This window comes from Rhynchophorus ferrugineus, unplaced genomic scaffold (assembly GCF_030347505.1).
Source record: "Rhynchophorus ferrugineus isolate W39M unplaced genomic scaffold, kcgeb_rfMv2 rfM4, whole genome shotgun sequence".
In the NCBI taxonomy this organism is placed as follows: Eukaryota; Metazoa; Arthropoda; class Insecta; order Coleoptera; family Curculionidae; genus Rhynchophorus; species Rhynchophorus ferrugineus.
The window spans coordinates 31353203-31497381 of record NW_027472583.1 but is presented as its reverse complement, the minus strand read 5'-3'; the positions used below and the strand labels follow the sequence as shown (position 1 = coordinate 31497381).

Sequence of the window (144179 nt, the reverse complement as noted above, 5' to 3'; positions counted from 1 at the left end):
GCAACAAATAAGGAGTTTTATTATTAATTACATTAATTTGTTCTGTTGTACTACCTGTATAAAATTTTCCTGATAAAACTAGATTTAATCACTGCATTCTCCCTAATGCATTTGCAATATCTGCAAAACAGTTATTTTTTCTCACGCATTACAATCAAATAGCTTCTTCTTCTTCTTCGCATTTACTCGAATATATGTGCCCATATACCTTTGACACGGTACAATCAGGAATACAGGAAATCTTCCTGAGTTATATATCTAGCTTTAGTTGTTTTCACTCTCATCACATTGCCTTGGATATTCATTTTCAAATCAAATTCATTCAGTAAGTATTGAATCATAATCCCATATTCAAAAAGTTTCATTCAAGTGAATAACTAAGCTGTTCGTTTCAAATCTATCTAACATTTTTTTACGATTTCACCATTTTTTAATTTATTCTTCAATGTGACACTCATCTAACCGGAAGGTGCTATTAACCATTCCTGTTTCCAGCATGAAGAACAATATATCTGAAATGAATTATTGATAAGTGTAATGACAAATAAAACCTAATCAATTATTATTCCAACGTTTACCTTTTTCCATCAACTTTTCTCGTCGTAACACTATTTTAATTATCACCTTGCTATGAGTGACCATATATGTGGGTATATAGGTTTATTTCTGAAATATCCCTGTCTCACCTAAATACACAAAATGAAATGATAAGTCTACCTTGACTTTATTATATATTCTTAAATTGGATATTTTTTTAAAAGTAATGTCTGGCATTTCCAGACATCTCCGATACTTTTCCGACAAACAGTGTCATCTGAAATAATTGTATTAAATTATGTTTATATTGAAGAAACAACTCACTGTTTTTATACAATTGATATATTTGCTCTCTGATAAAGCTAACATCAAACTGATCTTGATTCGCCACTCACTTTGTACGTGGACCGTTTCTTTTCGATGAATTCAAGATTATATGTTTCATTTTTATAAATATTTACGTAATAATATTCGGTGCAGTTGCAACACGTTAAGAAAGATTTTCTATAAACATAGCAAAAAGCGCAGCAACGAATTTACATATTTCAGTAGGCAATACATTAAACATATTCGTGACGTGAGTTCACTGTTATTTTAAATAGACTATAGATTGAACCTACGCCAAAACAATTAGGATTTTGTTTCCTTTACAAAATCCGTGTGACGTCATATATCCGCTTATCCTAAAGTGGCGCGACCATGAAAAATAACACGATCAAGAAACTTTAAACATCAACCACGCGCGGAAAAAAGACGAATAACGTGAGTTCGCGGCGGCGAGTTCACGCGGTGGGGGCGAACGCACGCCCCCACTTTTTGCATGTTTTACGAATTTTTCGGGAATTTACAGACATGTGAGGTAGCGGTTTATTATGAAAATGTGCCTGCTCATGAATGGAACGGGTCTCGTTCCGCGTTCTCTGGTAGTTGCGATGCTTTTAAGGGAAAATTACTTTCCCCTGAGTGTAAAAAAACACGAGGAAGAGGAATAGCAAGGTGCACAAGCGACGCGTTGTGTAACGTGTTACACTAAATAAGAAAATCAAGCAAAAATATACAATCATTAAGTATTAAGCAATTTTAAAATATCTATGGTTACACTATCGTCGTTACTTTATGTATTCAAGTATGTGTTAACTTGGGCAGTTTATTTAAGCTATTTATCTCTTATGATAATCGTTATAGGATTAAATGATAATGAGTGTAACATAGTTTAAAAGCTCATATTAAATAAGCTTTTACCATAATTATCATCGAAAATAAAATTATTATATGATTTCCGTTATATAATATAACTATTATGACTTATAATCTAAATCTTTTAATCTAGTTACTATTCTAACTTATTTTAAAGTCTATCCTAACTTATTCTAAAGTCTTTTTTAACTTATTATAGGGATTATCAAATCCCACTCTATGTGTCTATTAATCAATTTGTATGGTAGTTTGCGTTTGAGACTATGCACTACATTTGTCATCACACACATTTAACTCTTTGGCCAGTGCATTGGGACGCACTAATAGTCTTTCAGAGTACTTCGCAATAATACTTCGAATCAAACTCGTTATGAGTTCTAAGTTGTTGGAGGCGTAATATGGGGCATCTACGATGACTCGCCACATTTTATTCTGGAACCTCTGGAGGATAGCTATGTTAGATTTGGTAGTTGTACCCGACAGTTCAATACCATAGGTCCAGATAGCTATGTATTGACTTATACAGCAAAACCTTATTATCTAATGCCAATTTAGATTTACGCCCTATCAGCCAATACATTTGGGTTAGTTTAAGCCCAGAAGAATAATTGAAGAAACAATTTAAATCGTCATGTTATGTATTTGAAAACGATAGACGATATCAAAACAGAAAGTGAGTGAGTTAAAAATTCTTAAAGGGATTTTATTTAAATTCTCAAGAAATTTTTTTTAAGATTTTTATTACATTTGGTTACTTCCGTATTGTTGGAACCATTAAAGAATTATAGCAAATTTGGACAAAGGAACTATTAAGAATAGTATGATTTTATTACAAGAATATTAAATGTTACAATTTACAATTTCTAGTAACAATAAATTAATGGACCTACTTTATCGAAAAATATATTCCGTTGTGAAAAAAGAAACACAACATAAATGAAAATTCCATATTAATATAGATTACCAAAATTTGACAATAACAAGAAATGTAGGTTCTCTTATAAGTATAAACATTAGTCAATACATTTTGAATTTTAAAGATCTCAATTAATTTGATGTCTGATGATCACAGAGTAGCTAAGAAAAATTGTTCTCACTTAGGAACTGATAGTCATTGGAATGAATCATTGATATGGTTCTAGAAACATAGTATATTATTATACTAAACATAATTGTAAAATATATTTAAAGTTTTTATGTAAATTTTATTGGTATTAACTTCTAATCAATTTCAGGCTTCTTTAACAAATGAGTTTCATATCAAAGCAACTAACTTCTAACCAAATTTTGCAGGTCATAATTCCTGCATCAAATGTAAAATTAGTGTTATAAAGAATGTTAACTAACATAAAATAGCGTTAATCAATTCATTCTTTATTTATTAATGAATTGTTAGTTTCCGTGTGGGATAAAAGACAATCAGAAAATAATAGACTAACGGAAGCCATAGAAAACAAATTAGAGATGAACAACCTGCAGTCTGAGAAATATTAAGCTTTCTAATGGCTGCAATAAGATATGTAAATATATTTTTCGATCACTGAGGATTACTAGTTGTTATTAAAACACCACACGATTCACTGCACTCAAACTAATTCAAATGATATCTCAGATGGACATAACGAAGTTACCAATTCTTTGTTTCTATGAGTTCAAATATAGAATAAAACAACTAGCATTAATTGCAATATTTTTTAGTCGCAACGAATGGAAAATTGCAATTTTATTGTGCATTTGGGCAGCAATTTGTAAAATGTCCATTAATATGGCGAGATTCCTTATAATATTTGTTTTTAACATTTTTTATAATTGACTAACTATTTTGTAAGCAAACTCAATAGAAATATCATGCAATTACTATATTGTTGCATGTTGGCAACACTGCTTCAGCGTAAATAATGTGTTGCAGTTATCATGTCAATATAGTCAATAATGTCTTATATAGTCCTTCCAATAACACACGAAAAGGTCTAATGAAACTTTAAGATATTGTTTTCAAAAGAGTACCATTTTTAAAAGCATATAAGTAATTAAGGAAGATTTATTATTTTAAGTTATATATCTAGAGTATTTATCTCTACATGGATATTTCAAAATGGATCAATTGGCCACTCTTGGTAAAACACTAACAAAGAGTATAAAGGTAACAATAATTGATGCAAAAAGGTAAAAGTTGTATGTTGTAAAGTTGTAAAAGTATAATGTTTTTAACAATTGATTGCATATTATTATTGTTCATATGTGTAATGTCGCTCGTTAAATATATATTAAATATTTGTGTCTTATGTAATCACCATCAGACATAAAAGTGAATTGACAGATGGTGAAACCGCTAATAACTGTTCGATAGATAGTTCTATAATTCTATATATTTATAATTACACAGGAAACTCAGAAGAAATAACTTATGTTATTACAAATAAGTTCCGATGGAATTTTTGTTACTTTGAAGCTTTATTCAAAGAAATTGTTCTTATTTCACGTTTGTAAGATAATTTTATATTTATTCATTTGTTGAATATAATGAACTTATTTATAATAATACCTAGTGAATAAATAATAAAAACTAATTGAAACTGTGTAATTTCAATAAAAATGCACTATATTAATATTATTAATTATGCCACATATTGAAAATATTAATAATGGCATATGGAAATTATTAGAATTATATTGCATAATTTTAGGTCGTTTTTAATTATCAAAATTACAATTACAATTTAAAGCAAACAAAAAGGTATTTTTAGCTACAAAATAAAATATTTTACAACTGATACCCTGTTAATGGTTAACTAAGAGGTGAATATACAGCTTTCACGGGAATTATTGAATGAAAGCAAGTAAATATTAAATACCGATAATTTAGGCAATGAAGTCACTTGTAAAAAACAACTTGAACAATCAATTTGTTATATCAATATATAACCAATCCAAAATGTTTATTTCAACATTTTCAATAATGTATCGAGAGACGACGCCTAAGATACCCGCTAGATATCATTTTATGTAATTTAAACAATTTTGAATAAAATACATATTTTTTGTTCCTTCAACAAGTCTTTGTTCACATTTTGTGTAAATCATTTTTACTTAGAAACATGTATATATAAATAAAATCTTAAAAATCAATTTTTATTACAGGATATACATGGTGTACTTTATTATATTACGGAGAATGGAATATTTTTAGAAAACCGTGATTAATTACCACCAAACAACGTACGGGGCATTCACCAGTCTTCCACATGATTGATTAAAAATCCTTTCAATGTTGTTATAATTGTGTTTGTCGTGATATTAATGACGTACACGTTCGAAAGCCAAATCTACTGATTAAGGCTAAATAATCCGAAGATAATTGACTGCCCACTAAACCAGCTATCAATTAATTTTAACTTTTCATTCCAGTAAAACCTATCGAGTATCTATTTTCACAGTTTTCTATATTTAGAAACTTCGACAGATTTCGGTGTTTCGATTAATATTGTTTCGTAGTAACAAACTTTTAATGTATCGTATGTGATTTTAGAAATATTATGTTTCCGAAAAACTATTTTGATAAGTGATTATTAAAACTTTTATAGTTTCCGGATAATTAAACATTGAATTTCGAGATGAAATGGTGACCATTTTGAATTTAAACTGTGCTAAAATATGATATTTGCAATAGAGTAATTGTAATACAAGCAAATTTGCACACTTTCGAAGAGAATAATAGGTTGGAAAAAAATATTTTTTAGGTTTTCTTGTTTCATACTTTCAAACACTGTCCAATGATAAAAGTACTGTTATAATACCATAAAACCCCACTGTATTATTGCTAAGAGTAGGTTTCTTAGTTAAATAAGTGACAAGTCTCTTTTGAAGCCAGCTTTAAACTTTTGAAACGGTTTTTTCAGATGATCAGGATAAATGATCCGTGCTATATGATGATGCACCAAACCTCCCGACATATATCTCATAATTCACTAAAGTTATTAAAAACGTATGTAATCCAATACTGTGGTGATGATCAATTATTGTCATTTTCTTTTAATCGCCTGCTTGACAGTAGCTTTCATCATCATTTCAGATTCGTTTTCAATAATTTTTAGCTGACAGTAGAGAGTCAAATAATGGTTTAGTAAGATTTTAACAATTTGTGATAAAGAATTACTTTTCAATGTTAACAAACACTTCCTTACCAATAGTAGTCTAAGATGTAGAAATGTTTTTGAGAGAGTGTACAAGAGGTACGAGAAACAGCTACGCTGATCTTTCAACACATCGTCTCGTTCACTCTCTCGGTCAGCACTCAACCTACCTGGCTGGCGGAAGCGGTTGCATTTACCAGGCCGAATCGTACATGTACATGTAAAAATATTCAATTTTAATTTAATTAGGAATGGATAGTATTGTTTAATAACTTTTGGTAGGCTTTACAAATATATTTAATTCGTTGCTAAACATTTTGATGATTGTTTATAACGTGCCAAACGCTACTTTTTATTTATTAAAAAAAATTCAAATTATTTCAGTATGCCTGTAATTTTGATATGATATTATTCAAATATCACCTAAAAATAATTGACCAGACAAAAATTATATCGTTTATTTAATAATGCCGCTTAATGCTGGTAGTGAGAGAGAAAGAGTGCTTTATAAGAAACTGGTTAAAAATCATTAAATTAAGTTTCGTGACAATATAATTTTCTAATAATTAAATGTAAACATCAAAGGGAAGAAATAATATTATAATTAGACTCATTACAAAGGTAGGAAGTAAAATAAAAAATACATAATTTAAAGTCAGAATATAAGATTTTTACTTCCAAAGGCAGACACGGTTTACCAAAAATATATAGTTTTCTCATTCATTCTATTGAAGGTATCTTTGTGTATATTTCGATTCGTAAGCCAGGAAATATGTGGGGTATTATCTGTAGATACTTTGTTGTAATAAGTAAAGTATACTACTGCACACGAATATGAACAACTCTTCATTATCTAATTATTTCATACACTCAATAACTTTTTCATAAATTTTAGAATTATTTGAGGAATGTAGCCTTTGGTACTTTCCTTTAGTCTGCTTAGAATTTTTACCACAAAAAAACCAACTGCTGGACTTCTTTCGACATATACTATGTCAGTCTCAAAAATTTCCCCATAAAAGTGTCAGTTTCGTGGATATTTTTATCCAAATTGAAACGTGAAGCTGCATGTCATGACGACCTCATCATCTGAGACTGTATACCTGACGTGGTCTCATCATTTGAACTTAGGACACAGGTTAGGAGAACTCCTGATATAATCTTACTATTTGAACTTGAAGTAAAAAGCTTGATACAATCTCGTCTTCGGACGTGACCTAATAGATTTAGATGGGCTAGGAAGATTGACTTGTGATAAAAAAAAATTGATCTCCGATAAATTACGATACTTAGCCATTAAGGAAGTAAAACTACTGTAGCGTTGTCTGTGATAGTGCAGTCAACTCGACGTTATTGTATTTTAAATTAAATTTAACACGTATATTTAAAATTTCTTTACATTTTTTTAGTTTATCCTCAACAAATGTTATAATTTTGTCAGTATTTTCCTTTACAAAAAAGCACATTTCATTTTATCACTGGCCATTGTTAAAATATTCACATAAAAACATTAAGAAATAAATAAACACCAATATCTGACTTTACACTGACGCCATCTCGAAAACTACCCGTTACAGGAGCTGTCACTGTCCTTCGGACTTGCGCTATACTGACAGCACTCTTTTAACATACCTATTTTATTTTACGGACTGTGTTAGTGTGTTTTGTTAATAAACACCAGAATTATTGTCTGTTAAATTAATTTTACTTAAATGATACTTATATCAATATAAAAATAATTTTATATGATAATAATATTATATAAAAATTACAGCCATAAATTATAAATAATCACAAAAATGCGTGGTAATGAATTAAATATTTTTAAGCTATCAAAAGTTGTTAAATGAAATTATCCATTCTAAGTTAATTTAAAAATTAAGTATTTTTACCTGTACATATACGATGCGCACTGGTAAACACAAGCCCTGCTGCCAGCCAGATGGTCCGGGTGCTGACCAAGAGAGTGAAAGAGATGAAATGTTAAAAGATTAGCTTACTTGAAATTTTTGTTTTCTCTACGTTGCTAGCCCCATACTATAGACTTTCTTCGTCGCCATTTTTTCAAAAATAGATCGTTTTGCTCGGTCGAAAGTCGATTCATACATTTTTTACTTCCACTTTTACTTTTCTTAATTCATGTGAAAATATATACCTTCTTTTAACGCCCACCCCTATATGTACTGGTTCAATTAAAAATGAAACTTTTTCAACCATTAACATGTCTAGGCAAGGTCCACCTTTGACAGCAAAATATCCGGAGTAACATAGAGCGAACGAATTCTGATACTGGGATTCACTTAAGCTCTCTACACAGACAATATTTTTCAGAAATAAAATAACAAAATATGAAAATGTGACCTTCTGAAATCCTCATACTTAATGTGCAATAATATTTGACTGAGCAAAATAATGACGCTACCATTTTATCTACAATATTCTATGAACTATTCCTATAAACCTTTCAAATGCGATAGAGTATGGTTCTTAAGGTATCTATTGCCGAATAAAAACCGGAAATACTTTTTCGTAAACCTTATATAATCTTATCTTTAAAGATATATAACGCAGATATATACAGATCTATGATCTGCCGCTTAGCAACTAAAAAAGAAACGAATTTAACAAATCTATAAAAATAGAAAGCAAATGTATCCCAACTCTAATAACACTAATGTGTTGAGGTGACTAATCAAATAATAACAACAAATTATTTTTCATCGTATTATTATCCATATTGAACAATGAATAGAAATTTGGATAGAGGATTTGGATTAGGAAAAATGGATAGAGATTTAGTCATAATATCACTCAGCAAACGTCCACAAACACGTCTATTATTAACTGCAAAAACTACTGAAACAACATTTAGCGATTGCTTCATTGACACGTCAGGTCAAAACCCTATCAGGATAAGAGTTCACTTCTTTTAAAGATTGTAAATACTGAGTAACTTGATGAATTACATCTAAATACGGTGAGATTTTCGAGAATATGTAAATTATGGCTTTACTAATATTCACGTCATCGTCATTGCCACCATAAAAGCCCTTTTTTCTCTAGGTCAATTAATTCTCTGTCAAGGATGATTTCCAATAAGTACAGTAGTCGGCTAACCAAGCCAGTTTTTTATGCTGGAGCTCCTGTTAGGATACTTAGGTGGGACGGTTCCTTTAGTCGCAGGTTTGAGTCCTGCTGAAGCATGGTCCAAAAGGCAAGAGTGTAAACTCTTACGTGGAAAATGATCCCAGTCACGCCAGTAATCAGGCTGGGTAAGACCAAATCTTCTGGGATAATCTACAAATTGGACACTCGTCAGTCCGTAGACTTGATGGTAAGGACCGCGATTCAGAGCCAACAGTAGTTCCAGTCTAGATAAACCTTGTTGGTAAAAAATAGGAGCAAAAAAGAGGGGGTAAAAGGGATAAATTTGACTTGAAGTTAACGAGATTGTGCACAATATGTTAAAGCAAACCCGTCAGAGATCAGGTTACGAATTTTCCTTCTGCGCTTGTTTACACCCGTACACATTTTCCTTGATTCAAAAGCTGAAGATCATAGGTAACAGCAAGACAGGCGAATAAGCTAAGCAGCAAAATAAACAGTAAATTCTCATAAAAATCACTCATATCCTAACTATTAGCTTCCGGAATAAAATTCCATATTCATTAACCACAATTAGACCTTAACTAATGAACTGGCAGAACTGAACCATTGAACATTATAACCAAATATTATAAGAAGGATTATTTTAAGAACTCAAGCAACTTCCGTGTAGATGATCTTTCTTTACTTGTATGTAATAAACATAAATATGGAGTAATAAACGAAGTAATAAAAATATATGTAATATATATTAAAAAAGAAAATATATGAATGAAACAATTTTGAAATTGATATTTGATTTTAGCATATATATTAAAACAAAAACAAACATAATTAGGTAATTTATTTTTTACAATTTCGAAATATATCGTTTATTAAAAGAATATATTTACAATTATTACATGGACTATTGATTTTCAAAACTTAGGATTATAAAGCAAATAATCAAAATAACTGGTACAAGGGTCAAAGAATAAAATGCATATAGTGACATGTTTCATTTTAAGTGCTGAATTCATTATGGTCTTTATCTATTATCTCCATGATTATACTGGCTTAAAATATATAATATTGCTGATTAAAATAATAATATCTTCTTCGATCTCACACTTGCAGATGGTTTATCTTTAATTTATATTCTATGGCTATCGTTTTTCTACTGCTTTCTACTTTGTCTTATGTCCCACGTGAGAACTAACAACTCACCAACAAACAAGAAACTCTATTTTGACTATTTGACTCTATTTTGTAATTGTTAATATTCTTTGCGACATTTATTTTAACTCTCGATGCACAAATTAACATACTTATTACGTGTAGTATTCGGTTAGTGTTAGTTAATGAACTAAAACATTTACAGAAAAATCTTAAAACCCTTTGGAATCACCTCTAGAAGAATGATACACTATGTTTACAGAAACATATGAATTACTGTCTGCCCTTAAGCAAGAACAATTGTGCCGGTTAGCTGATATTACAAATTAAATCAAAAGTTGATTTAAAAAGTATAAGTGCATTATAAATAAATAGGACAGTCGATTCTTATTATTTTCAAATTTTTTTAATGTATATTGGGACGACATTTTCGCATGTGTCGGATTTTTCTTTCCCAGCTATACACCAGTGTACATCTTCCGACAAAGCGGGTACATTACTCTCTACAAAACATGCAAAAATACAATTTTACGTGATCATACTATTCTTAATCGTTTTTTATCCAAACTTACGATAACTCTTTAATAGTTTCAACAATACGGGAATAACCGAAAGTAACACAAAATCTTAAGTAACACTGTTTAAAATTAAATCATTTCATTTAACAATCATTTAACACACTCACTTTCTGTTTTAGTATTATATCAAATATTATTTCGTTTTACAAGAACTTATTTATTTGTAGGGTATATTACACAAAATTTTAAGCCTAAATATTCTTCGTCGATATAAACTTTAACCGTACCAAATTTCACGTCTCAATATGTCCCCGTTTTCTTCCTCCCGTCAACACAAAAATATATTACAAAGAAACCCAACCATAAATCAGGAAATTTCTTTAGAATCCCATAATTTGATATAAGCGTAAATATAAAATAAATATGCATATAAAATAAGAAATGTGCGCATATGTGTAAAAAGCTCTTCAAAATGTATTTGATCTGTGTCTAGTATTATATGTTAATTTACTACTTTATTAGTTTGAGATTTTAGTATTGCTAATCCTGATTCATCCTAATGTAGGTCTTTATATTTTTACCACATATTTCAATTAAATAAGGAACTTTGAATAAGGGAAAACGAAAAACATTCCGTCAGTAAGTTTACTTAAAAAATTGTTGTTTGTTTGAAATTAATGTTTTTCTTCCTGGTATTACTGCTGGAAATTGAATAACGGGGATGGTTTTTCGTCATTTTTTTTCCTTGCCTTTCGTACGAACGAACGAAAAACAATAGAGGAAAGGGACTATTAGCGAACTAGAGCGAGAGGGGTTGGTTTTGATAAATTATGACAATGACAGATCGATGGACAGTGGATCTGTCAGACTGAGACCGTCAATTTATACGAGTCATTTGGTCCTGAATGGTGTTGGACCAGTAAGAAAGAGGAAGTTCCAGGATAACAAAGAAACAAGGGGAAGAAACAAAATAGCTAATACTCGACGAAGTTTTTCTTTAAAGCGATAAAAGGCTTGAATTTTGTGACAAAAAGTTTTGAAGCGAATGTTACGATTCTCAAGGCACATTCAAGGTTTATTAATCTGAACTGAAAAAAATCGAATCATTTTTTAACGAAAGTATGTTATTACTGATAAATCAGTCAACCCTATATTAGGACCCTGAAAAAGTTTACGTTTTTGAAATTATTTACGTACACTTTTATTAAAATGTTAACAAACAAACAAGTAATATATACGGAGTAGAGTACAGCAGTAATGTTTATCTTTATTTCAAGAGATAATTTCTTAATTTAACTATCTATGCTCTAATATCTATTAATCACACCACCTTTTTCCTAGTTAAATTTGTTTTTCTACAGCATATTTAGGATAGTTCTTTGTGTGCTGGTTAATAAAGTTCTATTTCTACGTTGAAGGGTTTTAAATTACAGTTTTGGATCACTGTACATTACCAATGAACTATTCCGAGTTGAATTCGCATATATGTAAATTAACTGCTTTATGAAGCTTTTTTCTATTGAACCGTGGTTTTAACACCTACCATATTCCTTTTATGAATTCACATTCAAGACTGCTTTTCAAAGATTTCTCAATCCGTTAAGCATATTTTATCATTAGGTACTTACACTCTTATTATTAAGGGACTTATTATTAAAGAACTTATTATTAGACAATATAAAACAAGAATAACCTATGTGCTGTTCGTAAATACTGGTATACAACATCTTACATATTTATATTTAAAATAGTACTACTTTTTGTCATAAACTCGTTTTTATTTTCTTCAAAGCAAGTGAATCATAAATTCCAATGTAGATGTAGAATCGTTATCTCTATAATTTAATATATAGGGTATTAGCACAAGATTGATAGGTGGGACTGAGTGGGACAGTTTGACCCAGTCCAACTTACCACAATGAATTATACGCAGCCTTTTTGTACACAGTGAAACTTTTAGACGAAAACACCCTCATTCATTGGCTAGAAATATATATTGAAACGAATTCTTTAAAAATGACGTAGATCCGATAAATAGATTAAAAATGATGTAGATCCGATACATTATCAGAATGATTTATGATTCCTTAATAATATATGTGCTATATATTTGAGTAATCAGGATATGGGAATGTATATTTATTTAAGTTATGGTAGAGTATATTTTGAATATTTTATAATATATAAATTGACAAAAAAACCAAATAAAACCGTTATTACTGCTGTCAAATGCTTAAAGTAATCGTGTGGCATCATAAATAGTTATAAAATATTTTATTATGGCTAAGACTTTTCCTTCCAGCAAATAGTTAAAACATTATTTAATAGTACATGTTATATATATATATATATATATATATATATATATATATATATATATATATAGAGCGGGTTTAATACGTTTATTAAAAATCTTCTTTAAATAATTACAACACAGCAAAAAGGAGACAATGAAGAATAAGGCGATACACTAAACACTTAAACATTAACAGAAATAAGTTTTTTAGAAGAGATATGAGAACTGTACGAAGTGATACTGAGAAATGTGTAATCAACAGTTCCAAAGCGTCCATTTATAATCCACACCAAGGGTGAAAAGGTAGTTCGACCAAACTGACAGGACAAATAATGAGTGGCTAACAATATATATTTTAGAGTCTCCTTTTCACCAACTAGTGTTTATCTGGACTGAACCTAATGATTAACGTGAGCTCCGAACCACGATTATCGGCATTAAACCTACCGACTGGGGAATAACCAACTTAAAAATTATCCCAGAAGACATCCGGTCTTACCCAACATATATTTGTCGGATTATGCACGCTTACATGAGAACAATCACAAAATTTTTTAAATCACAAAAACAAATTTACGACCATGCCTCAGCAGGATTCGAACCCGCGACTATTGCAACAGCAAGAGTCCTGTCGTCTTTTCCACTGCGCCAATCAAGCGCAGGTTTTTACGCCAAGCGCATATTTTAATAAACATTTTTCAACATAGATAGCCGTGAGAAACCAAAAAAACATTGAAAAATTAATAAAATAAAGAGTTAAATTAATTAACTAAACTCAAAGATTTTAAGTTAAACAATATATATCATTTTTAACATATAGTTGGCTCGCCCCAGCTTCTTCATAGCAAATCTTGCATAATAGCACTGGCTATAATTTATTAATATTTAACATACTTATATTATAATAATTTAGTATTAATTAATACAATAACATTGATAGTTCTTCGATTATTCCACACGTATCCATTGACCGCTCTTCTGCTTTTCAGTACAGTGGTAGCCCTCGAAGTGAATGGTCGTGGCCTAAGCGGCAACAATTACCTGTTTCTTTAACTTCCAGCAGCCTTTTAAATCTTCGAAATGGCTGTTTGCAAATCTCTTATATTGAAGACATGGAATGCCAACAGTATGCGCGGAAAGCAAACAGAGTTCTAAGACATCATGACATTCTATGACGTCGACATCTCTCTCATCCACGAAATTTTCCTGAAACCTTCGCATCGTCTCCCTTTCGAACACTTTTTTGTCTACAGAAACGATACAACTACGGGTCGAGGCGGTGGAACCGCCCTTCTCCTCAGAAAAGGAGTCAAACACGAACTCCTACCCTCGTTCATCGTCAAGAACATCCCTTCGTGATTACATCCCTGTATAGGAAGTCTTCTGCATTCACCTACACAGAATACCGATCACTCGTCTAAAGAAAATTTTCAAAAATAACAGGTTGCGACTTCAACACCCACCACCCCAACTGTGGGAGGTCCAGAGCGAACCCCTCAGGTAACGCCATCGTAGCTCTAAGAACTCACTCATCATCCCAGTTCAGCTTCTCAAGGCGCAGCAAGAGTATTCGATTTCTTTATTATTCAAGACATATATCGCCATTCTGAAGTTCGAGTACTTGACAAACCAGACTCTGATCATCGTCCGGTCCTTCTCAAACTCGGAAACTGCGCCACCACTCAAGTCCCACTCACAATATTCACGAAAAAGACCGACTGGAAGAACTACCAATCTCTTCTCCTGGAATCCGGTCCATTTCCGAAAATTTCCACTCAAGAACAGCTCGAGGAAACCGTATTCAAGCTAACTCGTGATATTCAGTCTGCTCACAAATCTGCTACAGTCGAAATTTCATCACAACCCCAATCGTGGAGAAACAACCTCCCGCTTCTATTAAATGTGACATTCGCATCAAAAATGGTCTATGTAGATTAGCTCGATTTACCCTTGATTATGCAGACAAAAGGGAAGCGAACAGATCATTCAAGGGGGTAAGGGAGGCCATCTCGACCTGGCAAGAGATGAAATGGAACTCATTTCTCGCGGACCAAAGATTGGACGGTCCCCTTTTTTCTGACGTGTCTCCAAATGCCTCGTGGGGAAGACGCACAATGTCATCCCCCCCTGAAGTCAGCAGTTACAAGAAATTTCGCAGTTACTGACCAAGAAAAAGTTGAGCTCCTCGCAAAGACCTAAGAGGCCCAGATAAAATGCATCTGTCTCGCAGAAAACACCAAACTTAAAGACAACGACACTGTCATCAACGAATCCAACTCCATCAAAAGACCAGTTACCCCAGCCTTTCTTCTCAACCATCTCGTGTCTCCAAAGTATCTACTGACTATGATCGGCAAACTTCAAACCAAAAAAATTCCAAGTTTCGACGGAATATCGATTATCCAATAAAAAAAACTCCTGCATAAGCAGCTCACAGAACTGGCAAACATCATGAGGCTGCAATATTTCCCGGCGTCTTAAAAACACACACATATAGCGATTTTGGAAAAAAGCAAAATCATCATAGGTTTTAGACCAGAACAAAAAAAAATCTTGTGATTTGTTGATTATTATGGCGAGTATAGGTTTGAACGAAAATTGGAGCCACCAATTATATCTAGGAATCTTTGAGCACCTTCAATCCACCTTTTGTGGCCTTACATCTTCAGTTGAGATACTTTTGGCCGAACTCGACTTAACTACATCAAAGAATGCTTCAAGTAACTGCAGAACGATTGCCAATACAAAGTCAACCTGTCTTATTTTTTTGATAATTCATTTGATTTCAATAAATTCTATCAATTCTAGAGAGAACAACCTTATGATATCCCCAAGATTCTACCGACTGCACCAGTTATAAAATGAGAAAGGTTTTAGGACACTAAAACTATTCATTTACTTTAAAATCTGTTTTATTCAAAGAAAGAAAAGGCGAATTGAATCCTATCGACGTCTGTTTTTAAATATCCTACTCGTTACACCATTCTCAACAGATGTGCAGTAGCCAGTGCAGTACTAACCGCACAACGTAACAGATACATATCAAAACCATCGAACGTAATAGTTATATTAGGTCGTATAATAGTAGTTTTGATCAATGAATCGCTGATGAAAACATATGCAGGTATCTAATGCATATCGTTTTCTGATCTCACTTTCTCACAGCTATTACGAAAAACTGACTGATAGAGCCCTCTAACTATTTTTATTAATCAAAAAAATTTGTGAAATAAAACATAGAGATATTAGAAATATTATTTTGATAGTATTCCTAATAAAACAACTATACAATGGGAGACTTGTCTATTGTATAACCTACAATATATTAAGAAAATAACAGGAATTCTAGTTTCTTCACATTTAAATACAAAAATTACTACCCTGTACAGAAAAAAACAGTTCAAGTAAATCAGATTAGCTCGAATTTGAGGAATTTTAATTCCGTAAAGTCCGCGTGACGGCTCAGATTGGACAATTAACTTTTACAGCGAGCATCGAGACAATTTCCCAACATTTGTAATTTCCTCTTCTCCTTTTTTCCGTTGCCGCCCATTTTGGGCTTAATTTCGTCGAACGAAAAACGGTTATCTACATTAATTCCGTCATTTTCCCCGGGAAAATGGAATTAAACGTTATGATTACTATTTGTCTTGGATATTGTGACGGCGACAACGAAAAAAGAGCCCTCCCGGTAAACAACGTTAATTCCTAAACGTAAGGGAACTGCATACATAGAGCCCCTACAAAATGTGTCGTGCATTAATTACTGTCGGCTCTTAGCAAGAAAAGGGGGGCGAATTTGTCGAGCTTGTCGACTTGGTAAACGGTTCTCCGACGGCGAAACGGTTTAACTCTAGGAAACGTAAAATAAAATCCAAATAAGAATAGAAAAGAGTTACGACTTGCCCCGGTCTAATAATTTCAGTTCAGGTGGAAACATAAAGGAGACGTGCTCATTTTATAGTGGTAAAAAACTAATAAAAAGAAAAGTCGATGAATTTTTCACAACTGAGAAAAAAGTTTACAAGAATTGCAATTTTGTAACCTTTCGAAATACCAAGTGCATGGGAAAGTCATTACCACTATATCGAAAAGAAAAACTATATAATTTTCAAAAAAATGTAGAGATGTATTTGTTCAAAGTATTAGTCATTTGATTTTACACATTCTGCCAATCTTTCAGTTTGTCCTATGAGCAAAACCATTCATCGAGCCTTATAAAAAACGTTCTTCTAAATCGACGAGGTATTGCTCTGCAACTTGATAATCGGACTTTTGTTATCGGAAGCGATCACTATTAACTGTTTCACTGCCGGTCAAGCACAGAGCATTGTCTTATGATCAAAATGAAGTAGCCTTGAAGCCGATCGGCTAGCTCCTTTTTACACTTAGGGTTTTCAAAACAAATCCACTTTTAGTCATCCGTCACTATTCGATGCAGAAAATACTTCCAATTATACATCTAAATCAGCATTTCACAGACGATTTTTCGATTTTCGATTTGCCTGTCATTCAAATGATATGGCACCCATCCTCCCAGCTTTTGGATTTTTCCCATTGCTCATAATCAGTCGCTAATCGTTTCTTCAGTCACATTTAATGCCTCTGCCAATTGTTTTTGATTTAAATTGGGCATTCGTCCAATAACACTCGCAATTTCGCATCTTCAAGCATTTTCGGTCTACCACTTTTGAATTTTCTAAACCACGCCTAACAAGTTTAGAGCATGACCACCGTAAGTTTCTACCAGCAAACGGTGACTTTTAGTGGGTTTTTTCGTTTGATCAAATAAAAAAAAACTAATGCGTGCCACAACTGCACGTTTTCAGGTACGAAATTTCACATTTTCAAAGAGGTATATATATATATATATATGACGGTGTTACTTTTACAAAACATAATATGTATAACTTTGAAGCGTGATGTCAGTAGAATAAAATCACATATGTGCTAAATTATAACATTGCATATTTAAGTTTAGCAACATCTGTTGTGAAAAACCGGTAATGACTTTCTGATACACCGGTGGTAATGTGCTAAGGAAAGGGTATTTTCTGTATTTTATCATGTTTTTCAAACCGAATACGTGATTCCCGAGAAGTAATCTAGAACTAGTAATGCCTAGTTCCCAAGCAATCTCTATCAATATTGTCGTCTTGGAAACCCGCACCTATAGCGGTTATTCAAAAGAAAGGAGAAAAATCATCTCCATCTGATTACAGGTCCGTCAGCCTTATCAGTGCCATTTCGAAGCTTCCCGAGGTGGTAATACCCTACACTCTCAACTCTTTCACAAAGGAAAACAACAACCTACAGCTACAGGCTACACGTCTGGCCGCACTCATCCATCACGCTCTTGACCAACGTAAAAAACTGCTGGACCTACCCAAAGCCTTAGAGGAGATATGGCACAAAGGTTTAATCACAAAATGCGTGCGGTTAGGCCTGCCAGAAGACCTAACCGCCCTCATCAAGTCCTATCTAAGATCAGGAAAACACTTTCCAGTCGAAAACAAATCGATGGCGGGGTACCTCAAGGTTCCCCGCTGGCTCCAGCCTTATTTACCTCTTTAATTCAGATCTGTCGAGAAAAGAGCACACTGACGTCGCGTTTTACTCACATTCAGCGTCATGATGAAACTGTTTTCTTCACGGCCACCCGGTTCGACAATTCGGTTGGCATTCCCAAATCCAGAAATCAATCCAGAAAAGTTCGGTAATCTCCATAAAATGCTTATTTTGCAAGATATTAATTCGGTCCGTACTCCTCTACAGATCTAATGTTTACTTCAAGTTTGCTACACCCAACCAGGTGAAATGGCTTCAAGTTTTCCAAAATAAGCTCCTCAAGAGAAATCAGAGGTTTGTCAGAAATAATAAAATTCATAGAGAAAGTGATCCTCCAGAAATCAAGTTCTTCATATCTCAATCATTCCACAAACAACAACTCAGCTCAAGTTCTTCTGAAAACGCGCTTATTCGCGAGCTGATCGACATGCTGGAGTTTAGCTCCACGTCACTGCTAACCTCCTCCCCCCCCCCTTGGCTACCAGGCTGAAACGACTTCATCCGTCGCAGTCATAACTTTTGTCGCCATACGACAGTATCCAGTCGTGTGTTAACTCAAGTTCCTTAGTGTCCAATAACGGCTTCCTGATCAGCGGGTGTCATATCCCCAAATTTAATGCAGTAGCACTAGCGATACAAAGGGGTCAACTGTGGGGCGATTTCAGTTTAGTGTATTGGTAAGCTCAGAAGCAGTTCCACATAATCCGGTCCAAATTGTCACTCCAGGGCAAGTCTCCGCTACCAGGCATGCGTCATGCATTCCACCATCTGGTTTTAAGCCAGAACAAAAATAAAAAAAGTAAAAAAAAATCTATCAATGTTTGCCGAATCACTCAAGATCTGTGGTTTATAGATATCACGGTGGAAGAATCAGCGAGATTGGCAAAATGAAGTGACAGCAGCCAAATGCTGGTGTGAATAAGTGCGTAACGTATATTGCGTTTCACAATTCACAAATTAGAAGGCTTAAAGACTCCATTGTCAGAACACACGGTTATTCGATGAAAATTCATCAAATCTCCTAGGTTCGAATAAATGTAACTGCAGCGTTGTTATAGTTGAAAAGTCGGTATATATAGCGTATATTAAGATAATTTGGAAATATTTATAATTTGGAAGAACCTCCAAACATCCAAAGTGCCTAAGTACGGTACGGAAATAAAAAATATGTCCAGTGTCAAACAACTTAATGCCTCAGCTTCTGGTAATGTGATTAATACTACAACAGCAGAATTTAAACACAAATATTACCTCTTTCAATGATTGCAGATCTTTTAAATTTATGTGCTGCCGTCACTCCAAAAACTAACAAAACTTCCTTTCCTTCTTAAAAAAGGAGTTAGGAGAGACATGTAAACGTCCTCTTGTTATGTTATGTCACGGTCATACAAGAAGGGTTAAGAACGTTTGTTAATTTCCGTGTATATGAAATTGTATCCTCCTACCTATATTGCAGAACCTGTTCGATAGCCTAGTGTAACTACCTTTTGAGCCTTTTGATTTATTTACTAGCCGACACAAACTGACGCTACTACCTTGACTGGACTTGGATGTAATTTAAAGCACTCACTGTACTGTTCTACTACTTTATTAATTTATTAATTCCACTATTTACAACAAGGTGAATCAGGGCGATGGTTTTTATGTAGGTTCATTTATAATTCAACCTCTCAAATGTGAAGGCTTGTTAAGATACTCTCTGGCTGTATCGTAACGTGGCGGGTACACAACCTCAACCTGATAAAATGTATTACTTTTGAAAAACCTTACCCTACCAATGGATATACAAATGGTCCCAATAAGTACTCATAAAACCTTGGAGGTTGGTTACGTCCAACAACTAAGTTATAGGGTATAACGACGGTGGAAAGGAATGTCCCAAAAAGAGTACGCTATGGGGTAAATATAAATGTTCAAACGTAATCAAAAATGGCTATTGGCCCATTCAAAAAATCCCTAAAAATGTAATAACTCGAAAATGCCATGAAGAGGTTACTTTGTCATAAATCTACCAATTTACTGATGCAAATTGTGCCACATAACATTACGATCGCAGAACGGGATTGGAATGAAGTAATCTATTTCCTCTTATGGACATTTTGGTGATTATTTTGGAGAACACAGAGTAGATGCTTTTCCATTTTTCAGTTCTTTCAATACATTCTTTAATTTTCTCTTGTTTGCCTCTTCTGTCATATTGACCACCGTATATTTTTTCATATTTCAACTTCTGCGTAGGAGGCAATTATTGAAAGTATGCCTTCCACGTTTCGATTATTTCAATTAAATAATTTGGCTATAGTTTAAAATCAGCAAGTCACCAAAAAGAATGTAAAAAGGGGAAAAACGTAACTTCAAATTTTAAGACGCAAAACGTAAAAATAGTATAAAATGTGCTTTTACTGCAGACAAAATATTGCAGATATTACGCCTTATAAAATGTTATGGGTATAAATTCAAGTGCAAAGAAAACGCGAATTTGTCTAGCGTCAGCTCAGTAAACGGTTTACATTTGCATCGCTTAATAGATAAGACACCAAAGATAAATACCAGCTAGAAAATATTAAATTAACAAATCAACAATGCTTAAAGGAAACTGTTATATATTTAATACAAACAAGATCTTTCAAAATAAGCAGACTAAAACCATTTAGATTAGATAAGAGTTAAATGGTATCATTTGCAATACACTGCACATATTACGCCGTTATATGTGTTAAAGGCATAAATTATAGTGGATTTAATATAGGAGAAGAGAGAATTTACCTAACGTCAGCTTAGTAAATGGTTTACATTTGCAAATCTTAATATAAACGGCGCCAAAATAAAGGACAACGTAAAAATTGCACTTAAAATGATTAAAAGTACTACGACAAGTTTAATACATATTTTTCTTATGTCTTATGATCTTAAATTCAGAAATAGTCATTTATCATATCTTCACATCAGTTATCATGAGAAACCATTTTCCCATCAAAAACTCTAAAAGTTTTTCATCTGAGTTAATTACTCAACCATCTCAAAATAAGTTGAGATTAATTAGATGTGAGTTAATAAAAGAGGCATAATCATTTTTATGGCAGAAAACATAAGTAAAAAAAAATTCAATGAAACTAGATATTGGAACAGAACTGATTATAATTCCAAATATAAATTTCGTTAAAGCTAACAGACGTTATAATATCTCCAGTATCAGTTCGTGTAGCAAACTGCAAGCTGTAATTGTACTAGTCTCTAGCAATCTTAGCTGATGGCCGTAGCAATAAAATTAACCTTGATGTTTTTCCCTTTAAAATAAAATTAAGTTAATTATTAAAAGGTTTTTGACACGAATCATTTAATTTGGCGACCAATTTGATACTAAAAACTTTTTGTGTGATTTAGTGTTAATATTAATTTAATAAATAAAAGAACAGAGTGTTAACACGGATCTCCTGCTATTGTAAACACATCTAGTTAAAGTAGGAATTCAAGTACTTGAGATCGATATTATATGACAAAAAAGTGGCGTCCACATATATCAAGTTTATAAAGAACAATCTGAAATTTTAGCACACAGAAACACACAACTGAATACACTGATTAAAGAACAAAGCGTAATGTAGATACATTGTTCAATAAACCCTTTTCACAAAAATCAAAGTACTATATATTAATCTATTGTAATAGTGTATATGCTGGCTTGGTTGGCGCAGTGGTAAAGGCGACAGGATGGCCCATAGTCGCGGGTTCGAATCCTGCTGGGACATGGTCGTAAATTTATGTTTGTGATTGCTCAATATTTGTGATTGTCCTAGGCAAGAGTGTAAAATCCGAAATAAAATGAACCCAGTCCCGCCAGTAACCAGGCTGGGAAAGACCAGATGTCTTCTGGGATGATTTCTAAAGTTAGCCACTCGCCAGTCGGTAGACTTAATGCCGACGACCGGTTCGGAACCCACGTTAAAAAAAAAGATGACGTTGGTAAAAGGAGACTTTAAAATACAGAAAACAAGTATATTATGAAAAAAATTATTACATTTTTTATAAACCTTTTACCAAACGCCGCAAATAACCCATTAGGAAAGACTTTTCAAAAATGGCTTGAAACAAATATATTACTTAAGAAAAAGTTAATAAATTTTAAGATTGAAAAATAAAACAAATAGCCTTATATGCTTTAAGCTTATATGCTTTAAAATGTATTTCCTTTGAGACTCCTTATAATGGACCTATAATAATTTTGTATTTCAATTTCATAATTTAAATTTCCTTTGAAAACGTTTTAGATAAAATAACAAAACATGATGATATCATCTTAAATTGCCCCAAGGAAATATTTTTTATATAATATGTTAATTTTATAATATCCTATTATACTGAATATTTTAAAAAGATTACCAATATAACTTATACATATAAAAATATATATTCATAAGAAATATAATGATTATGATATATATATATATATATATTGATTATTTATGACGTATTGCTGTAAGGGTTTTATTAACTTTTGTCAAGATCTGTAAAGGATTATTTGGTGATTCCTATTTAAAGGCATTTTTCATATTGCTAAAGCATCTAGCTCTAGCTCGAACGACCAATTACAACAATCTGCAAAATATTTTAGAATTTAATGAATCCAACATAAAAAGTATTTTAAGACATTTGTTATTAGAGTTTCATAGGAGATATTGATAATATGGTGTTTTAACGTGAAGAATCACTTTATTCCTTACATTTTGAAATGCTGTTTTGTATAATTGGACTTATGTATAATTATACGTCCATAGTTTTATATTCAACAATTACATTAACGAGATGAATTAAAACTAATTAAATTACTATATAATTACATATTGGAAATGCCTATGAAATGAAAAGGGAATAATTCCCTCACATTCTTTTGTCACGAAATCGGCTCTAGTTGGATGGAATACATACCAAGCTGCTCCAAAATGAAGAGGTTTAATGAAGTGTTACGGTACCAACAACAATTTTATTAGTTGAGAAGCAATTATTATTCGAGCGATATTAAAGTTATTCACAAGAAACGAGCCAAAACAAACTTATCTATGATTATTGCAATGGGGATGGTACTAACATGATTGATTGTTAGTGAACTCTTTAGCCTCATTTTCGTTTAGGAGCATGGTGTTAAATACCGACAATTTCTACTGTATTCGTTACGACTTATAGAACTGTTTTTAAATGAACTAATCCACTTTTAAAATATTATTTATAAAAAATCATAATATATTTGTCATCTAAATAATATTTTAAATTCATTTTAAATAACTATATTCAAATTGAAATGTAAAATATTTAGCTGGGAAAACTATAAATGTAGTTCTTTTCATGATTTTCATCAAAGCGAAGTTATTACATTTCAAAGTATAATCCATAAAACATGATCCGTTTAGATCCACAAACTTTTATCCCGTTTCTAATAAACCTACAACTCCATCACTGTAGAAAATCTTAAATTTCTGAATGAAAAATTGAACGAAGTAATATTTAGAGGATTCGAGTTATACGATGAAGGCATCAGAATTTCCCATCCAAAACTTGAAATTAGTTTTGATCGGAAACGAACAGTTTTTGTCCATTCATCACCACAAGTATCACACAATTAACATGCGTTACATTTTTACCATTTTAAAAAACTATTCGGAAATATCCATTGACAAATTGCAATTACTATTCAATAAATAAACGAAAAAGCTACTGTCTATAGTGTTTGGCATATTCTACTCTATACAGCGGGTAACTACTGTATAAATAGTACAAAGATGTTTTAAACGAAATTAGCTTTTTCCAAACCTATTATTATACTGAAATGGTGTCGAATTTTTATTTCTACTACTGAAGATATTTAGTACATAAGTAGAAATTCCTGCATCAGTTGCGTTTGCGTTTTACAAACTAAAAATGTATGCAAAATGATTGATTACTGTTAATTCTACTTGGTATTTTATAACGAATCCGCTAACTTCGAATCTGTTTTATATACTAAAACATACTTCTGTTATAGTTTTGCTATATGTTTCGTATAACTTGTAACTGTAATAGTTTTGTGATCAAGTAACATTCCAGGCTGAAAAATAAAACATAATGAATAGTGCAGAAAATTCTTGCAACCTGAGTATTTTTGTATAGATTATTACGGATTTTACAACTTACAGAACCTTGATATCCTACAAAAACACCTTTTCGTGTTTCTTTTTCTACAGTTATCTTCAATAGTTCAACAAATCAATAAAACATATATCTTAGTAGTTCATCTTCACATTTCTTCTGTTGACTAGCAATCAACTACATATAATAACTTTTTCTAAAAACTATTCTAAAAAGTGGAATAAGTAAAACAAACAACATACAGTCTATTCAAAGTTTTCTTGTACATACATCATCAAGATATTTAAGGTAACCCAACCAGGTGAAACGGTTTCAAATTTTCCAAAATAAGCTCCTCAGGAGAATCTTAAACGCTCCATGGTTTATCAGAAATAATCAAATTCATAAGGAAAGTAACACTCATATCTCAATCAAGCACTTCATATCTGAATCATTCCACAAACAACAACTCAGCTCAAGTTCTTCTGAAAACACGCTTGTTCGCGAGCTGGTCGACATGCTGGTAGCTTACCACCGCATCACCGCTAACCTCCCCTCCTTTTCCGGGCGGAACCGACCTCATCCGTCGCTGCACTTATAACTTTTGCCCCCATATGGCAGTATCCAGTCGTATGAATAACTCAAGTTTGCTATTCAATAAAATCGCCAGATCCTCATGCCCAATAACGGCTTCCCAATTAGCGGCTTCCATATCCCCAAATTTAATGCAGTAGCAGTAGCGATCTACAGGGGTCAACAGTGAGGCGGTTGCGGTTTAGTGTATTGGCAAACCCAGAGGTAGTTCCACATAACCCGGTCCAACTTGTTACTCCAGGACAAGTGTCCGCGACCAGATATGCGTCATGCATTCCACCGCCTGGTTTTAGGCCAGAACAAAAAAAATTAATGTATTGCCTGCCGCAATTTGTAAAATCGTTTTAGAATCAGACAATATCTTCCTTCTCATTTTATTCTAGTTAAAAAGGGACACAATGCTGACTGATTAGTTAGAACGCGTAAACGAATGATCCTGTCAACGCCGTACGGTTGTCAGGCAAATGAAATATTCTTGAAAACAAAATTGATAAGAGATTATAACTCTATCGTATATAAACCTATTGTGGCTGTATAATAAATTGTAGTTTCTAGATGTACTATATAGTTTAAATATATACTGATAACGTTTTGTTTCATTATTTAATTGTAACTAGAATTTTGTTGTATGTAAAAGCCAAAATAAACGGAAACTCATAGTTGATGCGGCAACATCGCGACATTTTGACGTCACAAATGTAAATGACGTATGTACGAAATAGCATTGAACAGCAGTAAAACAAACTTTACAAAACTGTCCAATGCCACATAACCTAATTTACGCTATATATAGTAAACCCCCTAAAACTAATTCATAATCTTAGTAGATCAGCTGCGCCTTCCCAGCTCATATATTAATTGCGATAATTCCCCTGATAAATTATGGAACAAAAATTCTAACTTTAAACTAGATTTTGCAAACAGAAACAAACTTTGAGAACTCTAATCATTAAAGAATTTTAAAACCGAGTGTGTTCGTGTTTACGAGCAATATCCGCTGGAAAACGCCATTGTGAATGATTCTAAAATTTAGTATGCATAATAACTTCTCAACATAAACTTTCATTAGCTTTGACGAACTTTCCTAACCGAACAACTCGAAATTGCTATAAAAGCAAAACTGGCCCCCACGAATAAAAGATCGAAATTTTGCCAGTACCAGATGGTGGAAATTTTATGTCACACCATTAAATCGCCATTAAACGCCAATGCAAACAACTCGTAAAAAAATGGCTAAATGTACCTTCAATCGAATCAATTTTTAAAATTCACAAAATATACTACTTAATATTTACTTAAGTGATCACTCATATCCGTTAAAATCGCGATTAGTTAGAGCAATTACTATGTTTTATACACCTTTGTTCTTATAAAATTGTACATATCTTAATACAGGCCGATATAAAAAAGATTTAAATCGTAAAGGAGCATTGTCACTGAAGTCAACAAATCAAGCTTATATCGTGTATGGATCTAGTTTTTATGCTCCCTTATCCAGTGAAGTTCGTTTTGTTTCTTTTTTGAAAGAAAATGTTTGACATAAAATAAATAATTAAAATAATTTCCACTTAACAAAATCATTTATTCTCTATTTTCTTATATATTAATTAGATATTGACATGGTGGACGTATTGGTTAAGATGTTAAGGCAGCAGTGTCAGGTTCGAATCCTACCGGGGCATGGTTGTAAATTTATGTTTCTAATAATTTGTAATTGTGATTGTACATAGATAGGATTGTATCATTTGGCAAAGAAACTTCAGTAACAAAGCTGAGTAAAACTTAAGATATCTAAGCTATTAACTTGTTACTGTCGTAGAATTAAATCGAGATGGGTCAATGGTTGTAGAAAACAATTGATCCAAACTTACGCTATGCAATAGTTACTACAATTTCATACATATATATGCAGCTATTTTTAGAAATAAACTCTTTCTGCTTCTTTGTACAAAACCCAGTTATGGACACATGCCTGCCTTGTATATAGCAGCACAAATAAAAAAAGGTAATTTTAATTGATTTATCACATATAATTGATCCATTACAATAATCATAAGGCTATAAAATCATATGAACATTACTTAGGGAAATCAAAAAGCATGATATAGGGATTACTAAAATTAAGTGCAACCTTAACTAGAGATGGGCACTGGGGAATAAAATTAGGAAACAATAAATAGATATGCTGAAAATCAGCGACAAATAAATTTTATTTTGAATTCTGGCTGGTGATCAAAATATCTAATTTCATAATAGATATACAATTCATTGACAACCAGAATAAGCCAAAAATATAACCAACGCATTCATCAGCTTCTAGGTGTCTGAAAGCTAGATTATTGTTCAGTTTATTGTTCTTTTTATCTTCCAAGCAGTTGGTTGTTATTGATATCAAAATCACCACTTTTAAATATTTCAAACAAAAACCAACAATTAGGATATAATATATTTTTCTTAAAATGGAGCAACAAAAGTAACGAATGTTGAAAATGCAAATGTGAGTACTCTATGACTAACGTCTGTATGCGCTGAATAATACAAAATGGAACACAGATATTTTTTATAGATAAATGGCTAAACCATTTCATATAACAGTTGGGTTAGGTTGGTTAATAGTTGTTTATATTGATATTTCGCATTTTTACCATTAGCAAATAATAAATGAATGCATAATTTGTCCAACTATGATCCACCGGTAGTAATAAATTAATTTATAATTATGAATGTAGTATGTCCCTGAATATTACATTATATAATCGTAAGAATTTTTTTTAATATAAGCACTGGTAGCTCAGAGCAAGTATTTTTCTTGAAACAATGCAATTTTTACATATTTTATTGAATTTTATTGAACTGTAGTATTTGAATTTTGTAAGAATGGAAATGCAATTTAGTCATCAAACGTAAGTGAAGTATCAACTTAGAAATAGCTAAAAGACAATAAACCAATACAGGGTTGATATGAAATGGGGATAAACACATAGTGTATATGTAAGGTAATAATATAGAACTAATAAGACAAACAACTTTAATTTAAGATAATATCTAATAAGATATAATTTAAAATAAATATAAGTCCAAGCTAACAAACACCACCATTTTTCCAGCTTGCACTTGCTAGCTTTTACATAGAAGCGATGAATGATGATTTGGTGAGTAATACTAATTTTGGTATGGGCTGGATTCTGTGAAGATTTTCGATTTCTCGCAGAAATCCTATTAGTCTGTCAATATTATCTTCTGTTTAGTAGTTTCTTAAGCTGTATAACCCAAATGTAGCCCCAAGCAGGTTAAAACGTGAACAGTCGCACGTAACAATACATGTAAAGTCAAGATGGAAAAACTCGCTGTGAACAAGCACTCTCGAAGTCATCAAATTTCTGTGTGATAAGCGACAGGGGTCTAGTCCCAGGCAATTCATACAACATGGTGACTAAGGGTATGAACGTAAAGAGGGGAGAAAATTTAAGTTTTAAATCTACATCTGTTGTGGTCTCCTGCGCCCAACGATACTGTGTCTTGTTCCCAGTGAAAATTAAAATGATTGGGATAGAATCAATCCAAATACATCACACGTTAGGTGTATCCATCATAACACATTCTCCCTTTCTCGTATTATAAACATTGATCTGTAATTTAAATGTCAAATATTCCAACGAATACTAAACTTATAAACCTACCTATAAAATATTATTCTGTTAGCCACCCATGATTGGTTCTGTCATTTTGGTCGCAGGTCGAGAGCTACCTTTTCCTCCCTTAGCATGGATTACAAAATCCTTTTAGAACATCGAGGACACACTGCTCGGTACCACCTTACACAGTTCCCATCTTTCGTATAGTAAGTATTATATTATTATGATAGTTTTCTACAGATTTACGTGTTTATTGTATTATTCATTGTCTTACTGAATATATGCTATTTTTCTCGTTTATTTTGGTTTGCTGTTATTTAAAGAATTATTTTAAAAAACGTGTTAAAACCGTTCTAGTATTTTCTTTTATTCTTAATTTCTAACGATACCTATTTTATAAAAATATCAAAAAACTATAATTTCCTTTGACTAATAGTACATAATAGTACACAATAACAATAACAGTACATATAATACAACCAGAATAGAACCAGAGCTTATTCCCTCGAATGGTATGACAAATTAATGTGACGCAAATGTCGTATTAATTGTTATATATTTCAAATCAAGTAAATTTTCCGGTTTTATAGTAACTCTTAATAAAAGAGAGCCAATCCAAATTAAGAAAATTAAGAAAAACTACTAATTTTTACCCAAATACAAATAACATTTGTAATGGGAAATGTTATTTTTACAAATTTGAAAAAAACTGGGTATTCCTGAAACGTTCGGCGAAATGAATTTGATAAAATGTTTCCGAATAATAATTGCGGACTTGTTCACACAAAAAAAATGTAAAAAGGAAAACAAGAAGTTCAAAGTCGTATTTGTCAAAATGATGAATGTTTTTCATTATAATATATTTTATATTATTCCGCTTCACATTTAATAAAATTGTTCAAATTACCATTTAGAAACCGACATACGGCAATTTTCTTTGCTATCCTTGGAGCTATATTTTTAGTAATGAGATATGTTTCAAATATCTTGCTTCAATTCGATGACAATAAATTGATTGACGAATTGAAAATCAATAACTTATGCTGATATATATATATGATTCTACATTTTTGAGAAAATGCGTTACTAGTGCAAATGTTGCAACCACATTTCGCTAATTAGTTTATACCTCAAAGTATATGAAAAAGGTATGATTCGTTTCGAGGGTTAAGGTTATACTAACCTCCTGAGAAAAACGACTGAGGAAGGAAGAAAGGAACGAAATGAACGGACTGGTCTGAGTATCAAAAAAATTCTGAGTTAATATATATTATACCTTCACACTCCAGTTCGTTTTTGATCACCTTTTAAGCTGTAATGTTTTTACCCAAATTACAATTATATACCAGCCATAGAGTTTCTTCTTAAACGTTTCTTCTTAAATTTCATGGCTAAAAGCATTTTAACCAACATCATTTCACTTTTAGCATGTTGAGGAATGTCTTAGGGTTGCTCCAATAATTATGTATGCTTAAAAAACCTGACAAACCGTCAGAACAAGTTGGATCTGACAAACCTATTTCGCTGCTACCTGTGATATCAAAATTATTTGAGAAATTACTGTTAAAGTGTATTAAACAATTCATAGAAATACTAGATTTCCAATTTGGATCTCGAAATCACCACTAGATAATCGATCATGTGCACAGAGTAACACGGTTGTTGAAAATGCATTCGAGAATAGAAATAGTGCCCTGCAATATTCCTGGACGAGCTGTTCATCGGGTATTTCATTTGGGATTAAAATACAAAATGGGCAAATTGCTGCTGCAGAATCACTGCCTACTCATGGAATCATATCTTTTCGAAAGAAAGTCTCTCGCATGAAGGGGCATACTTAAAGCTTAAACTTATTATTTATTTAAATTGCTGCTGCAGAATCACTGCCTACTCATGGAATCATATCTTTTCGAAAGAAAGTCTCTCGCATGAAGGGGCGTACTTAAAGCTTAAACTTATTCCGGCTAGAGATACACAGGATAGTGTTTTCGGACCACTCCTATATCTGCTCTATAATAATGATATCCCAACAACAAAACAAACAGTACTTGGAACATTTTCCTACGACACATTTATCATGTCAAAATATGTATCTATGTCTAAGACTGTAGAAAACTACAAGTAGCGGTCGATTAGATCTAGAAATGGACTGGAGACTAGGAAATATAGCTTATTAGCTCCAAATCTGTCGATGTTAATTTTACGTTACTAAAAAATGACAAACATCTAATACATCACTTGATGGGTGCTCAATTCCTCAACCAGAATTAGCCAAATACTTAGGAATATATCCCTTAAACTGGAAACATTATATTGGACTCAAAAATCACATCAAATTAGACTCAAAGTCAAGCAACTGTACTACTTAGTCGGAAAATACTCTCAATTTTACCTAAAATCAAAGAGATTGGTTTATCATTCATAAAGCCAATTTGAATCTATGGGGTACAAAAATCGGGTTGCACTAAGACATCAAACCAACTAGTAATTCAACATACTCAAAACAAAGTTCTAAGATTAATTACCAATGCTTATCGCTACGTAATCAATGAAGATCTGCACGATGACCTCGAAAACAAATATCCACTTGAATCATGTATATCCACATGAAGTGATCCAAGATTTTATCTTAAAACATGAAATAAGGTTGCTAAATCACAGCAACGTGGAAGCAATACAGCTACTGAAAATTCGCCGCAAATCAGAAGAATGAATGAAAGTGCACCACATCAACTGGTGTATAAGTGTATTCTTTAGCTTAAGTAGATTAGTTTCGTTTTTATTTGGGAACCGCATACCTATGTATTTCAATCGTTCCAGGTGAAGATTAAAGTTATTCTCTCTAGCCGGAAAACCATCGACGCCGAAGTGTCACACGACTCCCCCCTGCCACACATTTATTCAATATTTTTCTTTCAGATATCCACAGAAGACCACAAGTTGAGACTTTTTTTTACTCAGACGACTCTGTTTACTTTTCTTCTTCAAGAGTAGCACCGCACATCCAAAGCAGACTCCAAAAACAAATCTATGAAACGGTCCAGTGACTACATTTCTGGAGGTTGCAGGTCAACCCACAGAAAACCCAGACATCTTCTTCCACAAGAAACGTTTTACACCGAGTATTTCTCGTCTTAAAATCGAGAACGCCGAAATCCCATGGTCAGAAGAAGCCACCTAGCTCGCTCTTGTCTTCGATCGCAAGTTTAGGTGGAATTCCCAGATTCAAAGGTCTCTTCATAAAGGTCAAGATATTGTTAATTTGCTGTTCCCGCTTATCAACCTCTTCTATAAAGCTTCCTCTCTCTATAAAATCTCTCATGTACAAGATGTTGGTTCGATCAATCGTTCTATGCGGCTCCAGTGTCTATCTAAAATAGGTCTCACCTAGTCAGATGGAACGTCTTCAAGTCTTTCAAAACAAAATTCTCAAGAGAGTAATCATGGCATTCCCCCTGGTTCATCAGGAACAATCAAATTCATAGAGAAACATACTTCCCCAAGTTCAGGATTTTATATCCGAGCTCTACTCGAGATATTTCTCCACTCTTCGTCTCTCAGACTATAGATTTATTACTGAGCTGGCCGATATTTTAGGCCAAAAACTCCTTCGGCTCTTCGTGGCCTTATTCTGTCATAGACGACACTACCCCGTCGTGCTCTAGCTCCAAATGGTCTCGACCTACTCCGGCGAGCGACTAACTCATGTACCGCAAGCTGCGTGGTGTGATAACGACGCCATGTTCTTGCCTGCCCCTTGTGCCTCTTAATGGCGTTACCGGTTATGGGCATCCTCCTTACCAACAGTAAGAAGTATCAGTTAGGGTCATTGGATCAGCTGATAGCGTGGGGTTTAGTAGATAGCCCAGAGGCAATCTCCAGATAACCATTCCAACTCGCTTATTCCTGCGGGTCTCCCCGACCAGGTATCCATTACAGGATTCCCCTTCCCGGTTTCAGACCAAAAAAACCTATGTATTAATCCCATATCCACCTCGCTTATCTACTAATAGAAGTATAAAATAACAGTAGTAATAAATTAATTTGTAAATTCAGATTGTACTAAGCAAATCTAATATGAGATGTAATTAATAAAAAAAATCGGATTGAGTACATCCAAGAAGATAACTATCGCATAACACAAATATCTAATAGACATTTTTTACAGATCTGTATAATGTGTTTAATTAATTTTAATAAAAATTAGGTCTATCGCAACATAATATTTTATAACGAGAGTTTATGGGTTGTTTGGAGTCCAGGACCACCTGCGTCACCAACATTTCCGCTCGCCCGTCAAGTTTCCTGCACGGTTACCTAAGAATTACTGCATAATGCAGTCGGGGAATTCAGCTCGCGCGAGATGACGCTTTTGTTCGCTCTGTTGACGATAAATTTCCTGTCCGAAACGTAGATGTAGAAAGGTCAAAAGACCGACCGAAGTAATGGCGATTACCGTCGAGGCCCATGAGGGACGGCCGAGTGGAGAGTAAACTAAAATATAGCGAGATCCGACCGTAGAGAGAATCTTCGTTAATTGTTGGTAATTCATGGAAATAATTATCCATAGATTGTGTTCCCCACAGAAAACGGTCGCCGTATTACGGACCGTAAGTTTTAATTAAATCGATATATGCGAGTGCCCCTGGGGCTACATAGAAAATGATCTATTAAATTTTAACGAGACATTTAAATAATTAATTAATTCGTGAAATAAATTAATCATTATCAAGCGGCACAAGGAGGGCACACGTTTCGACTACGTATAAACAGAAACGGAAATTGAAGTTCTTACTCCATTAATACAACATTTGACGCTTTAACTTTAATATTAAGGTGATATTTTATTATAGTATATCCAAAACAGCAGTGAACTCGCGTCACCAAGATGTAAAATATATCTTCTATTGCAGCTAGTAAATTCGTATTATCACCAGACAATATTTTCATTCTCATTTTTTCTAATTAATTTCTAATTAAAAAGAGATACAATATCATCTAATAAATTAAAACGTGTAACTGAATCGACTTATAAAAGTCGTCTGATTGATAAATGCCTGCAAATCTCTTCAAAACATTAGTGATAAAAAGAGGTTATAAACCGGCAAACGTCATTTTATTTATTTGCTTGTTTTAATTAATATTTTTAATTAATGCTGAATCCAAACATAGTAAATCAGAAATAGTTTGCGTCTCTCGTCAATAATTTCGGACAAGAACTAGGTAATGGGGGCTTGATATTACCAGTAAAATGTATTAGAGCGGTAAGTATTCATACTAAAAATCTCTCAAAAAAAAAGACAATATAATTTTGAACTCGCCGAAAAGAAAGTGTCTACATACCTTTATGATTCGATTCGGGATCAAATTTATGAAATATATAAAAACAGTGAATAGTTTTGTCAATATAAACATAATCTAGTGCAATTTTTTCAGAGATTACTGTTAGTATGGGAAGTATCCATAGAAAACTTAGGTATGTGCGGCTCTATGTTTTGTTATATTAGCACTATTTTTATTATCATCTTGCCATGAGTGACGAGTCTATGACGAATATCAGTCACACCTTCAAACACTGTTAAAAACAGGATTTAAATAGTGTAAAGATAACCCAAAAGAGGTCTAATGCAACTTTCAAACAATGCTTTAAAAATAATACAATTTTTAAAAGCATATAATAAAATCATGGAAGACTTATTATTTCAATTTATGTATTGAGATGAGACCTGAATATTTCACGATAGGACCGATATACCCCATGGTCACTCATGGCAAGATGATAATAAAAATAGTGCTAATATAACAAAACATGGAAAAAGGTAAAAGTTAGAATAACATTGGATTATGTTTTGTAAATCATAATACTTTTCAATAATTCATTTCATATATATTTGTAATGTACATTTCATATATATTGTTCTTCATGCCAGAAACAGAAATCCAACATAATGATTCCAACAAGTGGTCAGGGAACGCTGTAATGAAGGAATGGCTTGCAAAATATAAATTGGGTTTAGAAGATACCATGTTAAAAAGTGAAGTATTTCAAATTGTTACTTGATAAATATAAATTAATTGTGTTTTATGTAATTTACTTTTTTAGAAATAGGTCTGAAAATAGATAGACAAATGGTTGAACAATAGGACCACAGAGTGTAAATTCTTCCTCCCTGTCATATTCAATTGAATATGAATATAATAGAATTTCACATCATATGAATTTCACATATTCAATCAAATCGAATCTTAGATGTGGCAAATAATTACTACAATAGACATTCAAGTCGAGAAATATATACAAAGAAGAACTATTTGGATATGTGGAAAGGATCGTCTACAACACACCCTTCGGTTTAGATGAACTGCATCAGAAACACAGAAGAAGAAATTAACAAATAATGGAATTATAAACTATTGTTAGACTGAAAATTAAAAGAGCCTCTTAATTAAGTTAACAGGTCAATTGAAAAGTTCCCGGTCTAACACATAGATGGCGCTAATGGAATTAAATCTATATATTTCTTAGTTAGCCCGAACCGCCAAAAGATGCGTGTATAAATTTCACAGCTGTCGGATCATTAGTTTGTGAATTATAGCAATTTGAGTGAAGCAACTTTTGTTATTGTGAAAAAAAAATGGATAAAAAGGAATTTCGCGTGTTGATAAAATATTGCTTTTTCAAGGGAAAAAATACAGTTGAACCAAAAACTTGACTTGACGCCGAGTTTGCGGACACTGCCCCAGGAAAATCAACCATCAAGGATTGGCATGCTAAATTTAGACGTGGTGAAATGAGCACCGAAAACGATGAACGCAGTGGACACCCAAAAGAGGTTGTAACCCACGAAAACATTTAAAAAATCAACAAAATGATTTTGAATGGCCGTAAATTGAAATTGAATGAAGTAACAGACACTCTGAGTATATTAACTGAACGTGGACATTATATCATTCAAAAATATTTGTATATGAGAAAACTCTGTGCAAAGTGGGTGCCGCGCAAGCTCACTTTGGACCAAAAACAATGACGAATTAATGATTCGGAGCAGCGTTTGAAGATGATCAAGCGTAATAAACCCAAGTTTTTGTGCCGATATGTGACAATGGATGAAACATGGCTCCATTATTTCACTCCGAAGTTCAATCGACAATCATCCGTGTGGACTGCACACGATGAACCCGCTCCAAAGAGTGGGAAAACGCAACAGTCGGCTGACAAGGTTATGGCGTCTATATTTATGGACTGCATATGTAATAATTTTCATTGAATACTTTGAAATAGGAAGGACCATCAACAGGGACTATTACATAGCGTTATTGGACCGTTTGAAAGACGAAACCGCAAGACAAAAACGACCGAATTTTAAGAAAAAGAAAGTGCTGCTTCACCAAGACAATGCACCGTATCAAAAATCCATGTATTGAATCCACTCTATTCTCCAGATCTGACCCACCCAGTGACTATTTCCTGTTCTCAGACTCAAAAGAATGACGAAATTTTCGTCGAATGAAGAGGTGATCGCCGAACCTGAGGCGTATTTTGAAGCAAAGAACAAATCGTATTACAAAAGTGGTATCGAAAAGTTAGACGGTCGCTATATCAGTGTATCACCCTTGAAGGGAATTTTGTTGCATAAAAAAACTAATTTTGTCAAAAAAAGATGTTTTAATATGGTAGCCCGGGGACTTTTCAATTGACCTGTTATATAATGGCTCAAAACGTGACAGTGACTGAATGAAACTGAGGGATTAATAATAATAATAATAATGAATTGTTAATAACACCTTTTTTCATTTTCAAAAGACGAAATTGCGAACAAATGTTAGATAGATTGGAAATTCACAAGGTGGTGAAAATGAAAATAACTAAAGGTGAGTATATATTAATATATGATAACTACACGAAGTTGTATTGTGAACGATTTATTTACATAGATATGTGTGTAGAATGTGTTCAGAATTATACATGAGCATTAGGTTAGAATATATGAGAAGAAGATAACTAACTGTTTTGTAGATATGGTAAATACATTGGGGAGAATTTATTTAATTATCAAGAATGGTGTAAACAGGTAGTAACAGAAGAAACAAAAATAGAGTGATATCAATTGTCAATGATTACTTGACAAGGAAATACACCGTCGAAGGAAACAAGAACTATTCATAAAAGGTAAATATGTTCTCTAATGAAACTAAAATATATTACTTGGATATATAATTGTAATAATATATTAATTAGGTGTATTAGTTCTCCAGGGAATACCACTACATATAAAAACATGCCTAAAACTCAGCTCATGAATGACGAAGAAAAGAGTTTAATGTAAATATAATAAAACAGCTCTAACCTATAATCTACTGTGGCTGTATAACTGTAGTTTAACTTTAACTTTTGTTACAGTTTAACGACAAAATAAACTAAAACACACAGTTGATGCGGCAACATTGCACCGTTTTGACGTCATAAATTGAGATGACGTAGGTTGACAGACACTTTGAATAGACCATAGACTATAGATCAGAAAAGTAAAAAGCAGACGAAAAGCAAAACCTGCCACCTAAAAAATATACCCACACCCATTATCCGATGCCTACAACCTAAGCAACACTAAATAACCGTTAATAAATCAACGAAAGAACCTCTGATTTAAATTGAAACGCTCGGATCGAGTCGCCTACGTCGCACAGATTACCGACGCAACCGAAAACCGAATCAACGTTGGCCCCGATAGAAAAAGAAAAGGGAAATAAAGCGGCGATTGTTAAAAAAAGTACGCGAATGGTCCGTAAAAATCCATCGTTGTTTGCCAGCGAAGCCTCGACAGGAGCTGTCACGCGAATAACGAGCCCATTGTAAAGTTTCAGCGGGTTTTTAACAGACTATGAAACAGTTATTTGGCGCAATAAATTAACGCAGGAAGAATAAATTTAGCGAGATACGTCGTACATCTTTGGTCCCGACAGTAAACATATTTTTTTCCGCTTTTATCGAAAAACTTATTTTAAAACTCGGTAAAACTTTATATCAACGAATCGCTTTATAACTACCAACTTTTAATAGTTGTGGAAGTAAGAATATTATTGGACGCGTTGCTTAATTAAAAGTGATATTAGTCTGTGGGAATTGCGAGTTTCATAAAAGTGGAAAAGTTACAGAATAAAATAAGTCATAAAAATAGAAATGCCTTGGATTAGATCACATGAAATTCCTGTTTTAGACTTGTAGTTCATCAAAAACTTAGCATCGCCTAAAACATGAAATAACGATAATCGTATTTGTCCATGTTATGTGACCTAATAGTTTCTGTTGAAAGTATCGATCCATAATGTATACCAGGTGTGGCGGGAACAAATAAGTGGTACTTTCTGCTTTTCTTGATAAAAAAAACACGTTCAACATTTATTTATTCAAAGTATTGACCATTTGATTCTATGTCTTGTGCCCATCCCTCAGGCAATTTATGGATGCCATCTGAATAGAATAGTATTAACACTCTCTCTCCAGAGTTTATGTTGGGTCTTCATCTAATAATGTTTTCGGCCTACCAGGACGTTCTTTACCTTGAACATTGAACACATTTGAATCACACTCACTCAAATCACATTTGAATTGTCGAAACCACGTTTTACATGTTCATGTGACTGGAGCATTCCCACCGTAAGTCTCTACCAGCAAACTATTATTTTCTTCGTAGCGTGGTTTGTCTTTTGATGGAACAAGGAGAGTTGTACCTGTTTTCAGACACAAAACTCGACATTTTTAACTCGACAAAAAACTTTATTAATACTTAAATCTCTCAAAAAAAAACAATATAATGTTGGATTCATCGAAAAGAAAGCCTCTACATATCTTGATGTTAGTTCTATTCGAGATTAAATTTATGAAGTGTATAAATAATGTGAGTCGGTTTTTTCAACATTAACATAATCTAATACAATATTTCAAAAATACCTGTTAGTCTAAAAAGCATCCACTGAAAACTTAAGGATATGCAGCTCTATAAGGGCTGTTACTCCCTTCATACACATGATTTTTTTAGTAATTCATTTTAGATTTATTGTTCTTGGTGCTAGAAATAGGAAGGATTTTTATTTCTTGAACAGAGTTAGCGATATCCTCTAAGGCCAAGAGCGACTACCATAGGAAAATAAACCATTAATTTTTGTTCTGATTTGAAATCAATTGTTAAAGGACTCAGAGGAACCATCAGTTTATAAAGGCCATAATTATGAAATGGCTTGCATAACATAAATTAATTTGTCAAAATAACATGCTAAAGAGTGAAGTATTTCAAATTGTTGCTTGGTTATATAGATGAAATGTTTAATTGTGTTTTATACAATTTTCTTTTTTATAAATGAGCCTGTAAAAAGATATACGGCAGATCAGATGGCTGAACAATATGGCCAGAGACTGTAACATCTTCCTCCCTATCACCATATTTTCAATCAAATCGAACTGTTATGAGATATAATAGAGGATTACTACAATAGACATTGTAACAAGAGTGCAAAAAACTAGATTTATTAATTTTTATTTAATTATTTATTATTATTATTATGTACTAAATTAATCGTATAAATTTAGAAAATCGTACTGTCGAGTATGAAAAATGTATGTGCTGTTGTTTCTTTAATTATGATAATATGTTTAATTGTTCAGAATACACATTGCATTTGCTTAAAATTATTGAATAGAGAACTAATACTAGTGGTCTTGCAGATATAGCAATTGCATTAAGACGAACACAGTGGTAATATATTGACTTGACAAGGAAACATGGTAACGAATGAAACAAGAACTAGACATAAGAAGTAAATATACTGGTTAATGAAAGTAAAATACATTACTTGGATATATAATTGTTAATTAAGAGGATTGAGGTACCACAAGTGGTTTGGAAAAGAATTCAATGTAAATACAACATAAAAAAAACTCTAACCTACCAACTATTCTGGCTGCATAGTTAATTGCAGTTTCTTCATACCTTCAATAGATTTAATTCAATAATATATGCATTGTATGGACCATAATGTTTTTTTATTAATCTTCTATAACGTCAACAATCTGCCCGTGAGCTACAAGTATTATTCTATGATTCTAGCTACATAATATAACTATCCTGACATGTAGTAGATCACTTCACTAAATGATCTGCTGTACACACTTATAATCTAAATCTTATTCTAGATACTATTCTAACTTATTTTAGATATTATTAAATATTACTCTATGTGTCTATTAATCAGTTCGTATGGCAGTTTTCTTTCACTAAATTCACAAAAATGATATATTGAGCTCTTAATGATTTGCAGCTGTATACAGTAAATAACTCAATAAAGAAATGTTATAACCATCCAATTTAACAGTTCAATTAGTTTTTTTAACTGTGTGTGTTGTGTCTTTTCGATAAATTGTTAAATGTGACTCTATTTATTGATGTGCTAAAAACCATTTTCCACATTTTCTTAACATCGTAGTTAAAACGTCCTCTTACCAAAACCCCAGTTTCTTTAAATACATAAAAAAAAACTTAGCCGAGATATCTAATATACAGTTTGTTTACATCTTTAACTTTTTACTAGGGAACATATCCAAATATCAGTTGGGTCTGATCCCTGGAGGCGTATCAGTTCATCTTGGACTGACCGCAACTTTCTCCCCAGCGTCTGTCCATATCCAACGGGATATCATTGTAAAAGTCAAGAAATTGCATGTTAAATATTATTTTGGTTGTCTTCAAAATAATATCTGCTTTTGTACAATGGCCCAATATAAAGCTGTATTTTTTGTCAGATATATAATATATATATATATATATATATATATATATATATATATATATATATATATATATATATATTAATATATGTATTTATATATAATAATAATAATATATTTGAATAATAAATATACAATAAATAGTTGAAACCATATATAAGAAGATTGCAAACATTCTTCAAAAAAACGGATTTTGCACTCTAGCCTAGAATAATCACAAATATTAAAAAATCACAAACATAAATTGGCGACCATGCCTTAGCAGGAATCGAACCTGCGACTATCGCAACAGTAAGTAGACCGTCCTGTCGCCTTTACCACTGCGCCAACCAAGTCGGCCATAATATTTATTTATTACATTGTTTTAGATCAAATCCAGCCAACAGAGGTAAAACAAAACAAAAAAGCCACGAGCACCATTATATTGAAAGCAGTGCTACTATTCTTAATCGACGAAAATCTTGTCTAATTTAGTCCTCTCTAATTCTAACTTTTATACTTTCTACAACTTTCATTCTCACCAAATTCATACATATTCAATACACCTCACCTATAAAATAAAAATTAGATCATTACTAAAATATACCCTAATATACCCTGAATTTCCAATTATTACCACTTACTATTCTATTTGTTACTATTCTTGATGAACAAGCCTCATTATGAATTAACTACTTCCAACATCACAAGAATAATTTTCTTCTTTGCTACTTGTTACCATATTGAAATCTGCAGCTATTTCGGGGACAAATGTGGACATATGTTGATTTTTATTTCATGTCATTGAAAATTATTTGTTATAAATTTGGCATTTTAAATTTCCATTATGAATAAAATTGATGAGGGTTTGGATTTTATAATTGTTAAAAATTTAACCTCATATTCTGCACTTACCTGTTTTTTCCATATTTTAAAACCAATATATGTTAAACCATCAAGAATAACAAAGCGGTTTAATTATTATTCCTACAGAATTACTAATGCAGCACAAAATCTAAATATTCCAGATTTTCTTGTTGTTTTCACTCGATCGACTCAAATGGTCATAGTGTAATAAAGATGCAACTCAATAGGGGACTCTGACGCAAAGTTTTGCTTTGCCCAACATCCAGAGGGCTTCATAATGGGCCATTCAAGCAATTTGATTGGTGAATTTAAATATCCATTATAGGCACCTGTAAGAAAAATATTTTACTGTGAAATCATTTGACTGGCTCATTAGTAATATTTGGCACGTGACAGCCTTGACGTCATGTTTAATTGACCAATGAAATTTAAATAAAACCTTTTTTTTCTGAAATAAATTTATTAAATTAAAGTTAATTAATAAATATAATTGTAATCTATAACAATAAACATAAATATATAATGAAGATTTATCTACAAAATATAAATATAATATAAAAATAAATATATCTATAAAATATAAATATTATATACATATATATAAATCCATAAGCAAAAAACTTTGGTGCATTGCAAATCAAAATTATCTCTTCCGTCTTTTTTCTTTTTCATATTTGTTTAATGCCATCAATTTAATAGGATCTATCAGAGTTCTGTCTTTTTATTTTCTTATACTGAAAGCAAACTTTGAGTGTTTCCCTCTTAATATTCTGTTCACCTGTTTTACTCAAAATTATATAGCACACCTTGTTAGTACTTTTAATATTTTATCCAAAAGATCATTATGGAATGTACATAGAAGGGTTTTAAATTTACTTTTTTTTTTCATTTGACAAAAATTTTATTATATTATGGACGTGCTAATTTTTTGACAACTATAGGTTTATCTAGACAACAGTTTTTTTTTTCTTGTTCCAGAATGACCAGTTAGAACCAAAATGGTCTTTTGTTGATGTCGCTTCGGGTTCGGGATTGTAGAGTGTTTTGCGGACGACAGAGGGCCTGGGTTACGACTAGAATTGTCGTAGTTGGGTATCTACCAAGTTTTGTGGATGGGTAGAGATTTTATCAATATGTTGTCGTGTTCTAAGACGCCTAGAGAGAACCTTACACTGAACATGGTGGTGAAACTCTTCACAAACGGGATGCCTGATTTGAGGTGAGTGTTGACATTCTTCATAAACCATTGGACATTGAGTAACACGCGGAATTTTTAGATTAGAACGCTTGAAATCATACAAGTTATCTCTGCAACCTGTGCTCCGAAGAGGCAGACTGGGCGGAATAGCACTTTAAACCGAGTCGCTTTCTGGAGGATTGGGAGTTTACTTTTTCTGCAGAGGAGTGAGAAGAATAGTGTGTATACGCCTTTGCCTTTGCAGATAGCGTGCTGGATCTGGGCTGACCATTGGATCATGCGGTCGAACTGGAGACCGAGGTATGATAACTCCTGCAGCCAGGGGATAGGGATTTGGAGGCGATAGGTGTGGAACTCCTTCTTGCGGTGAAACAGAATAGCCTCAGTTTTGCTAAGGTTTGCCTGCAGCCGCCAGAATTTGCACCACACAATCGCCTGGTTCAGTTGGACTTGAAGTCTGTCGCGAATAGCGTCGATGCTGTAACCGGTTATAAAGAAAGCTGTGTCATCTGCATAAAATACTGTGTGGGAATGTTTGTAGAGTGGGAAATCAGCCATGTAAAGGTTGAACAGTGCAGAGGCTAATGGAGCACCTTGCGGAACTCCTGAGGAGACTTGTTTTCAAGAGGAGACTGCATCACCGATCCCCACTTGAAAAGACCTACCATCAAAGAATGAATCTATTAAGGAGATATTATAAAGGAAACAGTGGAAAATCCGACAAGGAATGACAATCCCAGTCACACCAGTAACCACGCTGGGAAAGACCGAATGGTTTCTGAGATGCCCCCTAAGTTGTTTACTCGCCAGTCGGTAGGCTTAATGCTGAAGACCGTAGTTCGAAGCGCATGTTAAGCAGTAGGTCCTCTCCATATAAACCCTTGTTGATAAAAAGGAAAGTTTAAAACATATAAAAAACACTAAACTTAATTTTTTTAAGGAAGGAATATTCAATTATACTTTATTAACATTATATCCTTTAAGCTTATTTTGATTTAAACGATTTCATAAACAAACAAATCTGTTCAGTATAAAACATTATATAATTCCTGTCTAAAACAGCAGAAATAATTTCATTCACCAAAGACTTAGGTTTGAGCTGGAATGGCAAGCGAAGAGAAAATCACATCGGGGCATTTTTCTTTGACAACAGTCACAATCTAGCAAAAATCCTAGATTGACGTCTGTACATGGCTCTGCTGGCCGATTTTCCATCTACAAGATTCAGTATTGCAAGGTGACAACAGGTACGTGAGGCACATGTCGCTTTTCAATTAAGAGCATGCGCGTAATATATTACCTTAGATGCACATGTTCTAACGTGGAAGAAACTTAAATAATACACATCTATTTATTTTTACATACCTTAAAAATGTTTTGAAGATTTTACTTTTGTTTGAACCCGAATGAATTAAATTATAATTTTGGAGTTTGGATTATAAGATTTCAGCTTTAGATAAATTTATGTCCAACTAAATTATTTAGATATCATTTACAAAATCTTTTTTGACTACATTTATATTTTGCATTTATTACTTGATCAAAATAAACTAAAAAGTACGTCATTTAATTAAATAACAAACGTCTACATTTAATTAAATAACAAAAGCGGCCAGGTACACTAAACTAGTTGAACAAATAGAACAGCAAGCAGAACGCTGCATGAACTTTTTGAAACATGAACGTAATTATAAAAGAGCTGTTTAGCTCTAGTTGCACAACAATTATACTTTAATATTTCAGTGTGTTATCTTGAGTTGTTAAATAACAGTGAATTTATTAATTTTTCATCACGACATGTACACAGTTCTAGTTTAAACCACTTCATCACCTTAATAAATCTTTTTAATTCTTGTATAATCTTAGTTATACCCAGCATGTCTCGCTAAGTAAATCTTTTTTATTTAAAGTAATACGGCACATACATTAAGACTAGTTATTAACTACATCTAACTAGTAATTTTCCTTCATATTGTTCTTAAAGTCGAAATCTAAGATTTCAAACGTAAACCTAATTAGCATTTCATGAATGTAATCCCACTGATACACTCCATATAGTTTTAAAACGTGGAAAGGTTTTTACGTATAATTTAACAATATTTCTTGTTGGACTTTTTACAAAAGCTGTATGAACCATTAAACCAACGCCAAAAAGCAAACTACCAGGGATACTATACAAACTATACAACATAAATTATAGAGCTCTTAGCAACAAAGCGTAAACTAAGAACACCTTTGGGAGGCGGTTACAAAATTAAAACCATCAAAATAGCAAAATTCGCCGGACATAAAATATACTACCACTTCTATTTATCGCGACATTGGTGCGAAATTATTTGAGAAGTTATTCTTCCAAAACCTCAAAGTAATAATTGAAAGAAAGCAACATATTCCAGCTCACCAATTTAGATTTAGGAACAAACATTCGATAAATAATCAGGTATTTTAATCAGCACAAATAACTTTGAGAAAAAAGAAATTTGTTCAGCAATTTTTTAATATGGATGGCCACATTTGCTGATTATACTGCATTACCATTATATACAGACCATGGTAAATAGAGTAGAAAAAACTATTAATCCTACTGAGTGGACTAAGAAATTGCGAATAAAATTTAAATCTGCACATGTATATTTCGCATACAAAAATAGACTAGCTGCCAGTAATAATTGGTTCTAGAGTAATTCCGTATGAGAACACAGCTAAATACTTGGACATCACACAGGACAACAAGCTGAAGTGGAAAGAGGATGCTAAAAGAAACGAGCAAAATTTTCTACGAGCCTCAAAAAACAAATATTATCAAAAAGTCAAATAGCCTTCGCTAACTGCAAGACTTTCAAGACTCCATTAGTTGCAGACAAGTTACGAAATGTTCTAAATAAAAATACTCAAACGCCACCAACAAACTCTTATTTACAGTTGGACGATACAATACATAATACATTCAATAAAATAATATTTTCTATTATTTATGTATTATATTGTTACTAGTATATTATGACTAACCTACAATTTGTCTTTACTGTAGGAATGTTCGCTTGGTCGGTCGAAATATGTGATTGTTGATGCGTTTATTTGTCCGACCACTCACTACTATTTTGTGGAAGGAATTCACACGAAAACTGAAAACTCTGGTTGAATAAAGGCTTGTTTATTTCGATATTCAATGATACATGTGGCCGACAGGAGAATGGATAGGATATTAGGTTAGGTAAAGGAAGTACGGTAGCGCTGTGTAAGTATTACGGTTACAAGGGGGTAGAGAAAAGAAAAAGAGAGCGAGACGTCACCCTGGTGGACTTTTATAGAAAGGAACCGCATGGTACCAATCCACCAGCGTTGCCAACATTTGAACTTGGTGTATGTGAATACATGGTGGCCTAAAGGGTCGTAGCGATCGCTACATTTCCCCCTCCTAGTGGAGCTGTCGTGGAACGTACCTCCACGTGATGCAGGTTCCTGAGTGCACCCGCAATCACGCAATTGCCCAGGGACTGCTTATGAGATGTAGATCCCAACCTTAGTCAGGGTTTGAGGGTACCTATAAGTTAGGTACGTGTCCCATTTCATGGTGGATGCAAGGGTGTTCATGCGTTGATGTCATGCATGATGGGCTTCTGCGGTCTTCGTCCATCGCGTTAGTCTCGTTGGATATGCTATCCTACGTGCTATCCTTCCGTACACGTGTCGAGCACCTGTCGAATGGCTTCTGTTGAGCTGGTTTATCTGTTAGGCACTTCGATCACGTCGGGGTCACCACTTGTGGAGGCCTTCGGGTAATTAATTAAACGAAACTATGTTTCCTTTAACACTTTATTACTAACTCTAACTATTATACAAATAATTAACAAATGAAAATGTATGAATGTTTGATTATTGAGTGGATGATTGTTGATTGAATGTACGATGCGTGAGCGTCGAATGATGAATGAATCTACTGTCTGATTTTCCACGTGCCTTGATTGTTTGGTCGATCTCATTCTGTGGCAATAAAAAGAAGAGGCCTGACATCACCACATTACAATAATCTAGGTGTGTTATATATTATAGGAGGACCCATGGGCCTTATCTTAGTCTCTGGTGTAATTATTGTTTTGTTTTAGCACTGCGGTTTTCTCTTAAATACTCCTACTAACACTCTGGTGTTATCCACTTCAATATTAACATGAAAAAGAAGTCTATACATATTATTATTTGTAAGGTTAAAATATGGTTGAGTATTACTTATTTTTAATTAAATTCAATTAATTCATATAATAGTGTTGTCACAAATATTAGGAATTATTTTTCGAAAAAAAACTGTTTTGAAAACTTTATCTATTATGTAGAAGTCTTGGAAAAGAAACAACAAAAGAACTTCGACCACTAGACGCTAGTGATAACCTAGTGATCAATAGATATAGATATTTACATTAAATGAAACGGAATTATTTCTGGTAACGAAGTGATTCATTAAAGTATGATTATCTTTTGTACTATATTAATAATTTTCACAATACAAAAGCTATAGTGTCGGTGATTTTGTTTCTGTGATGCCAATATGTTGGTTCACCAGTAGATATATTGTACAGTATTACAACTGCTAAAAGTGTTAACAGTAATTATGTCTACCAAATTAATAATACAATATTGTAGCATAAGATCTACAATCTAGACGACAAGTAACAATCAGCAAGATCTACAAATGGACTAGAGACTGAAAAATACAGCTTAATAGACCTAACAGAGAGAATAGAGACTAAAGACTTAATAGAGAGAATGCAAAGACCTAATTATATCACTTGATGCGCGATTCCTCAAGCAGAATCAACCAGGCAGGTCAAACTGGAAACATCACGTTAGACTAGACAAAAAGCAGAGTAGATTAGGTTCAAAGTTAAGCAACCTTACTGGTTAGTAGGAGGAAACTTTCAACTTGACCTAAAATCAAAGAGATTGGCTTATCAGTAAGCCAATTTGGACTTAAGCGGTGCAAATATGGGATCGCACTAAGACATCAAACCAACTAGTAATCTAACGTAACGAAAACAAAGTTCTAAGATTAATTACCAATGCATATCGCTACGTAACAATCGAAGAGCTGCACGATAACCTCGAAATCAAATCGATACACGAAGTGATCAAAGATTTTACCTTAAAATATGAAATAAGGTTGCTAAATCATAGTAATGGGGAAACAATACAGCTATTGGACAACACGCAGGAAATCAGAGGATTGAAGAGAACCAAACCACACGAGCTTATTTACTGTATAAGTATATTTTTAAGTTTAGCTTAAGTAGATTAAGACTGATGTATTAATCCCGTACTCGCCTTGCTTGTGCATTAATGCAAGTACAACAGAACAGCAGTAATAAATTTATTTGTAAATTAAGATTGTACCAAACGTACCTAATGTAAGATGTATTTAATAAAAAAATATGTGCTCTACAATGGCCAGAAAAGGGGCACGAAATCCTTCAGTGTGATCGTTCTCCCATCGTAATGACCGCGTGGTGTAACACCTCCTAAAGAAGGACAAGAGAGATGGACGTGGTCGTTGTCCCATCTGACGTTGACCCAAAATTATTTATTGAGTATTGCCCGTACCTTCGTTCGTCATTTTGTCTTTGAAAATCTTCGAAATTACACTTTTTTTACCCAAATTTCAATAATATCCTATAAGGAATGGTTTCCGAAGTTTCGATGGCTCCATATTCTAATAGTCTAGTGTTTATAAACTCAACACTACAACCACCCATGGTGACCCATTAAACTGCAAGCTTCTGTCCAAATTCCAATAGACTATGTTAGTTCAAGAGTTTGGTGGTCTTAGACCCTAATTGTGACATTCATGCCGGGAATACACGGACTAGTTTTTAAAATCTTGTTTCTTAATTGGAATAGGTTATGGCTAAGGGTCTTTGAGCACCTCCAATCCACCTTTTATGACCCTAGAACTTTTACCGCGATACTTTTGTCCAAACTCCACTTAACTACACCTAGGAATACTTCGAGTAACTGCGGAACGATTGCCAATCCAACATCAGCCTATCCTCGTTTCGTGATAATTAATTATGCCGTATGATCAGCCCAGAATCTTACCGACTGCGCTAGTTATAAAATGGGAAAGGTTTTAAACACAAAACTATTTAATTTACTTGATAAACTATTTTATTTGAGGAAAGAAGCGACGACGTGTTGAACAGAAATACAAAACGACGCTGAAAGTTAGATTTGACAAACCACATTAATTTAAAAACAATCATTATAAATTTAATTGATAATCCTTAACAGCACGTTCATTACTCTTGTGTCACCCTCTAAAAACCTAACTGTTATAACGTTCGTAAAGTTCTTATTTGATTTTATATAACAAGCTATTAAAAACATTAAAAGCCTTGCCGTAAAATACCATATTTTACTGAAACCGAATCCGTAATAAAAAGCTCTTTATAGTCCCCACCAAGCATCTAAAATTTGAAATCAAACAAAAAAGTCGCTTTAGCTCTCGACGAACTTTAACGCTATTTCAAATTTTAATATAAGGTAACTATGATTAGCAAAAAGTTCGCGATTTTATTATAAGATCATAAAATGTTTTAATAAAACTTAAATCACATTTGTAATAACACGGATTAAACCAAATAAAACTAATGCAATACTGGTATTAAAAACGTATTCATCGACACTGAAATATTGAAAATATACAAAAAAAAATTCATACGTATCATAATTATATGAAAACAAAAAAATGTGTATATTTAAATCAAAACCGCCCTATTGTATGACATTTTACAAACTAATCCATCTAATACAGAAATCTGCTTCTGTTCTTCTGGCATTTAATGCTATTTATCAATATAAGATGACAGCTCAGACAATTTTGAAATAATATGAAAACATTAGCATCGTTGTACATTATTAAATAAAGAAGTATATACCTGATCACTTATTTATTTAACTATATAATTAAATTTAATTGCATTAAATACAATTAAATAAATAATATTTAAAAGCAAAAAACAAAAACTATAGAAAGAATTAGTGTTTACATCATTGGCGTAGAGATGACGCCACAAGTACTTTGACGATAATTAGTTTATATATATATAACAGTTAGTATATTTTATATTAAGGTTTTTCTTTAATATATTTGTATTTTGTTTTACTATATACATAAAAAAAGATAATAAATATTATATCCTATAATTATTTCAGTGGGTTGCAGAATTGTGTAAAATTTAGTAATTTTCATAATATTTGTATTTGTTTTTGAATATCTTTTTTTATTTTTCTGGCATTGTATCGTATTTTGGTTAAGTTTTCTTTGATTATTATTATACTTTAATCTTACAATTTAAAGTGGAAAGAACGAAACCTACATTAGAATACCGCTGTCGTTCCAGCACAGAGGTAAAGATGGCGCCACATAAACCGTTTGGTTATTTTTGTTGCTGTAGACAAGGACGGATGATAACCTTAAAATATCTTAACCCTATTGATTCAATTTTCAGTTGGTTTTGAAAAACGTTTGATGATGTCGCGGTCTCTGTCTATCCAAAGCCGTTTGAAGGTAAAAGCAGATGTTCACCGTGTTTTTTCATTATTTTATGAGAGTGGCGTATCGCGGGCTTGCGCTTTTGCCCCATGGCCGTGAGAACAAACCGCTACAGATATGCACGAAATTATATCGAATATATTATCACGGAGGATCGCTCACTTGATTTCATTCATGTGTGCGTGTGTGTGCCAGTAGAATTAGTAGATAGTTTTTTATATTTTTTTTTCTGTCTGGTATGAAGTGGTGGAGTGAATGTTATTGTAGCGGCGATTGTTATTATTTCGAAACGAGTTGGTTCTCTCTGATGATTGTTTTGTCAAAAAGCGTTTAGTGTCAATTGATCGTTAAGTTTAAAAACAACACGGACTTCCAACCGGGTCTGAACCGATTTTTTCCATTGAATTCTGCATTAGTCGTCGGTACAATCTCACTTTCCAATACGGGAAAGTGGGCATGATGTAAAGTCGTTTTCCTTTTTGTTTTCGAAAACGTCCTGACCGTTTTTTTAAATTTATATTTGTTTACATACATTCTTGTTCGGCAAAAAAAATGTCCAGTGACCAGATTCCGCAGTGGAAGAAAGACTTGATCGCTCGATTGAGGAGTCAGAATAAGAAAAACGAGGTGAGTCAACAGAAACATCTCATTGATGATTTAATTTAATTTGTTATAATAATTGAATCGTGAAATCGGGACGATGTTCGCGGAACAAATACTATAGTATATATTTTCGTTGGCTTAGTCAACAAGTATGATTCAGCGTGTGTTTCAGTTTGTATCGTCTACCCCTTGTCGCTTTGTTCATAAGGGGTGGTTTTCCAAAGGGGATACGCAACGTCCCTTTCTTGGCTATTACTACACAGACCGCTAGTTCTGTCGCATAAAAAAATAATTTAAAATACAAACATAGAACTTACGTAAGAAACAAGAGAAATTTCTCGCAGTAGGCGTAAAAGAACCTGAATATTTTTCGAGATCTAGTTGGCGATTTGCATATTTCCATCGCCAAATTTGCTAACCTGCTTCTGCATAAAGCGAACAATATTGTTGTCGGGTTTCGTTTGTTTTTTCTTGTCTCCTTGTTCTCTCTCCGCCTCTCTCTCTCACTCCTGTCTGCTAATCTGGCCGAGAATGCAAATAACAACGAGGAATTTCGCTATCTCGAATACTCGCAACAATTTATTATGTAATTAGTTTGTTAATATGTTCTGGTTGGAAGAAGTGGTGGTGAAATTCAGGCAGTTTGCAGTTGATTGCAGAGCCCGAGATTGCTTAGGGAAAAAGTTGATGATTGGCCTAAATTCGAAATGAATGCCGTTGATGATTATGTCTTTACTTCCAATGATCATTTTGTCAAGGGATTTCGTTAACAATCTGGGAGTTAAAAAGAGAATATTTTCTAATGTAATATAAACCAGGCCGCGTAACATTGAGTCCGGTGAAAAACATATTGTCGCTTTTTTTTATATAACGACGATTTTTAAATTATAATTAATTGTTTTATTTGGTATGCATTTTTATCCATATCCTGGTGCTTATCTTTAAATTTTTCAAAATCACCACTTGTAATCGATTAAAAATGTTATAATATTTTTTCCTAAGCTTTAATTTATTTTCACGAATGATATCTAAATACTTGTGCTGCCCTAGTGGAAATACAAGGAGAATGAAAACATGTTACATCATTTAGCATTTGTTTGACAAACTTACGATGCAAAGTCACACAATCGCAGACTGTCTACTGTGTCATTTGCTAAACCAATATTATAAAATCGTAATCAATTAAAAATATAACATAGTTTTAGACTATTTTATTTGTATATATTTTTGTGTAAGTAGTAGCTTCAAGATTTGCGAACATATTGTAAGTTAGGGTAATCCACTATTTTGTATATATTTAATATAATGTAACATAAGATTATTATAGCAGTGTTAGTTTTAAAAAAAAATTTAAAAATTCAAAGTCGAAATGACTTCTTAATATTCCTACAGTATTTTATGTTGTGAAACAACTGCATTCATGCAATTGTCGAAATTTTATCTTAGGTGCGACTTCATCTAAGCTTACACCATATTTATGTTTTACTCACGTGTTTATTGTTTGCTTTTATGGCACCTTCGCCACATTTATTATAAAATCCTCAGTTTGGTAATATTTAAACATTATTATTACAAAGTTTTTAGTTTAAGAATTTCGTTGTAACTGATTATTTTTTCCCGATAGATTAGAACCATTCTTATTTGAAGCGCTTTTGATGTCTTTATATTAAAACAATGTTTTAGTTTTTAAGTAGTACCTCGATTATAATTTAAAAGCTTGTTTTTGTTTCTAACGAATGTACAAATGAACCGCTGACCTTGAATAATCGAAACATTTTCCAAATTGGCGAATGTGTGCGCGTAAAAGTCGTTTTAACTTTCAAATCAGCAAGCAAATCGACATCAAGTGTGCCGATATATCTCGATTAATTTTTTCGACGTCAAAACAATTATGTTACTCTGTTTCTCCGCTTCTTGAGTTCTGATTTCTGTAAATCGGCGTCGTCTTATTTGCTTTTCTGTGCGCGATAAGTGGTAATCTCTTCTCAAGAATGCGAATACAATGCCGGAATGTCTTTGACCGAATAGATAACGCGATGTTTTCATTACATAATGTTTATTTATTGGTCTGTGACCGTTGAGACTTACGTATGTATAACGCGTCTTTATGAGAAACAAGCTATGTTTGATTGAGTTTTGTCGTGACCAGTATGAATGTTCTTATTGTTTTCTTATGGCTTTTGTTATTTTTTTAAAGCTATAAATATCTCACTATCTGTGTGTCTTTCATATATATTCTATTTAAAAACTATTCGGAATTTATTATTAGTTTTTTTGTGATTTTTTAAATGTATTTATTACATTGTTACTAGTCGTTGCCGAGTAGCACACAATTTGTCTTTATAATAACTTAAATCTAAATATACATCTAGGAGGACCGATCGGCCCTATTTGGTCCATATAGTTTTCAACACTTGCTTGTTGAGTACCAATTTATTGTAATTTTATTCCAGAGAAGTTTTTCATCAAGATTCATTATATTATTGAGGCTTATGTAATCTAATTATATGTAAACTACACATACACAGATTTATTTTCGTTAATTTTAATTTTCTAGGTCTGGTTCCATTTATTTATATTGTCACTTACCGGTTGTAATTTTCGTGTCCCTTCTTGGCTTCTTCGTATATGGTAAATAATTGGTCCCAATACGTTTCCTTGTAGTACACCTGCTTTAGCTTATTTTATTGTAGAAAAGGCTTCCTCTTGTTTGACTCTAAATATTCTGGATGTACAATTTTAATGATTCATTGTGTTATTTCTGCAACATTTTCTGTAATTTATGAACAAGGCCATATTATGCCATAACTATAGAAGACTTTTACTATATGAAAGAATATAGCTGAATATACCTTTTTACCTTCACAGACTTTTTCATTTGCATTCTATTCTATGAACCGGGTGTTTGTTAATGAACGCAAACTGGTGTGTGGGTATTAGCTTTTTTCTCTCTATAATCTTTTTGTAAATTGGTACCACATAAATGATATATGCCGTTTTTTAAATTTTATTATGTGCTTGCATGTCTACTGATTACATTCTTATTTTAAAAATGCATTTATTTAGAGAAATTGATACAATATATACATTTCTCTCAACCAATGCTGCATCGATCTGAACAAGTGGTAATCAGGCGCTATATCTGGTGAGTACTTTTGAGTACGACTTATCCGCTTCCCATGCGAGCTGCAACAGTGTATCCTGCAAAACTTTTGCAAGATGCTATCTTCCTGGTCTTTTTTTGCAAAAATACGTCGTTCAGTTTGTTCAATTGACATCGATAGGCATCCGTAGTAACAGTTTCATTCGGTTTTATCAGCTTGTAATATACTACACCTTGCTGATTTCGCCAAATATACAGCAAAACTTGACTTGTGGCGATGATGCTGATTTAGATTTTACTCATGGGATTATCATACAATATTTCATTGCTAGTTACAACACGCCACAGAAGATTCTTATTTTTCAGTCGGCAAGAAATTAAACTTAGATCTACTCGAGGCGTTGCATATACCTGAAGTTAGCACCCACGGTGAGGTGACAACAAGTGGTACTGACAGAGGGTACGACGTGGTAACCTCGGGTGGTGAAGCTAGTGGATGACGCGACGCCTCGAGGTGCTTTCCGTTCCTGACTCTGAGAGTGATCAGACGTGTCCACTGTTCGTAACACCTGAAGCTAACCCTGCCACGTGCATTTCTTTCTTTTTATATTCTTATAGTGTGATCTTGTTTAGTGTTTAATATCTTGTTTATTGTTTAATATCTGTTCGTCTAAAAATAAATATTTCTTCTGCATATAATTAGATTCCACTTGTACCGAAATAAATCGCCGAGTATATTGTCTTTATCTAACCGCACCTGTACCCTAAAGAACCAAAAGCAACAAATGGGATATGACGGAGCATCACCGTAACTGTAACTAACTCACCATAATGTTGGTATTTGATGGGCTTCGGCGGCAGATTTCATCATATCAAACAACAAAAATAATTTAAATGTTGAAAATGCAATTTTAAGGGTTACATGATTAGTGTCTAACACACACTGTCTGATATAGACAATAGATATCACAGGTAAACATACATTTAGAAATAGTCCTTGCAACAAATGCTCAACGCACTATTTAGTTGAATAAAGAGTTTTCCTTAAGTTTTTGCTTTACTATAAAATTTCATATATCAACAACATAGTCATATGAATGGTAAAAGGCTTTGAATGTAATCAGAAAGTGGAATTTGCCTCGTTCTGGCTAATCTACAACGACTATGAATGATTGAAATAATTAACAAAATCTAGGAACTAGGGTTCGAAAATGGCAATATATATATTTTAAGTCCATTCGTACCATTTATATGTAATATTTAGAACTTGATTCCCAATGAACACAATTTTTACAAGAACTTCAAGTACAGTTGTAAAAAAACATCAAAAAAGAGAACATCGTTATTTACCCGATAAAGCACCGTGTAACTAATCCCGAAGCTAAAAGTGTTCTTTTAAAGAAAATTATAAACTGACACTATTTTGTATTTTAAGAATCTTCATTACAAATTAGATTAAGAGCTTTTATTAAGAGCGGAAATTTCAGATAGTCAGTCACTAAGTCAAGATCGATAAGAGATTTCACCAAAATTTAGAGAAGCTATTTCTGTAGATAAATTGGTCCACGCGAACCTACTTTTCATGTACTATAGAAGATTTTAATCAATACAACGATTTTCAAACATTCATTCATACTTAAACATCACCTGTTTGTACATCATAATTAAATCGCGATAATAGGAATGCATCGTTGTTTCGATTTTTGACGACAACTCTATAAATAAATTTCTATTTTAACATCGATATTGTAAACCTAATATGTATATATCAACGACCTTGAGTTGTGCACTTTTTTTTGTATCTCCTGATATTTTTATGACTGTTGCCAATGTACGGATTCAGATTCTGCTCGAAAATCATGGGTTGTGTGTGTTAAAACGATTCCCGTGCTTCATGTGTCTGCAAGAATGTACATGGGAGCTCTTTTGGTAAAGATGCAGCGTTGTCAGATGTTTTGTGTCTTCTGTCTGTTTATGTTTCAGATTTTTATAATTATTTATTCACGAAACTATTATAAATAAATTCTAGAAGAAATGTTGAATTGTCGGAAAGTTGAAAAATTAAGACAGTATGTTATTGTTTTAAAAACAAACATAAAAAATATTTGCATGATTTGGTAAACTATTGTTCTTAACAAAAATATCATAAAAATCTTAAAAGTGTTGCTTAGATTATTTCATACAAATATTTCATATGCTTCAATCTTCTGATATCTTGCGCATTATCCAGTATCCACCTTGCTGTGATTTAGCAACCTTCTTTCATGTTTTACGACAAAATCGTGGTTAACTTCATAGATCCATTTAACCTCGAGGTCACCGTGCACTTCGTTATAAACTTTTTGTATAACATGATGTAAATAAATCATCTTGGCATATGTTTTTGCCTGATTTCAAGATTTGAACAACTTGTCAAACAATATGTTTTTTAAATCCGAAGAAGTTTTATTTATTGGGTTCTGGATTTGACTGCAATCATAGATGAAGATAAAGGTCTTGAAAGACTTAGATAATTTAGACAATTAGATAATTTTGTTCCGATAAAAATTTAAAATCGACATTCCCGCACTGGTTGTTTCGTTGAAATGTAATTGCGCATATTTAACGTAATTAATAATTACTTCGTTTTAGAATATAGTCATAATGACTAATGATCGTTTTATATTTTTTGTCACCTCGTAGATAAAATCATTTCTAAAATTAATAATGTATTAATAAATGATAATATGTAAGATGAATTGTGGAATTGTTTAATAATAGAATAATCATTTTATCTTGACATGAACAACGAGCCTATTACGTATTACGTAGATTTCTTTACTAGAATACTTATTTTTTTATAAATAATCAGTAATTTTAATGTTATAATTTATTATTCCTAGTAAAAACTGTTTAAAAATAATTAAAGTCAATTAGCACAAGAATCTGATTGAAATTAGTTTAAACTAGGATGATGCGTATGAGTATGATTTAATTGATGAATTAATTCCTGGCACCTTACAGAAGATGGTGTTTTGTTTTCTTTTTTACACTCTATTTTTTTGCAAAACTCTATATTACTAATCGTTCGATTTGTATGTATAATACATATTCTATCATTACATTTTACAAAATAATAAATAAAACTAATTTATTCAAATATATTTTATCAAATCTCGTATATTTATTCGTATTAACTATTTTGCTTAGTAAAAATTTTACTTCACTATTTTAATATGAAAGTTGGGGCTCTTAACTCGCGATTTCGGTTCACCAAATATTTACATTTATAGAAATTAACACGTGCATCAACTGGAAGGACCAATTTACTTTTAATATGTTCTTTATCTTTAGCAAATAATAAACAGTGTTCTTGACTGTTTATTCATTCACTTTAATTATACATATTGTGCTAGATGACTTTTTATTCTATATTTTAAACACACACTACTTGTTATTTTTACGACCTTTTTTGATCCTCTCTCTTAACCTAACGTTTCTTTGTATACGTCAACCGTAACATCTAATTACATCGGGGGCATCCGAACTACTTTGAACCATCGAAGAAAAAAATTTGCCCATCGACGTGTCATAGATAATAAAAGCATCTTTACATATAAAAACGCAACAAATTCTCACTGAAGTAATCAGTAATTTCATCATCATCAATTTCAAATCCTTATAACATTTCAACTGTAGTAAACCTCTATTTTTTAAATATTTTAAAATCTCCTTTTTATCAACGAGGGTGTATCTGGACTAAACCTCGTTATAGAAACACCCAGATGCTCTCTCTGGATACCAGGTGTTCCGAACAATGACAATAGATTCAATCTCATTTTGAATTAACTATTTTTAACTTTCCAAATGGAAAAATCAATAGAAATACGATTAGGAACAGACGACCTGTTATCAAATAATTCATATTATTACTTTTTTTTAATACATTGTTACTTTTGCCATATATTGCAAAAGCTGGAGGGAAATGCTGTTGCAGTTTGAATGAAAAGGCCTGTCGCACCCAGCACACTCACCAGACATAGCTCCTTCTGATAACCACCTTATATCGGTGAAGCATAGCAATTGGATTGTTGCGAAGCTCACATTGTTTTTTCGACATGATATCGCCATATTACGAGGAAGATTAGAATAAATTGTAAAAAATGTTAGTTACATATACTAAAAATACCTATACTAAAAAATAATATTACATATATATATATATATATATATATATATATATATATATATATATATATATATATATATGGAATAATATAAATATATATAAATGGTTTGCAGGTCCACATCAACTTATTAAGTACGAATAATTGAGATCTACCAAAATATTTTTTATATTTCAAATTTATTTCTTTTCTTTCTAATGTACTCCTATTCATTTTATAATAAGAATCCACGCAAAGTCAAAAGCTAAGAATTTCTATTTCGAACTGAAAATATGCTGTTAAAAGAATGATTATTTATTATTGCAGAAGGACCATTTATTTTTATTATAAAAATGGTTTTTATTACTTGTCATTAATAATATCGGAATATATTTACGTAATATATATTTCAATTGCTTCCAGAGATCTGATTAACACTCAATTTTACTTGTAGAATACACGAAAACACTATGATGTTCCTGTGAAACTTTCCTGGGAATTAGCAACCCAGAACATTAAAAGGTGAAAGTGGAAAATGAAATTACCTGTTTAAAATTCATTTAACACGATTAAATTCTTGAAGAACAATGAAGAACGAATAAAAATTGGATGGAGAATCTTTATGATTGGGTCTAATAAGTTGCTAAATATTTTTCTGTAGACCAAAAACATTTTCATAAATATTTTAAGGTATTTATTTCATTATAATAAAACTTTTACTACAGTAAGTCTTCGCCAGGTTCCAGCGATTTTCAGTGTTTTTTCAGTCCTTTTATAAAATAAACTGTCATTGTATTCTGTGCAAACATCAAGAACAAACACAAGTGCTTCAGTAAATTTGGCAATACTGTTTGGGCGTTCATCAACCCGACTATCATCAACGAGTCGCCAGATGTCCAATGCATCATGCCATGTTGCCTGATGGTTGTAATTTTCTCCGATACAAAGATATTCGTCGCTGTATAATATAATAATATAGTACACTTTAATCATATTATAAAATAATAAAAATTCGTAGGAACATAAAAAATACTGTTCAGAATGTCGATATTATTATTTCATGTACGTCGTGTGGTAATTCTTAAGCCTCTTTCGGTGACGTCATCAAGGTCGTTTCGGTGCATTCTGCCATCGGTATGCTATCAGCGAATCCATCGGGTAGATAAAATTCGGCCGTCCTAATCCGACGCACGATATCTAATCTGAAACCTATGCCGTCGTTGTCGATGTGACAACGTCGCCTGAATTCACGGCCATCTCAAGCGGAACCCTGTTCAGTTTTACTGAGAACCACCGGGTCGAGCACCAAACTGGTCCTTACATTCTTCGAGTAGCCACCACGAGGTTCTCCAGCGGTCGGTGAGTTCGTTCAGCTCGTTTCGTGGATCTCCATCAACGGGACTAACATGAAACAAACCGACTTCGTCCGTCCGAAGAAGTGTTAAATGTGCCAGTGAAACTGTGCGAAGAGGGCCCGATTAACGAGAATTTTCGGATATTTTTATAATGGTTCAGGTATGAACGAAAGATGTTAATAATATTGCCCCGAAAAGGGACTTTCTTCTTTCACTTTCACCAAAAATTAACCGCGAAATGATTTTTTGTCGTTTTCCGGCGTTTTGATTATTTTTGGTGTCAATCACTTTTACATTTTTAAATTTTTTTTCGCCATCTTCGGAGAAAATAGATTTTTATCGTGTTACCATAGAATTCTAACAAACATATATATATATATATATATATGTATGAATCATATTTAACGCGTACTGATAATGATTGTATGTTTTTAAAAACAGCATTGTGTCAGATCTGGATTATAAAATAAATTAATATCGCATAAATGTCAGAACCTTGTCACCGAAGATTTATATCCTCGTTCATTTTATCGCATCACTTATATTTATCCTTATTATTTTTGTTATTTATTATTTTATTTTTAAGTCTTTATTATTTTATCTTTGATGTACGGACAATAAAATAATGTATTATGTATTTATTAGTTAATTAATATTAGTCTAAATGCATTAAAGAATACTTATATATAATGACTCACTGAAAAACAATTTTAATTTACTGAATAAATGCATTAAATATTCATCTAGTAATTAACTTAACTGTAGCTAATATCACTAAATATATATTTCCATTTGTATAGTTGTATTAACTCTTTCTACAAGAATCTAATGACATTATTCGAATTAGAATCAGTTTAAAGTCATTTAATTTTCCACTTTCACCTTTCATCGCCCTGAGCTGCTAATTTTCATGACTGTGATACAGGGGCATTAGCATTCTTTCGTTTGTATTACCGACTTATTTTTTTACAAAAAAACTTTACTATATATTGTATCGCGTGACTGGTTGTTCTGAAAAATAGGATTTCAAGTGTAGCGAGTATGTACAGTTAAAGGTTTCGTTTATATGAAATAGGATGGCAGTGCAAGTTGAAGTAAAATTTTCAAGATTTTTTTTGTTTTAAACTCAACACGTTTCATACACTGTATATCGGATTTCCATTTTTGATATGCGACCTATTGAAGGATATCATCTTTTTAAAGTGTGCCTAAGGATTCGTCATAACATGGTTGCAAGTATAACATCAAGACAATTATAAGAATGTTACAGAACGTAGTTAATATCCACGGAATTCAATTTTACTGATAACCCAATATTTACGTCGAAACCGCAACTTGGAATAAATCAGAGGTTTCATCTGAGAGGTTTTTCTAGATAACTGGGTAAAAGTTGATAACCAAGAAGTCGTCTAAAAGGCAAACGTTGATATTTAATAATGTTGATAAAGCAATTTATTGATAAAATAAGATTAACTTTGTTCTTTAGTGAATATATGTAAATTTTTATAAAACACCCAATTCTTTTTTATATAATTTATCAACAAAAATGAAAATATTACGGATTGTAACATTAAATTATTCGGTAACAGTTTTAAAATGGGTGTTTCAACTTTTAAATGAAAGAGGAAGTGATAAATTGAAGTGACCATCTCGGTAACGCCAGTAACCAGTTTGGATAAGACCGGATGCCTTCTGGCATGGTCTCTAAGTTGGTTACTGACCAGTCTGTAGGCTTAATGCCGAGTACCGTGATTCGGAACCCACGTTGGACAGTAGGTCCAATCCAGATAAAGCCTAGTTGGTTAAGAGGAGACTTTAAAATATAATTTTACAATCAATTGTAATCAATAGTCAACTCAGCCGGCTTGGTTGGGACAGTGTTAAAGGCGACATGGATATCCGCTGTTGCGATAGTCGCGGGTTCGAATCCTGCTGGGGCATGGTCGTAAATTTATGTTTGTGATTATCCTAGGTAAGAGTGTAAAATCCGACAAGTAAAATGATCGCAGTTACCCTAGTAATCAGGCTGGGTAAGACCGGATGTTTTCTGGGATAACCTCTAAGATGGTCACTCGCCAGTTGGTAGCCTTAAAGCCGAGGACCGTGGTTCGGAGCCCACGTTAAACAATAGGATCAGTCCAGATAAACCCTCGTTGGTAAAAAGGAGACTAAAATATGTTTAAAAGAGTAGTCAAGTCAGGCTCTTTGATTTCTCGTGAGCATGAAAATACTGGAAATTAAGTATGTAGTCAGTAAAACTTCTACATGAGTTTCTCGGAGACAATCTTATGTAGTAATGTATTCGATTAAAATGCTAAAACAGAATTAAATTCAGAGAAATCAAATTAAGTCATGTGAACGCAAACGCGGTCAACGCAAAAAAGTGGATCTGGATTGATCTCAAAAGACGAAGATTGACGATATCTCAGCTGTGACAAAATTTGGTACTGTTCTACAACAACACTGACAAATATATGAATGATAAAGGTATAAACAGATAAGAGATAAACATTTTAGAGTGATATTCAGGATGAATACTGAATAGATATCTTTTTTTACATTTCGACATGTCGTTGATTTACCGTATTTCAGAATCTTAAGCTACTAATCTAAGCTAATATTCTGAATAATACTGGGCACTAGAAAACATGAAATAATGTTGATTTTTTTTTCATTTTAGCTCCGAATTACTATTTGCCAGGAGAGTTACTCATTATGACATTACTGATTATTAACTCATTAACTTCAACTTTGAGTTGTTTATTTTTCATGATTCCACGTTGGTTATTTATTCTAATATAGTTAATGTATATTGAATTTTATTTCACTATGTGGTACTGCTTTTCAGGAATAGTGTCTCTGTGAAGTGCTGAAAAGATAAAATGGTCTACTAATCATACCTAAATAACTGAGCATTGATCTTTGTTTTTCGCTATTAACGATATTTTGATACTCTACTTTTTATGGACGATGGCTGATGACTTAATTATTAGCGTGATACGGTACCCGGCCAGATGTGTTCATTACCGAACTGTGACCACCCAGGCATGGGGTTTATAACGTTATTCGGATGACGTCACCAACGTTTTCGGATATTTCGACACTCGCCGAACAATATTATCGTTGACAGAATCGATGAGGGTTTAACGTGTCGACGACACGTCATTTTCACCAGTATTTACACGGAACATGTTTATTCTGATTAAGTCAGATTTAAGAATCGACATCAATTTTAACTCTAGTAATACAAACAACATGTTTTTTTAAGTGTTAAGGGACTTCTAGTGTATTTTATCTTCTTATGGATTATTGAAATTTCAATCGAGCGTATTAATTAATTGATGAAAGTTGATTTTAACTTGTCTTCTATTGCTTTTTTTTTTGTTTTATTAGCGATTACGATGTTTTATATTTTAATTTTGAATAAATAAGCTTTCTTAATTGCACAAAATAATTAATATAATATTTTTATTTATTCTACTGCACATTTTGTACCGCCGTTTTTTTGGTGATATTGTTTTGTTTCACTATCATAAACTCCGTGGGTTTGACGTAATTTGACGTCAGTAACAGGCTGGATCAGTACAATAAAATATCTTTGAAATGATGTCCAGTTGGTAGGTTTTAAGAATTATCAATAGTTTCGGTTCGTAGTTTGGATTCTACATTAGAATAGTTATTAAATATCATTAAAATATTGATTGCTGAAAAAGTAATTCCGTTTCTTCTCATGTTTTTTTTTACGCGAATTTAATATCGAATTTGAAACACGCATATATTTGCATTATGCCATTTTTTACCAATTTTCTTGTAAAATGTATTTCGGTCTTTGTCTCTTGTGCGTAAAAACATCATTAAGAGTTTCGTAGGAACAGTAACAAATAGTAATCAGACAGGGCAAATTCCGGATTATGCTGTGGGTGCATCAACACTTCCCGTAATTTTTTAATGATCATTTTCGCATACTATTGTACAAATGTCTTACAATATTCATGGTCCTTAATTACTGATTTAAAAAATGGCTGGATTTCGTTTTGTTACAGAAATAAATTACCAATAAAAAAGGTTTTTTAAATGTTTCACTGTTAATTCATGTAGAATCCAACTAATCGGTCTTCTGTAAATTGTTTTAAAATTTATTTATTACATTGTTACTAGTCGTTGCCGACTAACCTACAATTTATGTTTACAATAACTTACCTTAGGCTGTATCTTAGTCTCTGGTGCACTAATATTTATGAATTAACAGTGCTGTTTTTCTATTAAATGCACCTCACTACACTACACAAGATCAAATGGTTTGATTCTTTTGAGTCTGTGTCCTGTTCTGATGTTATCCAAGAGTTATTATTTCGATATTAACATGAGAGTGAGATCCTTATGTCCCCTTGCGATTCTCTTGATTACCTGAATGGCAGTCGGTATCCTAACGTCTCGGTGTAAGTAATCAGTCCTCTAGTGTCTGGGTGCATCTAAAATACTTCTCAGGACTTCTGAAAAACTTCTGTTGTGTTTACATAACATTTCACAGAACATCCCCATAAATTAATTCTGTATGTCCATATAGGTTTCAATACTAACTTGTATAATAGCAATGTACTGATCATTTTTCCTGTCCTAATTATTCAGTACTGATTTTGTTACAATTAATCAAAACATTTTCTTATATTTGAACCCCAGTTCCCTCGTTTTCTTTTTTAAGAGTTCCTTCCAGCGAGGTTTTGTGTGTTTGTTTGAAGATTCACTCCGAGATACTTAGCCTTGTTGGTATATGGAATGATAGTATTATTTATTGTTATTGGTGCGCGTGTAGTATAATTATATCTGAACTGCACATGCACAGATTTAACATACTTTCGTTAATTTTTATTTTCCAGGTTTGGGTCCAATAATTATATTGTCACTTGCCTGTTGTAATTTTCGTGTTGATTCTTCGCTATTATATCCGACAGCAAGAAACGCATTATAATCAGTAAATGTAGCCGTTGTGATATTTTCTATTTGTGGTATCACATGTGTCGAGTGTCACATGTGTAAAGTAGATAAATAATTGCTTCCAATACACTTCCTTGTGGTACACTTACTTTAGCTTCTTTTATTGTAGAGTAATCTGCCTCTTGTTTAGCTGTAAACATTCTAGCTGTAATGTAAGATTTTAGTAGTTCGGTGTGTAGCTTCGGTAAGATTTTTGGTAGCTTATGAGCAAGGCCGTCATGCTGTACCTTATCGAAGTCATATATACATATATATATATATTATATACCTTTTTACCTTCATAGGCTTCTTCAATTACATCTGTTATTCTATGCACCATTGTTGAACGTTTGTTAATTGTTGAACAATTTCGTTGTTAATGTTTGAACAATTGTTAACAAACCCAGACTGATTTTTCTTTTTTCTCTCTATAATGGGTTTTATTTTTTTAACAGGACTTTTTCAAATACCTTGCATATTAGTGGTAGAAGTGACATGGGTCTCACTTCCACAGGAAGGAATTAGAGCCTGTTATTTCATTTGGTGGCTTTCCAGGTTTTGGAATCATCATAATGTAGGCATTTTCCAAACGCCTGGGACATTTTGTAATGGAAATAGTGCATTTTTCTGTAAATGCTTTTAAATTGTTGTATAGTTCATGTTTAGTTTCGTATCGATGTTGTAAGTTGAAACATTAGACTGAGGTTCATGTTAAACATAGAAATTTTACGTAATGAAAATAGAAACCAATTCTTTCACTGGTTTTTAGTCATAAATATTACAGACTAACTAGATAGGGACAATCTCCGAGAGAAATTACTTAGAGACAAGAGAAAAAAAAGTAATAACTTTTTCTCCAACTTCATATTTGGGAAAATTATACTCCATATATAATAGAGATGCTTCACAAACTTATGTATATTTTTCGTTTTTGATAGTTTTTTAAACTACAAATTTATTAGGTTTTTATTATATTTTGGGCAATTTTATTTTATTTTTTATAAATTACACAAGATTATATATTAAGACTAATCTTACCAAAAAAAAACACACGTATAAGCGTACCTAATATAAAAATAAATGATGCAATTAAAATTTTTATCGCCTATATCAACAAGGTCGTTCGGTAGCTAACTCAACCTACAGTGAATGTCCAATATAATATGGCTGAATAAATTAATTATGCGATAGATATTTTCGATTATCGTAATCAATTCAATATAGGTTGTATCAGTAAAATCGAAATTATTCACGCACCATCCATATTAAAGCAAATTTAAGTTTTTTGAATATAATTTAATAGACTTTTTTATTGAACATAATATTTTGTTGTTTTATTGAGATGTTTACCTAGCCTTTTATTTAAGTGTACTGTAATATCTGATAAAGTAATATAATAATTATTATAGTATTTTATCTCTAAAAAGAGGTGAATCTACATTATCAGATAATAATAACAATTATTAATTATTATACTAGAACCGTGATTAACTCTAAAGGGTCTGTTCTATCACTAGACTTTGATTTTGGTACGTCAGCTCTACAGTTTTGATGCAATCGAGCTATTCTCTATTATGAAGCAGTATAATTAGTAACTGGAATGTTTTCAGTAGCGTTATAGTTATTATATAATAATTTGGAAACTAAATTCTTGAATTCAGACTATTAATTTATGGTTAATTCATGGAAAATTAACAATAATTGAATTACAAGGCAAAAGTTGGTACCACCATACTAAAGATTTGATGTCACTTACTTGTCATTGTCAACTTGTAGTTCCAAAAAATAAATGTCACTTAAATCATAGGTTTGTATTGTCTCTGGTTGTTGTTATTGGCTGGTTGGTTCAAAATAGCACATGCGCACTTCTTTCGACTTCAAATTAGATTAGAATTAAACATTATTATTAAAAATAATATTATTATTAAGAATAATTGAGAATAATATTATTATCCCCTCTTACGTTCTAACCATATGAACATGTCAATGCACATAAATCGTACACACTACAGCTATCCTCGCACGTTTGATTAAAATGTATGTTGTATGTTTTATTTAATTAATTTAATATTACCTCAAGGATTTATTTCACTTATTTACTGAAAGCTGTGAATCGATATCTTACTTTAGTCGTATCAGCTTTCTGATATCTGATGCGCCTAATAATCACATTGTCTTAGTAATTGATAGTACATCATCATTAAAAGTTCAATAGCTTTTCAAGTTTCAAGCTAGCTAGCTTTTAAGAATTCAGTTTCATCAGCTTGTTGTTGCACCAATTTACTACACGTCTATTCAAAATGCTGTGCTGTCCCCATAGCTTTTGCTCATACATTAAAATATTTTGGGTCGTCTTTGCTCATAAATTACTGAATTTCAAACTCTTATTGAACATTTTTTTTAAGTTTGTCTAAAGAGGTAATAGTTTTTGTTAAGAACTTAGGACATTGAAAGACATTTTACAGAAATTCATTCTTGAAAGGTTTTAAAAAATACTTTCTGAACTTGTTGATCTATTCAATTGGTCAAAAAATGCAAATGGAAACCTAGCATTTTTGACACCTTTAATTAATATTATGGTTAAATCCATATTCATTTTATTTATTCTATTGCGTGTTTTTTGGAAGTATAATGTATGGAAGTTTTCCTTCCAAGATCCACAACATTTTTTTTTACCTATGACAAATACATACAATTGCACCAAATATATATATATATATATATATATATATATATATATATATATATATATATATAATACTATGACATTATCCTCTAGTACGATTACAAATACTAGAATTTAAAAAAAAATTATTTCTTCCCTTACTGAGTTTGTACGACCACAGTCAAACCTTCTATAGAATGTTTTTTTACAGTTTCTATATAAACACAACCATACTTCAACCTCTCGCCAATCTGTCAATTCATGTTAGTGCGGAATGGGCATGCGCAAACCTAGCCAATCCCAGCTCGCAAGACTATATCATTTTAATGGAGCCTCAAAAACACCTAACCCTAAATTTCCTTCGAAATCTTTAGAGGTAATTTCTTGTCACATTTTGAACTTAACCGAAGCACTTCAATTCGGCTTTAGAGGCCGTACACAATGAACTGCCAGCTTTTGTTTAAAATTTAGTATAGTAGTTCTCAAATTCCAACAGGTTCACGCCTAGGCGATACTTTGAGCAACTGCAATTCACCTTTGTTGCGCATACATCCTAAATCTGCTATACTTTTCCCGAACTCCAGTAAATTATGTTAAGGAATGCTTTACATATTTGGAGAGTTATTACGAACCTAACGTCAACCGCCTTAGCCTAATTCCAATTAATGAAATAAATTAAAAAAATAGAGCCTCCTCTACGGAAGTCTACCGAGTATCCCAGTGATGAACTTGATACATTTAAGCATACATTTTTATCTTATTTTACGAAAATAAAACTGTTCGAATCGACAGTATTAATTATTTATTACCTGTCTTTTATTTAAGCAACGAAATCTAACAGTGTTTTAAATTTCCAGGAACGTCTATGGATAGACCATCATACACCGCACTCGGTTCATACAAACTCTCATCCCAAGCCGGAACTATGTCCTTCGTCACCGGATACCAATTCCTGCGACAAAAACGGCCAATCGGCCGAGTCCTCCGACTCGGAGGACCTCCACTACGGTCCCGGCATCGTCAACCGACTCAAAAATAAGTATTTGAGCTTGGCGCTCCGCGAGAGCAACAACAGGCCATCAATCTTGCGAAAAGCTACTAGTTTGGAGAACCTGTTAGATGACGATGACGCGGAAGATCTGGAGAAGGAAGACGGCAGGTTGTTTAGGAGGAGAGGTGGAGGTAAAGATGGAGGTTTGTGGAATCGCTGTGCTGTTGTTCTTAGAGTAAGCGTAACTTTTTTATTATGATTCTTGCAGGGTCTCACTATAATCACTATCGAGGGAACCGTAGGCAAGATATTAAACGAGCACGATCAGTGGAGACCATCTCTAGGATTAGTCATGACGAGGAACTCACCATGACATCGTCGGTCACAGCGAAGATCAACAGTCGACAATCTCTTCACGAGGACAAGCTGATGGCGAGTAACGAGAAGAACGATCACATTCTCGACGCTATAAGGCCGCCGCCTCATTCTCCGTCCTACGAGCATGAGGGTTCCAATAAACTAAATGGCAATAGGCCCCACAGGACCTGGTGGAAATCTCCACTGCTTGATGAAAACGAGAAACCTCCAGCGGATGTCGTGCGACAAAAGAAGATGATATTCGAGAAACGGCCGGAGCAACGCACGAAAAAGCCCCCACAGACGGGTGATGTGGCCGCCAAAGTAGATAGCTTCAACAACATCATCGTCAAGGCGAAAGTCGCGTCCAAATCAAAGCCACCAGTTAAGCATGTTAAGCCGGTTCAGATCGACAAACCGAAGAACAACATGCAAAATAATCATCGTCCCATGACTAAACCGGTCATCATCAACGAAAATGCCACAAAACCGAAGAGTTTGGACCTGAATGGTTCGAAGAAGACGAAAAAAGATTTCCACAGTCTTCCAAGTCCAATACCAGACGTTTCGAGGTAAGAATTACTATTATTTTGTAATCTTATAAATTTTATATATATATATATATATAATTATTTAAACAAATATTGACCTATTTTTACCATTTTCTTCTTTCAAGATATGTAAGTTTATTCAAATTTATTTAAATTATTCAATAGTTATTGAGTGGACAAATGTTATTCCGATTTTTCTTTGACCGCTTAGTTAATATTATATTTGCTACATTTGGCTACACTGGTTAGATCATATATCATAAATAAGTTTGTTGAAATGTATAGAATAATGTATGTTTGTATATTTATCTCAACAAAACAATAATTTTTACATATCAAAAATTACTTCATAAAAATGAATCCAAAAAAATAATGAATTTGTTTCTGCATAAAATATTGAGTACTACATGAATTGAATGAAGAAACAGAAAACAAAATTTGTTGACGATGATAATGATAAGAATCCTAAACATAAATAATTTAAATAAAACCGGAACAGGTCAGAAACAGGTCTCTCCTAACTAAAATAACATAATCATAGTTTCATTATAATATTATATGTTCGGAATCATTAGAAAGACGTGATCTGATTGCTTAAAACAACTGAAACTGGAGAACGCTACATGAGAATAATGCCTTTAAAGTCGATTAGAAACCTATATAATAGTCGAAATAGATTGCTATGTAACCTGCTATATTCACCAGACATTACAGCTTTAGATGCTTAGTTTTTCCAATCGGTGCAGTGTCCTATCTAGAAAAAGTTTCAAATATTTTCAAGGCATCTAAAATTAGCTGAAAAAATGGAATTAAGTATAATAAGGGTCAAAATTTCTATATAAAAGGTTTTTGTAGTCCTTTTCTTTGTATTTCTGATCTAAATTGAAAAAATAACATCATTTATTTATCTAAAAAGGCGTAACAATTGTACACTTAATTTAATTCGTGTTATATATAAAGCTATTCTTGTGGTAAATATTTTTATTTTAAGTAATTTTATTTCAATACATTATTTTATTTCATTTATGTCTTATTATGAATTGAACAATTCGCATATAATATTTCTACTTTTAATATTTAATTTTTTTTTGCTTACTGATATTGGTTCTGTTGCCTGTAAGTGTTTTTATTTTATATATATGTATAAAATATAGATAATACAGTAGATTTATACCGCTTTTTTTGTTATAAATTTAGTTTAATTTTAAATCATTGAAGTTGATTCAAATTGGTTACAGGGTGGACATAAATCAAGACGTCAGTGATTCAAGAAATAATACCAAAGGTCATTTGTGTGAGACTCCCGATTTGATCCTAACTTCCACGCCATTGCCAAAAATCACTTCTCCAACCTACAGGAAAACTACTACCGAGAGCTTTATCGCAGAAGAGCGAAATTCAGGGTATTTAGGTCACACAGAAGCCACCAATAGGTGTGTACTTGGAATGTTCTCGATATATGTTCTCTAATCTATCTCATTTCAGATATGTCAGTCCCATCCATAGCCCCAAGTACCACACGCACGACGATAGGTTGGACTCCCCTGGCGTGAAAGCAATCTCGCCTTTGTCCCAAAACAATATCACGAAAAATTCCGCTTCGGCTGTGTTTAATTTTGTAAATTCTCAGGTGGACCAGAAGCATTTGCCACCCGTCGTGAACCAAAACGTTTCGGATAACAAGGTGCCTATATCCGAGCCTCTGAACATTGAAGTTAACGGTCATCAGCTGCACCAAGCGGGAAATCGGACGAAGAGATCATTGTCAGCATTCGAAATTGAGAAGAACCACAAGAACTCGCTGAAATCGGCACCAAGTGATGACCAATCGCCGGAGGTGAGCACAGAAGTCGAGGACAGATCCCCCGTCAGGAAAATCGCGGAGAAAGACACGACCGAAATCAAAAACGTGGATATCAGTGCGAGTGGTGACAGTTGCAGTGATAATTTGATCGTAACCGGTGATAGTGGTAAAAGGAACGGACCGGAACCGGTGGAAGACAATCGTAACGGGCTCAGAACTGCTCCGAAACCTCCCGAGAGGGTGACGAAGGACGCGGTGGTGGAACGCGTTACTCTGAAACCGGTGTCCGGTATCGGTAGTACGAAGACGAAGCAGCAACCCGCCAACGAGGAAAACCCTATTAAGATCGTATTCCCGAAGAAGCAGAAGGCCAGAGTCGAGGAATCTACCACGTCCGTTTTTAATTTTACGACTAGGAAAGATGTTCCCGACTACATTGCCAATGACAGAAGTCGAGCACCAAGCATGCCTGCTATTCCCAAGGTAAATCAATTAATTCAACAACCAGTTCAATAAAACAGTGAATTCACGTCTTCTGAATTGATGACGTCAAAACGTCGCAATGTTTCCGCATCAACTCTGGGTTTTAGTTCATTTTGGTTTTGACATACAACAAAATTCTAATCTAAATAAAATAATTAAACAAAGATTTTGTTATAAAATACAATTTAATTTAACATTATAGTACATCTAATGCGTATATTATCGAAGCAGTTAAAACTACAGCTAAGTAATTATTTGTAGGTTAGGGTTGTGTTTTATATTTACTTTGAACTCTTTTCCATACCACATATGAATTAGAGTTATAGGTGCGTTTTTTTTTATGTAATTGTATCCCCTGGATGCCTAAACCACCTAATTAACAATTATATATCCAAGTAATATATTTTAATTTCATTAGCGAGCATATTTACCTTTTATGCTTAGTTCGTATTTGCTTCGTTACAGTGTTTCCTTGTAAAGTCATTTTGATATCACTGTATTTCTCCTTAGTTTGTTATGTTACTACCTGTATACATTTTTCTCGATAAAACTAAATGTAGTTCACTGCATCAATCACTGCATTGTCCCTAATGCATTTGCCATATCTGCAAAATAGTTAGTCTTTCTTTCCTCTCACATTTTAACCAAATGCTCATCTATATTTTGAACGGTTACACACCTATCTGTGCACATAAATCGTTCGCACTCTACGATTAAATTTCCTACAATTATCGTATATAAATTATATCACCACTCTCATCACTCTGTCTTGGAAATTGTGAGCGTTGAATCATAATCCCATATTCAGAAAGTTTCATTCAACTAAGCTGTTACTTTTCAATCTGCCTATCATTTGTTTACGATTCCATCATTTTTTAATTTCTTCTTCAATGTATCTGATCAAGTTTATCCAAACAGAATCTGTTATTAACCATCTGTTTCCAATGTGAAGCATAATATATCTGCAATTAATTATTAATAAATGTTATACCTGATCCTGATCAATTTTTGTTACAACGTTTGCCTTTTCCATCAACATTTGTCGTCTTAACACTATTATTATCATCCCAAATGTAAGAAATATTTCAGTGACTGTGGCGGTACTAATATTCAGTACAATTGCAGCACGCTCAGTAAATTACTTACCTCTCTAACGCATTTTACTGGTGAGATGGAAAACATTGTCTGATATCAAAACAAATTTACATATTGCAGCAGGCAATATATTAAACGTCTTTATGACGTGAGTTGTTGAGGCTGTTATTATGAATAGACTATATGAACTCCTGACTAGTAGCTTATAGACCCAGGAAATAATAAAGTAATTTTAAAAAATAACGACAATGAAACAGATCAGTAAAAATTTATTACACTCAAATCTTAATCAAATCTTCGATTAACATTTTAGATATTTAGTCCAACTTTAAAAATTTGCCCTCGTTCGGCAATCCAATTACTTGAGAACTTATTTCCAGAACTATGCTGAGTTAGATACACGTGGATTCTTCACTTTGCTATCATGTTCACCAGCTAATTCGATATGAGAGATATCTGGCGATTATAATGAGCATTTCATTATTTTCAAAATTTCTTAGTTTCATTTTTAATCTAGGAGCCCTTGATATAATTTTGATAAATGTGCGGGTTGTCTTGTTGAGAAACAAAACTCGACCATTTTCCTAAAGTATTTTCAGATAGCCCTTTTTATTCTCTTTGTTATTATTTTATATATAATTGTCTTATTGTTTAAGCTAATGGAAAAGCCTTAGTCATATGGCCGGGCTTATTAGCAAAGCATTCCCAAACTATCATGCTACCATTATCATGCTTAGCAGTCTGCACTGTGTACATTTTTGATCGGCGGCCAAAAACACGGCGATCTAAAACATCTATTAGATCGAAAAATCTGATATTTGTTTTTATCCATTCGTAGGGTATTTTTCCGTCCAGTTTTTATGTGATTTATGTTGCCCACTTTAGTCTATTTCTCTTATGAGTACTAAATAGTCTCCATTTTTTTGGCTGCTAACACATGCTCTCATGCCAACAACCACTAAACGTTTCTTTACAGTTGTAGTTATAATTTGCTCTTTTCGTATTCCATTTAAAGTAGCGTTAATTTGTAACACAGTAACACAGTTAAAAGATAACATTATAAGAAACTTATCTTCCTACTTTGTTGTAGATTTGTGGCTTCCAGATCTCTTTCGATCTGAATTTCCTTAAGTAGTTTATTTTCGTGGCTGTATTGTATACTTTTACATGAAACTCCAACCTTTTGTCAAATTGGGCGTATAGAAATCTCAAAGTACACATAGCACTACGGTGTTAATGGAAAATATGTTTAATTTTTGTATAAGGTGTAATGTAATGTAATATGTAACATGAACGTCACAAAGTACACTGAACTCGAAACATATCGTTTTTGAAACTATAGACCCATATTTAAAAGATTAGATTATATTCAATATAAAAGCAACTACTTAAAGTGCCAATTCTAAGAAATCAACAGTTAGTGGTGTTCAACCTTTATGGTCATAAAACACGTGTTGCGATCTTTTTCGAAATAAGGGACAATTAATAAGAAACTATTAATCCTATTGATTATTGATATAAGTACGGTCGTAAAAATAATAAGCTCCAATACTAACATGTTTATTTAAAGATTTATTGCAATATTTTTTCATTATCAACTAAAAATGTGTTTCGTATTAACAAGTTGTTATCACTGAAACTTTTCTTATTTACCACTTAATATGTCAGTTCCTATAACTTCAAATTTGAAAGCTGAAGCATGAAAATTGTTGCCACTATGTCAACGTTCAAACGTTCATATGAAAATCTTATTACCTGAAAATTAATGATTGGCGATAAAAAAGTCATAAATACAATTAAAAATTGTTTTTAAGAACATTTGAATTCTACATCGCAATCGCATATCTTGGATCACTTGATAACTAATGACTATTATTAAGTCATTGTTCACATGGTGATTATTATTTTTGAATAATTTTAGTGGAATTGTTATTTTTAGAAAATAAACACGATGACTTCTTCCCGTTGGTCTTTTATATGCGACTCAGATACACGAAAGTTCAAACCTTCTATTAAAACATTTTTTACAGGCTCTACTTCTCACATAGTTATTTAATCGATTGCTGTCAGATCCTTTTTAATTTTTATACCTCTAATGAATTAATCCGATCGATCACACGAATTGTTTTTGTTATTATTATTTCAAATTTGTTATTCAAATATCGGAACACATTTCAAGCGACCAGGCCGATAATTTAAATAATTATTATTAATGATATTCAGTACAAGCCAGTTTCATCGATGTTCATCTGCTTGAACAACGAACAGGAAACAATCGAGATAAAATAATCGTATATAGCGCGATATTTCATTTTTTACAGTTTTATCAGAAGTTTTTTTCGGTTTTGCAGTGTTGCCATATTACTTATTATATTCGTATTTTCAGAGAAATAAAAATTGTTCTACATTCTTTTGTATCATGTAAATTACACAAACGTACATGTAAAATTATTTGATCTCTTGCATTCAACTATTCAGAACTTTCATTTTCTAAGTAATCACTTTAATAATGTTTGTGTTGTTCGTAATCTACTTGAATATCTGAATAGTTTCAAATATACAGAAGTCATAAGAATCTAGACCTAATGCGGTGCACGTTACACATTTCGTATTTTAATTCCTTTATTTCTCGATGGTTTTTCGATCTGTTTGAAAACGTCCAGAAATATCTGCTTTCTTTTATTTTATTATTTTCCTTGTATTCCTTTTATATTCCTTGTAACTTCAACAAAAATTTTGAGGCATCAAATTGCCATTCAACATGAGCTACCGTTCAACGACTTCAATTCATGTGGTATCAATCATTGAGGTGGTGATTACCTTTTGCATCCATTTTCTTCTTATGATAATAAAGGAGTAAAATTCCCCGAATATTTTTCAGAGATAAAATTTTACGTTTAATTCAGCAAAAAAGCTATGTTTTTTATATTCCCTTAACATATATATATATATATATATATATATATATATATATATATATATGTAACTGTCAGATAGCGGAAAAAACGTATGTATAGGATGTGTAACTGTCAGATAGCGGAAAAAACGTGTATCTAAAACGGTATAGTCTTGGTAATTAACTGAAGTAAGAACTGCAACTGTGTGTATCTGAGCGTCAAATACTCAACGGTATCCACGATCATGATATCAGAGAAAGATAGACCGTTTTAAATGCAGTCAATTTTGTCTGATTTGACGTCATGTTTTATGCATTGAGGGCTGGACTCTAGTTTTCGTTTCGTTTTGCTTATTACATCACAGTCTTTCGTGAAATAATAAGGTTGTTCTTGTTGATGAACGGTCAGGTCATTCGTCATTTTTATTAAGACCTCTTCTATATTTATCATTAAAAAATAGATATTTAATACATATGGACAACAATAATGTCGACAAGATGAAGAAGCTGGTTCATGTGAGCTTTAGAAATCGCTAATTTAACAGGCGATCATATCTTTAAGGTGTACTCAAAACATTAAATTTTATATTTTGTACATGAAACTTGTCACCACTGGACCATTTCTGAAAGAACTTTTTGGTATTTAGCAAGAGACGAAACAAATGTCATGAATTAAGTACCATACTCATCTGATAGCGATATTGACACTTATCAGGGACCGGCGATATCACATCCATCTAACCTCTAGTTAATTATTATTGGTTATAAATAGCATTGGGAACTATCGACTGAAAACTGATCTGTTTTGATTAATTTGTGATGTCAGACAAAATTGAGAGAGGAAAGGACGGAGATGTATATATTCCTTCATGTACTAACTTTAAAATCGAAAAGTAAAAAATAATTACAGGATACTATTAACATGCAATAATTAGGTGGCAATGTTTGGATGCAATGTGGCTGTGGATGTGTAAAAAGGAATGGATTTTTTCAATGGAATGGAATAATACCCCACATTTTCTTTGTCATATTTTAATATGTTAATTGCTATTTTCAAATAATATACTCTAATAAATATAGACAATGCAATAAAACTTAAACAAAACCTAAAAACTAAAGATGTATAATAACCATAAATACTAAATAAAAATTATATACCTAATAATAAATATAATATACTAATAATATCTTGAAAAATATCGTTCCAAAATACTGCTATATTATAATATACAATATATTATTATTTACAAGCAAATTTCCAAAAAAATCATAAAACTATATATATTACATATAAATCTATGCAAGCATAAATTGGGTACATTTTCGTCAAGATCGCGGCTAGGACGACAAAGCCAGAACGTTAAAAATTAGTCGAATGAAACTAGTAGAACCAAAAATAGTAACTAAAAGTACACGACTGAAACAGTCGATAGTAAATAGTAATCAAATCAGTCGGGCCGAACAGTCGATAGTCGATTTCAGTCGATAGTTCCCAACACTAGTTATAAACAAATTGTAAGTTGTACGATGGATAATGAAATCGACAAAACTGATGGCAAAATTATACTAAAGTGGAAATTAGTCGATTGTTATGATATTCAAATACTCTCTTGAGACACTCTGTACAACCCCTGGAGACTTGTGTGGGGGCTTATCTTAAAAGCTATACGTTCAGTTCATTACAGCTAAATTTATCTGTATCGAAACAACGAATCAAGGTCGATATCAACGCAATTTCGCGTGATTGAAATTTTGAGCTCAAGATCGAATGAACTCGACAAAGTTAACTTCATTTAAAAATGATTATTTTCCATAACAGAAAAAATCGTTCTTTTGATTTGCTATCAAATTGATTCTAATTAATCAAATTTAGGATTTTTTTTAAATAAATTTTTACATTTTAAAGACGAGGTTATTTATGACATGATACGGTGAAGTTATTTCGGATCAGATTGACACCTAAATAACAAGCTCCTATCGGTAGCCTACCTAGGTCTGTTGTAGAAGAGGTCTTAATGATTTTAGGTTATGTAAGACCCTAGAATGGCTGAGCAAAAAGGCAACCTGAACTCAACTCAACCTGGTATGGTATTTTTCCCATCAATAAACAGTGTGAAATTAAAACACGAAATTGTTTTTAATCCAATGTTTTCCAATAACAAAGGTAGTATCACTCTTAGCACAATAACTCACAAACGTATGGGTAGACTATCATGAAATTTTAACCGCTTTCTTTTGAAGGTTAGTACTAACTGAAATAGCGATAAAAGCGGTAAGTTCTGCAACGTGTGGCCAAATGTTATTATGTAACAGGATTCCAACAGGACTTTGCGTCAGTTACTCGCTGTTGCTGGTCTTTTTTGCAGCAATACGTCATTCAATTTGTTCAACTTACCTCGGTAGACATTACAGTAACAATTTTAAACTACCTGCTGATACCACAATTTGCAAAGCAAGATTTTATGCTCATGAATATTCGCTTCGGTGTCGATATGGATGTTTGTCCTGAACTAACCTATGACTTTTGACGTTTGAGTTTATTAAGTAGATTCTTTTTTCACCGCCAGTCATAATACGCCATACATTTTTTTCTTTATTTTGTCTGGCAACCAATGAAACCACAGTGTTTAAACAATTTGAAATGGCATTTTCAATCAGTTTACGTGGTAGCTATTTTAGATGCTTTCGGATCTTTTCCATCCTATGTAAATATATGAAATTATTTAATTCATCAACTGCCAAGCTTATATTATAAGAACTTATATCCTAAAGGCCACTCTTCTTTGTCGCTTCTTCAAAATCACAACTTTTAAATGGTTCAAATGAAAACCAGCAATTGGGATATGGAGGAGGAGCATAACCATCAATCTGGCTCCTGTAGCTGGTTCTTTCAATTGAACAACAAAAGTAATTAATGTCGAAAATGCGGTTTAAAGCGTTGTATTATTAACATCTGTATAACTGAATAACTCAATGATACTGAATAGAAAACTGTTTTTTATGCTGAGAAATGTAAAAAGCATCAATAGAAATCACTGATGAAAATTCTTAAATGCACCTAATATTTAATTCGTTAAAGATACATTGAGGCATTTCACAAATGTTCCACCTCATCTGCCAGACTTCATAACAACATTTAACATATTCATTTTTAATAAAATATCTTTTTAAATAGAATAGTTGAAACTATAATTGATATAATTTTACTGAAGTTCCAAATAAAATATTGGTCATAATAATTAGAAAAATTGTAATTTGTCACATCCTGTGATGTTATTACCCTGTCCAGAAAACCGCTATTCAAGGTATATTCAGTATACACTTCGTTGCTTCATATCACAATCTGGTTAAGTCAGCTTGAATGGTTTCTTAGTATTAAACAGCTCGGGCAATTCTAACTGTTCATTTCACCACAACAGGAAGTATTAGATACCGGCATTATGAAAGTTGCTCAAAATTATTGATAGTGGACTTTACCATTTAGCAAGTGAATGTCACAAAATCTTACGAATTTTTTCGATCGTTCCCCCCAATTTTGCGCTGAAACTACGTGGATTTCAAGGTCTACCAGTGTTACCGAAAAAAAAACGATGTCCTCAACATTAGATATGTGCTTCTGAAACCTTTCAAACTACTTTTAGTCAACCCTGGCACTAATAACGTATTAATTATATATGCGCTTGTTTTTTTCTCTTTGTTGATAATAAACAACCAAAAAAAATACAAGAAAAAGCAATTTAGCTCATATTTAGATACAATGTAACATGCGCCATAAACAATGAACAGGATTTTAATCAATATTAAAATCATTTTATAACTAAGTAGAGTTCTTACAATTGATTCCTTATGAATAATTTCTTAGTGTTTAATTTTAAATTTATACATATATAATTATTACTCCCCCCCACCACACACACACACACACATACATACACATAAATACAAAACCGGAAAGATTATTCTAAAAAAAGCATTACTTTTTTATAGAAGAAGTTATACCGAACATATATTTGGTAAATTTGATTAGTAGAGGTGTTGCTTCGATATTTTAATCAATTCCTACGTTTTTCATAGACATTCAAGTTGCTATATTTTCATGGAATATCATTAAGTTGTTCAATAAATTTTGTCATTTAATAAATATTTTTTACGAATTTTCCATTTAGCTAGTTAATGTAACCATAAGTTACAATAAGATTTATTTATTTTGTCTGGAGTTTGGTGGTAATACACGATCAAAATGTATTGCATCTCAGAAAATTGACACTAAAACCTTTTTAGTTGGAGATCCTCCTTTTTTAGTAAGTCCTAGCTTATTCTGGTGTTTGGTTTACTTCTACCGATACCCGTATGATACTTTCAGATGCCTAGGCGATAAATATTTAACCATTGTGCCATTTGAATGTTATGTCAACATCGTCAGTATATTTCGTTGAATTTGAGATAGACCTTTCTTCTTCATTCTTTTGAAATGGTTTATATAGTCTATTCTAGAATTACATAACAATCAGTTGGAGAGTTAGTGAGTCTCGTCAATCATCGAATCATTTAAACACACATGCAAATTGATTTCTCTACGATTTTATTCAGCTGTTAGTTTTATATAGAAGCATCAATCTAGTTATTCTGTCATCACTTCATCTTATCACTGATGTAAATTTTAATTTGATACTCGGTCTTTCTCAGAATCTCAGGCAATAGCTTCTCGCGAGCTAAATTAAAAAAAAAAGCTTAACGTAAAAAACGGTATATACTTCGATATATGTTGTTTAGATACATTGAATTTTACATGAATCCTGATGGATATTTTACAACGGCCAAATTACACGAATTTAATATTGTTCAATAAGTTTTGTCGATCAATATGTACATCTAAACCGATTGCGAAAAGGAGGAGGTCCTATGTTCGATAGAATCAAATCTGATCTTATTTTCCCTGAAATTTTAAAATATTTTCTGCGAATTAAAAAACTGCTTCAGGCAATTTAATTTATGATATTTATAGACCATATGGATTAATGTTGTTTATATAATAATATTATCTTGTTGATTGTTTGAGAACGATAAGATGCGAATTACTCTGATATATGAATTTTTTTTAATGCATAAAAACTAGATATCAACAATTTTATTTGAGTTATATTTCTTCATTGCTATAACATTATGATGTATATTTTTAGATATGAACCATTATCCCACAAAGAACGATATTAATGGAGCTAACTGTAAAAGTCCAATTCTCATTCATTTATTATTCAGCAGAAACACATTAATTAATTTTAATCACATCCTGATACTCATATCGATGGTAAGAGGCGTGTTTTTGTTTATATTACATTGAGTCGTCCCTAAAATAGTTACTTTAGATTATCTATTTTCAATGTGTGAGTTTCATCATAATATTATTTGACATGAGTAATAAGCAATGAATGTTTATCAAAAGTAAACTCATTTAGGTAATGTATATGGAGAAGGTTTTTTTAGATTTATTTAGAAATCTTGCGCAATATAAGGATTATATGGATTAATTATTTATTTGAAAAGCTTTTAGTACTTAGTAAAGTCGTTTTTTATTTCGAGTAGAGGTGTTGCTTCGATATTTTAATCAATTCCTACGTTTTTCATAGGCATTCAAGTTGCTATATTTTCATGGAATATCATTAAGTTGTTCAATAAATTTTGTCATTCAATAAATATTTTTTACGAATTTTCCATTTAGCTAGTTAATGTAACCATAGGTTACAATAGGATTTATTTATTTTGTCTGGAATCTGGTGGTAATACACGATCAAAATGTATTGCATCTCAGAAAGTTGACACTAAAACCTTTTTAGTTGGATCCTCCTGTTTTTAGTAAGTCCTAGCTTATTCTGGTATTTGGTTTACTTTTACCGATACCCGTACGATACTTTCAGATGCCTATGGCGATAAATATTTAGCCATTGTGCCATTTGAATGTTATGTCAACATCGTCAGTATATTTCATTGAATTTGAGATAGACCTTTCCTCTTCATTCGTTTTGAAATGGTTTATATAGTCTATTCTAAGTTTTTAATACATCATCAAGATGTTTAATGTATTGCCTGCCGCAATTTGTAAATTCGTATCAGAATCAGACAATATTTTCGTTCTCATTTTATTCTAGTTAAAAAGAGACACATGATGCTGTCTGATTAGTTTGAACGCGTAAACGAATGAGTCTGTCAAAGTCGTCCGGTTGTCAGACGTTGAAAGCAATAGTGATAAGAGGTTATAACTCTAACCTATAAACTATTGCCGCTGTATAATTAACTGTAGTTTTTAGATGTACTATAATCTTAAAATAAATTATATTTGATTACATTTTTGTTCAATTATTTTATTTAGATTAGAAGTTTGTTGTATGTCAGAGCCAAACTGAACTAAAACTCAAAGTTGATGCAGCAACATTGCGACGTTTTGACGTCACAAATTTAGATGACAAATATACAAAATAACTTTTAAATAGTCTATATGTTTATTTGAAACTGTCTGGGGGATGTCCCCGATATATCAGTTGAAGATATATGAACTAAGAATTTAAATTTTTTTCGCAATGACAATTTAGAATTTGTATTATATAATGTATAATCACCAATATGTACTTTGTTGGTAATCCAGGGTTTGTTAAATAATACAAAACTAATGATAACCAAATATAGGTACTGTAGAAAATTATTGTGATTAACAAGAAGTACGAATTATTAAGAGTTGTGCGTCTCATTCAGAAGCCTTTGAACTAGAGATTGAAGAATTATGAACCGATAACTACTGGTTTTTTCATCATGTAAAATCTTCTACCAAGATTTTCTTGAGTTTTGTTTATTTACCACGATATTATGGTTATTTAAATTTACCAAAATCATTGTCTGTGCTTGATCATTGTCTATATTTTTGTATCAGGTACTTACATGTATTCTGAACGTTTCTTTTTAAAGTAATTTATTAATTCCTTTGCTACATACATACTGAGGTATTAATCCCGTACTCGCCTTGCTTGTGTATTAATGCAACAGAACAGTGGTAATAAATTAATTGTAAATTAAAAGTGTACTAAGCATATCTAATGTAAGATAAGATGTAATTAATACAAAAAAAATGATTCCGTGATATTTTCTTTATCTCTTTATCTTTTTAGTAATCAACATACACCGTATCTAAAGAATGACGTTGGTTTGAACACTTCTTGAACATTTTGAACCGCTATGCCCTTCAAGCATGGGTATGAGGGGTATGACAAAACTTCCCATTCGAGCTACAGCAGTTTCTTTCCGAACTTTGTGTCTTGCTCGTCAAAGTTGATCTTTTTGCAACAATTCAACAGTGCAACACATTACACCTTGATATCATGCACATTAATACTTTATAATTATAAATTTCCGGTATCGATGTGGATAGCCCTTTTGGACTAATTTATGGCTTTTTACGCTTGGTATTCTGATAGTAAATACAATTTTCATTACCACATTATTTTATTATCACTATATATCACAGAAAACTGGCCTTTTATTGCCTGGCAAGTAGTGAAACCGCGATGTTGAAACGATTCAAAATGACATTTTCAACAATTCATCAGGTAGCCATTTTCTTTCTATTTGGATCTTCCCCATCACATGCGAGCCTCTAGAAATAATAGGTTCATCAAGTGCTAAGCTATCTGAAAGTACTTTGAGAGAGTTTGAACTGGATTTTTGTTCAATAAGTCTCGTCATTCATTGTCTCTGTTGGGTCCTCCAAGCCATTCTTTGTTATTGACATCAAAACCACCACTTTTAAATCATTGCAACCGTCGGTTTGATCGGTATTTAATGGGCTTCAACGGCATAATTGTTCAAATTAAAGATCGAAAGTAAGGAATGTCGAAAATGCTGTTTCGAACGTTTCCTGATTAGCGTCTGTATACACCAAGTAACTTAATAATAATAAATCTGTTATTTTATGTAGAGAAATGTCAAAACCCTCGAATTTTACAGTTACGTTAAATTGTTTAACGGTTTAACAATTTACACTGAAACTTCATGTTTTCACCAATATATATCGTCATCATCAAAATATAAATGCATAATAATTTCTCAGAGATATTAAGTGTCCATTAGCATTAACATTCAATTACTAAGTCTAATGTACATTCTGCAATTGTGTTAGTATTTAATGACAGAAAGATCGTTTACCGCGATAAAAGTCGATGTAATACATGCCAGAAGTATGGCAAATTGTCTCAAGAGCACCTCGATGTGAACCAAAACCATTCAGGAAACATATGTCGTTTAATGCGTCGTACATAATGTCATCAGCGGAAAGAAATTAAACAAAGTATAACTATGCATGTGGCAGTGATAAATATAATATTTAAACATAATAACGCTTTTAACGCTGCATAAGAAACCATATCCATATGTTATTATGATAAAAAATTAAATAAAAAAATCTAAATGTGTAATAATTATACTAGGGTGGTCCACAAAATCGAAAAAATCAAATAAACATTATTAATAGTTGTAAGATTGTTTTATTTTTCAATATAATTACAATAAATACTAATTTGAAGCATACCATATTTGTACATTAATAGTGTGATGTAGAACAATCGATTCAAGCGCAACAACAACTGAACAATCGATTACTAGTTTAGGGTAAATGATGTGGCTCGGGGAATGGAGGTAAAACGAAATGAAACAGTGGTGTTTACATGATGTGACCGTTATTTATTGACAATATAAAAAAATTTAAAAATACAAATGATAAAAAGGATTGCAGCGGAGTTACCTGTTGACGAGGCTTGGGCAGTCGATGGTGGCACGTCTAAACCAAACAAGGGTTGACCACTGAATGATCTAAATACCCTTCAATAACATCCCAGATAAACGTCTCGGGGTTGCCGCCAGCTATTCGTTGTCGGGTTCCGGTTGGCACCCCGCCCGTGTTCAACATCTGGGATTATATTTCTGGGTATTTTGTAGATCGTTATTCCACGATGTAAAATTCGACATGCCTCAAGTCGCTACACTAGCAGCAAACAAAAAATCTACAACCAGAAAATGCATGCTATAGTAGAGAAAAATTAAACCAGAAATCATAGCGAAAATACTAGTCCATAATAGTTCATAGCTTGAGGTTGAATTAAATTCTTCTATGCAGTATTGCTAATATATATTGAATATCTTGGAAATGTTTACATTTTTATTATATTTTGATCTCCTGAGATAATTTTGTTTCACTTACGGCAAAGTAAATCTACGTCAAAACCACTCTATAATCAACTCTAACTCCACTCTAACTAACTATAATCAGTTATTTATAATTAAATTTTAATAGCTTTAAAATAAATTAAATTCCGAAAATATTTTTGATAATTAGAAAATAAATGTTTTTCAGTTCATTTTAATACACTCCTGTAGCACTCGCAACTGACGATGAACCTAACAGGTCAATTGAAAAGTCCCCGGTCTACCATAGTAAAACACATTTTTTTGGCAAAATTAGTTTTTTTATTCAACATAATTCAAGCCTTCAAGGGTGATACAATGATTATAGCGACCCTCCAACTTTTCGATACCGTTTTTGTAGTACGATTTGTTCTTTGCTTCAAAATAGGCCTTCATTCGACGAAAATTTCTTCCCAGCGAGCATTTTTTTTGAGATCTGACAACAAGAATTAGTCGCTGGGGGCCAGATCTGGAGAATACGGTGGATGAGGAAGAAATTCGAATTCCCAATTCATGGATTTTTGCCATCGTTTTCACTGACTTGTGACACGGTGCATTGTCTTGGTGAAGCAGCACTTTCTTTTTCTTTAAATGCGGCCGTTTTTCGGAGATCTCCGGAGTCCTCCAAACGGTCCAATAACGCTATGTAATAGTAGCTATCTTGGTCCTTCCTTTTTCAAGGTTGTCAATCAAAATTATTCCATACGCATCCCTAAATACAGACGCCATAACTTTACCAATCGACTGTTATGTTTTCCCACGCTTTGGAGCGGGTTCATCATGTGCAGTCCACTCGGATGACTGTCGATTGGACTTCGGAGTGAAATGATGGAGCCATGTCTCATTCATTGTCACATTTCGACGCATTGTCCAACTCTGGTTTATTACGCTTGATCATCTTCAAACACTGCGCCGAATCAGCAACTCGTCGTTGTTTTTGGTCAAAAATGAGCTTGCACGGCACCCATTTTGCACAGAAGTTCAGTTCCAACCTTCGTAGGGTGAAGACGTATTTTCAATACGGTCCAAGCTATAAAAAGATACCTTTCTTTAAAAAAACCCAGTATTTTATTACGGTTATTTAATTGAGTGTTAAAAACGCATAACAGATGCGGCTATCCGTCTCTCAGTGGACCTAAAGTGTAGTGAATACGTGTGACCAGACAAAAGGACGGCATCTCATTTTTATTAGTGTTTAAAATTATTTCATCTTATTTTACAACAGTCCTTTTGAAATTCATTTATAGTATTATAGTAAAAAACTAGTGCTAAAATAACGTAAGTGAAAAATGAAGTGCGTGAAATAAACAATGTATTTATTTTATTTTTTTTATCCTCTGGAAGTAAATTAAATAAAATATTAAAAATTAAAAAATGGCAAACCATAGCGATTCAACCAAATCACCTGCACACTTTGATATAAGATTAGAACAAACAGCAATAACGCAAACTCCACCATCAGAATGGACTACAGTCATTAACAAAAAACGATTGAGAAGTCCAGAAGAAGAAATCGCGAGGAAACAAACAAGAATCAGTGACTATTGGTTGCAGAAACCGATAGAGACAAAAAACAGTTTTAGCAACCTGTCGGAAGAAATTGAAGAGAACATACAACCAAGCCCTGAAAAAGTTGTTCCCAAACCACCACCAATAACAGTCTATAAGGTAGGAATAATAAAAAATATCCATGACTTATTGAAAACCATTACTACGAACTACACAATCAAAACAGTGAGCTATGAAACAATTAAAATCCAATTGTTCGAAGCGGATCACTTTAAAGTTCTTATAAAATAATTAGATGAAAGAAACACCCAATACCATACATTCAGGCCAAAATCCGAGAGAACATTTAAATTCGTATTAAAAGGATTACATCACGGGACGGACTTTAACACCATCAAGGTAGCACTAGCTGAAAAAGGCCACGAGGTCGTAAATATTCACAATATACGACATCACACGACAAAAAAACCTCTGCCTATGTTTTATGTAGACATAAAACCTAATGGAAATAATAAGGCGGTGTATGAAATCACCAAATTGGAAAATAATATTATTAAATGCGAACCACCACATATAAAAAGAATTATACCACAATGCACAAGGTGTCAAGCGCCTTAAGGGAAAAAAGGCATCAACAAAAACAATCCACTACTACCAATCTACCACTACCCACCAGAACAAGTCAACCAGACATAACTTATGCCCAAATAGTTGAAAATGGTTCAGCACAAAAACGAGAGACAATATCTCAACCTACTGAAATTAGCAACATCTCAAGATTAGAAAATATGATGGCCAAACTAATGGATCAAATGAGTACGATGCTTGGTCTACTCACAACCGTCGTAAGCAAACTTGCCTAATGCCTGAAACCAATAGCTACAAAATCGCCGTCTGGAATGCCAATGGGCTCCAACAACACGCCAGGGAACTAAAAATGTTCGTAAATGAACAAAATATTGACGTTATGATGGTTTTCGAAATACACTTTACGGACAAGAATTATCTGAAAGTTCCTAAATATAAGCTTTATCATACAAATCACCCTGATGATAAAGCACATGGAGGTACAGCCATAATAATTCGAGATGATATAAAGCATTTCGAAAAAGAAAAATTCCGCAAAGACTACCTGCAAGCCACCAGTATAACCATAGAGGAAGCCCATGGACCATTAACAATTTCTGCGATTTATTGCCCACCCAAACATAACAACAAGGCAGAACAATTTCAAGAATTCTTCAGTACGCTAGGTAATAGATTTATAGCAGGAGGAGATTATAATGCAAAACGTTTAATATGGGGTTCAATAATAATAACCTCAAAAGGTAGAGAACTGCTCAAAGCCATAAGGAAAGATAACTTACAACATATCTCTACTGGTGAACCAACATATTGGCCTTCAGACAGAAATAAAAAACCAGATACAATAGATTTCTGTATTACAAAAAATATTGATCCAAAAAAGTGTCAGGCAGAATCATGCTTCGACCTGTCTTCTGATCATTCACCAATAATAGTAACAATTTCTTCAAAAATTACCATCAAAGATAAACCCCCTTCTCTGTGCAATAATAGAACTAACTGGCCCTCATTTAGAGAAAACTTAGACCAAAATATCTCTCTAAACTTACCGTTACAAACTGAAATGGATATAGAAATAGCAGCAATAAATCTTACAAAAAATATACAGGAGGCAGCATGTTCCGCGACTCCCAACAGTGAAACATTTCCAAGAAAAAATACACATATATCATGTACAATACAGAAAAAGATAGCAGAAAAAAGAAAGTTACGACGAAATTGGCAACAGCAAAGGACTGAAGAGAATAAAAGAAAATTTAATAGGGCCATAAAAGAGCTGAGAGATCTAATCCAAATTGAACAAAACCAAGGCATTCAAGAATACCTAGAAAACTTGACATCAACTGAGGCTACAGACTATTCGTTGTGGAAAGCAACAAAAAAGCTTAGGAGATCCCAGCAGCATAACCCACCTATTAAAACAAGCGAAAATAATTGGGCGAGAAGCAATAAAGAGAAGGCCGACATTTTCTCAAAACACTTAAAAAATGTTTTTAAACCTTTCCAGTCTCAGCTACATAAAGATGACGAAAATAAAATTACTAGCTTTCTAGATTCGCCATTTCAAATGGATTTACCGCACGAGAAATTAACGGTCAAAAAAGTTAAACATACAATAATGAGAGAAATTAATATTAAAAATGCTCCTGGTTATGACTTAATTACTGGCAAAATTTTAAAAGAACTATCAGAAAAGGCTATAAAACTATTAACATATACATTTAATGCTATGCTACGAATTAATTACTTCCCTAGTATCTGGAAAGTAGCTAAAATATTAATGATACTTAAACCAGGAAAAATACCAGAAGATGTGACATCCTACCGACCTATAAGTTTATTACCAATAATCTCGAAAGTTTTCGAGAAATTATACATAAAAAAACTAAACTATATAATAGAAAAAAGAAAAATTATTCCAGAACATCAGTTTGGCTTTCGCAAAGCATGGGACTATAGAACAAGTGCATAGACTTGTAAACCAAATAAACGCCGACCTAAATGCCAAAAGATATTGTTCGGGTGCTTTCCTAGACATATCTCAGGCTTTTGACAAAGTATGGCATACGGGCTTGCAGGTTAAACTAAAGAAACTTCTCCCTCATCCGGACTATCAGCTACTAAAATCGTATCTCACTGACAGACATTTTATTGTAAATCAAGGCGATGAACATACCGAATTAAATCCCATATATTCAGGAGTTCCGCAAGGTAATGTACTGAGTCCAGTACTATATCTTCTGTATACGGCTGATCTGCCCACCACAAAAATAACTACTGTGGCAACATATGCAGACGATACAGCAATCTTAGCATCCCATGAAGATCCAGTCACAGCATCAATAAACCTACAAACCCACCTGGAGCAAATACAATTATGGTTGAAGACATGGCGCATTAAAGCCAATGAATCAAAATCCACGCATATAACGTTTACCCTGCGTAGAAGAACATGTCCACCAGTAAATATCAATCATCGTCAACTCCCCCAAGCAGAGCATGTTAAATATCCTGGTATGCATTTAGATCGACGCCTAACCTGGAAGAAGCACATACTCTCTAAACGGAAACAACTAGGACTAAAATTATATCAAATGTATTGGCTCATTGGGTTATCATATCCAAGTTATCATTAGATAACAAGGTATTGCTGTATGAGTCTATACTCAAGCCCATTTGGACATATGGAATTCAACTATGGGGTACCGCTAGCAAATCTAATATATCCATCATTCAACGGTTCCAAAATAAGGTGTTGCGTGCCATTGTTGATGCTCCGTACTATATTTCAAATAAAGTGATACAACGCGATATTCCTCTAGAACCTATAACGAGTGTAATCCAACGTGTTTGTGTGAAGTACTTCGAAAGAGTGTCAGTGCATCCCAATGTACTCGCTAATCAGCTAAATATGCGACGTGATAGTGAAGTGCGTAGACTAAAACGTTTAACACCACCTGATCTGATTACTGGACATATGTAGAGTTTAGAATAAGCATTAGAATAAGACTAATTAATTAAGATAATATCTTATACAGAAGATTGCTTAATGAAGTGATTTTCTACATGCCATGTATATATATTATAGACATAAGAAATACTTATTGCCAATAGGGCAGATTGTGGACTCACGAAGAGTAGTAAAAAAAAAAAAATTGCACAGAGCTTTACCCAAATATTCGTGAATGATATGATGTACACCTTCAGTTGATATCTTTAGAGTGTCTGCTATTTCATTCAATTTCAACTTACGGTAATTCAAAATCATTTTGTGGATTTTTTAAATATTTTCTTCGGAGACAACCTGTTTTGGACGTCAACTGCGTTCACCGTCTTCGTTACTCATTTCACCACGTCTAAACTTAACATACCAATCCTTGATGGTTAATTTTCCTGTGGCAGTGTCCGGAAACTCGGCATCAAGCCAAGTTTTTGCTTCAACTGTATTTTTTCCCTTCAAAAAGCAATATTTTATCAACACGCGGAATTCCTTTTTATCCATTTTTTTTTTCACAATAAGAAAAGTTGCTTCGTTCAAAATTATATAAAAAAAATAAAATTAAACTACTTAGGCTAGAGTAACAATTATGCTCTATATAAGTTCGTGCGGTTTGGTTCGCTTCAATCGTCTGATTTTCTGTGCATTATCCAGTAAATCATATTGCTTCTAAATTGCTGTATTAGTAACACTGCTGATTTAGTAACCGTATTTCATATTTTAAAGCGAAATCTTGGTTAAATTCATGAATGTATTTTATTTCGAGGTTATCGTGCAGCTCTTCGTTAGTTATGTAGCGATAAGTATTGGTAATTAATCGTAAAAATCTTTTTTTACAGTGCTGGATTACTAGTTGGTTTGGTGTTTTAATGCAACTCCATATTTGCAATCCTCTTTGATTTTAGGTCAAGTTGCGAGTCTCTTTCGACTAACTAGTACAGTTGTTTGATTTTGAGTCCGATCTGCTCGGCTTTTTGGCTACATGATGTTTCCAATTTAACCTCGAGATGGATGTCGAGGTATTTAATCGATTCTGCTTGAGAAATCCGATATTCATCAAGTGATATAATTGAGTTTTTACCAGTTCGCTGCAACGCAAAATTAACATGGACAAATTTGAAGCTATTAAGCTGTATTTTTCAGTATCTAATCCATTTGTAGATTTGGTTGACTGCAATTTGTACTTTTTCTAAAGCCAGGCAGAGACATATATTTTGCCATCTAATCTCCCTTCCGTCTTCGGAAAATTTTCCAATTATTGTTTCTTTTATTGTTGGTATAACGCCAGTGTAGGGCAGATAAAGCAGTCGTAACACCAGCTTAAATAAGCTTACATGTTGAAAATGTTCCTTCAGGTGAAAATAATTATTCTTTCAAAAATATCGACACTCAGCACTTGATAACAATCCCGCGAAAACAATTTTGCTGTTAGAAAGTTCCGCCACCTATTGTATGTCTTTTAAATTTAATTCAGAATCCTCTCCTAAATATTTCTACTTTCTATGTTAAATAATCATAACGCTAAAACGAGGCGAATAAATTTCGAAGCGCGAATATGGAACAATGCTATTGACCACGATTGTTTTGGTGTGGTGCGATTGTTCCTTGACGAAGCCCATTTTCCCAGAACAATGACTGGCTGACCTGCCTCGAAATTTTCTCCGATCTACAGCAGCACATCGGAATACGTTACGCGAACGCGCCGACACTGGAAAGCGTCAAATTGTTTATTGTTTTCTTTTCCGTCAAACGGTTTCGCAAACACAACTAATCGCACCTCTAGGTACGCAAGTCGATGGTCGCGTTACTAACCTTGAACTTGTCGCAACGGTACGTACACCGTTTGAACTTGTTCACGTTAATTTGCAATTTGGTTTCATCGAAAACGGTTTTCTTTTTTTATTTTGCTGCGAGAGCAATTTGTTTTTTACAGTAATTTGAACATGGATATCCATTAAAAATCCAACATGAACGTTTGGAAGCGATATTTTTCCAAGTTTGAAAATGAAAGGGATGGACAAAATAATATGAGCCTGACATAACAGGTCACAACATTTTTTTGGCAAAATATTTTTTTTATTCAACATAATTCCCTTCAATGGGGTACGATACTATTTTGTGGTACGATTTGTCCTTTGCTTCAAAATAGTCCTCAATTTCGTCGATCACCTCTTCATTCGACGAAAATTTCCCCAGCGAGCATTCTTTTGATATCTGAGAACAGGAAATAGTCGCTGGATCCAGATCTGGAGAATGCGGTGGATGAGGAAGCAATTCGAAGCCCAATTCATGGATTTTTGACACGGTGCATGGTCTTCTTGGTGAAACAGCACTTTCTTTTTCTTCAAATGCGGCCGTTTTTCGGCGATTTCGTCCTTCAAACTGTGCAATAAGGCCACGTAATAGTCGCAGTTGATGGTCCTTCCTTTTTCAAGGTAGTCATTGAAAATTATTCCATGTGCATCCCAAAATACAGACGCCATAACCTTGCCAGCCGACTGTTGCCTTTTCCCACGCTTTTGAGCGGGTTCATCGTGAGCAGTCCACTCGGATGACTGTCGATTGGACTTCGCAATGAAATGATGGAGCCTTGTTTCATCCATTGTCACATATCGACGCAAAAAATTGGGTTTATTGCGCTTAATCATTTTCAAACACTGCTCCGAATCATCAACTCGTCGTTGTTTTAGGTCAAAAGTGAGCTCGCGCTTTGCACAGAACTTTCTTATACCCAAATATTCGTGAATGATATGATGTACACGTTCACTTGATATTTTTAGAGTAACAACCTCTTTTGGGCGTTCACTGCGTTCAATTTTGTTGATTGATTGGTTAATTTTCCTGGGGCAGTGTCCGGAAACTTGGCATTTCAAGCCAAGTTTTTGCTTCAACTGTATTTTTTCCTTTCAAAATGCAATATTTTATCAACACGCGAAATTCCTTTTTATCCATTTTTTTCACAATAACAAAAGTTCAGATCCGACAGCTGTCAAATTATACACGCATCTTTTGAGGCTTGGGGCTAACTAAAAAACATATGGATTTAATTCTAGTAGCGTCATCTATGTGTTAGGACGGGGACTTTTCATTTGACCTGTTATGTTTTATTTTGACGCGATTTGGACGTCTAAGGTCCCCCATTTATGCTTTTCCATGTGTTTTCACAATTTTTTAATTTACTGCTCGCGAGTTTTATTACATTCGTTTTTCTTCATTGTTTCATCCCATGATTATGTAGTTTGGTTTGAGCTTCTCCGTGTTTATGCATTTTAGGTCTTCCGCTGATTTTTTGTCTTTGACACTAACCTCACTGTCCTTAAGCTACTGAGGAATCACCTGCCACAACATATTTTTCATATTTCTCTTGAGTATAATTACTATATGCCTCTAAAAACATTGGATACTAAAAAAGTAAACAAAAGCCTTTGGCAAATAATGTTTACTGGTCTCAAAACTCGTGTACAAGAAAAGCAAAAAAATAGGTATACTGGAACATAATCGCAGACTTGTGAAGGTCTTATTCATAGATTTCTAGTTTTAGGCTATAATGCTTTAAATTTCACGAGTACTAGTAAGGTCTTCTTTTGTTGAGCGTAGACTTTATTATTATCTAGATACTATCGTTCCATAGTTTTCTAAAAGTAAGGTAAAACAGTTAAATTATGATTTTTTACACTGAATCGTATCTTATAACCTTATAAGCCTTATACTAACATTTAATTAAAGATAGTTAAATATATTTAATACAAATTAAAAAATTAAATTAATTTCGTTTAATGTTGACCTCATCAAAATGGCCACCCTTATTTTTAATTACTTCCGCACAAATTTTATTCCTTCTTTTTATTAACTTAATTCAAGTCCAGTGTCTTAGTTTCGGTGTTTTGGATGCTACGCATCCCCTCTGGCCATTAGACAATAAACTCCACTTTACAGTTATAGCTGAAACTAGCTTTTCTTATATTTCATTGTTCTCATGTCCTGAATGTTCTCATCTCATGTTCGTTTAAAGTTGTAATAATTTGAGACGAAATTAAACAACATTTTGTAACGAAATACAAAAAAATTACTTATCTTCCTACATTGTCCTAAATTTGGGAGATCCAAATCTCTTCCGTTCGAGAAACGAGCTACTGGAGGAATCCAGTAGCTCATTTTGTATAAGAATTTCATGCACACATTTGAATGAAATTGTGATTTTTGTTGCAATAGTACAGATAGCACTCCAATGTTCTAAAGAAATCTGTTTCCCCTTTGGCATTTTAGGGGCTTATGAAGTATTGTAACTGTTACATGAACATTATAAAATACCCTGAATACTGAACTAATAGTTTTTACTATAAACTCATGTTTAAAAGATTAGATCCTGAAAAGTCAATAGACTTATGACTCGATACTTAATACAATTTTTAAAAAAATTAGATTACATTCAATACAAAACAATTACTAGAATCATCAATTGTAAGAAATCAACAATTGGCGGTGTACCTTTGTAGTCATAAAACGTGTGCCTTTAAAAAAGAGATAATTGATAAGAAACTAGTAATTTTGTTGATTATTGTTATAAGCACGGTCATAAAAGCAATAACCTCTGATACTAACATGTTTAAATATTTGTGGTCGTCGTTATTTATGTCAACTAAAAATAGGGTGCTTCCAGACTTTTGAACGGTAGTTTATATTTACTAACTAGTAGTCAATATGGAATATCTTTGAGCAACTAAATATGGATGTCATTTAAAACATTTTAAAAAATAATAAAGACACTTACTGATAAATAAACGTTTTAATCTTCAAGCTCTATTAAGTCTTAATAAATATGGCATATAAATCCTAATAGATATAACACCATTAAGATCTGGACAAATGAATTATATCGACAATAAATCAATACCAAATATACTTATTGATTTTAAGATAATTAATAGCAAATAAATCATAAAAATATGCTTCAGATGATTTAATTATACCAATATGAGCTATCGATAAAAAATTATAGTTAAAGAAGCACCTTTTATCTCAATTACTCGGTAAATAATTTAATTGCGTGAATGTTCATTCGGGAAAGTAAAAGAAAGTGTTGATAACGTTCAGGTTATTCTGCTTTTTTGAATATAACTTGTATTATATCAATATAAAACATGGTAACTGTCTATTTTGAAAAATTATTATTTTGGCAGGTCCTTTAAAGTTCATTGTTTGATTGACTGATTAATTAAATGAATTAAAATACAATAGGAATAAAATCTAGGATAGTGGATGCTTTATAACCTAAAAGACTGTAATAATAAAGGCCTTATAGTTTTTTGAACTTCTTAAATACTTATACTAGGTTATAATTGTTATTGCATCTTGTTAATTCAAGATTTACAAGTTCAAACAATAAAATGTCATACAGTCACATATCTTATTAAATTCCTTAATATTTATCAATGCTTGAAAATATGAACAAATGAATGAACAAATTTAGTATTAATAATTATTATTTCTTCTATTTATCCTATGTGTTCCATCTATGTAAATTATATAGTTAGTTTCATTTTAAGTGCTGCATATTTTCATTACTTCATTTATGTATTCATTCTTTTCCCTAAATCCATATATCTCACCTAAAATATATATTGCAAAAACAATAAATACACCAGGTCGGCTAAACGAATAATTTCTTTACCTAATTTTTTAAAATAAAGTTGCATCGTTCTTTGCTTATTTATTCCATTTTTCAATCTTACCCTTGCATACAGTTCATCCTTAATTTACCTTCTATGGCTTTTATTTGTCTATTGCTTTCTACTTTGTTTTATGGCCCATGTGGGAACTAATAACTCATCAATAAATTGTGAATTATAATTATGTTTATAATATTTTTTAGCAACATTCTGTAGCTCTTGATGCACAAATCAACTTATTTATTACCAGCAATATTCGGTTAGTGCTTCGTTAAGAAAAACACTTACTAAAGAAACCTGAAATGAATCAAAAGTTAATACCACTAAAATGTACAGATCTTTAGAACTTTAGAATTACCTCTACTACCATGATATGCTATGTACCCAGAAACATATACCTGTACTAAGAACTTATTTGTTATGTTCTTGTTATTATCTTTGTTAATCTTTTACAGTTGTATATACCTTCCAGTATCGGACACATAAATTTGTTCTCTCTACAGAAAAATATAATTTTACGTACATATAATCATACTGTTCTTAATCGTTTTCTGTCGAACTTGTCATGACTTTTTAATAGTTCCAACAATACGGGAATAACCGAAAGTAATACAAAATCTTAAATAACATTGCTTAAAATTAACTAATTTTGTTTAATAATGTTACAACACACTTACTTTCCATTCAATATCATTTCAAATGTAAATTTTAATGATTTGTCATTCAATTCAACATTTCCAGATTTTGATTTTAAAAGTTACGTGTCCATAGTTGATTTACATACTATAGAAACGACGAATAATCTACCGTATAAGAGGTAGAACTGGCAGGGCGTCGGTCAGAGTTTTTTGTTTATATAGTTTATCCAAAGTTTTTTTTGTACATACGTCATCAAGATGTTTAGTGTATTGCCTGCCGCAATTTGTAAATTCGTTATAAAATCAGACAATATTTTCCTACTCATTGTATTCTAGTTAAAAATAGACACAATGCTGTCTGATTAGTTCGAACACGAAAACGAGCCAGTCAAAGTCGTCCGGTTGTCAGACGTATGTAAAATTCTTGAAAGTAATAGTGATAGGAGGTTATAACTATTGTGGCTGTATAATTAACTGTAGTTTTTTATAATGTTAAAATACATTTTATTTGATATAATTTTTGTTCAATAATTTTATTTAAATTGGAATTTTTTTGAATGTCAAAGCCAAACTGAACTAAACTCAGAGTTGATGCGGCAACATTGCGACGTTTTGATGTCACAAATTTAGATGATGTATGTACAAAATAACTTTGAATAGACTATATACTTTGTGTCACCGATTCCTTGTTGCTTAATTAGGTATTTCGTTTTATTCCAATTTATTTCACATACTACAGCGCATATTATACAAACATTTTAGGCCTAAAAATTCCTCCCCGGTATAAACTTTTGTGCCAAATTTCACGCCTCCGGGTGGCCCAGTTTTGCTCATAAAGAGAGGCAAAATCTTCGCTAAGCCGATTAATATATAGACAATTTATATTCATATGTATATTTATATCAATACATATTTATATTCGTATACCTGAAGATACCCACAAACTGTTGTTCTTACTTTTCTCATATTTTCAGCCTGACGAATCTGGTATCAAGATACTTTCTGAGAGCGTGCTCCTGGCCAATTTCAAGGAGATTCAAGGAGCCCTAGAAGAAGACGAACTGATCAGAAACCTGGAGGCTAGGCCTCCGAGCCCGTGCGACGTGGTCTTTATCAATGACAACATTCTGATTGATGGCAAATCTAGTCTAATTCAAAACAACTCCAAAAAGGGGAAGGTGAGCATTGTTGCTATTATATATTTTTCGTATCTCTACTAACCTAATTCAAAATAAACAATGGATGCGTCATGTCGGTTATTGTTTTGGTAAAATGCACGTTACAAGTCACAAACCTCTATATTATCATTATTGTTATTTTAATGAAGACGGTTCAATAACGTCTAATGAAATACAATGCATGTTATCTTTTTTTTTAAGTTTGAACAACAATAGAGCCATCATAATAGGCTAGATGACTGTGATAACGAATTACAAAAATATTTATTTATAATAACAAAATACTATTGAAAAAATATTCATACTACATTTGTTTTAAAATTAAAGGTGGGATTATTAATATTTTTAATTAATTACTATAAATTAAAACACAACATTTGCTATGTTAAGTCAAACACCAATCAGAAACGCTACGAAACATTGACGTCATTTACCCTTATTAACCATCATTTCCACATTTCAAGGTTTGAATTTTTTGGTCTTATATTTCACGGATTAAAAATTGATTTTCTGCTACCAACAGAAAGAAAGAAAAGTGAAAAAAATTGAACTGAGATTTATCAAGGCAAATAACTTATATCTGTCCAGAATCGATGCGCCGGTAGAGACTATAATTAAAATAATAATTTTAAAAAGAATAGAAAGAACTTTTATAGAATTTAAGTGATAAAGTATTCTAGAAACACTAACCATGAAATGTGCAAGTAATAACTCTAAAGAATACTCAGTAATAGCACAATCGCCATCTAGGAACTATGAGAATAGTATTACTGAAATTAAGTACCCTTTGAAAAATTTTATGATGGTAATTTTAAAATAGAGATGCAAATGTATTTGACCTGGTTACCAAAATATTTATTTTGCATAGTTGATAGTAACTATAACATCAAAAAAAGGTTTAAATTATATACATTTGATGATGAATGTTTGATTTTCTTGAACTTCTAATAACTCTGTGAAAGGAGGTGTCTCCGATAGAATGCTCAAATTGTAATTTTGAAGTTATTTTGATTTTAATATAGCATTACAAACTCTACTGGATCCGCAGTACTTCATTAAGTGCTTTATAAAATTTATGTTTAGACTAGAGTATGACTAACTAGAGTTCTTCTTAATTTCTTTTAGTTCACTTGACATCAGTGACAACATCTAGGTATATAAATCATCTGTAAATAAGTATTGTTCGAAGTGCTTGAATCTTCTGTTTGTCATAACACAAAAATACCAGGCTATAATAACTTGACAATATCTTTCATCAAATATGTGTCAGTTGCTCTGATGCAGTATAGCCCATCGAACTATTTGATGTGCAAGAAAATTAATATTTGATATTGGCTTTTTATAATAAAACCATGATGGAATTTGATTGACCGTTGTTGAAAACCTGAACATTTTTTCTTTATATTTTGAGAATATATGGTAGAAATATACGCTAACTTCATGTTCACTTGCAAGATTAAACCAATTATATTATATTAAATATAATTTTTCATATAACTTGGTAACCGAAAAAAGAATACACGTATTAGGGACTCACATACACAATAAACAAAACAAATGAAACTTAACCTCAAATGTTATGGACAGTGTTATTTACCTTGGTATTACATTATTTACACTTTAGACATAATTAATTTAGACATAGTTAAATAATTAAACTGATAATTACATAAAATATTAAGTACTTATATTAGAATAGTCTTATGCTGTGACCAAATTACCGATGGTCAAACTATACTGTTTGGTTACCGCCTTGGGAGGAAAATATACAACTTTTGTGAAGTTTTCACGGATGTCTAATTACATTAGGGACCCCCACACCATCAATATACATTAGAATATTTAATTATAACATTAACAATTATTAAAATAATGTATATACAACAGCTAACGCATACAAACCGTCCAGTGCAACCAAAACAACAATCCATTTTTTCAGAAAGAACTTTAATTCCGGATAAATTAAATATGTAGAATTGCCATAAAGTAGTTTGTCAGAAATGGTCATCTAACCTATTGCCTGCGTACCATTTGTAATAGAATAGTTTAGACTGATTGTTTCCATATAATTAATACTATCGCGTAAGCTAATATATAAATTAACGGATCGCTATTTTGGCGTAAACCAACAAAGAAAATAAAAAAACTAAAAGAGCTAATTAAATAATAATTTGATATCATAAAACATTAAGATTTTAATATGATATATAATATAAATTTGGGTAAAGAATGGTAAATATTATGGTAATCTTCATGTTTAAGTAAATATTTATATAAGCCTAAACTATATTTAAATTACCAGTTGCTTGATAAATTATGACACTAATTAAATGTCCATAAAACAACATAATCTAAAATAAACTTTACTATTTTATATTATTAATATTATATAGATTATTTTTTAGTATTGGGTTTTCTGGATTTTATTTATTTTTTTTTATTATATATATATATATATATATATATATATATATATATATATATATATATTAAAGTCTCCTTTTACCTATTATGGGTTTATATGAACTGGGCCTAAAGCTTAACGTGGGCTCTGAACCACAGTCCTCAGCATTAAGCTTACCGACTGGCGAAGGACCAACTTTAAAAATCATCCCAGAAGACATCCGGTCTTACCTAGCCTGGTTACTAGCGTGACTGGGATCATTTTCCTTGTCCAATTTTGCACTCTTGCTTAAAGACATAAATTTCAAACATAAATCGCAAACATAAATTTACGACCATGCCACAGCAGGATTCAAACCTGCGACTATCGCAACAGTAGGTGGGCCGTTCTGTTATTGCCGTATTGTGATCCTGCCAACAACTTCACAATTGTATATCAAGTATTTAGCACTTGATCATAAATTAAAGTCTTATGAGATACAAGTTGTTTATATTTTTTATCTGCTTTCGTGTCAAACTTTGTTGACAGCTTGTGGGGACATTTTCGAAACGACTTTCCAGTTTTATTATTAAATACCATAAATATTGAATTAATTGATAAAAGAATAAATAAACGCACAAGATCTGTTATTTTTAAAATGTTTGTCTGAAGTATGCAGCAAGTGAGCTAAAATATTATGTCGACAAAAATTAAGATCATTCTGTGAAGATCACGATGCAAAATAATAAAAATGAAAACCGAATAAATGAATAGTAAATATCAACATTAATAAGGTAAATATCCTTGACACGTAGCTTTAACCACAATACGCTTCTATAGAAGTGGTCCTCGTAATTGCACAATATTTTTTAAAAGCACAATACATTATAATTATGGGTAATTTTCAAACTAGAAAAAAATAATAACCAACAAGGTTGACCAACAACCTCGTCAGCGTTAGCAAAACTCTTATCACCCATATTGTTATCCAATGACTGTTATCGCTGTATTTATGTGAATTATGCTCGGAACTCGAGAAATTATCTTGATTTTATCAGTTGATATTTAAGTATGCATCACAATGCTATTTATAAAAAAGATGTTTCATACTCACTGTCGATCCCTCGACTAAAACCGTCGGCGTTTTATGCAAATTTTAACATTTTACTGAATCACATGTAGTAAAACGTTTTTTGACTGTTGATGAGATGGTTAAACACATTTTGTCGAACATATTTATTTTAGATATTTTAAATTGTGTGAAAGTAATAAAACTCTTAAAATAAATAGTTATGAATCTTTATTTATTGGAAAATGTCGATGATGTGAGAATGAGATGTCGATGTCGTAGATCTTAAATGCTTGAAGAGGAACTAATATTCAATCAATTACTGCCTACTGTGATTGTTAAGATTTTCGATTCAGTTGAAATTGTTTCCCATTTTACTTAGTATTTTTTTTTATTTGTGTTTTCTGTTTCTAGAACATCTGTTTATCTTAAGTATATGCCTTGTTAATAATGATAATGTTATGTTATCTTGTATTTTATAATTTCGCTGTTACTAAACTTAAAATAGGCAAATTATTTTATTGTTTACATAATAGAACTTATACAATTAGAAAATCCATAAAACATTTTAGGTGAGAATTATTTTTGGTACTTACTATTCAAAAAATGTCAAAGCAGTAAACTAAAGTTTTGCCTATTGACACATTTCTTTAAATAGAAATGGGCTTCAGCTGACACTTTAAGAAGAAATCGAAATTGTGATTATGCTTCAATATTTTCTAACAATTGTGTGTGAAATTTACTTGCGTTTTAATAGATAAAATTGAAGAAGCAATTCTGAAAGTACTATTCCATATATGTAATGCTACGGAATGTATTCTAGCAAAACTTCTTATTGGCTAGACTACGAACGGTTCAACCACCAATATTTCCCTGTGATAATGGAGAGGCAAACAAACTAAAGTTTCCTGTCAAATTTAATGTTGGTTAGCGTTTGGTACTTGTCCATTTCCTGGTAAAATTAAAATGACGACTAAAGATGCTACAAGCCAGCTTCTTGAACCCTCTATTTATCAATAAATATTTCTGATGTAAATTTAAGTCGTTTAAACAGTTTTACCTCATTCTGTATAATTTAGATTATATTTACAGATATTTCGGAATATTTTAAACGTTTTCCATCCGCCTCACTCACTTTTGTCCAGTATAATGTCCGTCCTAAATAATAAGTTTTTCTTTTGGTGGTTAGTCCACCAAAAAAAAAGGAGAATTGTTTTGAATTTTTTCAGAAAATTGAAAATTTCTATTTGTATTGTGAAAAATTGTGGTTTTTTGTTATGTGTTTATGTATTTCGATATAATAAAACAAAAAATTTCTGTATAATTAAATCATCAATCTACTAGTACTCTAAAATAGAAAACTGCTAGAAACTGCTAAAATATCCAGTGAATGCATAACACCACCTTCCGATTTTCACTTGTTTTTATTCATGCCCTATGGTCTCTAGAATACCACCGCATCTATTTGTACGAGAATATCTAAAAACTATTAGAGTAGGATAGTCCCAAAAGTTGTGTTTTCCAATAATGTTGTTAAAACAGTGAATAAAGTACTTAAAAATTTTAATTTTCACAAACTTCATTAACAAAAACTTTCTTTAAAATTAATTAACAGGTAATACTATAGTAATTTAAAAAGTCAATGTTAATTAAAACTTACATTTTAGTATAAATTTAAATTATATTAATAACAAGAAAAAACACCACAAATATCAAGGTGGCCGAGAAAATTGCAAACAAAGAACAAAACAATACGGCAACGTAGATCGTTACGACAAACGATTATTCAAGAGGATATCCCAAGTTATGTAACGCCCTGTACATGACGGTACAGTTATGGTCAACCGTTCGGAACACGTGAGAGGATAGTACCGTAACTAGACGACGGACTTCGCAAATCTATCAAGGAAGATACCGAAAAGTAACAACATTCCTCTCGGCAACGGAAGAATGCGCGCCGCGAAATAGTTTCGATAGAACCAAACACTCGATAGGCTTACGGTAATAAAAAAGGTTAATAGGATATTCGTCCCAGATATGGAGATATGTTTATACGTAGCCAGTAATAAATTACCATAGCTGTCGAGGAAAGAATGTAGAACAGATGGAAAACCGTAAATATTTTCACCTTTATCAAAAGACCCGGTGGACTAATTATTTTGATAACGATGTTAAATGCGGATAATGAATTACGTCAGTGTTGATGGAACCATAGTGGGATTAAACCATTGAGATACAAGAATCGAGAACATCTACAACAGTTGTGATTGAGATAATAAGATTAAGCGCATATTATTACTGATTTAATCCAGAGAAAATAAATCTATTGAGGTTTAAATTTTTTTAAGTGATTTTTTGATAAATTCGAAATTGTTTTGTGTATATTACTGTTTTTTAAAATTTTGTACTATATTTGTCACAATTTTCGCCCAATTTTCTCGAATACATTTCGATAAACAGATCTGGAGAATACGGTGGATGAGGAAGCAATTAGAAGCCCAACTCATGACTTGTGACATGATGCATTGTCTTGGTGAAGCAGCACATTGTTTTCCGTCAAATGTAGCCGTTTTTCGGCAATTTCGTCCTTCAATCGGTCCAATAACGCTATGTAATAGTCGCTATTGATGGTCCTTCCTTTTTCAAGGTAGTCAATGAAAATTATTCCATGCGCATCCCAAAATACAGACGCCATACTTGGTATCAAGCCAAGTTTTTCTTCAACTGTATTTTTTCCCTTCAAAAAGCAATATTTTATCAACACGCGAAATTCATTTTTATTCATTTTTTTCACAATAGTTGCTTCACTCAAAATGCTATAATATATATATATATATATATATATATATATATATATATATATATATATATATATATGTATATATATATATATATATATATATATATATATATATATATATGTATATATATATATATATATATATATATATATATATATATATATATGTATATATATATATATATATATATATATATATATATATATATATATATATATATATGTATATATATATATATATATATATATATATATATATATATATATATATATAACTAATGATCCGACAGCTGTCAAATTTATACACGCATCTTTTGAGGGTTAGGGCTAATTAAAAAATATATGGAATTAATTCTAGTAGCGCCATCTATGGGTCAGGCCGGGGACTTTTCAAATGACATTTTAGTCTGATCTCATTTCAATTTGGGAAATACATATTGATATATTTATCCTCTCCGGTAAACTCGTCCAGCTTATATATTGACGTAAGTGCAACAGTAGTAATAAATTAATTTTATAATTTAAGATTTTACTAAGTATATCTAATGTAAGATGTAATTAATTAATTTTTTTATATCATCCCATCATCTCATCCTGCCTACATGACGCATCGATTTTTCCATTTTGCAATGCGGGACCTTCATTAATTCAACAGTTGTTTGAACAATAAAGCCTTCCTAACGAAAATGATATAGTTTCGTCCTTACGCAAAATTAAAAAAAAAGACATTACTTAACTCAATTTTGGTTTAAAAATTACGAATGTCATCATACGGCGGTCAATTTGAACATGTTTTCTGTTAGTGGATTAAGCTTCAAAATTTAACTATTTTCAATTGATATTTAGCTATTTAACATATTAAAAGTAATCCAAGGAAGAGGATATTTGAGCCAATAAAAATGAGGTCAAATGAGCCATGTTGTTAGGGGTCACTAATTTTTATTATGGTTTACACTGTTTTGTGATTTTAATGTGAAATATTCAATCACGCTACGTTTGAATATGTATGTCAACATTAATACATTTCTACAAAGCCCATAAAGCAACAAACAAGAGAGAAAAAGAGAAGTTGTACTGTTTTGAAAAAGAAGCTTACTTTAGAAGAAAGAAATAAAACTAGCAGGAAGATAGGAAGAAGTTCAAACAGTTATAACAAAAGTTATAACAAAATCATGATCAAGTGACTAAGTGATTTAAAATGTTGTTTATTTTAAAGGTAAAATCGATAAAAACATCGTTCAAATTCAAGCAGGTCTAGGGGCAGAGCCATTGAATAATTTTCAATTAATAACCACTTAGATATATGAAACCCTGAAACGCTATGATTGAGTGATATGGGTCTTTTGAATAAAAAATTATAATTTCGATAATATCTTACACAGAACTTATTTATTATATTTGAACATCGAACAGCTGCTTTACCATCTTTTCCATGATAAAAACTAAATGAAATCATATAAACAACTATTTAATTAGTGATTTTGAATATAATAACTAATTTTGATATTCGTTTAGTTTAAATGGTAAATAAATTCAAAATATAGGGAAATGAATCGAGGAATTTAAATCCATTCAAAACGAAAGTTTATTATACATTCAGCGTGGTAATAGCGTCACGCGCACACATACAAACCATAACTTTGTTTACCATTGCTCGAACCTTTGATCGGACGAAAGTGGAAAGAACTATTGTTCATGCAACAGACGCAGGACGAACGTCCTCATCGAGAATGTAACCCCACCCAGTACAGAGCGATGTACCAGATGTCCTTCGTCTTTACTAGCGCAAGTTAGCGTGTTTTTATTGTAGCGAGTCTTTATCCAAACCAATATACAGGGCGCGCTTAAAATAAATAGAACAGGAAATATTGACGACTCTCTGTGTTCGGAGCTACATCCCTCTACATTACAGGATACAGTAAACTGAAGGTAATTTCAGTTTAGCAGATGCGCATTTTCACTTATTTGAATTAATAATTTGACAGAAGCGCATATACTTTGTTTTGTAATTGGTTTTGAAAGTCCCCGGCCTTCCATAGTAAAACACATTTTTTTAGCAAAATTAGTTTTTTTTTAATTCAACATAACTCCCTTCAGGGGTGATACACTGCTTATAGCGACCTTCTAACTTTTCGATACCATTTTTGTAGTACGATTTGTTCTTTCCTTCATAATAGGCCTCAGTTTCGTCGATCACCTCTTCATTCGACGAAAATTTCTTCCCAGCGAGCATTCTTTTGAGATCTGAGAACAGGAAATAGTCGCTGAGGGCCAGATCTGGAGAATACGGTGGATGAGGAAGCAATTCGAAGCCTAATTCATGGATTTTGCCATCGTTTTCACTGACTTGTGACACGGTGCATTGTCTTGATGAAGCAGCACTTTCTTTTTCTTCAAGTGCGGCCGTTTTTGAGCGATTTCGCCCTTCAAACGGTCCAATAACGCTATGTAATAGTCACTGTTGATGGTGCTTTCTTTTTCAAGGTAGTCAATGAAACTTATTCCATGCGCATTCCGAAATACAGACGCCATAACCTTGCCTGCCGTCTGTTGCGTTTTCCCACGCTTTGGAGCGGGTTCATCGTATGTAGTCCACTCGGATGACTGTCGATTGGACTTGGAGTGAAATGATGGAACCATGTTTCATCCATTGTCACATATCGACGCAAAATCTCGGGTTTATTACGCTTGATCATCTTCAAACACTGCTGCGAATCATTAACTCATCGTTGTTTTTGGTCAAAAGTAAGCTCGCGCGGCACCCACTTTGCACAGAACTTTCTCATACCCAAATATTCGTGATATGATGTACACGTTCAGTTGATATCTTTAGAGTGTCTGCTATTTCATTCAATTTCAATTTATGGTAATTCAAAATCATTTTGTGGATTTTTTTAATGTTTTCGTCAACAACCTCTTTTGGGTGTCCACTGTGTTCGCTGTCTTCGGTGCTCATTTCACCACGTCTAAACTTAGCATACCAATCCTTGATGGTTAGTTTTCCTGGTGCAGTATCCAGAAACTCGGCATCAAGCCAAGTTTTTGATACAAACTAAGCTTTTTGGGACTAACTAAAAACATATGGCCGGCCATATGTGTCAGGCCGGGGACTTTTCAATTGGTCTGTTATTTTTCTTTGCCTATCGTTCCGCGACGGAGAAATTTTGCCCCATGAAATTAGAAAAGTAAAAGAACTGCTGAGAACCCATTTAGAGATTAGCAAAGATAGTAATATGAAAAGTTATCATATAATTTTTATGAAATATTTTAAATCAAATACTAATTAAAATTCATCTTGCACACCATCGTACTTTCACCTCAAAGTCTCCAGTCAATACATCATTATTTTGACAAAACAATAATTTATATACCTATGCTTTTTTATAAAAATATATTCTTTATTCCTTCGTTGTTTGACTCCTCCACCTTCAGAGTAGTAATCATGAGATCATTATGGGGTCAGTAATGATTTATGTTATATGTTTTACTTATTCGATTCAGGTCAACTCTTTTAGTAAATTTGATCTTTTCAAAGTATCATCCTACACTATTCTTGCATCTTACAAAATCCTATCTAATTTCTTCTCTTATTCTAATTTAGCTTTATTTTGCTCAACAAATTCCACGAAAACTTATAAACCTATAAAAGCAAAATAATATGACCAGTTAAGTATATCATGATTAAAGTAAATGTCTAATTTTTATCAGTTACTGCAATGTTTGTTACTATTTTTGATGGACAAACCCCAGTAATGAATTGACTACTGAAGTGAATGGCTTTTGGTTAATGTATTGCACATTTACAACAAAATGTGTATAAATGTTATATTTATGGCCGTTTATACTATGATAGGCCGGGGACTTTTCAATTGTCCTGTTACAAAATTTTTGCCCGAACTCCGCTTAATTATCTCAAGTAACAGCGGTTGTCGATGCATCGTCAACCTGTCCGTCTTCTTTCCTTGATAAGTTGTTCCTTTTGTTGATAAAAGAAAACAATCATATGATCTCTCTGAAATCTTGCCGACTGCGTCAGTTCTGAAATGTGTAGGGATTAAAACCAAAATCTTTTAATTTACTTTGTCATCCCAATCTTGACAACACTGTCAGCTAAATCCTCTTTTAATATAAATGAAACATTTTTAATATAAACACTTGACTCATTTCATCAACATCTCACAGTCGGACGTTTTTCACAACGCGTCGTATTTTTTCAGCAACCGACCAGGGCCGTAACAGTCACGCTATATAACATATACACACGCAAAAACTGACCTTATTTTGATTCAAAATACTTAAAATTGAGTTGAATTGGACAGATCTTATTATAAAATAATTATTGCTAGAAAAATTTAAACAATTTTGCACACAGTATTATCTACATGTTATGCAATAACCATGATATTGTCCCATAGTGTTGTTAAAATATAATGTTGTGCCATTAGCATTGGAATGCATATATTAAACATAAAAGAAAATATTTCGAGTCATAATAACTTGTTACAGTACGAAGTATTTTTAAAGCCTATGAAATGGCTTACTTCGACTATCAGGGATTCCGAAAGCCAAAAGATTCCCAACAAAACATAAAGACTGTTAAAATCAGAACAATACAACGCCTAGATCAAACTGCAAGGGAACACATAGTCGAGAATGTAATAGTATTTAGAAAAAAAAGCATGAAAAAGTGTTAATTTATAACTGAAAATTATTTCTATGGAGACTACGACATAACTAAATGAATCTTAAGTGATTATAAAACCAAATGTTAAGTCAGTCGATAATAAAACAATGTAATAATAAGTAGAAAAAGTTTTCTAGCATCTCACAAAATGAAAAAAATTACAGCGATGTTCCATTAAATCACACATTTTCGTAACATACAATTCAAACCAATGTTTTACATAAAACAAAATAATATTCATGTTAGCTACCTTTAAAGAAAAAATTGGTATTTAATCATCGGTTAATTATTAACAAGATTGTTAATTTCGTGTCAGAAATATTTTTATTGTTCTGAGTACTATTCGTTTCAAAATTATTGATACAGGGATATAATAGATAATGTTTTACGAAAACAAATGTTATTATTTTAATCTCCACAGTTACGTTGCTCGATTTATTATTTTTACTTGTTTTTATTGTCACTGATATTTGACACAATTCTGTTTTTTTTTTTCTGAGATAATACTTAAAATTACATTGTTCGCTATCTAAACAATTTTCGATAAAAATATCAGTCGATTAAAAATCAATATCGAATGAGAGGTTGAGAGAGTCCACAGTTGATATTAATATTACTAGATAGCTGATTGGGAAAAAAACATACTTTTTTAATTAAAAATATTTTTGACTGGAGTCAGTATTAACCAGAAGCTACAAATTACAATAAAATCCCAAATACCCAAGAAGTTACCCCAGCTGACTTGGTAAGCCTCAATGGTTATGGCGACAAGGCGGTCCTCCTTACAGCTGCGATATTCTCGAGTTGGAAGCCAGCATGGCATTGATGTACTTTATGTTTAATTGTAACAGGAAATGTATTTAGACAATAGTGTAAATCGGCAAGGAATAACCATCCCAATCACACCAATAACTAGACTGGGTAAGACCAGATATATTTTAAGATGATTTCTAAATTGATTACTAACCAGTAGGTAAGCTTAATGCCCATGACTTTTTTAAGTTTTGGTTGGGTCTTTATCCAATAACTCTTAATGTTTCGCATCTTCAAACTTTTTTGGCCTACCAAAATTTTTTTGTCTTGCACATCGAAATCACCACTTTTGAATTTTCGAAATCACGCCTCATATATTTTTTAACGTTACAGCACGATCACCGTAAGTTTCTAACAGCCATCGATAACTTTCAGTGATTTTTTCTTTTGTTTAAATAAAAAAAGTAATGCGAGTCGCACTACGCAAATGCACGTTTTCAAGTACGAAACTTGACATTTGCAAAGAGTTATAAATCTATGACGGTGTCACTTTCGCAAAATGTAGCATGTATAGCTTTGAAACTTGCTGTCAGTAATATGTGTCAAACCATAAGATCGCATACGTAAGTCTAGCGATATCGATTAGTGCTCAATATGTAAAAATCAAATATAACGAAAAACACGTCTTTAAACATGCACCTTCAAAGAAACTTTAAATGTCTATTAGTAATATCACCAACAAGAAAAACAACTATGCTTTAAAATAAACAAAGGACGCAAGTTCTTAAGACTTTTAAATCAAAAGTATTAAGAACTTCTGTCCTTATTTCTTAATAGTTCTAAGAAACAACTTAAAATAAAACTGTTACGTTGTTAACAAACACAAATCGACTAATTACACAAGCGCTGCATCTATTTGCCTGCTGGGCAAACTGATCGGAAACCAGTTCCAAACTCGAGACTACTGTGGCAATGAAATTGGGCAAGCGACGAAAAAAAAACGCACAATCTAAAACGTAACAAAGGCGGTCCACCAGAAGACCGCGCAGTTTATTAACAAAGAACGATTGCGTAAGGCAAACTACAGCTACGAGGCGTTTTAATAATGGTACCACCGTCCCGAATATCTATGGTCCAATTGGCGCAGAAATTCTCCTTGATATCGATACTCTTTTTTGCGAAACTCGTTGTATAACCATGCAAATAACACGGTACCAATCGGTCCAGTTTTACCAATAATAACACGAACAACGGATCGAGACTGAGACGAAAGGAACCGAACAAAAACACCACCGCCCCATTACGATAGAAACGTTGGTTCGCGACCGCGCCGGATCTAATGCCGTGTGATTTTTGGTTTAAATCGAATTATCCGCCGAAATATCAGGACGACTTTGCGGCTGACTTCGTAAACGGATAAAGAGATTATAATTTTAAATCGGTTTGTGTCAGGACGTGAATGCTGAATATTTATGATAAGCAGACGACAAAAGAAGGTTGGTGACATATCAAGGCTGTCTTGGTTATCTTCGTTTTTTTAAAATATTTTATCTATACTGTATAAATAATCATATTGTTTTTAAAACGGTGCCGTTATATTATTGTAAGTTTGTTTCATTAATTTTCCTACAATGTTCAGTCGTTTTGGGGTTTATTCCACCTCTTAGAATGGCACCTAATGAGTTTTTTTTAATTGTCTGCTTGACGTTTAGGCGGTATTTACTCGCAATCTCGTTGTATTTATCAGATTGTTCAAGAAATCCGTGGAATTACGAATTACATTTTTAAAAATATATGTGGATGGAATCATTACTTTGATTTTCCACAACCTTTTTTAGAGTTTAACGACCTCACCATGTTTTCGTTATTGTATTAACAACCTTCAAAGGGCATATAATTTTGGTTTGTCTAATATTTAATATCATTATTAATGGTGAATAGATGTAGTAAATAGATTATCTGGTCTAATTTGTACATGACACCTTGCCTGTCTATTCTAGAATTGCATTGTGTGTTTATTAATTTATTAAGTTAATCCTGTTTCTTTCATAACAGAGTAAAGGGAATAATATAAAAATGATATGTTACTAAAACTTGTTTTCACTATGTCACAACTAATCCTCACTAACTTTTTTAAATGTCATTTATTAAAATCTAATTTAAATTAAGTTTCAATTTTTATTACGTGTAATATTCGGTTAGTACTTTGTTAAGAAATACATTTACTAACGGAACCTGAAATTTCCAGAAAAATCTTAACAACCTTTAGAATTATTTACATATGAATTAATAACAGTCTTTAAGCAAAAACACTTTATCTTTTTTTTTTCTTTACCGGAGATACAATTAAACCAAAAGCTTCGATTTCGAAAATCTAAATATCTTGTAATCAAAGAAAGCAGACGATTATTATTATCCTCGAATTTCGTTAATCTATGTTGGATTGAAATTTTCACAGTGTCGAGTTTTTCTTTCACAAATGACTATTCTTAATCGTTTATTATCCAAACTTCCTATAACTCTTTAATAATTCCAACAATACGACAATAACCGAAGGCAACACAAAATCTTAAATAACACTGCTTAAAACTAAATAACTTCGTTCAATAATGTTTTAAGCACTAATATTGCGTTTTAATATCGTTTCAATTATAAAATAAACGAACACAAACTTAATTTTAACGAAGACATAGGTAAAATAAACAACAACATAGATGCTGTTAATATTATTGCCAAAGCGTCAATGAAAGTAGGCAAATAAATCTTGCCTGGTCAATTCTATAGTCTATATGTGACCGATATTAACAAAAACACTTACAACACTATAAATTAAAACAATCACATTAATTTTACATAAGCAATTGGACGAAATTGAAAATGATACTATTGAGAATATGCTATCATAAAATAATCTATATCTATCATAAATTGTGACAACCTCAGTAACTTTAAAAATGACATCTAATGTTAACAGGTCAATTGAAAAGTCTCCGGCCTGACACATAGGTGGCGCTACTAGAATTAAATCCATATGTTTTTTAGTTAGCCCTAACCCTCCAAAGATGCGTGTATAAATGTGACAGATGTCGAATTATTAGTTTACGAATTATAGCATTTTGAGTAAAGCAACTTTTGTTATTGTGAAAAAAATGGATAATAAGGAATTTCGCGTGTTGATAACATATTACTTTTTGAAGGGAAAAAAGGCAGTTGAAGCAAAAACTTGGCTTGATGCCGAGTTTTCGGACACTGCCCCAGGAAAATCAACCATCAAGGATTGGTATGCTAAGTTTAGACGTGGTGAAATGAGCACCGAAGACGGCGAACGCAGTGGACACCCAAAAGAGGTTGTTACCGATGAAAACATTAAAAAATCCACAAAATGATTTTGAATGACCGTAAATTGAAATTGAATGAAATAGGAGACACTCTAAATATATCAACTGAACATGTACATCATATCACTCACGAATATTTGGCTATGAGAAAGCTGTGGGTGCCTCGCGAGCTCACTTTTGGACCAAAAAGACGACGAATTGATGATTCGGAGCAGTGTTTGAAGATGATCAAGGAGTATATATAATATTTTTAGAACCTTATTCATCTAGCAAATATACATATTTTATAAAAATGAGTGAAATCACCGATCTACTAGTAGTTGAATGAACAATAAACTGACATACGTAACTTATACATTAATAAAACCTATTTACATATCTTTAAATATTACTATAAACCACAACAATCCAATTGCAATTTAATATATTCAAAATTATTCAACATATTTCAGTTTTAATATTCCAATGTCTGCGATCTTACGACAAGGACAATGAAATATATATTTACAAATTTAATTGAATATAGAACAGCAATGGACAAATATTTTTTTAAGAAAATCTGTTTTAAATATATGAAATTGGTATATGTATATGTGTTATATTCCTGTAATTATTATTACTGACAGTGTTATTACGAAGTATCATAATACCATTTTCTTTGCATAAGTAGCAATGGCTTAGTTACTGTAGGCTGAAACAACATATCTTTGTTGCTAGGTATAACTGAAGTAACAGAAAATATATTGTGTTTATTTTTTCACTTTCAAAGGCATTTATTAAGAAACATTAGAACAACATGTATTAATCGAAATATTTATATGATTCTTTACAACGTTTGCCCATTCGTTTGCGGAATTCTGGCAATATAGCGATACCGTATTGAAAGAACGATGTTGGTTTGAGAGCGATTCAGTTATCTAAATAATGGTACACTCGTCTTCAGCATTTCAATACTGTATGCTTGCCTATTAGTAAGTCTAACAATTAATTTCCTTTTAACTTTTTAGGTCCTCTCATCCATTTGTTGTCATTGATGTAAAAATAACCAATTTTAAATCATTAATAATTTAAATCCAATAATTGGTATATGATCACCATAAGTTTTTAAAAATGATTGACGAACTTCATCAGCAGATTTCTTAAAATCAAACAACAAATGTAATTAATGTCGAAAATACCATTTCGAATTTTCCATGACAACCATGTACATGCAATAAACTCAGTAATACTAAATGGGAAACAGTTATTTACATTTATACTTCCCATTTTGACTAGCAGATATCGCTGATCAATATACATGCCTAATATTGTATTTTTAACAACACGGAGGTGTATTGTAGTATAGACCTTTACTCCTAAGCCCCTAATTACAATGCATTTTGAACAAGCTTTAATTCACTGTTCATTATATCTTAGTAATAATTCAAAACCTAGTTTGAGAATATCAAAAGAATATATGTATATATAACAGGTCAATTCAAAAGTCCCATTACATTTTTTTGTAGGCCTCAGTTTCGGCGATCACCTCTTTATTCGACGAAAATTTCTTCCCAGCGAGCATTCTTTTGGGATCTGAGAACAGCAAATAGTCGCTGGGGCCAGATCTGGAGAATACGGTGGATGAGGGAGCAATTCGAAGCCCAATTCATGGATTTTTGCCATCGTTTTCACTGACTTGTGACAGGGTGCATTGTCTTGGTGAAACAGTACTTTCTTTTTCTTCAAATGCGGCCGTTTTTCGGCGATTTCGTGCTTCAAACGGTCCAATAATGCTATATATTAGTGGCTGTTGATGGTCCTTCCTTTTTCAAGGTAGACATTGAAAATGATTCCATGTACATGCCAAAATACAGACGGCATAACCTTGCCATCCGACTGTTGTGTTTTCCCACGCTTTGGAGCGGGTTCATCGTGTGAAGTCCACTCGAATGACTGTCGATTGGACTTCAGAGTGAAATCATGGAGCCACGTTTCATACAGTGTCATATATTGATGCAAAAACTCGAATTTATTACGCTTGATCATCTTCAAACACTGCTCCGAATCATCAACACGTCGTTGTTTTTGGTTAAAAGTGAGCTCGCGCGGCACCCACTTTGCCCAGAACTTTCTCATACCCAAATATTCGTGAATGATAGATGTACACGTTCAGTTAATATCTTTAGAATGTCTGTTATTTCATTCAATTTCAATTTACTTTCATTCAAAATCATTTTTTGAATTTTTTTAATGTTTTCGTCGGTAACAACCTCTTTTGGGCGTCCACTGCGTTCACCGTCTTCGGTGCTCATTTCACCACGTCTAAACTTAGCATACCAATCCTTGATGGTCGATTTTCCTGGGACAGTATCCAGAAACTCGGCATCAAGCCAAGTTTTTGCTTTAACTGTATTTTTTCCCTTCAAAAAGCAATCTTATCCACAGGCGAAATTCCTTTTTATCAATTTTTTTCACAATAACAAAAGTTGCTCCACTCAAAATGCTATAATCTACAAACTAATGATCCGACAGCTGTCAATTTATACACGCATCTTTTGAGGATTATGGCTAACTAAAAAACATATGGATTTAATTCTAGTAGCGCCATCTATTTGTCAAGCCGGGGACTTTTCAATTAACCTGTTACTCTGGTAATTGAATCTCGTATTAAAGGTCAGTCAAAACATAATATCAACTGCTTATAAGTATACTGTTCTTGCAACATCTTAAACTTCAACAATATATGTTAAACCTCAATGTGCAAAACCACCAATTTTCAAAAAATATTATTTTCAGTGATGTTACCGAGGTCCGAGTTTGCTTTATTATGCGGTACAATACATTAGTCGTATATAATAACTTCGAAATCATTTATAATTAAGTACCACACCGCAGTAATAGGAGTATAATTTGTTCAGTTCTTTCAGTAAATGTAAATCAAAGTAATAGACCCGTAATGTCAAGTTGCCTTGATTATATTGTAAACAAACGAAGAAAATCATTAATGCATATCATGAATTGAGATTAATATCGTAGTAATATATATTACGGTAAGTGATAGTTCGTTCAGGAAATTATTTCAAAAGGAAATACTTTCTTTCCGACCGATCTTAAACGATTATATATATATATATCGTTCACATGTTTGACAAGACAACAGTCAATAACCGCATAATAAATATCGAGCATGTTATGGGCCGGAAGGAAATGTTCGTTTAAAATATCGAGCTCGACCTTTAACAGTCCGCACGGTCTCGCTTTCTATCATCGGTCGCTTCCTTTATTTGGCAACCATCCGATTTGGTGTAGTTCTGCATCGCCCTATATCGTTTCACACATGAATCATCATTTAACCCACTTTCAAGAATATTGAAATAGACATAAACAATAACTCATTTTTTAAACTTACAAACGGCAAAATATGTAACACCGGTTTGACATAAGTTTTATTTTTTATATTAAGAAGTCTATTATAACTTTTTTATGATTATAACCTATACCTTATAACCTATTACCGATGTCAATATATCATGAAATATTGCTAATAGTAACTCTAAGAAATATTAACATAGAAAACAATAACTCAGTATCTAAGCTATATTAAAAATTAAAAATTTCTCAATATATAGATCTTTCGCAGATTCAAATGATCACTTATTAGAGTACATGAATTCTCACAACCTATATCTGATATATTAGAGCTAAACGATATGCATTCTACAATGGATAAAACACCTGTTAGAGCCTGAAACATCTTTAATCTGGTTTCTCCAGTGCAGTTTTGTGTTGAAATTTATTGTATTTCACCTGGATTATTGAAAACACTGCTACGAAAAGCAATTATTATGTTTAACACCGAATTGTATCTGAAACATGTTTTAAAATATCTTAAAAGTCTGACTGAAAGTTGGATCTTACAAGCTTATCTTGCTGCTATCACTTATAATTAACTAGCGACCCGCCCCGGCTTCGCACGGGTGCAATGCTGATACTAAATTAAATACACTACAGAAAAAATATGAACGTTGTATATAAAAACATAGCGGCCCGCTCCTACTTTGCACGGGCATAAAATATATATGCCTATGTCACTCAATGAAAACATGATTAAAATCGATCCAGTATTTTTGGTTCATTCATTACTGCCCTTGCACGCATTAAATTTGGAGTAAAACAATTCCTCTTCCCCTATACTTACTATGAAGATTTCCTGCTATCTTTTGAATATCTAAATTCATAAAATTTTTATTACATTACACATTTTTAAACGCAAATTTTAAATTTGTTAATTTTTAATTTTTTTAAATTTACATGCTGTAAGGAACCATATTGATCTATATTAATTGCACACTGTATTTAAGGTACTTAATTCGATAAGGATTAATGCCGTATTGCTTAAAATAGCTTCGTAAATAAGCCATTTTCTCACGTAAAAAGTAAACAATAAAAATGGTTAATGTGGGTTATCCCTAAAAGATAAACATATACCATCGCGGACTTTTTTGTAGACCTTTTTATGGTGTACAATACTGTAGTACATTAATTTGATCTAACTCGTAGGGTTAGGCAGCGTTTTTGCTAATTGCTAAATAAGCCTAAAAAATAGGTTAATTTACGACATCACGTTAGAAACCTCTAAAATTAGCAATGTTGCCTTAGTATATTATGCATGTATTATACATATAAACCTTCCTCTTGAATCACTCTATCTATTGAAAAAAACCGCATCAAAATCCATTGCGTAGTTTTAAAGATTTAAGCGCACATAGGGATATAGGGACAGAAAAGGCGACTTTGTTTTATACTATGTAGTGATATCTTATATACTATAACTTATAATTATGTCCATATAAAGATTTTCTTATATATCCTACAAATACTATATCCGAATATGATATCTTCATAGAGATTTGCAGTATGAATTTGGCAATCACCACTCATTCCCAATCCAAATAGCTGCTGAAAAGGCATTTGAGGAAAATAAATATGGACATCTGGAATCTGGATGTCTCATGTGCGGTTAACCGGATTATCAATTGTTGGCTTTGTCTATTTTGGAGGGAAAACTTTTTTTGAAAGTGTTTTTCATGAAATTACATTCTCAACACTTCCTTCATTCTCAGACTAGCAATACCCAACAACAAAAGAAACAGCATTTGGAACAATTGCCAACGACGCGTCAGTATGGCAAAAGATTCATCTTTACCTAGACCTATCCAAAAATTACTACTAGAGACTAGAGATTGGAAGATTTTTTTTTGTTACTCTTCGTGATTCCACAATCTACCCTATTGGCAATAAGTATTTCTTATGTCTATATTAAATATACATGGCATGTAGAAAATCACTTCATTAAGCAATCTTCTGTATAAAATATTATGTTAATTAATTAGTCTTATTCTAAAGCTTATTCTAAAGTCTACATATGTCCAGTAATCAGATCAGGTGGTGTAAACGTTTTGGTCCACGCACTTCACTATCACGTCACATATTTAGCTGATTAGCGAGTACATTGGAATGCACTGACACTCTTTCGAAGTGCTTAACGCAAACACGTTGAATTACACTCGTTATAGGTTCTAGAGGAATATCGCGTTGTATCACTTTATTTGAAATATAGTACGGAGCATCAACAATGGCACGCAACACCTTATTTTGGAACCGTTGAATGATGGATATATTAGATTAGCTAGCGGTACCCCATACCAAATGGGCATCAGTATAGACTCATACAGCAATACCTTGTTATCTAATGATAACTTGGATTTGCGCCCGATGAGCCAATACATTTGATACAATTTAAGTCCAAGTTGTTTCCGTTTAGAGAGTATGTGCTTCTTCCAGGTTAGGCGTCGATCTAAGTGCATACCAAGATATTTAACATGCTCTGCTTGGGGGAGTTGATGATGATTGATATTCACTGGTGGGCATGTTCTTCTACGCAGGGTAAACGTTACATGCGTGGATTTTGTTTCATTGGCTTTAATGCGTCATGTTTTCAACCATAATTCTATTTGCTCCAGGTGGGTTTGTAGGTTTGTTGATGCTGTAACTGGATCTTCATGGGATGCTAAGATTGCTGTGTCGTCTGCGTATGTTGCCACAGTAGTTATTTTTGTGGTGGGCAGATCGGCCGTATACAGAAGATACAGTACTGGACCTAGTACACTACCTTGCGGAACTACTGAATATATGGGGTTTAATTCGGTATGTTCATCGCCTTGATTTACAATAAAATGCCTATTAGTGAGATACGACTTTAGTAACTGATAGTCCGGATGAGGGTTTCTTTAGTTTGACCTGCAAGTATATATGCCATATTTTATCAAAGGTCTGAGATATGTCTAGAAAAGCGGCCAAACAATATCTTTTGACATTTAGGTCAGTGTTTATTTTGTTCACAAGTCTATGCACTTGTTCTATAGTCCCATGCTTATTGCGAAAGCCAAACTGATGTTCTGGAATAATTTTTCTTTTTTCTATTATATAGTTTAGCTTCTTTATGTATAATTTCTCGAAAACTTTCGAGATTATGGGTAATAAACTTATAGGCCGGTAGGAGGTCTCATCTTCTGGTATTTTTCTTGGTTTAAGAATCATTAATATTTTAGCTACTTTCCAGATACTAGGGAAGTAATTAATTCGTAGCATAGCATTAAATATAAATGTTAATAGTTTTATACCCTTTTCTGATAGTTCTTTTAAAATTTTACCAGGAATTAAGGAGCTTTTTAATATTAATCTCTCTCATTATTGTTTGTTTAACTTTTTTGACCGTTAATTTCTCGTGCGGCAAGTCCATTTGAAATGGCGAATCTAGAAAGCTAGTAATTTTATTTTCCTCATCTTTATGTAGCTGAGACTGGAAAGGTTTAAAAACATTTTTTAAGTGTTTTGAGAAAATGTCGGCCTTCTCTTTATTGCTTCTAGCCCAATTATTTTCGTTTGTTAGCATAACCCACCTATTAAGTGGGTTATACTGCTGGGATCTCTTAAGCTTTTTTGTTGCTTTCCACAACGAATAGTCTGTAGCCTCAGTTGGTGTCAAGTTTTCTAGGTATTCTTGAATGCCTTGGTTTTGTTCAATTTGGATTAGTTCTTTCAGCTCTTTTATTGCCCTATTAAATTTTCTTTTATTCTCTTCAGTCCTTTGCTGTTGCCAATTCCGTCGTAATTTTCTTTTTTCTGCTATCTTTTTCTGTATTGTACATGATATATGTGTATTTTTTCTTGGAAATGTTTCACTGTTCGGAGTCGCGGAATATGCTGCCTCCTGTATATTTTTTGTAAGGTTTATTGCTGCTATTTCTATATCCATTTCAGTTTTTAACTGTAAGTTTAGAGAGATGTTTCGATCTAAGTTTCCTCTAAATAAGGGCCAGTTAGTTCTATTATTGCACAGAGAAGGACTGTTTTTGTTGCTGTTGATGCCTTTTGTTGAAGGCAGCGTATTTCTGCTGTAGTTGCTTGTGAACTGCGCAACCCTTGTAGTTCGCTGGATGATTTCCGTTACAGTTAGCACATTTCACTTTTTCATCGCGAATTTGACGAGTACAATCTTCTGTTTTGTGTTCTCCTGCCCATTTTACGCATCTATATGATTTGCGACAGTAAGTTTTTGTGTGCCCGTGCGCTTGACACCTCCTGCATTGTGGTATAATTCTTTTTGTATGTGGTGGTTCACATTTAATAACGTTATTTTCCAATTTGGTGATTTCATACATCGCCTTATTATTTCCATTAGGTTTTAAATCAATATAGAACATAGGCAAAGGTTTTTTTGTCGTACGATGTCGTATATTGTGAACAGATTGGAAGATAAAGCTTAATAGTTCAAAATCTGCCCATGTCAGTCCTGCGTGCCGACGAAAATACAGAAGCCTAATTATACAATTTGAATAATTCCTCAAGGGGTATCAGCGAAATATATCAGCATCTATTTCAAGGGGTAGATTAAATTGAAAACATGGTAAACAAAATTACTTGTTATTCGAAAAATACTACCAATTTGAACTAATGGGACGAAAATATAAGGCTGCACTAATCGACTTTCAATCCAAGACTGCCAAAACAAAGTTCAATGCTATCGTTACGTAAACAACAATGAACTGATTTGATAGAGCCACGAAGTTATATAGGGGTTGCACCAAAACCTCAAAACAAGTAGTAATCTAACGCATCCAAAACAAAGTTCTACGATTAATTATGAATGGTTATCGCTAAATAACTAACGAAGAGCTATACAATGACCGCGAAATCAATGGATATACAAAGTGGTCCATATCTTACTATAAAACATGAAAGAAAGTTAATAAATCACACTAACTTGGAAACAATATACAGTAACTTTATCTAAGTATCTTAAGTTTAGAAAATGCAAATGAATGTATCTATCATGCACTTGTTTTGCCTTGTAAATTATTTCAAATACAAATGATAAGTAGTAATAAAATAATTTATAATTAAGATTGTGATATAGAAAGTCACCAGACCTTAAATATCAATCAGGCATGGCACTTTTTCTTCAAAATAATGTTCCCTCAAAGGCTCTTCCTTTGTTCCTTCTTCATCTAGTGTTTAATCAGAAAAAAATATTATCAACTTAAAATTCAACAGCCTGCTTGCTTGGCGCAGTGGCAAAAGCGACGGTCCACCTACTGTTGCGATAGTCTCGGGTTCGAATCCTGCTGGGGCATGGTCGTGAATTTATGTTTGTGATTTTCCTAGGCAAGAGTGTAAAATCTGACAAAGAAAATGATCCCAGTCACGCCAGTAACCAGGCTGGGTAAGACCGGATGTTTTCTGGAATGATTTCTAAGTTGGTCACTCGCCAGTTGGTAGGTTTAATGCTGAGAACCGTGCTTCGGAGCCCACGTTAAACTGTAGGTCCAGTCCAGATAAACCCCTAGTTGGTAAAAGGAGAGTTTAAAAAAAATATATTGAAAAAAAAATTTGTTAAATAATTACCAACAGGTGCTTTAGCTTTTTTACATCAATAGAAAAGCAAGACCAATGGCGGATAAATACATCAAATTAAATTAGACTAGTTATTTAAAGTAAGAGTAATACACACATTGTAATATAAGTTCATGTCGTTTACTTGTTGCTGTAATTTAGCAACGTTATTTGTTGTTAAGAAATATTTGTATATCCAGTTGATTTCGAAGTCGTCGTGCAGTCCTATGTTGGTTACTATTGTTGGTAATTAATAGAAGAACTTTGTTTTGGCAACGTTGGATTAGTGCAACCCCATATTTACACCTAGTCCAAATAGGCCTTTTTTTGATTGGCAATATATTTGATCTTAGGAGAATATTCCAACTAAATAAGTAAAGTTCTTTGATTTTAGTTACATCAATTGTAACAGTTACTTCTTCCTAAGCGTAAGAAGTACGAAACGCAATAAAACAGTCGTTCTTTCACAATGTAAAGAAATTAACTGGTCCAAACCCATCAAAAAAGAATTCAATCGCTCCTATTTGATATCTCTAAAATAAAATTAAGCCCGAAATGTCAAGAATAAATATCTGATATGCCAAATTTTAATCCATATTTAACTTGCATGTCTAATCTTAAAAAGTATATATAAAAAGTATAATCTAATATTCAAAAATATTATTGACTGACGAAAATTCTACATGTCAATAATAAATATATGACTATAATATTTTAATTTGCGGCTTTTGGGATATGAGAATGGTAAATGCAATTTTCTTATCTCAGCATTCAATTTTAGGTTATGGTTTGAACGAAAACCTGATGACATTGAAAGAAGCCAAACCGTTAAACAATCATTGAAATAGGAACAACGGACGAGGACACGGAAAATTCTATTATTCCCGGATGATTACGCTGGAACGGCTGTTTTCGTTATTAAATTATATTTAATATGCGCTTAACCCAGTTCGCGAAGAAACCGTATCGATCAGAAAAACGAATTCGGCGATTTTGTTTTAAAAATTTCACTCGGGATATTTAATTGTACACCCACTAATAACAGCGAAAACAATTGTTTTTTAATTTATTAATATTTTATTACTAGTCGTTGCCGAATAACTTACAGTTTGTCTATACACTGATTTAAAACTAAATACTTATAAAACATGAGTTAGTACCACTTTCAATGTTTTACCCTTTAGTACACTTCACTACACTAAACTTTACACAAGGGCTTGGTTGGCGCAGTGGTAAAGGCGACAGAATCGTCCACTTCCTGTTGCGATAGTCGCAGGTTCGAATCCTGCTGAGGCATGGTCGTAAATTTATGTTTGTGATATCCTAGGCAAGAGTGCAAACTGGTACTCCTTTTTTGTTTCTTCATTGTTGAGTAAGCTCCTTCAGGTTCAATCCTGTCTAAGTTGTAGGAGTTTAAGAGTTATCTTTGTATATGACCGATTAGCCGTGAAATTGATAGATAAAATTTTACTTCGTTTGGTGGTTTTTGAAGTTAATAACTTCAATATATATATATATATATATATATATATATATATATATATATATATATATATATATATATATATATATATATATACATACATACATACATATATATATTCTTACGCTTCAGGCCCTGGGATCTGCTACCTAGTCTGGGTGATTTGAAAAATGTTCCAACCAAAAAACAAAAAAAGGTTGATGCCCCCATTGAGAACCGAACATAATTGTTGCATCATTGTAAAGCTGCCTTCTATATTTCTACGACTTATCATATGATATGGTTAGAGCTTAAGGCAAAGTGAAGGCTTTTACACTGAACTCCTTCCAATTTTTGTCACATCAGTTCAGCAATAACATTATTCACAAATATGTAATTATTGTAGATAAAAAATATGTGAAAACTTTAACGGCCTGAAGCGTTCCTTATTTTCAATAATTTTTTATTTATTCCCATGTTTCCTCATACTGGCTACACTTTTACTTGGACTATCCATTGTAATACTAATAAAATAACTGCGTAATTTGTTCAGTAAATATCTAACACTAAAAAGAAAAAAATTAATTATTTTAACAAAAAATTTTAACCGACTTCAAAATATAAATAAGGAACTCACTAAAAAGTAAAAATAATCAAACTTAGATTTTTAACACAAAAAAAAACATTTTAAAATAAAATATGTACATAATCGTTGTGATAACTAAATAAAAATAAACAAAAAACTTATTTAACCTATCTACTAAACGTATTTTATATTCTACTATATACACACAATTTAGCTTAAGACCTACCTAAATCTATTTATCTATTTATAATATTATTTTAACTACTACCAACTGATCAGTTTCATTTGCTGAAATGATATGAAATAGAACTATTTTTGAAACTAATGGTTGCCGGCGATTGGACGAAGTGGTCGAAGCACAAGGAACCCTCACAAAGAGTTGTAAAACCCGCACTGAATCCAAGGAAGATAATCTTTGCTCGGATTGAAATAAACTTGTTCATGAGCTGCTCTCCATAAAACGTTACCCCCCTCTAACCATTCGTACAAAACTCTCTTAATGGTGTATTAAAGTTATTCTAGTCGATATCGCTTAGTCCAGTTTTTCTTCTACAGTTTATCGATCAAAACGGTACTATTACTGATCGGTGTTTGAAATGTATACGAACAAATTATCTTTGAATAGCATGAAAAATCCGAAAATACTTTTTTTTCAACCTATTATTGTATTATCTGCGTATATTCTACGTTAAATGGGAATCTGCAATAAAATTATTGGTATACAGAAATTAAAAAAAAAAGTTGAAAAATAAAATGTAAACTAATAAATGTTTAAAATGTAAACTTCATAATCCAAATATCTAATATAATTCAGCTTCATTGCACCCAAGTACATATTAGTGTGTCTAATCATAAACACCTATTATGTTATAAAAAGTAGATTAAAAAGTGCTGCATTGAATATATTAATCTTCAAAGAGAGTATGATGAATATAGTTGAATTTTACGTAAAAGTTATTTCATTAAAATAATTTATATATCGGAACATTACTATAGAGATATATTTTAATAAGTATTTGTTTGTAATTTGTAATTTTTATATATTTTTTATGTCATATTTTTAATGATATACCATAATTTTTTCCCTATTTCTAACAACATATGGTAACAGTAATGAACTTCAACTTTTTCCAACAAATTCTTAATTTAGTATATTAACTGTACTCACCAAATAATATGTACATAAAATATATTAAGTAGATACTTAGTAGATAAGAATTTTAAAATAGCAAAATCGATAACACTAGTTTTTTTCATATTTTTAATTATAAATTTCTATACGAAATAAAATTAAATCAATTATTTTGTTTTTTCAGCTGAAAATATCCTTCATAGACGATGCGGAAATCTACGAGTATCCATCAGAGACATCACTACTAATCGAAGATTCACCTTTACCTTCACCGCTGGACAGTGCCACTGTAGGTCATTCAATCCCATCGCTTTCTGGTAAGTGACTAGTACTTACTTCTGATTGCAAAATGATATTTTTGATTCTTGTAGGTTCATCGTTAGCAACGTATGTTCCGAAAAACATCGAAGATTTCGAACTGGGCGTAACCAAAACACCACCACCTCCACCTCCAAGACCCGACGTAACGGAGGTACAGGAGACCACGGACGTGCTGGAGGAAATCGAGAAACCTATTCTCTTTAGCTCCGGAGGCTCAACCGACATGCTCTTCTAATAGACTGGCATTTAAAACGTTAGATTTAAGTTTTTTTGTATCTTTCCTATTTAAATGGACCATCTTAATTGTTAATAAGAATAACATTCCTTTTTTATCCAAGCCAACTCGATGTCCAACCATAAAACAATTCAAATAAAATGTAAATGTGAACATTGTTCACATTTGATTAGGTAGAATTTAAGTGTTTACGTTCCATATCATATTGCCTTCAAAACAAAAAACTTTTTTTGTTCTTATGTATAATATTTTGTACTTCTTTCTATAGCGAAAAAAGTAAACATAATTTTATCCCCTTAAGAGTATCTGTGATTTAAGTAATTATGTTTAAGTATTTTTTGTTTCGATAAATAAAGTTTTAAAGGAAATAAAAATCCATTTCTATTTAGTTAATGCTTTAGAATTAAACGATTTGTTTTGCAAGTTAACAACATAGCTGTTTTATTTGCTTTACGACTTTTTATTTAAAAATGAGTTAGAGTATCATCCATAAAAAAAATATATTTTTTTCTAATGATAAGAGTTGCTTTTAAATACGTGAGCGAACGTTTTGAGAAATATTAAGTGTATTGTCTAAACTATGCTTTTTGAAGTGTTTACTAAAATTAAGTATGTATACGTCATTAATAATGATTTTATAAGAGAATATACACATATTTATTACATCACTTTTTTGTTTTTTATTAAACATAACCTATTTACAGTATTATATATTATGCATTTGTACTATGGAATAAATTATGTTACATGTACGCAAATTTTCATGTTAATAGAATTATATACTTAGAAAATTCCAAAAAAAAACTTTTTATGTATTGTGCATACATTTAAGGTAGAGAAATGGACCCCGATGATGATTCACTAACATATCACAAATTACTCATAACTTGAAAATTTGTTACCAATATTTCAAAGATCCGAGATTAATAAATAGAGAATATATACGTATGTTCCTATAGACATAGACAACTTCCAGACGTTTTCATGATCTTCACAAATGAATAAATTCTTAGTGCTATTATTTTACCCCATATTTTATAAAATATTAGTGATTACTAGTTTTCATCTACCATTTGCGAATTGGCATTGGTTTTTATTTGTAAATATTCAATTTTATAATTTACTGGAAAGTAATGCTTCTCTTCTCTCTGTCAAGTGTAATAGAATTTATAGATATAACTAACGAAATCAACACTATATTTCTTAAATTCTAGACTTCTTTCTTAATAATTATTTACTGTTAACCTTATGTATCCTATTTATCTTAGAGTTAAATGGACTTTCCAATGCTTGATAAAGATTCATCATTGCTTAAAACGATATACAATATACCAATACATGATATCAATTGCCTAAAATTGTATACCTGAATGTTTCGGAAATATATAAAATAATAAACATTTCCCATATATATACTAATAAAATATTTTTAACAAAAAATTTAACAGACTTCAAGAAATAAATTAGAAATTCACTGAAAATTAAAAAATAATCAAACTTAGATTTTTAACACAAAGAAACTAACATAAAATATACATCAGATTAATAACATTCATATTTAATCCCATGCTAAGACTTAATTACTTTCCTAGCACTTGGAAAATGTCTCAAATCATTATGATTCTTAAACCTGGCAAATAATCAGAAGACTCCTCTCATCGTCCTATAAGCTGCGATCTCTAAATTATTCGAAAAATTATACATAGACTCAAAATAATCGCAGAGGAGAGAATTATTATTCCAGACCATCAATTTGGCTTCCGTAATAAACACGGAACAATAGAACAAATACATAGATTAGTGAACCAAATTAACAAAAACTTAAACGATAAAAAATATTGCTCCGTTGCATTTTTCGATATTTCTCAGTCTGTCGACAAGGTGTGGTACACTGAAACTTGAAAAAGCTTTTGCGCCATACGCACTTTCAACTGCTGAGATCGTACCTCACAGACAGACATTTTATTGTAAAACAGGGTGACGAATACTCTGACCTACACCCAATATATTCGGGTTTTCCGCAGGGCAGTGTTCTTGGCCCATTGTTATATCTATTGTATACAGCTGACCTACCGACCTCAAGAAACACCACTGTTGCAACATATGTTGACGATACAGCGATTTTATCATCACATGGGGATCCAATATCAGCCACAAGAAACCTCCAACTTCATCTTAACAAAGTCGAATTATGGTTGAAAACGTGGCGTATCAAAGCAAATGAGACAAAATCTACCCGTGTGACATTCACTCTTTGTAGAAAAACATGTCCCTCAGTAAAATTGAATAACCATGAACTTCCGTAAGCAGACGACGTTAAATATCTGGGAATGCATTTCGATTGACGTTTGACATGGAAAAAACATATAGTAACAAAATGCAAACAGCTTGGGCTTAAACTAAACCAAATATAGTGGCTGATAGGGCGTAAATCTAAATTATCGTTAGATAACAGGGTTTTGCTGTATAAGTCAATACTTATGCATATTTGGACCTATTGTATTGAACTGTGGGGTACTACTAGTAATTCTAACATAGATATCCTCCAGAGCTCAGCAATAATAAAAACACAAATATTAGATTATTTTAGATAAAAAATACGTGAAACCTTCATATGTGCCTTTGAAATTTGAGCGTTTCTCTCGATTTCAATCCTCCCCCTCCCCACAATAAAACCTGATTTGGTTCCAATGGGACCACCTCGGAATTACACTCTTTCAAATAAAAATAGAATTTTTAAAATCTGTCCGCAATTGACGAACATACATTTAAAAATATATATATACAGCTGAACATAGGACCTCTCCCTTTTTCGAAATCGGTTAAAAACATCAATCAACATTTTAACAATAAGTGTGTTTATTCTTAGGTCAATAAACAATATATCAATAAATAGTGTATAAAAATATTTAACAATTGTTATAGTAACAACTTTTAATTTTATTAATGGTTAATTATATTTGCTAAAACTGGATAATCTTCTCCACGAATAATATGTATTTCCACTATGTCATTCAATGATATGCATGCCTGATGAATTTTTCTTAAAAACTAAAAAAACAAATATTTATAAACAATAACTTATATTATGATGTTTTCCATACAGATATAACTTGCTCCTTGGCTACTTCATCATTTTTATAAACTAAACCCTTCAAGTCTTCCATTTTCTCAGGAGATATTCCTACAAACCCCTGTACCACATCACTGAGCACCCTCACAACCAAGTCCCCGCTTGAATCTTCAACTTTAATCACCAGGTTATACAATTTATCTTTAATTACCATTTTTTGAACAACCTTTGAAAATTTAGCTCTAATCTTAAATTTGCCCATCCCAATATTGGGCAATATCTTTTTTAATTTCTCAATAGTCATTACTTTGATTTCGGGAGAAGTGTTTACTATTGCTGATGCATCATCATCATCTATGCTATTTCTTAAATGCATATTTTGTTTGTATTTTTCACAATTTAATTTGCCAAAATTAATTTTACTCTGTGCCATTTTTTTTGAAGCAGGCTTTATATCTGGAGAATCAAGATCTGTACGTAACCTTTTTAATTTAGGAGATACAGATATTTGTGTACTGCTAGGTAATTTAGCCATCTCCTCATCAATTTTATCCAAGTGAGAGTCAATATCAATATCTTCAAATGTATCATCTATGTTACTAACATCTTTTTTGGTAACTTCCTTGCTTACAATTGGTTTTTCAATGAGCTCCAAAGATTCATCCAACTGATTCCAATGTTCATTAAGCAGTTCTTCATCAATATCATTTTCTTTAAAAAGATCAGGTGATTTACATGTAGGCTTTCGTTTATTATCTCTATAATTTGATTTTATTTTATCTTCATTGAACTCTTCACATTGTAATTCATTTAAAAGTTCATCGTCTACTTCAAAATCTGGAGGAATTTCTGGAGTTCTTGACTTAAGGACATTTTTATTGGAAAGTACTTTACTTTGATGTTTATTTTGTACTGGGTTTTGAATAGTTTTCTTTGCTTGAGTATTTAAGATACCTGCAGAATTACCTTTAAAGTTTTTTAGATTTGGTTAAATGATATAAACCTTACTTTCATTTATTTCCAGTATATTTTCATCTATTGTAATTGGATCAGCATTTTCTGGTAACCCTAATGCTCTAGCTAAAACATTTTCGGCAGCATATTGCACTTTATCTTCTTCAACATGACCACCTAATATCTAAAATGCATATATAAATTGTAATAACTAAAATGCATTCTAGATATGTTTGTATAAAACCCAACCTTGACATTTGTATCTTCTAACATTAATCTTCCATTTCTAACCATAACAGGTCCTCTGATTTTAATTTTAATACCTGGCGGAAGGTTTATATTTAAGCACTGTATTGGTTTAAATTCCATTGCCTCTATATTTCCCACACCATCAGTAAGAGTAAGTTGTAATACCTATAGTTCACCATCTAAATGTGTATCTGTAAAGAATATTTTGTAAATAACTACACTTACCCTTTTTCCATAGTCATTGTCAGGTTCAGCATTTTTACCAGTTTTATTTCTAATCCTATGAATCTGCCATAGCTTTGGTTTTGATATATCAATTACTTGAACCACTTGTAAATAATAGTTTCCATTTAATGAATACTTTAGTTCCTTAGGTAAGCTTGAAGGCAGTGAGGGTACCTCTAATATTCTTAAATCTATGATATACAATAATGTTTAAAAAATCATTATTATAAACCACTTACCTTACCTAGGTATAACCATTGCTGAAAAACAATTGATTTTAAGTCATTTATACTATAATTAGGTGGCAAATTATGATTTATACAAAAGTCCAAACAGCTATCTAGCCAATCTTTGGAGTAGGGAATCTTATTTTCATCAAAAAATTGTTTAATTTGTTGGTATTCTGATGTCATTTTAGCATTAGAAATATGATGTTATGTCAGCTACAAATGCATATATTTTCACACTTTAAAATATATTTTTTTAAATATATAAGTAGTGGAAAACTGATAACCTCAAAGTTTTGAATGTTATTAACTGTCAACTGACTTTTATAGGTACAGCATTTTCTTCAATTTATGAAGTTAAGACTTAAAATATAAATTTACTTTGAATAAATAAAACACATTAATGAGTATCGCTTTGGGCTTTATTAATTTGAAAATTGAAGTATCAAAAGATGGTATAAGCTGCATGAAAAAAGTAAATGTATTATAAACTTGCTGAAAAAAGATTCCAAAACCAAATAATACTGTAGGAGTCAGTAAAGTACATTTAAAATAAAAAATAAATAGTTAAATAAATAACCAAATAATTATTACTCCACCATAAATTTCCAATTGGAAGATAACTGAGAAGCAAAATATAACTTTGATTCACTGGCAAGAAACCAGTCATAAGTTACTCTTTTATCACTTGAATCAACATTAATTCTAACTTTATCATCATTGACTTTCTCCAAAGAAAAACAAACCTAAAATATTTTTGTATAATGTGGGAAATTAACTAGAACTTGACTGCAAACCTTTAAACCCTTGGCAAACTTAGGTAATACTGTAGACTTTTCAATACCATCAATTATTATATGTCCATTACTATCTATTAAAAATATTCCATCTTTATAGTCATGTAGATTTGCTATTCCATTATTTTTGCCCTGAATTAAAGCTAATATAGCTTCAGTTTTCATGTCTACTTCTAGAACCTAAAATCAGTTCATAGTCATCGATATTTATCGTTAAATGTGTCTTAATACATACAGTAAATTCCAAAGAGTCTCCAAGAGCTACTTGAGGACCATCAGAAAACACAGTTCTTTCAGTATTATGTTCAGATCTAACTATTTTATTATCATTTGTTAAAATGCAGCCTGGAGCATTTTCCCAATAAAACCACTTTAAATTAGTCAAACCAACTTGAGGAACTGACCATGGACTCCAATCTGAAGTTCCATCAAATTTACAACAAATTCTAAATGAGTAAGGTTGAGATATTTGTATATCCCGAAGCAAAAATTGAGTTTCTTGTCCTAAAATAATTAATAACCAATTCTAAAATGAATTAAGATTTCTATATTAAAAAAATAATGCACCTTTGTAACAATCTATAAAGTTAACTGAGAGATTTTTTTCTTTAACCACATCACCAAAAGCTCTTTGTAGCTTAAACTCTTGTATATCTCTGACTTTATCTTCATTGTTATCAAAATTTTGTTCCCATTCAATTAGTATTGCACCTGGTTTTTGAGATACTTTTTGAATCTAACAAAATTTATGTAGGGTTATGTTATTTTACACAGCAATAATAAAACTTACTTGAATAGGGGCAATTTTATATACTTCCCCTATATTGTCAATTATTTGTTTTAGTTCAGATTCATGGAATGGATCAAAATAAAATGATATATAAGGCACTTCTTTTGGCTCTGGGACTTCAGGCAAATTTCCCAATAGGGTCCCTTTTTGTAGAAATTGCCCAAGATCATCTGCAGTTAAATCATTAGTTCTATTGCCCTGATCAATCAAATGGTTTGTTGTTTTAATGTTTTTCTTTATAATATTTGCACATTGTACTAGAGGCACCAATCCATCACTTTTGGCCTAAAATAATTATTTTAATATATAATAATACTCATTTGAATTTGCAAACCTTCACAGCTTTTCCTAGTAGATCCTGTTCCCGTTTATCAAGCAAATTCTCTACAATTTTCCGCAGGCTCGCAAATGAGGTTTTAATATCATCATATGTTTGATTGTAAGTAGTTAAAACTTGTTTCTCTGCGTTTTGTATGTCACACTGAAGATCCAAGAGATTATTTAAATATAACTTTGCAGCAGTAACAGTTTCAGCAATTTCTTTATCCATTATTTTAAAAATATATCTCTAGTTTTAGTATATGTGACTTAATTATAATTTATAATGAATCACTTCATTAACATAAAACATTTCTTTATATACAGGCTGAATATATGAATACTGAAATAAATTACTACAGAATATTATGAAAATAATGTGAGGTTAGATTTGTACTATACCTTATGTGTATAAAGAGTTATCTAAAGCACGCATGTCATATACTATTCATATACAATTAATATGTCATATACATATTAATTTCGTATACATATTTTAGATGGCGCCAAAAGCTACTAGCCTAATTTAAATTTCTAAGTTAATAAAATTTCCTGGGACTCTTATTATTGAATTTTTTGTTTTTTTTCTTTGTTTTCCCTTTATTATTGAATTGTTTACAGTCGATTCTATCTTTTAATGTAGAACTTGTCATTTTTTTCAACTTTAATTTGATATTTGAAAATTTTATATCAAATTGCTAAATATCGGCTTGCAACAACACAAGTTATTGGTTATTATAAATCAATATTGCACATATTAAGTGTAGTTGAGCCATTATAACTGATTATTATTGTTTATGTGGTATATGAAAGAGGTAGGCGAATAAGTTCAGTTATTGATTTCCTTATAGATCCAGATCGATTTCGTAAAATCGTTTCGAGGCGGACAAGATATTTCAGTTATAGTGTAGCCATTTTTTGCTTTTTGCTCTATGACTCCATATATTGAGTTGTCATTTATCTGAAGTCAAATTTGAGTATAGGTGTAGCCTATCTTGTAAATTTGCGCGTTAGTTTTCGTTTATCGCCTACGGATCTGGATCAGAAATGAGTTAAATAATTCAAAATCTTTTCATAATGTGGAAGAAAAAATTAGCGTATTGTATATGGGCAGTTTCTGTTTTAATATGCCAGTTTTTATAACATTAGTATCTTAAATGTATTTAAGGAATTAACTGCCTAAATATTCTTATGTATTATGACATAGGAATCTCCAATCTTGGTTAATGCATGTGGCTGCCTATTAAATAATGGTTTTAATTTTTATCAGAATCTAGTTTCTTTAAAGTTTGGTTTTATTTATAATTGCATTATTGGTTTATATTGATATATTATTATGGTTATTACTAAGTTATACTTGATTCCGAATAAATGTCGATATTGACATCATTCATTAAAATGTTCGTGAAAATATAATATTAGTTATTATATGACCACGTTATATTCAATACGTAGTTGTCGGAGTTATGGAAAAACCATCCACAGTTAAGGCATAGGAGTATTTAAGATTGTCCAAAGCCGTAGCAGATCCAGGATGTTAGGATTTGTGGCTTTATTTTGTTGTCTGGAGAAGGGTATGTTTGTTAGCCCCCCCTTGGAAGTGCCACTAGTCCAAATAATTATTTTTAAAGCTTTCTTAATTTTCTCATGTAATTATTAAAGTTACTGTGGAAAGTGAAATTAAGTAATCAAATAATTACAATGGTTTTTAAGAATAAGTAATGAAACATAATTATTAAAAAGCTTTGAAGGTTTAAATTGGTGCAAGTATGGTGCATACAAATTTGGAAACTTAGAACTGTTATTAAACTAAGAATTAACTTTAACTTTTTTGGTCTATATGATATTAATTGATAAAAATTGGTCAATTTTGAGTATTCGTGAGAGTATGTACTCAGGTTCTCGAGAAATATTGAAATTACTCTAACATGTATGTGATATATTTTACAATGTGTGGACAAGTGTTATTGTACCAGAGGATGACTTTACAATATTTTCTCCATTACCTCTTTTTTTAAGCTGTTCATTAACATTGGCAAATCTTAGCAGTGATGATTTTATTGGGTTTTAATAGCACGAACTACATACAGCATTCTGAGTTGATATCCATTGAGTGTTTGACTGTAGATATTGGAATCTAAAATGATTCTGATTTTACGTCAGGTTTTATTTCTGGTTTATTGCAAAAAAATTTTTTATGCCATGATATTTGCTTTCTTTTCATTAATTATAATACTTTCCAACTGTTAATTTGTCCACGTCTTTCTCGTCTATAAGTTTTTTAACGATTTTTTTGCCTTTATGGACATTCTTTATCATTGATATCAAAATAACTCTATTTTTTCAATTTATTAATACGTTATTAATAGTCGTTGCCGTCTGACTTACAATTTGTCCGTACGGTAACTTAACAACTACCTACTTATTTAAGTAGATATTGGCCCTTATTACTTAGTATCCATTAAAATAAAAATTTTCAACATTTTTCACTGCTTTTACCATTTAGTACAATTTTACACAAGAACATATTGTTTGTTCCTCTTGAGTTTGGTTCCTTCTTTTTCATCTTTGTTCAGTGTTGAGCAATTAGGTTTTAACATGGGAGTGGAGTATTTCTTCATGTCTTGTTATGAACCTGTTAATTTCCTATATGACAGTTGGATCAGAATCAGAATATCTCGAAGTAATTAGTTGTTCTTATAGTGTCTGTGTGCATCTGCAATACTTATCAGGGCTTGTATAGTCCATATAAGTTTTAGTACTATTTATATTTTAAATAAATTAGTTTTTCTTCCAAATAACCAATACATTTTTTTTGTATTATAATTCAAGTTCTTTAATTTTTGATATTTTCCTCCAACGGTTTCGCATCAACATTCATCCCCCGGTACTTATAGTCTAGTCATAGTTTATTTGTAAATATGTCATCTAAATTTGTGACGCCAAATCGTCGCAATGTTGCCACATCAACTCTGAGTTTTAATTTATTTTGTCTTTGACCTATAATAAAATTCCAATCTAAATAAAATAATGAAACAAAAATATTATCAAATATAATATATTTTAACATTATAGTACATCTAATAACTACAGTTAATTATACATTTGCAATAGTTTATAGGTTAGAGTTATAACCTCTTATTACTACTGTTTTCAAGAATTCGGTTTCAAGGTTCGGTTAAATATTCGAATTTATCAAACAGTATTGTGTCTCTTTTTAACTAGATTAAAATGAGAAAGAAATTATTGTATGATTCTGAAACGAATTTACAAATTGCGGTAGGCAATACATCAATTTTTTTTGTTCTGGCCTAAAACCAAGCGGTGGAATGCATGACGCATACTTGGTCGCGGAGACTTGTCCTGGATCTTGATGACATAAGTACAAAAAAAAACTGAATAGACTGTAGTTTTGTTACTGTATGGGATAATCGTGTTATTCATATTTATTGTTATATAAACAGCTTGTTACGTGAATTTAATTTGCATGTGAGTGATTTACTTTTCTTAGGATCTAGACAAGAATATAGCTGAGCAGCAGCTTCATATTTATTGGTATCTGAAAAGTTCGGTGGTAGGTCAACTCAAACCCTAAAATATTTGTAATACTTGAACTTTTTAGAACAATCAGTGTTCAATAATATTTTAGTATATTTAAATTTGATTACCTTGTTAAGAAAATATTTGTTACGGTGCCATCAATTAAAAATTTAATTGCTACTTTTAGGGGATTTATTACCTTAAAGAAATCTATTTTGTCTAAATTTACAAATAACTACATATGTTTAACAAATCTTAACCAAGATTGCTTAGAGAATTTTATTGGATCTATTAGAGGTCATGGAGGTAGAAACACCATCCTTCACCTAGTATGTTCGAGAAATATTTAAAAGAGCTCATCATCACTTCAATTTTTTCACATCATTCTCCCGGAGAAAATTGTGAAGAAGATGAACATGTTAGATACTTAGATTCTTTTTTAATGGGAGATCTAGTTCCACTTGAAGTTGTTAAATCGCCAGTTGAGTCTATATTTTCAGTTCCAGAGAAATTTACTCTGAGGAAAACAAGAGTCTAATATTGTATTCTAGTCTTATTTCAGGCTATTTAACAAAACTTCTGAAAAAGGGACAACATGCAATATTTGTCTACATTCTATATTAAGTAGCTCCACAGATTAAATATTCTAAAATCTAAATATCTTTAAAAAACACATAACACAAACACATTTTATTGATTTCACACATAATGATTTTCAAGACCAAATTTTAAAAGTTATTATGAGGTGTGATTGTATTTTTGGTTTAATGAAGTTAATGCAATATCAACAGGGAAGGATTTAAAGTTTTTATTATAGAAGAATTATAAATATTTTAATTTTGCCTAGAATAAAGTTCATAATTGTTTTTTATTTGCACTTATATTTTTTTTGCTTTTTGTTTATATATATTTATATTATTTACGTTTAGGTATATTTGTATAGGATTTTATTTTAATAAATTAATTTTAAAAATTAAATTTGGTTTTCATTTAAATACAATTGGCCAATAAATGTGAGGTCACAAAGTAATCAGGCGAAATGGCAGACCAATCAAAGCAAAGTATTTTCCTTACAGGTTTCTACATAACTATTTTAAACTAACCAATCACATTGTCAGCGCCGCCAATGATTGAACTAAGCGAAACATTGCCCCACTACTTAACATTGGAGTTGCACATCCCTGGTTAGGCCGTAGTCATAAATATAGCTGAACAAACTATTTTCTATTCGTTGACTTTTTAATAATGTCTGTGTTTCTATGTATCTGGTAAATTGTTGAATGTTTATTCATGAAACCAAACTGAAGTGCAGGTATTAGACTTCTTCTATCTATGAATGGTTTTAACATTTTTAACACGAAATTTTCAAGTACATTAATTACTAAAATTACTGGTAATAGTGAAATTAGTGGATAAGATTTTACTTCATTTGGCAGTTCGAGGTTTCGGAATCATAATAGATTCGGCCTTTTTCCAAACATCCAGAATTATTTTAATCTGAATTTTGCCTTCCTATATATATATATATATATATATATATATATATATATATATATATATATATATATATATATATATATATATATATATATATATATATATATATATATACATAAAAGTGATTGGTAGTAGTTAAAATAATATTGTAAATAGATAATTATGTTTAGGTAGGTATTAAGATAAATTGTGTACAACGATTATTATGAACATATTTTATTTTAAAAAATTTTTTTGTATTAAAAATATAAGTTTCATTAGTTTTTACTTTTTAGTGAGTTCCTTATCTATTTTTTGAAATCGGTTAAATTTTTTTGTTAAAATATTTTTAACCAAAATCCAAAACATTTGGGATATTGTGTAACAACAATTAAGATTACTGCCAGAACATGGGACTGACAGTAATTAATTCCTTCACCCAATATGTTGAAGTGAGTGGAAGTGGAAGTTGTGTGTGAGGATGAAGTTCTTTTTTTTGAAATTGAAATTTGAAAGGCCCATGTATTTTATTATGTTTAGAATATAACATCGTCCTGCAAGTCTGCAGTGGCTTTTTATGGTGGCCCGTAGATTTTTCAATGAATGTCTTGATTTTGCAGTTATTTGAGTGATGTTTCTGGTTTATGTTAACTTTAAGGACATAAAAACTTATAAAAAATAATTAGTGGAGTCAAATAACCTGATCTAGAAGGCCAATATCTCTCCTCTTCTAGATATTTTTTAAATATAACCTTTTTGAAGAAGAATGTTACTTGCGAATTCGGTATTGGGGTCATATATTTACCTTCTTTTCATGCTTAATTTTAATCATTTTTGTCACTGTATTATTTATGTATTATATATTATTTGCCATAGCGCAAAATAAATAGCCACTGTCTGTTTCATCTCCAACATGCAATAGTGTGCAATATATACTTCAAACACAAAACAGTTGCCAATTCATCAATCTTGTGCAATTTAATCGATACTAGTTTTTAATGTTCAATATTATTATGTATCGTCAATTAAATTAACATTATTGCATATCTAGAAGGTCATTTCTAACAGATATTTATTTATATATGGTAAAGAAAAATATATGTAACAAGATAATTCAAATTTCTCTTTGTTTTTGAAAAGTATTATTATAATCAAATAAAATAACATTTTATATTATATTTTCAAACATAAAAGCCTAGTGTAAAATGTTGATATATTATTTGTAATATTTAAAGTAAAACGTTAACTTTTCGGCAAACCAACCTGGGGTTTAAACATAATTTGGACCCATACCACATATATTATCTGGCATTCATCTGGCCTCACTGATATTTCCTGATTTACTTTCTGACTGCTCCATGGAAAACAGTAAGTGTAATAAACTTACAGTAATATGTTGAGTAATAAAATATTTCCAATACTCGGGTATGCTAATATTTTAACTTCCCTCGATCAATTATTTCCAGTAGATAAAGCAAGATGAGATTGTATTAACTCCCTTTATACTAATTTGGTTGCTTCATTGTGGTATATTGGGTGGTTTCTTCTTGCTTCATTAGTAGTATAGTACTTATTCGTTATATAGCAAGTATTGGCAATCAATAGAAAGAAAATATTTTGTTAGTTAGGGTATAAGATTATTTGGTGGTTTGTTGTATCTACATTTTTTTACAGTTCATAGGTTGAAATAAGCTCTATCATGGGCTAATGAATTACTTCCTTAGAGTATCTGTTGGCTAGCCATTATACCTCTACCATTAATATTATGTTTTCTATTTAAAATTTCGTTGACTGTGTTTAAGCATTTTGGTTTCCTATATATAGTTAAGCTGTTTCGAGTTTCTTAGGTCTAGTCAATTTGTGGATATTGTTGAATGCCATTTGTAGACTTTATACCGATATATTTTTTGTAGAAGAACAACAACTCTTAGTGCAACATTCGTTGACAGTCGTTCTGCTGCAGAGAGAATGTGTCCTGTTTGGTTTGGTTTAATGCACGTGATATATTACAGACATATTTTTACTGCGCGTTCAAAATATTAATTCACAACATGTATCAACATACATGTATTGCAATTGCTTGAGTTCACAAAATTGACAACGTGTTTGGGGGGATGCGATGGTTATCTCTTGCACAGGTAATGTAAATTTGTCACCAAAATACTGCATTTTGTGCCGACTATACATTTTCTTGTCTGATTTTCTAAATCTCTGGATTTATTATATAGCCATCGTAATTTCTTTGAGTATTGGATAGTTTATATATATATATTTATATATATATATATATATATATATATATATATATATATATATATATATATATATATGTAGATAGTAGATCCAGGAATTATTATTCTTACTAATATCTTATATTATATATATTATTCTTTATTTATTAAATATTAAATATTATAATTCTTGTTTAATTCTGAAGAGTTTATTGGAAATATAACAGGTCAATTGAAAGATCCTCGGCCTATCATAGTAAACACGTTTTTTTTGGCAAAATTAGCTTTTTTTCGCAAAACCGTCCAACTTGTCGATACAATTTTTGTAGTACTATTTGACCTTTGCTTCAAAATAGGCCTCAGTTTCGGCGATCATCTGTTCATTCGACGAAAATTTCTTTCCAGCGTTCATTCTTTTGAGATATGGGAACATGAAATAGTCGCTAGGGGCCAGATCTGAACAATACGGTGTATGAGGAAGCAATTCGAAGCCCAGTTCATGGATTTTTTCCATCGTTTTCACTGACTTGTGACACGATGCATTGTCTTGGTAAAGCAGCACTTCCTTTTTTTTCAAATGCGGCCATTTTTCGGCGATTTCGTCCTTTTTTCGGCCAGACGACTGTTGCGTTTTCTTAGGGTTTGGAGCGGGTTCATCGTATGCAGTCCACTCGGATGATTGTCGACTGGACTTCGGAGTGAAATGATGGAGCCATGTTTCATCCATTGACACATATCGACGCAAAAAACTCGGGTTTGTTACGCATGATCATCTTCAAACACTGCTCCCAATCATCAACTCGTCGTTGTTTTTGGTCAAAAGTGAGCGCGCGGCATCCATTTTACACAAAGCTTTCTCCTACCAAAATATTCGTGAATGATATGATGTACACGTCCAGTTGATATCTTTAGAGTGTCTGCTATTAAATTTAAATTTATGTTTATTCAAAATCATTTTGTGGAAAAAATCATTTTAAATGTTTTCGTCGGTAACAACCTCTTTTGGGCGTCCACTGCGTTCACTCTCTTAGGTGCTCATTTAAGCACGTCTAAACTTAGCATACCAATCCTTGATGGTTGATTTTTCTGGGGCAGTGTGCGGAAACTCGGCATCAAGCCAAGTTTTTGCTTCAACTGTATTTTTTCCCTTCAAAATGCAATATTTTGTCAACACACGAAATTCCTTTTTATCCATTTTTTTTCACAATAACAAAAGTTGCTTCACTCAAAATGCTATAATTCACAAACTAATAATCCGACAGCTGTTAAATTCATATACGCATCTCTTGAGGGTTAAGGGCTAACTAAAAAATATATGGATTTAATACTAGTGGCGCCATCTATGTGTCAGGCCGGGGACTTTTCAATTGTCCTGTTATCTGGCAACAGATAGGCGATCCTAGTCGATGACAGGTGGCCTGTAATTTTTTAATAACAACAATTCAATTATCAGCCCAATACGCGCAATTTAAAGTAATAAACCCGTCCTTTATGGAATTTCACACACGTATTTTCACCTTACCAGAGAATCTCTTAGCTTTATCACGTCCGCACTCGTCAAAGGCAGGCAGACACTTATATTCTTAGATCACCTTAAAATGCAAAGGTTTTTTCTTTTTTGCAAAGGATAAGAAAAAAAAAGCGAGACGTCGTCGTGATGGCCTTTTATACTCCAGAACTGCATGGTACCAATCCACCGGCGTTGCCAACCTTTGTAGTCGTTGATGGTGAATTGGTGGTGGCCTAAAGGGTCGTGGCGGTCGCCACATAGCTAACTTCGTAAAGATATCAAAAGAACGTGTTGGCTTTATATTGCATGAGTATTTGACTATAAGAAAGCTCTGTTCAAAGTGGGTAAAATATAAAATCTTGTTATGACTCTGAATAGTGTTTCGCCATGTTCAAACGTAACAAACCGGAATTTTTGCATTGATATGTGCCAATTTATGAAACATGAAAAACTGAACTCCTAAATCAAAACGATCGTCATCTGAGAGGACACCAATTGGTAACAAGCCTATTTTGAGGCAAAATATAAAACGTTCTACAACACTGGTATTGAAATGTTAGAGCGGCGTTAGAATGATTGTGTGGCTCTTCATGATTATTCTCTACATTGATGAAAAAAGCCAATTTTGAACAAAAAACGCGTTCTCTTTGTTACGCCCGGGACTTTTCAGCCCATTTGTTATTTGAGTAAATCGTAAAGCTTAGAGTTACTGAAAAACTTTTAAAGCCTAATTGTATGCTCTACTTATATATATTCTATACATTTCTACAAACGCCAAAATTGTGTTAAATGTAATATTAATTTTGTTATAGCTATTGTATTTAATTAAAACTATAGCACCGGAACCAAATCAGTTATTTGAGGAATTTTACGATCCGTGCGGCAACGTCGCCACGCCGCAATTGGCGGAGGGGACACCGGCCAACTAGACTGCATGGCGAATGAGTTTGAGATGCGGTGCGAGCGAAATTGCCGCACGTTCATTAATTGCATTGAGGCGTTCGGAAAGATTTGTATGCGTTTTAACTGTTGCGGACGTCGAAACTCAGAAGAAAAAACCCAAAGAAAATGGAGAGAAAGGAACCGCCGACGAAAATCTGACCGGGCCGTTTCGCAGAAAAACCGATGCCGCTTTATTAAAAGCGATTGTCGTGAGAAGAACCGGACGAGATTTCGCGTCGAGTTGGCCTTGCGATTTAATTTAATTTGTCGACGTTTTTATGAATGAAACAGGCCGATGAATGGGCGTAGTGAAGTCTTATCACGTACGGTTGGTAATATGTTGGGTGTTGTTTTTTTTATTTCTCATTTTCCGTGGCTTTGCTCTCTCGTGGTGATGGGAATTAACGCTGTGTACTACTATGAGGGCATATAAATAAAAATAATGGAATATTAATTGAAATGGATTTGTCTCCTTTGTGCGCGCCCGCGTTTGTACAGGGCGTACTTTGATTATTACTTGATGGTAGCGTTAAATTTACTTACAATGTTGCCATGGTTCATAAATATCAATATAATTCTAAGTTTATTGACATTTCTTTTGGCATCGAACATAATGTATTATTTTGATTATTTTTCTTTTTCATTTATGAAAAGGAATAACAATAGGTAAAGCCAATGTACAGGACGGGTGGAGATTTAATGTGCTTTGGTTATCGAGACACAATATATTATTTTATTTTACTATTCAATTGAGCTAAGAGTTGTGTGTTATTATGATTATATATCGGTTTCAATATATTAAAAATCATCAATATATCGGAGAACAAAATAAATCAATACTTCTTTTTAACAATATTTCTTCACTCCTACCCTCAAATATCAAAACAAAAGTTCGATAAGTTCCTTCAAAAACTCTGGATTTTAGAATTCTACTTTTTTTGACCTCTGGGGAAGAGAAATACCACAACAAAATTTTGATGTTCTACTTCAAAAACCCTAGGATTTTAATACAGACATATTTATTTGGAACCTACGTTCGATATTATTTTTTACATCTACGTGTGATCGAAATAATAATAATGTGATGAAATAAATAATACGTGATCAAAAATTATCGATATTTTCTCAGAATTCTTAAATAGGTGTAATAACCCATTTGAATTCACAAGAATTTGTACAGATTATAGATTGCCACAATATTCAGGATTTATAGGTAACTGCTATCATTGATTGGAGTAATCATATTTTATCAATTGATTTCATCAATTTATAAATAGAATGTTAGGAAAATATTTATATTAATGCTATTTAAAAAGATAATTGGGATTATATATTTATAACAGGTATTATGCTAGATAAATCATATTTATGATATATAAATTGTGATTCATTGAATATCATTCGAAACAAAGTAAATTTTGCGAAAATCTATACTTTTAATGCCAATAAAGGAATAGTTAAGTTTTTAATTAGACATTAAATTTACCATATAAAGACCGTCTGTGAAAATTTTTGAATGAAGATTTAGTATAAACACGGCAAAATTTGCTATTATTATTCGTGAAGCTATATCATCAGTAGACCAAGGATTTTGGTTTAGACCTTCCCGTCCTACTAAAAATAGATTTTATCATTAAAAATGGTCAGGGTTGCTCTAGCAGTTTCTAGCCCTTATCCATCATTAAGTACATATGTTAGCTATATATGAAAACTATATGGAAAATCGACACATAAGTGATTCCGAAAAACGAAAAATGTTATAAAAAAGAACCGAAATATAATTTTTTTTGGAGTGAGAATATACTTAAGAACAAGGAATCTGGGAACTTAAGTTGTTGGATCGCGACAGTCTTTATTAACTGTAATAACTATATAACATATTAAGTAAATCGATGAGACGCCTGCGTTCTCAATGACATAAAATAAAGTTTACAATGTCAAAATTACCAAAAATATTTTGTTCAGGGACTGTCCAGGTAGATCATGGAATGCCTCGTCTGCATTGACTTTTTATCCATGAAATTATTGACTATATCTAAAAAGAGCTTTAAACATAATAAAATAAATTCCTAGCAATAGTTATCGCAAAAAAATTTTTTTGGTTTAGACAAGAAAAGAAAAAAGTGAAACAAAACAGAAGCCATTTTAATACATTTCTACGTAATGGGGCCTCATTAGGGAACTAAACATAGACCATAAAAAGTGATGAACCATTTACGTAAGATTTGATATTAAACGAACCTCAATACCTGACTTTTACATGAATTAATAATTAAAAATTGAATTGGCCTGCTTTCCATTTGGTAATCGATACTGAAATGAGATGAGAATCAAGAAAATCTAAACGAATGATTATGGGCAATAAACGTAGATATAACAACAACGTGCTAACTCAGAATCCTAGAAAAGCTTCGAAATTAGTTACAAAGCCAGTGCTGATGACAAATGATCACCCACTTCTTGGTGGAATTGGAAAGGAGTTGTTCAAACTATTAATTCAACAACTAGTGTAAATGAAGAAAGCCATTAAAAAATGCCCAAGATTGATCAATAGGAAAGACGTTATTACAACAAGGCTAGGCCACACGCATCTTTAGTGGCCAATATTGAGAGTGATTGGCTGATAAATTCCTAAACATTCAATATATAGCCTTATTTCATTCAACTAGTATTTATTCCGGTTTCTGCAAAACCTAATGGTCTAAAGCTACCCTCAAAAGAGGCTTGTGAAAATTGGTTAGTACAGTTTTTGGCCCAGAAATCTATAGTGACGGAATTATGGTTTTACCGAAAAGTGACAAACAGTTATCTATCAAAACGGCACAGATATTATTTAGAGTTCATCATTAATTTACAATGAAAAAATAAAATCCTCAATTCATTATATAACATTCGGGTATAACTAACAAAACAAATAAATTTAAAACAAAATTCAACTTTTAATTGTCTGGATACTCCCTTCAAGTGTTGGATAAATTCAATCTAACGCTCCTTTAATTATTTTTACAAATAATTTTATAATCCTTATTTGCTTTTTCCTGGAGCAATTTTTAAAAGTGTCTAAAGTTATAACATTGTGTCATCCAATTTCCTTAGTGAACTTTTGAAAACGAATTTTCC

At 32.2% G+C, this 144179-nt stretch overlaps 3 protein-coding genes and 1 long non-coding RNA gene across 8 annotated transcripts; 1 reads left to right on the top strand and 3 right to left on the bottom strand.

Moving 5' to 3' along the window:
* Positions 1-50146: 50146 nt before the first annotated feature.
* On the top strand, positions 50147-125395 carry bif (protein phosphatase 1-binding protein bifocal). Of its 4 annotated transcripts, none has more exons than XM_076402257.1 (8): positions 50147-50221; positions 67909-68245; positions 68311-68971; positions 70189-70383; positions 70436-71237; positions 96827-97030; positions 124356-124488; positions 124543-125395. In XM_076402257.1, the coding sequence occupies exons 1-8, from the start codon at positions 50183-50185 to the stop codon at positions 124725-124727; spliced, it is 2556 nt and encodes an 851-aa protein (XP_076258372.1). In that variant the 5' UTR covers positions 50147-50182; the 3' UTR covers positions 124728-125395. The 4 variants fall into 4 exon arrangements, with proteins under 4 accessions (XP_076258372.1, XP_076258370.1, XP_076258373.1 ...); XM_076402255.1 differs by having other exon boundaries at positions 50161-50833; XM_076402258.1 differs by lacking the exon at positions 50147-50221 and adding an exon at positions 55759-55841.
* LOC143195263 (uncharacterized) lies at positions 94530-96943 on the bottom strand. Its single transcript, XR_013005506.1, has 4 exons — positions 96810-96943; positions 95573-95711; positions 95217-95511; positions 94530-95154 (listed from the first exon to the last, which is right to left on the bottom strand). It is a non-coding gene; the product is annotated as an uncharacterized LOC143195263 (long non-coding RNA).
* A 2173-nt stretch (positions 125396-127568) lies between the features above and the next one.
* LOC143196400 (uncharacterized) lies at positions 127569-129770 on the bottom strand. 2 transcript variants are annotated; one of them, XM_076404062.1, is made up of 6 exons: positions 129473-129770; positions 129229-129419; positions 129004-129168; positions 128809-128938; positions 127832-128766; positions 127569-127778 (listed from the first exon to the last, which is right to left on the bottom strand). In XM_076404062.1, exons 1-6 carry the CDS (start codon positions 129639-129641, stop codon positions 127671-127673), a joined length of 1698 nt encoding a protein of 565 aa, XP_076260177.1. In that variant the 5' UTR covers positions 129642-129770; the 3' UTR covers positions 127569-127670. The 2 variants fall into 2 exon arrangements, with proteins under 2 accessions (XP_076260177.1, XP_076260178.1); XM_076404063.1 differs by having other exon boundaries at positions 127832-128754; positions 129473-129769.
* An 89-nt stretch (positions 129771-129859) lies between these two features.
* LOC143196402 (cytokine receptor-like factor 3) lies at positions 129860-131729 on the bottom strand. The gene is made up of 6 exons (XM_076404064.1): positions 131377-131729; positions 131043-131327; positions 130820-130988; positions 130488-130756; positions 130253-130432; positions 129860-130201 (listed from the first exon to the last, which is right to left on the bottom strand). Exons 1-6 carry the CDS (start codon positions 131590-131592, stop codon positions 130046-130048), a joined length of 1275 nt encoding a protein of 424 aa, XP_076260179.1. The 5' UTR covers positions 131593-131729; the 3' UTR covers positions 129860-130045.
* Between the last annotated feature and the right edge of the window lie 12450 nt (positions 131730-144179).

Bases quoted from the DNA above. Each gene is read 5' to 3' on its own strand.
- bif (XM_076402255.1), top strand. From the start codon at position 50,759: ATGTCCAGTGACCAGATTCCGCAGTGGAAGAAAGACTTGATCGCTCGA. The intron at 71,238-96,826 runs GTAAATCAATTA...TCATATTTTCAG, and splicing joins GCATGCCTGCTATTCCCAAG to CCTGACGAATCTGGTATCAA. The intron at 97,031-124,355 runs GTGAGCATTGTT...TTGTTTTTTCAG, and splicing joins ACAACTCCAAAAAGGGGAAG to CTGAAAATATCCTTCATAGA.
- LOC143196402 (XM_076404064.1), bottom strand. From the start codon at position 131,592: ATGGATAAAGAAATTGCTGAAACTGTTACTGCTGCAAAGTTATATTTA. The intron at 130,757-130,819 runs GTGCATTATTTT...TAATTATTTTAG, and splicing joins CTTTATAGATTGTTACAAAG to GACAAGAAACTCAATTTTTG. The intron at 130,202-130,252 runs GTTTGCAGTCAA...AAAATATTTTAG, and splicing joins AGTTTGCCAAGGGTTTAAAG to GTTTGTTTTTCTTTGGAGAA.
- LOC143196400 (XM_076404062.1), bottom strand. From the start codon at position 129,641: ATGACATCAGAATACCAACAAATTAAACAATTTTTTGATGAAAATAAG. The intron at 129,420-129,472 runs GTAAGGTAAGTG...TGTATATCATAG, and splicing joins TCAGCAATGGTTATACCTAG to ATTTAAGAATATTAGAGGTA. The intron at 127,779-127,831 runs GTATGGAAAACA...TTGTTTTTTTAG, and splicing joins CCAAGGAGCAAGTTATATCT to TTTTTAAGAAAAATTCATCA.